The 144,179-nt window shown below is 42.8% G+C and overlaps 1 protein-coding gene, 1 non-coding gene and 2 pseudogenes across 3 annotated transcripts; 3 read left to right on the top strand and 1 right to left on the bottom strand.

Moving 5' to 3' along the window:
• Positions 1–11,808: 11,808 nt before the first annotated feature.
• On the top strand, positions 11,809–15,110 carry LOC125112659 (nonsense-mediated mRNA decay factor SMG5-like; annotated as a pseudogene).
• A 47,608-nt stretch (positions 15,111–62,718) lies between these two features.
• On the top strand, positions 62,719–118,434 carry KIF5B (kinesin family member 5B). 2 transcript variants are annotated; one of them, XR_007131154.1, is made up of 27 exons: positions 62,719–62,851; positions 72,023–72,110; positions 83,244–83,317; positions 84,210–84,314; positions 84,839–84,887; positions 86,034–86,089; positions 86,175–86,262; positions 86,419–86,543; positions 88,054–88,158; positions 88,439–88,584; positions 89,272–89,420; positions 90,160–90,353; positions 91,905–91,973; positions 93,773–93,979; positions 96,539–96,682; positions 103,310–103,498; positions 104,639–104,756; positions 105,556–105,617; positions 105,712–105,821; positions 106,435–106,536; positions 108,228–108,288; positions 108,400–108,471; positions 108,645–108,749; positions 110,371–110,587; positions 111,087–111,236; positions 115,981–116,797; positions 117,595–118,434. XR_007131154.1 is itself a non-coding variant. In XM_047754589.1 (26 exons), the coding sequence occupies exons 1-25, from the start codon at positions 62,726–62,728 to the stop codon at positions 111,215–111,217; spliced, it is 2,892 nt and encodes a 963-aa protein (XP_047610545.1). In that variant the 5' UTR covers positions 62,719–62,725; the 3' UTR covers positions 111,218–111,236; positions 115,981–118,434. The 2 variants fall into 2 exon arrangements, 1 of the variants encoding a protein (XP_047610545.1); XM_047754589.1 differs by having other exon boundaries at positions 115,981–118,434.
• Positions 118,435–122,977: 4,543 nt separating this feature from the next.
• LOC125113103 (U6 spliceosomal RNA) lies at positions 122,978–123,085 on the top strand. Its single transcript, XR_007131334.1, has one exon. It is a non-coding gene; the product is annotated as a U6 spliceosomal RNA (small nuclear RNA).
• Positions 123,086–126,915: 3,830 nt separating this feature from the next.
• On the bottom strand, positions 126,916–127,830 carry LOC125112743 (ferritin light chain-like; annotated as a pseudogene).
• Positions 127,831–144,179: the final 16,349 nt, after the last annotated feature.

Genomic DNA, 144,179 nt, shown 5'->3' with positions numbered 1-144,179 from the left:
TGGGAGGGTGCGGGTGATGCAAGGTGATGCTGTTGCAGCAAACACGGTGAAGGCCAGCTGCTGTGAGTTCAAGTTTCATTCTTGTATCTCATGGTTACTTGTATCAGAGAAAGAAGGTGCCCTTGGACCTTGGATCCCACAGCTCCTGAGAGGAGGCCAGACCAACATCACTCCTTTAGGAAGCCCCCTTGCGGCACAGCAGGTTAAGGAACTGGCATTGCCGTAGCTGTGACACAGGTTCAATCCCTGGCCCAGGACCTTTCACATGAGCTGGAGGCACAGCCCGAAACAAAACAAAACACGCTCTGTTAAATGACTTGGTTAGAGGGTTCGACATGCTTCCTGGTGCATAGGGCGTCCTTGGTAAAACACGGCACCCACATGAGATGATAAGGAGCAGGATCCAGGACTTCCCCTTCATTTTTGCTTCAGGGTTTTTTTGCTCTGAACTCTATGTTTAAAAATACAAGCATAGGCGTTCCTGTGGTGGCTGGGCAATTAACCCAACATAGTGTCAGTGAGGATGTGGGTTCGATCCCTGACCTTGCTCAGTGGATTTAGGATCCGGTGTTGCTGTGAGCTGTGGTGCAGGTCACAGATGAGGCTTAGGTCTGGCGTGGCTGTGGCTCTGGTGTAGGCTGGCAGCTGCAGCTCTGATTCGACCCCTAGCCTGGGAACCTCCATATGCCGCAGGCGCAGCCCTAAAAAGAAACAAACAAAAAACACCAAATACAAGCACAAATAACAACTGCCTGCCCTGGCTGTGTGCACCTCCCGTGCCAGAACTTTCCATCTCATTGGATCACTCCAACAGCCCTATGAAGTCGGTAATGTTATTACTGCCACATACGGGGCATGGGGTGGGCTTGGGGCCAGTGGAGTAAACGGCTTGTATTCAGTGGTAGATCTGATTCCAGAGGCAACTTTCTTAGCTCCTTCGGCCAGGGCTTTCTGCTGCAGAGAAATTCTAGCTATTTCCCCCAGTGCAAGTGAAGCTGCTTTTCCCTTGCACACAACTGGGCACGTTCTTGAAGAAGGAGGGAGAGGAAGAACTCAACAACATGGGATGAGAGTTTCCTACCGGATCGAAGCGAACGTGCCCAGGACTTGCTGTTGGTTATCAGAACAGAGATGAACGGTCTGAGTCACGCAGTCGTTTATCTGAAAGTTGGCTCAGGCACCTAGCACTAAGTAATTTCGAAAGTGAGCCAAAGGCGTGGGAATGGCTGGAGTGATGTCATGATAGGGCAACAGGATCTCCACCCCGGGAAGCTTGGACCTGGGTTCTAGCTCAGCGCTTGCTTCTTGCCCCCCCACCCCCCCACCCATGTACCCATGCAAGTTCATGGTCAGCGAGTGGCTTCCCTCTCCGTGGGTTTCATCTGGCTGCTCATGTGCCTGACACACTCCCTCGTCTTTCAGGCAGAGCTGCTCATTTTCCATTCCTGGCTCCAGAATTCAGACAAAGAATCACCCTCCACAGTGATGTCGAGGTGGTTTTTTTTTTTTTCTCTCTCTCTTTCTCTTTTGGCCTCAGTGTTTTTCAGGGAAACCTGATTCACTGCTCACTCCTCAGAAAAAAACACGGAGTGTTGCGTCCGTGCTGGGATCCTACTTCAGCGCTGAGAAGGTGTCAGAGAAAGACCAGAAAGGCAGCCCCTCCCAGGGCTTGGGCAGAGCTTCTCTGGGATGCCAGGGGAACATTCTGGAACAGACCATGTCCTGACACAGGAGAATGCCGAACTGTGTCAGTCCTATGAGGTTTGCCCTCTCTAGGACAAAACATCCACAATTTAACCATGTCGGATATAACAATAAGATTCAAAACATTTTGAATACCTAAATACCCTCTTTTTATTTGTTCTCAGAGATGGGCTCTGCCCCTAATCAGCTGCTGGTCCCTCTACAGTGGGAAAGATGATGAGTTCCCTGGTTGCTTAGCAGGTTAAGGATCTGGTGTTGTTACTGCTGTGGTGCCATCCCTGGCCTGGGAACTTGCACATGCTGAGAGTGTAGCCAAAATTTTTTTTAATTAAAAAATAATAAGGGAGTTCCCCTTGTGGCTCAGCAGATTAACGAACCTGACCAGGATCCATGAGGATGCAGGTTTGACCCCTGGCCTTGCTCAGTGGGTTAAAAATCCGGTGTTGCCGTGAGCTGTGGTGTAGGTCACAGACGCAGCTTAGATCCCGGGTTGCTGTGGATGTGGTGCTGGCCTGCAGCTACAGCTCTGATTCAACCCCTAGCCTGGGGACTTCCATGTGCTGCAGGTACAACAATAAAAAGAGAAAAAAAAGAAAAGAAAGATGGGAAAGATGGTAGGAATGTCCACAGCCTGGGTTTGCTGTGAGGAGTAAACGAGAGAAGGGCCGGGGATCAGAGACCTGGCCGCGGAAAGCAGGAGACAGGGGTGGTTCCTGGTGAGGATGCTGCTCCTAAAGACCTGGGTCAAAAGTCTGTTACTACCATTTACTAGCCAGGTGGATAGAGTGACTGACCTGACCTCTCGGTGCCTCCATTTCATCATTCAAAATGGGGGGGAAATGGTAATTACAGTGTCTCTTCCTGGGGCTATTGTGGCTATTCTTTTTTCTTTTTTTTTTTTTTTTTTTGCTTTTTAGGGCTGCACCCGAAGCATATGGAGATTCCCAGGCTAGGGGTCTAATCAGAGCTACCACTGCTGGCCTACACCACAGCCACAGCAACGCAGGTCCAAACGTCTGCGACCTATACCACAGCTCATGTCAATGCCAGATCCTTAACCCACTGAGCAAGGCCAGGGATTGAACCTGCAACCTCATGGTTCCTAGTCAGATTTGTTTCTGCTGCGCCACCATGGGAACTCCCGTTGTGGCTATTCAGTGAGTTAATATGTGTAAGGACTCTAGAACCATCTTGAGAACATCCTTTATAAGTGTTTTCTACCAATTCTTACAGTGAGTGTCCGATAGATGGTTTTTCAGGATGTGTTATTAGGGGAGAATGAGCCCGTTTATGTTACTCTTTTTTTTTTTTGTCTTTTTGCCTTTTCTAGGGCCGCTCCCGCAGCATATGGAGGTTCCCAGGCTAGGGGTCCAATCGGAGCTGTAGCTGCCAGCCTATACCAGAGCCACAGCAATGCGGGATCCGAGCCACGTCTGTGACCTACACCGCAGTTCATGGCAACGCCGGATCCTTAACCCACTGAGCAAGGCCAGGGATCGAACCCTCAACCTCATGGTTTCTAGTCAGATTCATTATCCACTGAGCCATGACAGGAACTCCTGTAACTCTTTTTTAATTGAAGTATTGTTTGTGGGTTTTTTTTTGTCTTTTTCTTTTTGTTGTTGTTGTTGTTGCTATTTCCTGGGCCGCTCCCGCGGCATATGGAGGCTCCCAGGCTAGGGGTCGAATCGGAGCTGTAGCCACCGGCCTACACCAGAGCCACAGCAACGCGGGATCCGAGCCGTGTCTGCAACCTACACCACAGCTCCCGGCAATGCCGGATCGTTAACCCACTGAGCAAGGGCAGGGATCAAACCCGCAACCTCATGGTTCCTAGTCGGATTCGTTAACCACTGCGCCACGATGGGAACTCCTAATTGAAGTATTGTTGATTTACAATGTTGGGTTAATTTCTGCTGTACAGCAGTTATACATATTTATTCTTTTCATATTGTTTTCTATTATGGTTTATTGCAGGATATTGAATATAGTTCCCTGTGCTCTACAGTAGGACTTGTTGTTTATCTGTTCTGTATGTGGTAGTTTGCATCTACTAACCCCAAACTCCCACTCCAACCCTCCCCCCATCCTGCTCCCCCTTAGCCATCACAAGTCTCCTCTCTCTGTCTGTGAATCTATTTCTGTTTCGTAGATAGATTAGTTTATGTCATATTTTAGATTCCGCATCCTTTTTTTTTATCTTTTGTCTTTTAGATTCCCTATATAAGTGATATCACTGTTTTAGTCAATAACATTTATTCAGCCTTGCAATGGGCTGGGCGCTTGCCGGGTGCCAGGCACACACAAATGGATGAGCTCTGATTCATTTCTGGCAGGAAGATTTCAGTGCGGTTGAGGCGTGTGACTCATTGATTACGCCACAGTGTAGTTAATTCTCCCATCAAGTCTTTGCTGAAAGCCTAACTTCTCACTTTAAATGTCACATAATCCACAGAGTAACTCTGAGATACATTTTATGATTGTCTTTACAGAGATGCCAACCAGGGCTCGGCAAATGAAATATTTTGCTCAGGGCTCCATAGCTGGTCAGGGATGGAGCAGACTCCAAACTCAGGACCTCATTTAAACTCAGCGCCCTCTCTCTTTCATCCCAGCTAGAGATAAGTTCCATTAGGACATAGAAGAGGGGATTGATTCTTCCTAGGGTTAAAGAAGGAGGGGAATGCTGTAATACTTGAGGAATTTGAAAAATAAAGTGCTATGTATAGTGGTTGCTGTTACATTATCACCACAATATATACTCTTAGTACTTTTTTAAAAATTGAGGATTAGTTGATTTACAATGTTGTGTTTATTTCAGGTGTACAGCAAAGTGATTCAGTTATATGCACACACACACACACACATATATACACACACACATATATATATATATCTTTTCCAGGTTCTTTTCCATTATAGTTTATTACAAGATATTGAATATAGTTCCCTGTACTATATATACAGTAGGTCCTTGTATATACAATATTATATATCTATTAATCCCAAACTCCTAATTTAACCCCTACTCCCATCTCCCCTTTGGTAACCATAAATTTGTTTTTTGGGTCTGCAAATCTATTTCTGTTTTGTAAATAAGTTCATTTGTATTATTTTTTAGATTCCACATGTGATATCATATATTTGTCTTTTTCTTTCTGACTTACTTCACTTGTATGAGAATATCTAGGTCCGTCCATGTTGCTGCAAATGGCATTATTTCATTCTTTTTTATTATGGCTGAGTAGTATTCCATTGTATATATATATGTACCTTATCTTCTGTATCCATTCCTCTGTTGATGGACATTTAGGTTGATTCCACATCTTGGCTATAAAATAAGGCTGCTATGAACATTAGGGTGCATGTATCTTTTCAAATTAGAGTTTTCATTTTTCCAGTCTATGTCCAGGAGTGGGATTGCTTGATCGTGTGGTAGCTCTAATTTTAGTTTGTTAAGGAGCCTCCATACTCTTCTCCATAGGGGTTGTACCAATGTACATTCCCACCAACAGTGTAGGAGGGTTTCCTCCTCCACACTCTCTCCCACATTTATTTGTAGACTTTTTAATGATGGCCATTCTGACCCATGTGAGGTGGTACCTCATTGTGGATTTGATTTGCGTTTCTCTAGTAATTTGCAATATTACCGTTGGTACTTTTAATGAATAAGATAGAATAAAAGGTCCAAGTCATCCAAAAGCCAACATGCAAAGACATGCCTTCTCTCTGCAGTAGAAAGTCCCCTGTGGTCTCTGTCACCCACCAACCTCATCCACAGTCAGTTCCTGGGAGCCTTTACTGATGACACTAATACTCAAGGCAGTGGTGCAAACGGCCTTCTCCAGGAGGGATTCTGGAAAGTTCATCTTTACAACTGACCCATTAAACTCAAGGGCTCTGAAAAATGCTGCTTCTTCACTGAGGCCCTTTAAGGATTAGACTCCTCTCTGGACATAAAGGGATCCATTTATTCCAGTGCTCCGGCTTGAAGGGAGAAGTGAAATGTGGGTGTTTGCAGAATGCAGGGTAACAATATGGGGCGCAGCCCTGAGAGCCAGAAGGAGGGCGCAAGCCAGCATGATGTCATTGCCTCCTCCCTTGAATGTTTCCTCTATGGTTCCAATGTGTGTGAGGTTGTTGGCAGATCTTTAAGGCAAGTGCTCTAGTCAAGATCCACTCACTGATGCCCTAGAGCGTGTCTGGACAGAGAGGGACGCCATGGGGCCCAGCCCTGGCGTGTGCCCTGCCAAGGCAGAGTCTTAATCTCCTTTGTTCATTCCACCCTCTCTTCCCATCCTCAGGTCACCCTCAGGTGGACATAAGCAGCTGGCCCCAGTGATGGGTTATGTGTGGCATTCTTTTTCTTTTCAAAAAAATCCTTTTTTTTTTGTCTTTTTGTCTTTTCTAAGGCCACACCCACAGCATGTGGAGGTTCCCAGGCTATGGGTCCAATCAGAGCCATGGCAATGCAGGATCTGAGCCACATCTGTGACCTACACCACAGCTCACAACAACACCAGATCCCCAACCCACTGAGCAAGGTCAGGGATTGAACCCGCAACCTCATGGTCCCTAGTCGGATTTGTTAACCACTGAGCCACAACGGGAACTCCAAGAAAATTATTTTAATTATGGTTGATTTACAATGTTCTGTCAATTTCTGCTGTATAGCAAAATGACCCAATCATATATATATATATATATATATACACATATATACATATATACATTCTTTTTCTCATAATATCTTCCATCATGTTCTATCACAAGTGATTGGATATAGTTCCCTGTGCTATACAGCAGGACCTCTTTGCTTATCCATTTTCTTAGGTTGCTGTTCCTCCTGGATAATAGTTTCAAGGTATAGACCAAAAAAAGAAAAAAAAAAGACTGACTTTTATTTTGCCAGGTTTGATGGCAGCCACATCATAACTTCACTCAACATCTGGAGTTCCCGTCATGGCTCAGCAGTAATGACCTGACTAGGATCCGTGAGGATGTGGGTTTGATCCCCAGCCTCGCCCAGTGGGTTAAGGATCTGGTGTTGCAGTGAGCTGTGGTGTAGGCTGAAGATGCGGCTCGGATCCCACATTGCTGTGGCTGTGGTGTAGGCCAGCATTTCTGTCTTCCCTCTTAAACATCAGTGGAGAGTGAGGTCTCGATTGGGGGTTTGGGATAGGCATTTGCCTTCGTATATGGCATGGCTGGTCAACAAGTACCTGCTGTGGAAGTACCCAATATTTTGTAATGGTGTACTCAATATTCTGTGATAACCTATATGAGAAAAGATTCTGAAAAAGATTGAATACGTATAACTGAATCACTTTGTTGTACAGTAGAAATTAACATTGTAAGTCAAATATACTTCTGTGGAATTTTAATGAATAAATTTTTAGATCTATTAAGTACCCACTGCATGCAGGGCCCTTTCCTTGACACCCATGGGGATATAAAGACCCAAATTCTGTCCTTCCAAAATTCAGCATTTCATACTTTTTTTTTTTCTTTTTGACATCACAGCTCTCTGCTCAGCTCTTTTTTTTTTTAATATATTAAAAAAAATTTTTTTTTGTCTTTGTAGGGCTGCACCTGCAGCACATGAAAGTTCCCAGGCTAGGGGTCTAATTGCTGGCCTACCCCACAGCCACATCTGTGACCCACACCACATCTCATGGCAACACTGGATCCTTAAACTACCGAGGGAGGCCAGGGATCAAACCTGCGTCCTCATGGATACTGGTCAGATTCGTTTCCGCTGAGCCAGCAGGAACTCCTTAAATTTTTTTTTAAAATAAGTTTTATTTAAGTATATTTAATTTATAAGGTTGTGATAATTTCAGCTGTACAACAAAGCAATTCAGTCATACATATGCACACGTCCATTCTTTTTTGGATTCTTTTCCCACATAGGTGATTCCAACATTTCCTACTTAAGGCAAGCAAAGCGAGTTGGGGACAGGAGGAAGCTAGGGTTCTTGGTGGTGTGTCCTGTTGGTGCCACAGCCCTTGACACTTTGAATAACAAATCCAAATCCAAGCTGATGCTGATGCAGGTGGCATTTCAGCCACCTGAGAGGCAAGGTCTGGCAACCCCCCTCTCCCCCCTCCTACCATATCCATTACCTCTCCTTGGGCTGTAATGCAAGCAGGCCTTTTGGTGTCTGCCAAAGGCCAGCAGAATCCACTTCAGGTCTGCAGCAGGCACTTGGGGGCTTTAAGTGCAGTCATTTTAAATTCATGATATGCAGAGCTGGCTCGCCAGCCTTCCCAGACCCGGCCTGAGCATTTGGTAAGAGATGGGAGAAGCCACACCCTTATGGGCCAGAGAGAGTGATGATTCACCCTGAGCCATTAGGTCGGGCAGGAAACAGCTGATTCTTCTGTTGCTGCTCTAGGCGCGGCCTGCTTCCCTGGCCGGGACTGGTTGCCTTAGGATTTTGGCAGGAGTCTAACTGCCACGCTCCCTCTTTCCTGGGTTCCTCCGGAGAATATGGGGAAGGAAAATTGAGCAATAGGATCAGCTCAACTAGACCAAAAGGAAGGAAACTGATCCAGAGCTTGGAGCTGGATTCCAAACAGAGGCTTTAAAATTGATACAATGGGGGGAGTTCCCATCGTGGTGCAGCAGAAACAAATCGGACTAGGAACCGTGAGGCTCCTGCTTTTATCCCTGGCCTCACTCAGTGGGTTAAGGATCCAGCGTTGCCAAGAGCTGTGGTGTAGGTCACAGACACGGCTCGGATCCCACATCACTGGGGCTGTGGTGTAGGCTGCAGCTGTAGCTCCGATTTGACCCCTAGCTTGGGAACCTCCATATGACATGGGTGGGGCCCTGAAAAGCAAAAAAATAAAATAAAATTGATATGATGAGGAAGTCAGCCCTGCATCTTTGTGAGAAATGTGTCAATGTTTTTACCTGCTTTGGGTGTTACCTGTAAGAGACCAATTTCTCTTGTCTCTGAGTTACTATACTGAATGTTTCTATGTCATTTTCATGACAGGGCATTTTTGTGGACGTGGCGTTTTTGGCACGTGAATATTTGGAGCTCTAAGCAATACTTTAACCATAGGTCCAAGCAAAGAGCTGTCATATTAACTTAGTTACATGCTACATATAAATATAGTTATGAGGAGTTCCCGTCGTGGCGCAGTGGTTAACAAATCCGCCTAGGAACCATGAGGTTGCGGGTTCGGTCCCTGCCCTTGCTCAGTGGGTTAACGATCCGGCGTTGCCGTGAGCTGTGGTGTAGGTTGCAGACGCGGCTCGGATCCCGCGTTGCTGTGGCTCTGGCGTAGGCCGGTGGCTGCAGCTCCGATTCAACCCCCAGGCTGGGAACCTCCATATGCTGCGGGAGCAGCCCAAGAAATAGCAACAACAACAACAACAACAACAACAAAAAGACAAAAATAAATAAATAAATAAATATAGTTATGAGAAATCCCTACTGCAAAAAAGAATATCAAATTGAATTTATTTTTTTGAACTTTTAATATTTTTATGTATTTCTTTCTGTATATTAGGCATTTAATACTATGTAAAACATCAGAATATATTTGAAAAATCAATAATAGCCTAAAGCATAATTTTCTCCTTTTCTAAAAAAATTTTTTATTAAAGTTGATTTACGCTGTTCTGTCAATGTCTGCTGTACAGCAAAAAAGTGGCCCAGTTATACATATAGATACACTCTTGTTTTTTCAGACTGAATTTAATAACAACTAGGTCTTTAATGCTTACCTTTATTTTATGATGGTAGAAGGTGTTTTCTATAACTGCATTGCTTTTACTAAACATATTTTAGGAATGGAATATATTGAGATATATTGAGATATGTTGTAATATATGTCCCCATACTGCACTACCCAGATATGTGTGTTGAAGAGAACACATGTTGAATCAGGGTGGTTTAATTCTTGGAGTTGCTGGTTGTGGCTCAGTGGGTTAAGAACCCAACATAATGTTTGCGAGGATGCAGGTTTGATCCCTGGCCTCGCTCAGTGGGTTAAGGATCCTGTGTTGCTGGAAGCTATGGTATTGGTGCAGGTCACAGATGTGGCTTGGATCTGGCATTCCTGTGGCTGTGGTGTAGGCTTCGCTGCAACTCTGATTTGACCCTTAGCCTGGGAACTTCCATATGCTGCAGGCGCAGCTGTAAAAAGAAAAGAAAAAAACAAAAAGAATGATTCACTTCTCATTCAGGGACAAAATTGAGTTTCTCACTACAGGGCCCTGTGAGAGGCGAACCTTTTCAATCAACATTCACATAAAGTGGGTTTAAACATTAAGTGCTTGCAACAATGGACTGTAAAATATTAGGGCACTTGGACACTTTGTTTATTATGACACAGTGCTTACTAGTTAACTCTCAGATGAGAAAGGGTTCTAGTGGTCCAAGGAATAAAGCGTACTTTTTTTTTCTGCTTTTTTTTTTTTAGAGCCGCATCTGTTAAGGTGGAGGTTCCCAGGCTAAGGATCGAACCCACAACCTCATGGTTCCTAGATGGATTCGTTCCCACTGCACCACGACAGGAACTCCTGTATTTTAATTTATTTTTATTTTTATTTATTTATTTTATTTATTTATTTATTTATTTTTGCTTTTTAGGGCTGCACCTGAGGCATATGGAAATTCCCAGGCTAGGTGTCGAATCAGGCATAGATAACAGAGGCAGCTTGGATCCAGCATTGCCATGGCTGTGGCATAGGCCTCAACTGCAGCTCCAGTTCAACCCCTAGCCCAGAAACTTCCATATGCTGCAGGTGCAGCCCTAAAAAGAAAAGAAAGAGAGAAAAAAAGAGTCATGGTAACCAACCTGACCAGGATCCACGAGGATTCGGGTTGGATCCCTGGCCTCCCTCAGTGGGTTAAGGATCCAGTGTTGCTGTGAGCTGTGGTGTAGTTCGCAGACCCAGCTTGGATCCTGCATTGCTGCGTCTGTGGCGTAGGCTGGCAGCCGCAGCTCTGATTTGACCCCTAGTCTGGAAACTTTCTTATGCCCTAGGTGTGGCCCTAAAAAGACAAAAAAAATAAAAGAAAAAAATTAGAAAAAAAGCATCACTCACTAGTCACATAAGAAAGCTAGAGTGTTTGGCCACAAGAATGAGAAGGGGGAAAAAATCTCAGTGAGGATTCATTCCTGCTAAGGGCTGGGAATTACCTGCAGAAAACCAGGCTGATATATTGAGCATCCTGGGAGAGGTGAGACTAAACTTCTAAGAGATTTTTTTGAAATCACAGCTCATTAAGGTAATAACAATCTGGGCACACAGGCCACAAATGTGAGAGCTCCTGGGGTGGGGGGGGGGAAACCCTGTATACCTATCGGGTATGGATAGGCTAGTTCTGGCTCTTCCATGATACCTGGCCTACATGACAACCTGGACAACTTCTGCTTAGAAGAAATAAGAGAGGATGACAAACTCAAGTAATGCAGGGATTTGGTGCTTGGACCTGAATCAGAGCTGTCATCAGGATCTCAACCAAGCACCTCTGGGCCATTTGAAGCTGCATTTTATTAATGCCTTTCAAGGAAAGTGCTGGGTGGAGTTCCTGCTGTGGTGCAGTGGGTTAAGGATCAGGCGTTGCCACAGCTGCAAGCCGGATTCAATCCCTGGCCCGGATTCCCTATGCTGTGGGTGTGGCCATAAAAATAAGAAGGAAAGGAAGGAAGGACAAATGAAAGGGAGAAAAGGAAGGAAGGAAGAAAGTCCTGGGTGACATTTGGCCGTGTCTAAATAGGGATGCCTCTTTGACCATCAGCCTTGGAGAGAAGGTTGGACGAAACCTACGGTGGTTTTACATAGCACTTTGGGAGTTGTTTCTTTGCGTTGTGAGTTGCATTCTTAATAAATCCTGTTCTCACAAGCATGCTGCTGAGGTTAAGAGAAGAAGGCAGGAAATAAAAGCAGACAAATAGACAAGAGCATAGGAAATGCTACAGGAACTGAGGAATAAGAACCAAGAATGTGGACAGCAATGGTAGCCGAGCAGGGCTGGCGACAGTGGTGCCTGTGGCTACGGCCGGAGACAGCAGTGGTGGCGGTCACAGTGGGCGGTGGGGGCCTGTGACCGGGAGCTGCCACCCCTGGACCCGGGCACCATGAGCCAAGGCCCCCTCACAGGGGAGAGCAGCGAGCCCGAAGCAAAGGTCCTCCACACCAAGTGGCTTTACCGGGCTGTGGTGGAGGCTGTGCATTGACTTGACCTCATCCTGTGCAACAAAACTGCTTATTGAGAATTATTCAGGAGTTCCCGTCATGGCGCAGTGGTTAACGAATCCGACTCAGAACCAGGAGGTTGTGGGTTCAATCCCTGCCCTTGCTCAGTGGGTTAAGGATCCATCATTGCCGTAAGCTGTGGTGTAGGTTGCAGACGCGGCTCAGATCCAGCATTGCTGTGGCTCTGGTGTAGGCCGGCGGCTATAGCTCCGATTCGACTCCTACCCTGGGAACCTCCATATGTGGCGGGAGCAGCCCTAGAAAAGGCAAAAAGACAAAAAAAAATGTATTCAAACCAGAGAACATTAGCCTCAGGAACAAGCTGTGTGAGCTCTGTGTCAAGCTTATGTTCCCGCACCCTGTGGACTATGGGAGGAAGGCTGAGAAGCTGCTATGGAGCAAGGTATACTACGAAGTTATCCCACTTATCAAGACGAACAAAAAGCATATCCACAGCCAGAGCACCTTGGAATGTGCCTACAGGACACACCTGGTTGCTGGTATTGGATTCTATCAGCATCTCCTTCTCTATACCCAATAACACTACCAGCTAGAACTGCAGTGCTGCATCGGCGGGACCCATGTCACCGACCCCCTCATAAGATGCAAGAAGCCAGTGTCTGCCTCGGAGAAGGAGATGGATTGGGCACAGATGGCATGCCATTGATGTCTAGTGTACCTGGGGCATTTGTCACGGCATCAGAATGAATTAGCTGGTGTAGACACCGAGCTGCTAGCTGAGAGATTTTACTACCAAGCCCAGTCAGTAGCTCCCCAGATTGGAATGCCCTTCAACCAGCTGGGCACCCTTGCAGGCAGCAAGTCCTATAATGTGGAAGCCATGTCTTGTTACCTGTGCTGCATCCAGTCAGAAGTATCCTTTGAGGGTGCCTATGGGAACCTCAAGCGGCTACATGGCAAGGCAGCCAAGATGTACCACCAACTGAAGAAATGTGAAACTCGGAAACTCTCTCCCAGCAGGAAGCAATGTAAAGACATTAAAAGGTTGCTGGTGAACGTCCTGTATCTGCAAAGCCTCCTGCAGCTGAAAAGCAGCTCCGTGAACTCAGAGCTGACGTCACTTTGCCAGTCAGTCCTGGAGGACTTCAACCTTTGTCTCTTCAACCCGCCCTCCTCACCCAACCTCAGCCTGGCCAGTGAGGATGACGAGGAGTGTGAGAGTGGATGTGCCTTCCTCCCAGACCTTCTCATCTTCCAGATCGTCATCATCTGCCTTATGGGGGTGCACAGCTTGAAGAGCGCAGGATCCAAGCAGCGCCGTGCAGCCATTGCTTTACCCGGCCCTCTTCTCCCACCTCGTCAATCATGTCAACCTACGGCTGCAAGCTGAGCCGGAAGAGGGTGAGAATCCTGATCCAGCATTCCAGAGCGATGGCACAGATGAACCAGAGTCCAAGGAACCCTTGGAGAAGGAGGAGGAGCCGGGTCCTGAGCCTCCTCCTGCAGCCCCTCAAGCGGGGGAGGTCAGAAAGAGCCAGAAATTCTCCCACCTCTCCTGCCTCCACCACCGCCACCGCCACCCACCCAAAGCTGGCGATGACAGTGACCTGAGTGAAGGCTTTGAATCCGACTCGAGCCATGATTCTGCCCGGGCCTGCGAGGGCTCCAACAGTTGCTCCGACAAGAGCCTTGAAGGTAGGGGAACAGCCTTTGAGGCTGAGACAGATTCAGAAATGAACAGCCAGTGTCTCACTCAGACCTGGAAGATATGGAAGATGAGGAAGAGACTCGATCCCCAGCCCTGGAGCCGCCTCGGGCCAGGTCCGAGGCTCCCAGATCCCTCAATGGCCCATTGGGCCCCAGCGAGGCCAGCATTGCCAGCAACCTACAAGCCATGTGCACCCAGATGTTCCAGACTAAACACTGCTTCCGACTGGCCCCCCCTTCAGCCACCTGCTCCTCCAGCCCCCCACCGAGGCTCCCACCTTGGCCAGCCGCAGGCCCTGTGTCAATGGGGATGTGGACAAGCCTCTGAAGAGGGCTCTGAGTCAGAGGGAAGTGAATCTAGTGGGCGTTCCTGTCAGAATGAGCGCAGCATCCAGGAGAAGCTGCACGTCCTAATGGCTGAAGGCCTGCTTCCTGCTGTGAACGTCTTCCTGGACTGGCTGTGGACCAACCCTTACCTCATCCCTGTGTGTGCACAGAGCTCTCCAAGTCTGTGGAACCGCCTGTCTGTGTGGCTGAATCTGTTGCCAGCTGCTGGCAAACTCCAAGAGTGTGGCCTGGCCCTGTGTCCTGAGGTCCAGGATCTTCTTGAAGGTTGTGAACTGCCTGACCTCCCTTCTAGCCAGCTGCTCCCAGGGGACATGGCACTTCGCAACCTGCCTCCCCTCCGGGCTGCCCACAGACACTTGAACGTTGACACAGAGCGGCTCCTGCTTAGCGCCTTAGAGCAGATGAGTATGCACGTCTGCTGCATCCGCAGCTTTGGCTATTTTGCGGCCAGCCTACAGGGCAGCATCCTGCAGTTCAACCCAGGGGTCGGCATCTTCATCAGCATCGCCCAGTCTGAGCAGGAGAGCTTGCTGCAGCAGGCCCAGGCCCAGTTCCGCATGGCACAGGAGGAAGCTCGGCGGAATAGGTTAATGAGGAACGTGGCTCAGCTACAACTTCAGCTCGAGGTCTCTCAGCTGGAAGGGAGCCTGCAGCAGCCCAAGGCCCAGTCAGCGACATCTCCCTACCTCGTCCCTGACACCCAGGCCCTCTGCCACCACCTCCCAGTCATCCGCCAGCTGGCCACCAGTGGCCGCTTCATTGTCATCATCCCAAGGACAGTGATCAATGGCCTGGATTTGCTGAAGAAGGAAAACCCTCGGGCCCAGGATGGGATCTGATACCGGGAGGCAGAGTTTAAAAAAGGGAACAGGTACATTCGCTGCCAGGAAGAGGTGACATAAGCTTTGAGCAGCATAAGCTGAAGAGGCAGGATGCAGATGCTTGGACACTCTATAAGATCTTGGGCAGCTGCAAACAGCTGACTCTGGCCCCGGGGGCGGAAGAGGAGCACCCGGGTGGCATGGTGACCATCATCACAGGCCTTTCTCTGGACAACCCTGGTGTGCTCTCAGGCCCTATGCAGGCAGCCTTGCAGGCCGCCGCACCTGCCAGTGTGGACATCAAGAATGTTCTGGATTTCTACAAGCTGTGGAAGGAGAAGGGTTAAGACCGACCCCCAGGCCCTGCAGCGGGGCTGACGCCAGAGCTCTCCTGCCCTCCCTGGCAGCCAGGAGCACCACCTGTAGTCATCCCAACACACGCAGACTCGAGCACGCACACAGGAAGGAAGCCCAGCTGCATACAGGCTGCAAGGAGGGCCCAGGAGCCAGCTGGGAGGGCGGGGTAAATCCTGTGGCCAAGATGATGTCAGGAAGGCCAGGAAAGCGCTTGGAGCAGGAGAGGCCTGTGGGCCCCCAGGCAGCCTTCCTACCTCAACCCCCTGCTTTCCCCAGGGGCAGGTGGCAGGCACGGGTGTGTGCGTTTCATCAGAGTGCTTCCTGGACCTCTGAGGGGAAGGGACAGCAGAAGGGGCCCTTCTTCTTCACCCAAAATGCAGGGTGGTTGGTGCTGGGAGTTTGGGCCCTCCACCTCTGGGGTCAGAGCGGGTAATACCAGCTATCTGGGTGGTTCTCCGCAGACCCCCAGCCCCTTCTTATCTCCCTTTGCAAAGGCTGGGCAGCTCTGGAGCCTTGGGGACTCTGAGAGAATAGGGGCCTGGTGCTGGCTGCACTGACAGCAGGGCGGGGCTTAGATCCCTCCTCCTGCTGCAGGGGCCGCCACACACGTGTTGCCCCACTGCTGATTTCTCTCTGCCTCCTTCTCGTATCCAGGGCAGGGAGCCGGCCCACGACGGCTGCAGGCCATCTGGCCTTGTATGCCAGTGAGAGCTCCTGTGCCCACCAGCCCCATGGTCACTGCGCTTTGTGCTCTGGGCTGCTGTGCTGGGATGCCAGTAGGAGGACAGCAGGGCACCGTTGGAGGCCACCCCCCTCCCCCTTACTCCCTAGGGAAGGGCCTATGTTCTTGTGGGCAGCAGGAAGGAGAGGCCCCTTGAAGCTGCCTGGCCAGGGGCCCTCTGTCCTGCTGGGCTTCCCTACTTTTTCCTTCCCCAGGACTAAAGACCTGGAGAAGCCGAGCAAGGGGCCAGCTTTTGGAATGTTGAGGTGAACGTGGGAGCAGAGATCATGAATAGCTCAGGGCAGTGAGTGGAGCAGCAAGAGTGGGGCTGCATGTGGGAGGCTCTGGCCAGGATTACCTCGGCCCCTCCTCTTCAGACTGCACATGTAGCTGAGGGTCGGGGTCTCAGCTCTACTGTCCCCAACCCCAGCGCTAGCCTAGCTTCCCAGGCTGTTCTCAGAGGAGAGCAGGCTTCCTGATGCCTTCCTCTAAGACAGCAAGTCTGGGACAACCTGGGGGGAGTGGGGTCACTCCCACTTCCAGTCCCTGACAGAGACTGAGACTAAAGCATCACTTAATAAAGACCCCCCCTTGGAGTTCCCATCGTGGCGCAGTGGTTAACGAATCCGACTAGGAACCATGAGGTTGCAGGTTCGACCCCTGGCCTCGCTCAGTGGGTTAAAGATCCGGCGTGGCTGTGAGCTGTGGTGTAGGTTGCAGACCCGGCTTGGATCTGGCATTGCTGTGGCTCTGGCGTGGGCCAGTGGCTATGGCTCCAATTGAATCCCTAGCCTGGGAACCTCCATATGCCATGGGAGCGGCTCAAGAAAAGGCAAAAAGATGAAAAAAAAGCAGATAAATAAAATTTTAAAAATAAAATAAAAATAAAGACCCCCCCGAAGCCCCCCCCCAAAAAGAAAGAAACATGAATGTGGCCTTCACAGTAATGAAACCTTAGAGAATAAACAAGAGAAGAATATTATGATCACTTAAGAACTTTTAAAAATTCATTGCTGAAGTTCTCATCATGGCTCAGCAGTAAGGAACCCAACTGGTATCCATGAGGACACAGGTTTGATCCCTGGCCTTGCTGAACGAGTTAAGGATCTGGTGTTGCTGAGGCTATGGTGTATGCTGGCAGCTGCAGCTCTGATTTGAGCACTAGCCTGGGAACTTCTATGTGTCTTGGGTGCAGCCCTAAAAAGACAAAAAAAAATTCATTGCTATTGTTTTTTTCATTTTATTTACTTATTTTAATAGAAATATAGGAGTTCCCGTCGTGGCGCAGTGGTTAGCGAATCCGGCTAGGAACCATGAGGTTGCGGGTTCGGTCCCTGCCCTTGCTCAGTGGGTTAACGATCCGGCGTTGCCGTTAGCTGTGGTGTAGGTTGCAGACGCGGCTCGGATCCGGCGTTGCTGTGGCTCTGGCGTAGGCTGGTGGCTACAGCTCCGATTCGACCCCTAGCCTGGGAACCTCCATATGCCGCGGGAGCGACCCAAGAAATAGCAACAACAACAACAGAAAAGACAAAAAAAAAAATATATATATATATATATATATAAAATAGAAATATAGTTGCTGTACAATGTTGTGTTAATTTCTGCTGTACAGCAGAGTGATTCAGTTATACATATATATACATATATATGTGTATATATATACATATATACATACATTCTTTTTTTATATATGCTCTTTTCCATTATGGTTTATCACAGGATTTTGAATATAGTTTTCTATGTTATATACTACAAACTTGTTGTTTATCCATTCTTTATATAATAGTTAGCATTTGCTAACTAACTCCCAACGCACCCCTCCCCATTGGCAACCACAAGTCTGTTCTCTGTCTATAAGTCTGTTTCTACTTCATAAAAGTTCATTTGTGTCATAATGTATATTTCATATTTAAGTGATATTATATAGTATTTGTCTTTCTCTTTCTGACCACTTAGCATAATCATCTCTAGGTTTAGTTTCATCCATGTTGCTGGAAAAGGGCATTATTTTGTAACAAAATATTTGTAAGAAATTTGTAACAAAAATTATTTGTAACAAACTAATGCCTTTTTCAGCAACCGGAAGGAACCTAGACCTAGAGATGGAGAAATATTCCATTACTATTAGAGATGGAGTAATATTCCATGACTATTACAGATGGAGTAATATTCCATTGTGTATATGTACCACATCTTCTTTATTCATTCAACTGTTGATGGACGTTTAGGTTGCTTCCATGTCTTGGCTATTGTCAATAGCGCTGCTATGAACATATGTACTTTTTGAATTGGAGATTTCTCCAGGTATATGCCCAGGAGTGGCATTTCTGGATCATATGGCAACTCTATTTTTAGTTTTTTAAGGAACCTCCATACTGTTCTCTGTAGCAGCTGCACCAATTTACATTCCCACCAACAGTGTAGGAGGGTTCCCTTTTCTCCACACCCTCTCCAGCGTTTATTATTTGTAGACTTCTTAATGATAGCCATTCTGACTGGTGTGAAGTAGTAGCTCATTATAGTTTTCCTTTGCATTTTTCTACTAATTAGCAGTTTTGAGCCTCTTTTCATATACCCGTTGGTCATCTATATGCCTTGGTTGGAGAAATGTTTTACTTCTGTTCATTTTACAATTGAGTTGTTTGTTGTTGCTGAGTTGCATGAGCTATTTTGGAAGTTTAGCCCTTGTTAAAGCTTATTTGATTAGGTCCCATTTTTTTGGTTGTTGTTGTTTTGGGGTTTGTTGTTGTTGTCGTTTGGGGTTTGTTGTTGTTGTCGTTGGTTTGTTTTGTTTGCTTTTATTTGCTTTTGTTTCTATTGCCTTGGGAGACTGACCTAAGAAGACATTGGTAAGATTTATGTCAGAGAGTATTTTGCCTATGTTCTCTTCTAGGAGTTTTATGGTGTCATGTCTTAAGTTTATAAGCCATTTTGAGTTTATTTTTGTGTATGATGTGAGAACATGTTCCAATGTCACTGATTTATATGTAGCTGTTCAACTTTCCCAACACCCCTTCCTTAAGAGACTGTGTTTTCTCCATTGTATATTCTTGCTTCCATTGTTAGAGATTAATTGCCTATAGATGTGTGGATTTATTTCTAGACTCTCTGTTCTGTTCCATTGATCCATATGTCTGTTTTTATGCCAATACCATGCTGTTTTGATTACTGTAGCTTTGTAGTATTGTCTTAAGGCTGGAAGGGTTATGCCTCTGTTTTATTCTTTTTCCTCAGGATTTCTTTGGCAATTCAGGATCTTTTATGGTTCCATATACATTTTACAATTATTTGTTCTAGTTCTGTGAAAAGTGTCATGGGCAATTTGATAGGAATTGCATAAAATCTGCAGTTTGCTTTGTAGTATGGCCATTTTAATGATATTAATTTCTCCAATCTAAGAGCATGGGTATCTTTTCATTTCTTTGAATCATCTTCAGTTTCCTTTATTGTGTTTTATAGTTCTCAGCATATGTCTTTTACCTTCTCGATCAGGTTTATTCCTAAATTGTTATTTTTTTTTAATTGGTGCAGCCTTAAAAGATTTATAGTTTTTGTTTGTTTGGTTTGGTTTGTTTATTTGTTTGTTTTTTACATTCCCTTTCTGGTATTTCATTGTTAATGTGAAAAAAAATGCAACCAATTTCTGTATGTTAATCTCATATCCTGCCACCTTGCTGAATTTGTTAATCAGTTCTAGTAGTTTTTGTGTGGAGTCTTTAGCATTTTCTACATATAGTTATTATGTCATCTGCATATAATGATGATTTTACCTCTTCCTTTCCAATTTGGGTGCCTTTTATTTCTTTTTCTTGTCCAACTGCTGTGGCTAGGGCTTCCAATACTATGTTAAAAATAAGTGGTGTGAGTGGGCATTCTTGTCTTGTTTCAGATTTTAATGGAAAGGCTTGCTGCTTTTTGCCATTGAATATTATATTGGCTGTGGGTCTGTCATAAAATAGCTTTTATTATGTTGAGATATATTTCCTCAATACTCACTTTGGTGAGAGAGGTTTTTTTAATTTATTTTTTTGATTTTTTTGTTTTTTCAGGCCGAACCTGCAGCAAATGGAAGTTTCCAGGTTAGCGGTTGAATCAGAGCTTCAGCTGCCAGCCTATGCCACAGCCACAGTAACTTGGGATCCCAGCCACGTCTGTGACATACACCACAGCTCACAGCAACGCCAGATCCTTATCCCACTGATGGAGGCCAGGGATCAAACTTGCATACTTATGGATACTAGTCAGGTTTGCTACTGCTGAGCCATAAGAGGAACTCCCAGTAAGAATTTTTTTTTTTTTTAATTGTGAGTAGATGTTGAATTTTATCAAATTCACTGCTATACGCTAATGAAATTAAATCGAAAATGCCACATGTTGAAATATACAAGAACAGAGTTCCCTTCATGGCTCAGCAGTTAACAAACCCGACTAGACGCAACTTGGATCCCGAGTTGCTGTGACTGTGGTGCAGGCCGGCAGTTACAGCTCTGATTCAACCCTTAGCCTGGGAACTTCCGTATGCCGCAGATGAGGTCCCAAAAAGAAAAAGAAAAGAAAAGAAAAGAAATATACAAGAACAGAGACAGGAAGTTACAAAAACCTGTTCTGCAATTCCTCAATTCTAAGAACTAAGAGATCTAAGAACTAAGGGACACTAAGGCAATTTGTCTGCATGGCCAGTCCAACAGATGTGAAGGGATAAACAGTCACACAAACAATTATTTCCTTCACTCATGTAAATGTTTCAATTGCTGCCTTTCCCACTAAATTGGTGAATAGACCTTTGTCTCAAGTGTCCTTGAGACTCAGCCTTTGTTAGACTCCCTGGGGGATGGGGAGGAGCATGTGGGGACAAGGGAAGAACTGTGAAGAGTTTAGAAGATGGAGTGATTTTTTTTTTCCCTTTTTTTTAGGGCTGCACAAGCAGCATACGGATGTTCCCAGGGTATGGTTCCTGGTGACACCGGATCCTTAGCCCACTGAGTGAGACCAGGGGTTGAACCTGCATCTTCATGGATACTAGTCAGATTAGCTACTGCTGAGCCACAGTGGGAACTCCATAGGGTGATTCTTTTTTTTTTTTTTTTTTTAACTCAATGTATCACAATGTATTTATAGTTGTACAAGGATCAACACATGGGGTGATTCTTAATGCAACTAAGTATTTTTTGGTTGTTGTTAAAGGCCCAGGGTAGGTCCTGAACTAGGGAGCCCTCTGCAAGCACACTATTCAGAAAGCTTTCCTGGCTCTGTGTGCAGCCCCAGCTGAGAGCTCTCTCTGTACTGCCCAGCCTTACAGTAGTGGGGCTGTTTGTCACTATGCATCATTCCCATGGCCCAAGGCCTTGAGGGATCGTTTGGTGATTCTCTAGCCAGCTGGATGCATTTGAAAGGTTTTCAAAAGGGAAAAAAAAAGTAAAAAGGCATCATAGTTTGGATTTAATTGTTGATTAGGAGTTTGCTGGTGGTCCATCAGGTTAAAGATCCAGTGCTGTCACTGCTGTGGCTCTGGTTACTGCTATGGCACAGGTTTGATCCCTGGCGTGGGAACTTACGCAGCGCATTGAACCCCCCCCCCCCGCCCCAAAAAATGTTGAGGAGTTCCTGTTGTGGCTCAATGGGTTAAGAACCTGACTAGTATACATAAGGATGCAGGTTTGATCCCCGGCCTCACTCATTGCATTAAGGATCTGGCATTGTTGCAAGTTATGGCGTATGTGAATGTGGCTCGGATCTGGCAGTTCTGTGGCTGTGGTGTAGGCCAACAGCTGCAGCTCTGATTCAACCCCTAGCCTGAGAACTTCCATATGCCATGGATACAACCCTAAAAAGACAAGTAATAATAATGATAATAACAATAATGTTGATTAGTGAAGGACAACAGTAGTATTGGATTGGTCAGGCGTAGGAGATTCCCCAACTCAAACTAGCTAAAGCAAAAAGAGAAAGTTACTTGAGGGTACAAGGGGCTTAGGAAGTCCAAGGAGAGAAAGGATGCTGGATCTTAAGGATGCTGGGTCCCAAGGAGGCACTCAAATCCTATCTTGCCCCTGCTTGGTGTACAGCTGCCTATTCCTTCCCTAAGCCAGCCCGCCAGGTCCTGAATCCTACCTTAATCCTGACCTCCTGAGCACAGAGGTCCCCATCAGAGGGGAGGCCAGTCTTTACCTTGCCCCCAAACTGTGAGATACAGAAAGTGTATGAAGTCCTAACCCTTGCTGCCCTCCCTCTTGCCAGAAATCCCAGCAACCTGCAAGGCTTCGGACCACATCCTGCAGGAACCTCAGTGCATTCATTTCCTCTGCTAGTCCATGCCCTCGTCACCCTTCAGGGACCAGCTCCCGTCTATAAAATCCTTCCCACCTCTTCCACCCCAGACTTGCTCTTCCCTTGTCTACACTGCAAAGTATGTTACTCATCTTTAAAATTTCCCTACACCGCCAGCCTTGGCATCCAGTAGAGGCTCCATAAGTAGGCACCACATAAGTATGTACCAAACCAGAACATCTGACCCAGCAGGTCAGTCCTTCTTGAGGTGGACAACCAGACCCCCTAGACCAAGAGTTTGTGCACATATCATTATTACTTTTTCCCAGTTCCCAGCCAAGGGGTTGAATCAGAGCTGTAGCTGCCAGCCTCTGCCCCAGCCATAGCCACGCTGGATCCGAACTGCATCTGCAATCTAGGCTGCATCTTGTGGCAAAGCTGGATCCTTAACCCACTGAGCAAGGCCAGGGATCGGACTTGCCTCCTCATAGATACTAGTCAGGTTCTTAACCCACTGAACCACAATGGGAACTCCATTATTTTAAATCAGACAAGGAGGCAGCTCTGACAATGCATATATCCAGCTTTCTAGGTGGAAAAGACATAATGACTCAGAGTAACGTTGAAAAGACACAGGAGTATTCTATCTTCTTTTCCATGTTCCCACTGTTTCCAGGTCAGATAGCCAAGCAACAAGTTGTACCCTTCAGAGTCCTGTGCTGTCTCCCAGCCTGATGACTTTAAGGTACCGTTTGATCCCAACTTGATCCAGAGCCACCTACCTCTTTGTCAAACTTCAAAGAGGAGGATGACGGAAAAAGCATCTTTTTTTTTTTTTTTTCAAAATTCCTTCCTTGACATTTTTAAACATTTTTTATTCTAGTTGATTTACAATGTTCTGTCAATTTCTGCTGTACAGCAAAGTGAGCCAGATGTATATAAATATACATACACACACATTCTTTTGTTTGTTTAAATGATCTTCCATCATGCTCTATCACAAGTGATTGGCTAGAGTTCCTTGTGCTGTACATCATTGCATATCCATTCTAAATGTAAGAGTTTGCACCTACTAACCCCAAACTCCCTGTCCATCCTACTTCCTCTCCCTCTCCCTTGGTAACCACAAGTCTGCTTTTCATGTCTATGAGTCTGTTTCTGTCCTATAGATAAGTTCATCTGTGCCATATTTTAGATTCCACAAAGAAGTGATATCATATGGTGTTTGTCTTTCTCTTTCTTTTTATTTATTTATTTTTGGTACTTTTAGGGCCGCACCCACGGCATATGGAGGTTCCCAGGCTAGGGGTCGAATCAGAGCTGTAGCTGCCAGCCTACCGCACAGCCATAGCAACACAGGATCCAGACCTCATCTGCGACCTACACTACAGCTCGCAGCAATGCCAGATCCTCAACTCACTGAGCGAGGCCAGGGATGGAACCTGTGTCCTCATGCATGCTAGTCAGAGTCATTTCTGTTGAGCCACGATGGGAACTCCTGTCTTTCTCTTTCTGACTGACTTAGTATGAGAATCTCTAGTTGCATCCATCCTTTGAAATTTGTTTCTTTGTTTTTTTTGTTTGTTTGTTTGTTTTTTGTTTTTTCCTGTGATGTCTGAGGGTTTCTAATAAGAAATAAGAAAGTAAGAGAAGACAGTCCAGCACCGGTCTTCAAAATCCCTTTGTCATTTGTGCTTATCTAACAGCTTGGGCTGTGGTCTGGCTGCTTCATGCTGGGCAGCCTCCCACACACTCCCACCCAGAGACCAGCCACCAGTGGGGTCCCCATAAGCCTCAATGATGTGTGAACTAAGGGAGCCGTATACTCTCTCCCCTTGTCAGGAAGGGGGGCACTTTCCCTGGTAAGGACTCCCCAGGGGTGTGTTACCCGCCCATCTGAGTTACTGTGACCATTGTTCACTGTGACAGAGATGGTGCCGTGGGCAGGGAGTGGCCGTTCCCCCACCCAAAGCGGTTGTCTGAAGGGACTCGCTTTCCCCTTTGGGTGCACAGCAGGGGCCTGGCTCTGTCAGTTCCCAGGGCTCCATAGGGAGATGGTGCCTCTATGGCGAGAACCAAATCCACCTGTTTGCTCCTGGCAACCAAGGCCCAGAGCATCCTGGCTTGTCTTAGTGTCTAACAACTGGAGTTAGATTGCCTTTTTTCCCTAAAGACTACACTTTCAGTATTGGGGTGCTTTGCCGATGGAAAGCAAGCTCAGTGTAATCCAACCTGCAGCAAAAGGACATTTATGTTTTAATTGGGTGGAGTGGGGTTTTTTGGTTTGGTTTTGTTTTTACTACTTTGCTTGCATAAGCCTCCGCTATTTAGAAAAGAACAAGGGCCAGTTTCCTGATCCACCTGATAGTGACTCCTGGGGCCTCCACTCTCCTTCCCTGGATTGGATTTAAGGGCCAAAACACAAGGTTTAAAGAGAAAAATAGTGCACCCGGAAAAAAGGCAAATTGAGGTTTTATTTTTTTTTATTTTTTATTTTTTGTCTTTTTGCCATTTCTTGGGCCTCTCCCGTGGCATATGGAGGTTCCCAGGCTAGGGGTCTAATCGGAGCTGTAGCTGCCGGCCTACACCAGAGCCACAGCAACTGGGAATCTGAGTGGTGTCTGTGACCTACACCACAGCTCACGGCAATGCCGGATCCTAACCCACTGAGCAAGGCCAGAGACCAAAACCGCAAGCTCATGGTTCCTAGTCGGATTTGTTAAACACTGCGCCACAACAGGAACTCCAACGTTTTATTTTTAAAAAATGAAACTGGAGTTCCTGCTGTGGCTCAGCAGGTTAAGTACCTGCCTAGTATACATGAGGATGCAGGTGCAATCCCTGACCTGGCTCATTGGGTTAAGTATCCAGCGTTGTGGCAAGCTATGACATAGGTGGAAGATGTAGCTCGGATCTGGTGTTGCTGTGGCTGTGGTGTAGGCCTGCAGCTGCAGCTCCGATTTGAACCCTAGCCTGGGAACCTCCATATGCTGCCCTAACCCTAAAAAGAAAGGAAGGAAAGAAGGAAGAAAGAGGGGCACAGTCTTGGAAGCATTAGGCTGTTTTGACCCTCCTTTGCCTGCAAAACAATACAGCTATTTTTTCTCCTTCAAAAAGAAAAAAGAAAAAGAAAGAAAGAAAGAGCAGAAACCCAAGAGCTGAATTTGAAAGAGGTTCCATGTGTAAAGTTGCCTGAGGAAGTTCAATAATTTATTTCTTATGGCCGCGCCCAAGGCATCCAGAAGCTCTTGGGCTGGGGGTTGAAACCGAGCTGCAGGTGCAGTCTAAGCCACAGCTGTGGCAACGCCAGATCCTTTAATGTACTGTGCCAGGCTGGGCACCGCACGGGCGCCATCACAGAGACAAGCCAGATCATTAACCCACTGTACCTCAGCAGGAACCCCAGTTTACTGATGTTTTATTCTTCTTTTTACTTTTGTTTTGGTCAAGAAGCAATCCAGATTTCCCTTTAGAATTCTGACACCATTATCATCTGGGCTTTGCATCCTCTTTCCACATCAGTAAGCAGTTTTGTTTTCTGGATGCTTATAACTTATTTACATAGAGAGAAGTGTTTTGTAGAGACCCCTGCTTACCTGGCATAGCTCAAGAATACTTCACACTGTATTTATGGAATCCGTTTGTCTTCCTTTTAGGACCTGCTTCCTTCAAATTTCTTGTATACTGACTTTTTCGTTTTTTGATCACCCTGAGGCATATGGAGTTTCTGGGCCAAGGATTGGATCCAAGCTGCAGCTGTGAACTAAGCCGCAGCTGCAGCAACGCCTTAACCCACTGTGCTGGGCTGGGGAACCAACCAGTGTCCTAGTGTCCCCAAGATGCTGCCGATCCTGCTGTACCACAGCAGGAGCTCCCATGATAACTTTTTATTATGCGAGAAATAACTGTTCATCAAAGAAACAAAATCAGAAAATACAGACAAGGAAAAAAAAATCACCTGTAAGCCCAAGATGATGTGGTATGTTCTTCATATTTACAAACAGAGTGAGTTTTACTTGCTTTTCTTGCATGAAGGTGTCAGAAACTGTCTGTCTAGAGAGAGACAAATGTTTACCCTAAAGCAGAGCCTTTAGGTCATGTGAAGGTCACTAAAGTGGCCTTTTTAGTTTTGTAGTGATAAAGTTCAGCAAGGAGTTCCCACTGTGGTGCAGTGGGTTAAGAATCCAACTGCAGCAGCTCGGGTCTCTGTGGAGGTTCATATGCAGTTCCCAGCCTGATGCAATGGGTTAAAGGATCCAGCATGAGGGCAGCTGCAGATCAGATTAGTCCCTGGCCTGGAAACTTTCATTTGCTTCAGATGTGGCAAGAAAGAAAAAATAAGGTTCAGCGGATCTCTTGGTCCTGAGTTCAGAGTTTAAGTGGCTTTCTTCTTTCAATTAGCAAAGCCAACCCTCTGTCCCAAATTCCTCTCCATTGATTGGAAAATGTTTGGGGGATGGTGGTGGACCCCTTGAGGAACTCACTGTTTTCTTTGGGTTTGGAGTGGCCGAGTAATCCATTCCCTGCTCCTTGAAAGTCAGTGTTGGAGGGGCTGGCTGGAGTGGATTGAGATGGGCCCAGAGAAGAGCCAGGAGATTGCTTAAATAAAAGAAACTTGGCGCAGTGGTGAATGAATCCGACTAGGAACCATGAGATTGCGGGTTCGATCCCTGGCCTTGTTCAATGGGTTAAGGATCCGGTGTTGCCGTGAGCTGTGGTGTAGGCTGCAGGCGTGGCTCAGATCCCATGTTGCTGTGGCTATTGTGTAGGCTGGCAGCTACAGCTCCAATTGGACCCCTAGCCTGGGAATCTCCATATGCCACAGGAACGGCCCTAGAAAAGGCAAAAAGACAAAAAATAAATAAATAAATAAATAAAAGAAACTTGACAGGGAGCCACATCCAGATGGGAAACTCAAGCTCAGCATGTGGGGATTTGGGGCAGACTACAGGCAATGCAGCATGTGGTTGCTGTTTGAAGCACCTCCAGGCCTAGTCACCTTGGTAGTCTGTACCTTGAAGAGCCATTGTCAAGTAGAAGAGTGTTAATTAAGAAGAGAGTTATTCATGGCATTTCCATGGTGGCCCAGCAGGGTTAAGGATCTGGTTGTCACTGCACAGGCTCAGGTCACTGCTCTGGCATGGGTTCGATCCCTGGCCTGGGAAGTTCCGCATGCCCTGGGTGCAGCCAAGTTAAAAAAGGAAGAGATGCTAGCATCCAATGTGGGTGCATCTGAGGCTTGGGCAGAAATATGGACCCATGGAGTCATCTCAGTAATGAGAGACCACCGTTTTCTGCCAAACTAGAGTTGGCAGTTATGACACAGTGAGGCTGCAGGAGCAGTTGGGGAGAGAAGGGGGGGAGGGACTATTGAGTCTCCAATCCCCTCTCTGCTTGGCATGAAGGCAGCTGTGTGTATGGTGTGTGTGTGGTGGTGTGTGTGGTATGTATGATGTGTGTGGTGTGTGTGTATGATATGTGTGATGTGTGTATGTGGTATGTGTTTTGTGTATGGTTTGTGTGAAGTGTGTGGGATCTGGTGTGTGTGTGTGTGTGTGTGTGTGTGTGGTATGTGAGGTGTGTGTGTGTTGTACGTGTGTGTTTAGGGGGATGCTTGGTACTTAATAAGGTGGGGGATTTGCACACTTAGAGGTGGGAAGTTTGTTTAAGAAGATGCTGTGAGGAGTTCCCATTGTGGCTTAGTGGTCACCAAATCCAACTAGGAACCATGAGGTTGCGGGTTCGATCCCTGGCCCCAGTGGGTTAAGGATCTGGCGTTGCCGTGAGCTGTGGTGTAGGTAGCAGCTACAGCTCCGATTGGACCCCTAGCCTGGGAACCTCCATATGCCGCGGGTGCGGCCCTAAAAAATATAAAAAGACAAAAAAAAAAAAGAAGAAGAAGAAGATGCTGTGAGAGTGGAGCAGGTGGTATGGAAGCAGTTAACTGTACACATGTGACAAGATTGTATTGAGCCCCAAAGGGGAGAAGCAGGTTATACATACCTTGTGTGACTATGCTTCTGTGTGTAATTTTCATGAAAGGCAGTACATTAATTGGTGCTCATTGCTTTAGTTCAGAATACTTGGGGCACATATGACAGAGCAAAGTGGTTTTTTCAGGTGAAATGGCCTTTCTGACCTACCAGTCCTATTGAATTAGGACCCCATCCTTAGGACATCATTTGATCTTAATTACCTCATTAAAGATCGTCTCCAGGAGTTCCCATCATGGCGCAGTGGTTAACGAATCTGACTAGGAACCATGAGGTTGCGGGTTCAATCCCTGGCCTTGCTCAGTGGGTTAAGGATCCGGTGTTTCTGTGAGCTGTGGTGTAGGTCGCAGACATGGCTCGGATCTCGTGTTGCTGTGGCTCTGGCGGAGGCTGGCGGCGACAGCTCCGATTAGACCCTTAGCTGGGAACCTTCATATGCTGAGGGAACGGCCCTAGAAATGGCAAAAAGACAAAAAAAAAAAGAAAAAAAAAGATACCGTCTCCAAGACATGCTCATGGAACTTAGGGCTTCAACAAAGGGATTGAGGGGAAAAAATTCAGTCTAAAATGCAAAGTTGTTGTGGTTTTTTTTTTTTTAACCTAAAGACAATAACATTGTTACACTTAAAAATAGTAACAATCGAGATACAAACAACTGTGTATAAAATAAATAAGGAATTCACATTGTGGCTCAGCAGAAATCAATCTGACTAGTATCCATGAGGACCCAGGTTTGATCCCTGGTCTCGCTCAGTGGGTTAAGAGTCCAGCATTGCCATGAGCTGTCGTGTAGGTTGCAGACATGGCTTGGGTCTGGTGTTGCTATGGCTGTGGTGTAGGCTGATTCATCCCCTAGCCTGGGAAATTCAATATGCTGTGGGTGCGGCCCTAAAAAATAAATAAATAAACAAATAGAGAAGCAAGCTACAAGGATGTATAGCGAATATAGCCAATATTTTGTAACAACTATAAATGGAATATAGTCTTTTAAAATTGTGAATCACTATGTTGTACACCTGAGAATTATATAATATTGCTTATCAACTATACCTACTTTTTAGAAAAAGAAAAAATTAGTAACAATTATCTCTTAATATCCAATACTTAGTCAAAATTCAGGTTTTCCCAATTGTCTTATAAATATTTTTATAATAGCCTCAGAATTTTATTTCACTGATAGACTATGGGAATATCTTGTTTTTAATCTTTAAGATCCATCAACAGATGTGCATTTATTGAACACTTACTATGCACTTAACATTTTTCTAAGCACAGAGGAGCTAAGCCCATGCTGGGAAACTGTCAGCAATGAGGTCAAGGAGGTAGGATGGGACCAGATTACAGAAGATATTAAAAATCATAGCAGAGGGAGTTCTCTGATGGCCTAGCGGGTTGAGGCTCCTGCGTTCTCACCGCTGTGGCTCTGGTTGCTGCTGTGCGGCGTAGGTTCAATCCCTGGCCCAGGAATTCCCACATACTGCCTGTGTGGCAAAAAAGAAAAAAAAAAATACAAAAAAATGACCCAAGAGAGAACCTGAAATAAACGCTGCAACTCTCATTAAAAAAAAAAAAAAAAAAAAAAATCAGGAGTTCCCGTCGTGGCGCAGTGGTTAACGAATCCGACTAGGAACCATGAGGTTGCGGGTTCGGTCCCTGCCCTTGCTCAGTGGGTTAAGGATCCGGCGTTGCCGTGAGCTGTGGTGTAGGTCGCAGACGCGGCTCAGATCGCGCGTTGCTGTGGCTCTGGTGTAGGCCGGTGGCTACAGCTCCGATTCAACCCCTAGCCTGGGAACCTCCATATGCCGCGGGAGCGGCCCAAGAAATAGCAACGACAACAACAACAACAACAACAAAAAGACAAAAAAAAAATCATAGCAGAGGAGTTTAAACATGATTTGGTTAGAAATGGAGAGCCTTTGAAGATTTCTGAATTTTGAGATAGCAAAATGAACTTGAGCTTCTCTGGTAAATGACCACAGGACAGTGGCATTTTCCTTCTCTTCTCAAAACACTTGATTCCTAAGATGGATGAGAGATCAAATAAAATAGCAAGCATTCTCAGAGTTTCCATCGTGGCTCAGTGGAAATGAATCTTACTGGCATCCATGAGGATGCAAGTTCGATCCCTGGCCTTGCTCAGTGGGTTAAGGATCCAGCTTTGCCGTGAGCTGTGGTGTAGGTTGCAGACATGGCTCTGATCTGGTGTTGCTGTGGCTGTGGTGTAGGCCGGCAGCTACAGCTGCAATTCAACCCTAGCCTGGGAACCTCCTTATGCCATGGGTGCAGCCCTAAAAAGAGCAAAAAAAAAAAAGAAAGGAAGGAAGGAAGGAAGAAAGAAAATAGTGAGCATTCTCTACAAACCTCAGTCATGATGTGATAAAAGTGTAAAGATTATATTTAGTCTACAGAAACTTGCCTTTACTAGTCAACCGATTATAATACACATACCCTACAAAGCAGAAGATATATCTAGATAGATAAATAGATAGATAACTGTTTTAATACTCAATAAGAGATTTTATTTATTTTTTGGCTTGGCCCACAGCATGTGGAAGTTCCCAGGCCAGGGATCAAACCCAAGCCACAGGAGTTCCCGTCATGGTGCAGTGGTTAACAAATCCGACTAGGAACCATGAGGTTGCAGGTTTGATCCCTGGCTTTGCTCAGTGGGTTAAGGATCCGGCGTTGCTGTGAGCTGTGGTGTAGGTTGCAGACGTGGCTTGGATCCTGCGTTGCTGTGGCTCTGGCGTAGGCCAGCAGCTACAGCTCCGATCCAATCCCTAGCCTGGGAACCTCCATATGCCACGGGAGTGGCCCTAGAAATGGCAAAAAGACAAAAAAAAGCAAAAAAAAAAAACCCCAAAAACCCAAGCTGCAGTAGTGACAACACCAGCTCCTTAACCTACTGAGCCACCAGGGAATTCCTCCACCAGAGATTTTAATTAAAGGGTTTAAAACCATAAAATAGCTATATACATAGTATCAATAAGAGCATCCTTGATTGCCAGGAGAGACAGCATGAAAGAAATTAACTTTGAAGGCTCAGACATTACACATTTTCTAAATATGCCTTTAAGCTTTTTCATTGTAGAGGTCTTAACCAATTCTGTAAGAGCTAAGTATATAGACAAATACTGCATAAAGGAAATTTAACTCTAGTGATTAACTAAAAGGATTATAAAATAAACCCCAGACCTCACCAGAGGCCAAGTTTTTGCAAAGACATACACACTGAGCTGTGGTTGGCAGGGGCACATGTGATAGAGTTTTGAAACACTTGTCGTCTATGAGTCAGTACCTCTGGAATGTTGGAGAAGAAAGAATGGCAGGAATCAATCCACAAGGACACAAAGGCATGTGCTCTGTGAACTGTTCCAAGTCTATTTTAGCAAGTGCACATGTCTTCAAAATGAAAGATACTTTCCAAATGGTCAAATGGCATCTGAATCATAAAGGGTTGTGTTTTTTTTTTTTTTAAGACTTTTAAAATCATTTCAAATCCAACCAGACTCTCCAAAACCTTCAATAAAAAAAAAATTCAAAATTTGGAAGGGGCTTAAGGAAAAGGACATATTGGGATTAGAGTTTATAACTTGTAAATATACTTAGTATATTTTAGTATCACCAAATCAGGATATTCCATAAAAACACATGACTCTGATTACTAAAAAAGCAGAAACTGGAGTTTCCCATTGTGGCCCAGCCAGTTAAGGACCCAACTTCGTCTCCCTGAGGATGTGGGTTTGATCCCTGGTCTCACTCAGTGGGTTAAGGATCCAGCATTGCTGCAGGCTGCAGGCGTATATGGCAGATGTGGCTGGGATATGGTGTGGCTGTGGTGTAGGCCTCAGCTGCAGCTCAAATTTGATCTCTAGCCTGGGAACTTCCATATGCCACAGGAGAGACTGTAAAAAGGAAAAAAAAAAAAAAAGGCAGAAACTAGCACACTTTTTTTTGGCCATACCATGGCCTTTGGAGTTCCTGGCCAGGGGTCAGATCCAAGCCGCAGTAGCAACAGTGACAACATCACCTGTGCCTGGCCAGGGATTGAACCTGCATCCTGGTGCTCTAGAGAAGCCACCAACCTGTTGTACCACAGTGTGAATTCCCACACCAACTATTTTTGAAGTGAATAGAAGACTGCTTTGTTTGGGGATTCACCAGAAGGATTCACAAGACTCAAGGGCAAGTTCTGCTCACAGCTAAAATCTATTACAGAAAGGATATGAGCAAAAGCAGCAGGAAGCAGATGTGCACATCGGTGTGTCCAGAGAGGCTCAGCACAGGCTTCTGGTGTCATTGCTCAAAGGTCACACAGGACACTTTCCCTCTGGCAGAGCTGTTAGGGATTATGGGGACTGTCCCTTCCCCTTTATAAGGTCAGGTTACAGGGGTACATTCTGCTACACAACCAGCCTCGACAACCACAATCAAGACTCATAAACAAAGGTGCACATCATCACTCTTTTTTGTTTTTCTCTTTTCGTGGCCTCACTGGTGGCATATGGAAGTTCCCAGGCTAGGGGTCAAATCGGAGCTGCAGCTGCCAGCCTACACCACAGGTACAGCAAGACCTGATCTGAGCCTCATCTGTGACCTACGCCACACCTTGTGGCAATGCTGGGTCCTTAACCCACTGAGCGAGGCCAGGGATCGAACTTGCATCCTCATGGACATTGTGTTGGGTTCTCACAGTGGGAACCAGAGCACATGATCACTCATGAGATCTGTGCAGAACAACCTGGCAAGCCAGTACAGCATGACCCATTGTTTCAAGTATATATGACAACATTGACAATCTCGAATGTAAAGAAGATTCCAGGGGCCACATCCTTAAGTGCTGGCCAAAGGGCAATCGTGTTTCCTTGGAGACATGTAAGGAAAAAAGCATACAGTCCTACTGTGATAACTCTTCCATCAATGATATTTTATTTATTTATTTATTTACTTACTTACTTACTTATCTTTTGTCCTTTTAGGGCCGCACCCTTGGCATATGGAGGTTCCCAGGCTAGAGGTCTAATCAGAGCTATAGCTGCTGGCCTATGCCACAGCCACAGCAACGCCAGATCGGAGCCGCATCTTCGACCTACTCCACAGCTCATGGCAACACCAGATCCTTAGCCCGCTGAGCGAGGCCAGGGATCAAACCCGCAACCTCATGGTTCCTAGTCGGATTCGTTTCCACTGTGCCACGATGGGAGCTCCCCATCAATGATATTTTAACACAAACCAAAGGGAGGAAGCTTGTAACATGGTATTAATTCTGAGAACATGACTTGAAGGCTCTTCCACTCTGCCTTTCCCAAAGTTTCTCCTGAGCAAGAGTATCCTCCACTTCCTCTCCTGTCCTCATTTCTAAATCCCACACACCCTTAACTTCCCAGGGCATTGATTACCCAGGGACCCATGCTCACCTGGGAGCCATCATTTGTGCAGTCAGGACCAGCAGCAAAATTTGTAGGATCTGGTTTAAAAAAAAAAATGGAAGTTCTGGGCCCCTTGTTCAAAAATCACTAAGAATTTCAGGACAATGTAAACTTCTATGGAAAACAGTATGGGGATTCCTCAGAAAACTAAATTTAGAACTACCATATGATCCAGCAATGCCACTCCTGGGCATATATCTGGAGAAAACCATAATTCCATAATTCAAAAAAAATACATGCACCCCAGTGTTCACTGTAGCACTCTTCACAATAACCAAGACATGGAAACCACCTAAATACCCATTGACAGATGAATGGATTAAGAAGATGTGGTACATATATACAGTGGACTACTACTCAGCCATAAAAAAGGATGAAATAATGCCATTCACAGCAACATGGATGGAACTAGAGATTCTCATACTAAGTGAAGTAAGTCAGAAAGAGAACGACAAATACCATATGATGTCACATATGTGAAATCTAAAATGTGGCAAAAATGAACCTATTTACAGAACCAAAAGAAACTCATGGACATGGAAAACAGACTTGTGGTTGTCAAGGGGGGAAGAGAGGGAGGAGGAGGAGTTTGGGGTTAGTGGATGCAAACTATTACATTTAGAATGGATAAGCAGTGGGGTCCTACTGTGCAGCCTAGGGAACTGTATCCAAACTCTTGGGACAGAATGTGATGGAAAATAGTATGAGAAAAAGAATGTTTATATGTGACTGGGTCACTGTGCTGTACAGCAGAAATTGGCACAACACTGTAAATGAACTATAATTTTAAAAATTTAAATTAAAAAAAAAAAGGAATTTCAAGACAGGGACGGCAACGCTTTAAACCAAGAGGCTTTTCCTAGCTCAGAACCCTGTGGAACCACACCGGTTCTATACCCATGAAGCTAGTCCTGAGTGCAATGGTTATCTTCTGGAGGTTGGCCTCTCCCAAGGGACCAAATTACTGATGAAAGGATGATGTGGTGAGCCTAGAATCAGAGAGGAAATTTGGGTGTTTCCAAGAAGCTGCATGGATCCCACTCACTTAGCTTGGTGGGTTTTCTACTGGTTAGACGCTAAGAGGCAGCGTAGGCTTGCTGTGAAGTTGGATCACTCCTGTTTCTCACAACTAGTGTGACCTTGGAAAGTCATTTAGCCTCTCAGCCTCCATTTCCTCCTCCATAAAACAGAAACCATAATGACACTGGGTTTATGGGGCAATTGTGAATGCTGAAAGACCTAACGCTTATGCAGGCACTTTGTAACCTTTGCACTATGCAAATATTATTAGCCTTCTCTCTTCGGATATATCCATCTAGATAACAGATAATGGTCGATTGTTTCCTCTTCCCTGGACAGTCCTGGGGATATACTGGCAAGTACTTTTATTTTCCAACTGTTTTCCCAGATGCTAATCCTTTTGTCATTACAGCATTACAATATAACTTTATGTTTCCCCTAGACACAAAATTATAGTTATGATGGATATTTCAGAGAATAATATGTTCATATCATCCAAGGTGAGTACCTTCTATTGATGGCTAATCTTAGGAACTGTATGTTTTGTTCTAATTAACTTCAAATTCAGAGAATGTCAGAGTTCCTTGGTGGCACAGTGGGTTAAGGATCCAGCGTTGCTACTACTATGGTTCGGGTCACTGTTGTAACTCCGGTTCAGTCCCTGGCCTGGGAACTTCTGCATGCCACAGGCTCAGCCAAAAAAAAAAAAAAAAAAATTCAGAGAATGTCATTTTCAAAACTTGTCCCTAAATTGTGTGTTTGTCGCACTATATAATACCCGTAGTTACCTATGTACAGCATACACTTTGCTCTTGCTATTCCTTTAGCTTCTTACCTATTGCTGTGTGCACACAAAGATCTTGATAAATATTTCCTAAATGAATGAATTAGAGGAGGAATAAATGAAAGAAAAAGATCATTTTCTGGAGATACCAAAGGATTAAATACTGAAACTTGATTATAATCAACAACATGACTTTTTTTTTTTTTTGCCACAACCACAGCATAAGGAAGTTCCCAGGCCAGGATCGAACCCATGCCACAGGAGTTCCCATCATGGCTCAGGGGAAACGAATTTGAGTAGTATTCATGAGGACGCAAATTCGATCCCTGGCCTTGCTCAGGGGGTTAAGGATCCAGCATTTCCATGAGCTGTGGTGTAGGTCATAGATGGAGCTCGGATCTGGTGTTGCTCTGGCCATGGCTTAGGCCATTGGCTATAGCTCCAATTCAACGCCTAGCCTGGGAATTTCCATATGCCATGGGTATGGCCCTAAAAAGACAAAAAAAAAAAAAAAAAAGAGAGAAAGAAAAAGATCCACATCACAGCAATCAACCAAGCCATTGCCGCAGTGACAATGCTGGATCCTTAATCCCCTGTGCCACAGGAGAACTCTCAGACATGACTTTGATGTCCAAAATTAACAAGTTCTCCAAGTTGCTTCATAAAGACTTCGAGGACATGGAAATGCATCCCCAGGCAGTTGGAGTGCTTGGTCCCAGAAAAGCTGCAGTCTAGTAAGAGCAGGTGCCTGGACCCAGGTGAAACAGACCCGATTGAGATGAGCCTCTGATCATCCCCTACTCATCAGCTTTCCATGGACGGCAACAGAGCTCCAGCCTTGGGGTTTAGAGTCTGTTTCAGTATGGTCAAAGGGGTTCTCTCGGGGCCAGATATGGGGTGCAGATCCCTCTAGGAAGGGCTTGTCTGGATGACTGTCCTCCTTCAGCCTCCCCTTCCTCTCTCCTCCCACTGAAAAACACACACCATGCAGGCCATGGCCCATCTATCCAAGACCATATTCAAACAATGAGTTATCTCTAGCACGACCCTATTCCCCTAGAACACTGAAGAATTGAGCTTGTCCTCCTAGGAGAGTTATCCTGCAGGTACTATGACATTTAAACATGCTAACTCAAACACAAAGCTATTGCTACTGCTTTGGTGTGAAGCTTTGTGTCCCCCTAAATTCATATATGGAAACCCTGATTCCCAGTGTGATGTTATTAGGAAGTGGGACCTTTGGGAGGTGACTGGGTCATAAGAATGGCACCCTAGGCGCTCCTACTGTGGCTCAGCGGGTTAAGAACCTGACTAGTATATGTGAGGGTGCGGATGCAACCCCTGACCTCGCTCAGTGGGTTAAGGATCCAGCGTTGTGGCAAGCTGTGACGTAGGTGGAAGATGTGGCTCGGATCTGGCATTGCTGTGGCTGTGGTGTAGGCCTGCCACTGCAGCTCCGATGCGACCCCTCACCTGGGAACCTCCCTATGCCGTGGTTGTGGCCCTAAAAAGAAAAAAGAAATAAGAATGGTACCTTATCAATGGGATTAGTGTCCTTAGAAGAGACCCAGGGAACTTCTCAAGTGCCTTCTGGTCTGATACGGTGAGGCGTCTTTAATCCTGAAAAAGGCCTTCGCCAGCACTAGCCCATGTTGGCACCCTGTTGTCAGACTTCCAGCCTCCAGAACCATGAGAAATAAATTTCTGTTGTTTATTTTAAAAAGCTGGAATTCCCATTGTGCTTCAGCATGTTAGGAACCCAATATGGTCTCCGTGAGGATGCAGGTTTGATCCCTGGCCTCACTTGGTGGGTTAAGGATCCAGTGTTGCTGCAAGCTGCAGCAGAGGTCACCTTGTGGCTCAGAACTGGTATTGCCGTGGCTATTGTGTAGGCTGGCAGCTGCAGCTCCAATCCAATCCCTAGTCTGGGAATTTCCATATGCCACAGGTGTGACCCTGAAAAGAAAAAAAAAAAAAAAAAAAACCGTACTCCATCCTCGGTTCTCAAAGACTAGGCTAGCTTTTGGAGGTGGCTCAGCGGAAAGAAGCAAATGGTTTTCATCTCCAAACCTCTATTTTCTATCTACATTTGGGCCAGGGGTAAAATAAAGTCTTGATACATCTATGTTGACAAGCTCCTACTCTGAGCACTCCCAGAAATGGAAGCTCCCAAGTGAAGAATGTGGCTGCAACCTCTCAGTTGAGTCACTTTGCCTGAATGTTTGGAGCCAACTCAAGAAATCCAGATAAGAGTGAGCTGCCTGCTCCAAAAATGGAAGTGTCCAATTTTTCAAGTAACGAAAGAAACAAGTGAATGATTCAGAGCCTTCAGCCTTTGGATGATAAGAAACCCCAATTAAGATGACCTAACGCACTTAAAGGAGAATGGAGAAGGCTCTCAAAACCATTGAGCAAGTTACAATGTTCATTGTGCTCCCAGAGTCTCTTGAAAACAGAGTGAAGTTCATTGGAGCCTGGGAATTGTAACTATGACCCTTGCGGAAACCAAGGCATGGGAAATAGACAAAACGGCACTGGGAGAGGTGGAATAGACAGGTTTATTCAGCACCAGTGCTGGCTCAGAGGAGCCGCCTCCAGAGTCTGGGCACCAGGTCTTTGCTCTGGGTAGCTTTTATACAACCCAGACTTCCCTGTCTTGTTTTTCCCACGCAAGCAGCACCGGCCTTCCCCCTTCCCTGAGCAGACAGAGTTCCCGCCTAAGAAGCTGAGTAAACAAGATTACAAAAATGAAACCCATAGCAATGCTTGGAGCACTGCTAGCAGAGCTGCTAGCAAAGACATAAGGCATGCAGTTGCTCTAAGATTACAAGAAGGGTGGATTGGGGCAGCAAACCTGGCTGTCAGGCATGTAGCTGCCTCCACAGCCCTGGGTGGGGGACCAGAGGCGGGGGGGGGGGGGAGATGGAGGATGGGGGGGTTCTTTAGTTAAAACTCTTACTTCATGACAGCAGTCTTGATTTTGGCAATGATCTTCAGCCCCAGAGTGTTTAGATTGCTCCTGTCACTGAACGGGTTTATATGTATGTATTTTGCTTTTTAGGCCTAAAGCTTTGCAATATGGAAGTTCCCAGGCTAGGGTCCAGTTGGAGCCCCACCGGCCAGCCTATGCCACAGCCATAGCAACACGGGATCTGAGCCACATCTGCAAACTATACTGCAGCTTGTGGCAACGCCGGATCCTTAACCCACTGAGTGGGGCCAGGGATTGAAGCGACATCCTCGTGGATACTAGTTGGGTTCGTTACTGCTAAGCCACAATGGGAATAGAGTAATTGGTCAAGGTGTATGATTTTGGAGGAGCTAATGTTCCTTGGGAGTGCTTTTGCTGACCGAGTTTTTAGCAGTTAGCATGTGATTTTCCTGCTTGTTGTTCAGGAGCGTCTTTTCTTAGCTACACAAAGGTGAAACTCCCTGCTGATAAGAAAAGGAGAGAATAGTAACATATGTTAAAATGGTAAAATTAGCACGAACTCTGGCTTTTAAAAAAGACATAGGGAAGTTCCCGTTGTGGCTCAGCAAGTAATGAACCAGACATAGTCTCTGTGAGGATGCAGGCTGGATCCCTGGCCTTGCTCAGTGCATTAAGGATCCAGCATTGCTGAAAGCTGCAGTGTAGGTTGCAGGTGTGGCTCAGATCTGGTGTTGCTGTGACTGTGGTGTAGGCCTCAGCCGCAGCTCCAGTTCAACCCCTGGCCCTGGGAACTTTCATATGCTGTGGATTTAGCCATAAAGAGGAAAAAAAAAAAAAAAAGACATAGGAGTTCCTGCTGTGGCACATAAAAATCCAGCTGTAGTGGCTCAGTTCCCTGCGGAGGCATGGGTTTAATCCCCAGCCCAGTGCACTGGGTTAAAGGATCTGGCATTGCTGCAGCTATGGTGTAGGTTGAAGCTACAGCTTGGATTCAGTCCCTGGCCTGGGAACTTCCACATACCACAGGTGTGACCATTTAAAAAAAAATAAAGGCATAACTTTTCTATCTCTATCACAATTTGTTCCCACAGCAGCAGCAGCATGTATATTTACTTATCACAACTGTTGGTCCCTAATGCTATTCTTCACTAATAGGAGGAAGGAACTCTGGACAGTACCTGATTCCATGTCTTGGGACCATAAAAAGTCAGGATGGTTCTGGAACATCATGTTTTGCTCAAAAAATAAGAATGCCTTTAAGGGTGCCAGAAACAGGGTTAAAGGGCAAAGCAACTTGCTTAAAGAGTCCCCTGCTGTGAAAAGAGCTTCAGGGAAGAGCACATGTAATTGTTAACACAGTTAATCAGGACAAGTTCTGAAAAGAACAAAGTTGAAGATAGCCCTAAAGAAATAGCAAAATAAATGATAGAAAAAGTAATTGTAGTACAACAGATGAGTAACTCTAGGGGGACATGTTTTATGTGTACTGATTTTAATAAATGAGAGAGTTCATATTCAAGAATATGCTTGTGTATAAAGTATGGATGTATTCTTGCTTCTATTTGTGTGAGTAAAAAATTATGAATGCAAGCTACAGTGAAAAATTCCAGAAACCGTAGAGATCATACAAAGGATGAGAAGGATTGCTCATCATCAGTGGTCACATATAACCACAGGGAAAATAGGGCGTTCACAGTTATTTTGCTTTAATTTTTATTGAGATAGAGTTGATTTACAATGTTAACATTGTAACACATGCAACTCACGAGGTACACAGAACTCCTGTAATTCCATGTTGAAACTAACTCAGTTTCAGGTGAATAGCAAAGTGATTCAGTTATGCACACACATACATAGAAAAATTATCTTCTTTTTCACATCCTTTTTCATTATAGGTTATTACAAGATACTGAGTAGAGTTCCCGGTGCTATACAGTAGGGCTTTGTTGTTTATCTATTTTATATGTAGTAGAGTGTATATGTCAATCACAACCTCCTCATTTATCCCTTTCCCCCTCCCCTTTGGTAAGCAGAAGTTTGTTTTCTATGTCTGTGGATCTGTTTCTGTTTTGTAAATAAGTTCATTTGGATCTTTTTTATTTTTTATTTTTATTTTATTTTATTATTTTTTGTCTTTTTGCCTTTTCTGGGGCCGCTCCCTCGGCATATGGAGGTTTCCAGACTAGGGGTCGAATCGGAGCTGTAGCTGCTGGCCTATACCACATCCACAGCAACTCGGGATCTGAGCCGAGTCTGCGACCTACACCACAGCTCACGGCAATGCTGGATCCTTAACCCACTGAGCAAGGTCAGGGATCGAACCTGCAACCTCATGTTCCTAGTTGGATTCATTAACCACTGAGCCACGACGGGAACGCCTAGATCTTTTTTTAGAGTCCCTCTTATAAATGATATGATATTTATCTTTCTCTTCCTGACTTATTTCACTTAGTATGATCATCTCTAGGTCCATCCATGTTGCTGCAAATGACATTTTTCATGCTTTTTTATGGTTAAAAAATATGTACCAATTTTCTTTATCCATTCATTTGCCAGTGGACATTTAGGTGGCTTCCATGTCTTGGCTATTGTGAAGAGAGCTGCTTTGAACATAGGGGTGCATGTATCTTTTTGAATTAAGAATTTTCTCTGAATATATGCCCAGGAGTGGGATTGCTGGATCATGTGGGAGCTCCATTTTTAGTTTTCTGAGGAAGCTCCATACTGCTCTCTCTAGTGGCTACACCAATTGACATTCCCACCATTAGTGTAGGAGGGTTTGAAAGGGGTTTAACATTTAATCATAGTGGGCAGTCACACAGAGGAAGCAAAAAAAAACAGCTCAGAGGATAAAGGAGCAGAATGTCCTAAGAGAAAAGTTAACTATGCATCTCCTAGGTAATTAAACCTCCTGATGTCCCAGTACTTATAATGAACCACCAGTAAGGAATAAATACTCTTGTCATATGGTAACAGACCATATTATCAGTAGTAAGCTATTCTTATATTAACTTTGGGAAACCATAGCCATCATGAAAAACAAAAATGCAAGCAGCCCACAGAAATAAATAGATAATCCTTTAGTGCAATACTGTGAATTAACTTCCCGAGAGAGAGGACTGTGGAAAAAGTAGATCTAGTGATAGTCCGTGCCTTATGCCGAACTTTGCAGTGGCCCAAAGCTGTGGTTTCATGGGTTGAGCACTGTGGTCAGCTTAGGTCACATGGGGGCCACTGTCAGCACTGGCAGTTCTGTTACCAGGAGCCACTGTAAAATGGTTTCTTTCCCCATTTTTCCCAGCAGTCTTCAGGGGGAAACTCTGTCCAGAAGGGATGGGCAGGGCTCGCGTCTGAACCAAGAACTCAAGCTCTCTGGAACCAAGAACCAAGCTAGAAGAAAGATTCTGTTTTTCTCATTGTCGTCCCCTGAGGTCTGGTGGCAGGGTGGAACCTGAGAGAATTTTCACTTACTTCAATTGGATTGAGTACCCTTGACCATCCTTCATGGATGTATACTAAAAAATTGGGTCCTCATTTCACTTAATCAGTTCTGTATTTGCTGATTCCACACTTTCAGAAAAAAAAAAAAAAAAAAAAGGAAGTTCCCAGGTAGTGCAGCAGGTTAAGGTCTAGCATTGCCGCAGCTGTGCTACAGGCCGCAACTGCGGCATTGGTTTGATTCCTGCCCTGGAAATTTCCACATGCCACAGGTATGGCCAAAAGGAAGAAGAAAAAAAAAAAAGGGAAAGAAACTTCAAGATTTTATGTTTGTGAAGTTCCTGATGGGACTCAGTGGGCTAATGACCTGACTTTGTCTCTGTGAGGATGCAGGTTCCATCCCTGGCCCTGCTCAGTGGGCCACAAGCTGTGGTGTAGGTCACAGATGCAGCTCGGATCCAGTGTTGCCATGGCTGCGGCATAGGCCTCAGCTGCAGCTCTGATTTAACCCCTAGCCTGGGAACTGCCATACACCACAGGTGCAGCCAGTAAAAAGAAAAAAATAAAAGATTTTATGTTTGTGATTTGAGCTCAGACTGGCTCGTCGGGATTTTCCTTTCTTGGAGTTCCCGTTGTGGTTTAGTGGTTAATGAACCCAACTAGTATCCATGAGGATGTGGGTTTGATCGCTGGCCTCGCTCAGTGGGTTAAGGATCTGGTATTGCTGTGAGCTGTGGTGTAGGTCAAAGACGTGGCTCTGATCTGGCATTGCTGTGGTGTAGGCTGGCAGCTACAGCTCCAATTCAACCCGTAGCCTGGGAACCTCCATAGGCCGTGGGTGTGGCCCTAAAAAGATAAAAAAAAAAAAAGAAAAGATTTTCCTTTCTTTGTAACTTGCAATCTTCCCTCTCTGTTGTATTTGGTAATAATCATCTTTTGTTTTCTGCTCAACTTGACGCTAAGACAATGGGGTTTGAAGACACCTCCCCTTATTGATGTAGCCTACATTTGCTAGAAGTAAAAGCAAGCAAATGAAAACACAGCACCAGTGTTCCCTGCACCACAGAAGGGGTGTCTCAGCCCTGTGATGGCACCATCGAGGCGGAGGAGACACTTGCTGGGCTGGGCCTCTGGGTCCTGGTACACAGCAGCTGTGTGACCTTCAGCTATTATTTCACTTCTATGCAGCTTTCTCAGGGCAACTGGATTAACCACACCTTTCCTATCAGGCGTGTGTATTCAGGGGCTTAGGGTGAGCTGAATGAGACAGGGTTGCACCAGCATGGAATCAAAATCTTTTTGTTAAAATATTAGTGTTTGGTAGATCCTACTCCTTTCTTTTTAAAAATCAACATTTAATTGACATACAATGCTATATTCATTTTATACTTACAACATAGTGATTTGACATTCATATACATTATGCGATGATCCCCACAGATGAGCCCAATTACCATCCATCACCATTTAACCATTTAAAGTTGTTACAGGAGTTCCCGTGGCGCAGTGGAAACAAACCTGACTAGGAACCACGAGGTTGTGGGTTCGATCCCTGGCTCGCTCAGTGGGTTAAGGATCTGGCGTTGCCGTGAGCTGTGGTGTAGGCCGCAGATGCTGCTCAGATCTGGTGTTGCTGTGGCTGTGGTGTAGGCCAGCAGCTGCAGCTCTGATTCGATCCCTAGCCTGGGAACCTCCATGTGCCACGCAGGTGCTGCCCTTAAATGACAAGGACAAAAAAAAAAAATTCCTTACAATGTGATTGACCATGTTCCCAGTGCTGTATATTACATTCTCATAACTTATTTATTTTATAACTGGGAGTTTGTGCCTCTTAATCCCTTTTATTTCACCCCCCCACACACACACACTTTCTGGCAACTCCGAGTCCATCCTCTGTATCTGCATGTCCTGTTCTGTTTTGTCCTGTCTGTTTGGATTTCACATTTAAGTGAGGTCATGTGGAATGTGTCTTTCTCTGATTTATTTCACCAGCATAATACCCCCTAAGTCTATCTGTGTTGTCACAAATGGCAAGATATCATTCCTTTCTATGGCTGAGTAATTCCCAGTGTGTGTGTGTATGTGCGTGTGTGTGTGTGTGTGTACACACTGCAACTTCTTTATCCATTCATCTATTGATGGGCACCTGGGTTGCTTATTTATCTTGGTTGTTGTAAACAATGCTGCATTAAACATAGGGGTGCCTGTATCTTTTCGAATTAGTGTTTTGATTGTCTTTGGGTAATACCCTGGAGTAAAACTGCTGGATCATAAGAGTAGTCCTATTTTTAATTTTTTGAGGATTCTCCATAGCATTTTCCATAGTGTCTGCACCAATTTATATTCCCACCAGCAGTGCACAAGGGTTCCCTTTCCTCCACATCCTTGCCCACACTTCTTCTTTTTTTTTTTTTTTTCTTTTTAGGGCCCCACCAGTGACATATGGAGGTTCCCAGGCTAGGGGTCTAATGGGAGCTGTAGCTGCCAGCCTTTGCCACAGCCACAGCAACATCAGATCCAAGCCGCATCTGTGACCTAAACTACGACTCATGGCAACGCTGGATCCTTAACCCACTGATTGAGGCCAGGGATGGAACCTGCATCCTCATGGCTCCTAGTCAGATTCGTTTCCACTGAGCCACGCTGGGGAACTCCCCTTTGCCTACACTTCTTACCTCTTGTCTTTTTTGATGATAGCCATTCCAACAGATGTGTGTTGATATCTCATTGTGGTTTTGATTTCTATTTCCCCAATAATTAGTGATATTAAGCATCCTTTCACATGCCAGTTGGCCATCTGTAAGTCTTTGCAAAAATGTCTGTTATGTTCATCTACCCATTTTTACATTCGATTGTTTGGATTTCTGATGTTAATTTTAATGAGTTCTTTATTCTGGATATTAACCTATTATCAGATATACGATTTGCAAATATCTCTCCCATTCAGTACATTGCTTTTTTGTTTCTTTTCTTTTCTTTCTTTTTTTTGGTCTTTTGTCTTTTTAGGGTCACACCCAGGGCATGTGGAGATTCCCAGGCCAGGGATTGAATCAGAGCTGTTTGTGCCAGCCTACACCACAGCCACAGCAACACCAGATCCAAGCCACATCTGCGACCTACACCACAGCTCACAGCAGAGCCAGATCCTCAACCCACTGATCGAGGCCAGGTATCGAACCCGAAACCTCATGGTTCCTAGTCGAATTCATTTCTGCTGCTCCACAATGGGAACTCCATTAACTTTTTTTTTTTTTTGCTTTTTTTAGGGCCGAACCTGAGGCGTATGGAGGTTCCCAGGCTAGGGGTCCAATCAGAGCTACAGCTATCAGCCTATACCATAGCCATAGCAACGTCAGATCCGAGCTGCATCTGCAACCTACAGCTCACAGTAATGCCAGATGCTTAACCCACTGACCGAGGCCAGGGATCGAATCTGCAACCTCATTGTTCCCAGTCAGATTCGTTTCCACTGCGCCATGATAGGAACTCTGCCTTTTTGTTTCATTGCTGGTTTTTCCTTGTGCAAAAGCTTTTGAGTTTCTTATAGTCCCACTTTTTAATTTTTGCTTTTGTTGTCTTTGCCTGAGGATATAGAGCCAAAAAAAATCACTGCAATTAATGTCCAAGAGTTGGCTGCTTATGCTTTCATCTAGGAGATTGATGGTTGGAGGGCTTGAGGTTCTTTCTTAAAATTTTTATTTGGAGTTCATCATGTATTTTTTTGCATTAATCTTGACATTTAAAATAGTGCATGGAGGAGTTCCCATCATGGTGCAGTGGTTAATGAATCCGACTAGGAACCATGAGGTTGCAGGTTCGATCCCTGGCCTTGCTCAGTGGGTTAAGGCCTGGTGTAGGCTGGCAGCTACAGCTCTGATTAGACCCCTAGCCTGGGAACCTCCATATGCCGCAAGAGCGGCCCAAGAAATGGCAAAAAGACAAAAATAAATAAATAAATAAATAAAATAGTGCATGGAGTTCCCATTGTGGCTCAGCAGGTTAAGAACCTAACTAGTATCCATGAGGATGCGGGTTCAATCCCTGTCTTGCTCAGTGGGTTAAGGATCCAGTGTTGTGGCAAGCCATGGCTTGGATCCAACATTGCTATGGCTGTACCATAAGCCTGAAGCTGCAGCTCTGATTCAGCTCCTAGCCTGGGAACTTCCATATGCTGCAGCCCAAAAAAGAAAAAAACAAATACATAAAATAGTACATAAAGGAGTTCCCTAGTGGCTTAATGGTTAAGGATCTGGCACTGTCACTGCTGTGATGCAGGTTTGATTCCTGGACTGGGAATTTTCAGATGCCAAAGACATGGCAAAAAAAACCAAATAAACAAACCATAAAATAGTGCTTTAAAATAGTCATTATTTATCTTGATTGCTGAGTTTTTGTAGACTCCTCCCCTCCCCCTGAATTTTATGCCTGAGAAAACTGCCTCAGTTCCTCCCTAGTCCCAGCACTGGTTGTGCTGACTGTCTCTGTGATCTGCATGCTTGTCCAAGGCAGAACCAGGGAATAATCTCAAATGCTTCATTTTTAACCCCCTCCCATATCCAACCTCCAAGCGACATAGAATCTAGTCTCCTCTCTTATTTCTTTTTATGTTTTTTGCTTTTTTTTAGGGCCACACCCGAGGCATATGGAGGTTCTCAGGCTAGGGGTCTAAGTGGAGCTACAGCTGCCAGCCTACACCACAGCCACAGCAACGCGAGATCCAAGCCATGTCTGTGACCTACACCACAGCTCATAGCAATGCCAGATGCCCAGCCCACTGAGCGAGGACAGGGATTGAACCTGCATCCTCATGGATACCAGTCGGATTCATTTCTGCTGCGTCACAACAGGAACTCCCTCCTTCTCTCTTCGTTCTTCTCTGCTTTCCATTCCCACAGCCCTATTTTGATTTCTCTCATCACTTCCTTCCAGGATGACTGCAAGAGCATCCTAACTAGTCTCCCCTAACTAGCCGACCTATCTTCCCTCCAAGGCATTCTCTAAATCATTGCCACTCGGGTCTTGCTAAAAGGCAAGTCTTTTCATATCACTCTCCTGCTTGAAAGATGTCGGAAATGCCCCATAGCTTTCAGAACAACCTAAACTCTTTCTTTTTCACACTCTGGCCCTGGCCTACCTCTATAGGCTCCTTTCCTGCCACAGCCTTCACATGGCTCCACTCCCTCCTGCATTCTGCTATTTCATGCCACTGTGCCTTTGCACATACTGTTTTCTCTCTCTGGAATTCCCTTTTTTTTTTTTTTTGGATTTTTAGGGCCACACTCACAGCATATGGAAGTTCCCCAGGCTAGGGTTCCACTCAGAGCTACAGCTCCCAGCCTACACCACAGCCACAGCCATATCAGATCTGAGCCATATCTGCAACCTACACCACAGCTCACAGCAACACCAGATCCTTACCCCACTGAGCGAGGTCAGGGATTGAACCCGCATCCTCATGGATACTAGTTAGGTTTATTACTGCTGAGCCATGATGGGAACTCCCCCCCTTTTTTCTTTTTTGGTTGTACCAGTGGCATAGGGAAGTTCCTGGGTCAGAGGTTGAATCCGAGCTGGAGCTGTGACCTACCCTCACAGTTGCACTTGAGTTACCTAAAAACTTTTGAATTTAGGAGTCTTTGTGTAGATATGTGTTTTCTCATGGTAGAAAGAAAGGTTGGTGGAAAATTGTCACTTTACAGTTACTGAATTGGTGATTTCTCTATTCCTTCCACTCAAGGGCAAACTTTGGGCTGGAAGCCGTGCTATGTCTCCACCTGCATCTCACCGGCCACATGGAAATTGGCTAGAACGCAGCTCCTTGGCTCCATTTCTGTCAAGACCCTAGATGTGGCAGTCTCTGTGGGAGAGCTATGCAAGGTGGGCAAGTTTCTAGAATCCAGAGTAACTGTTTCTTCTAGAAAGGGATGTGTTGGAAGTAAACACCAATAGCGTTGCATAAACTATTGGAAGCACAGACGTGTATGCCTCACCTTAGGAAAACCTGAGGTGGAACCTATCAATGTGAAGACACAGTTCTGTGTGGATGTGATTCTTTAACCTTGTTTACCATTGCATTTAAGACAATGAAATGGGAGTTTCCGTTGTGGCTCAGCAGGAACGAATCCGACTAGCATCCACGAAGATGCAAGTTCGATCCCTGGACTTGCTCAGTGGGTTAAGGAGCTGGCGTTGCTGTGGCTGTGGTGTAGACCAGCAGCTATAGTTCCAATTCGACCTCTAGCCTGGAACCTCCATATGCTGTGGGTGTGACCCTAAAAAGACAAAAAATAAAAATAAGTAAATAAATAGACGAGGAGAATCCACAGAGAGCCCAGAAACATACCAAGGAGCATACGGGGCCTCAGTGTAAGACAGTAGCAATACAAAGTTGTAGGGTATGATTCACTATTTTTAAAAAATGCAACATATTTCTGTGAAAAGCAGTTGTCCATTAAAAAAAAAAAAAATAGATTCCCACCTCAGTTGTTCCCAGAGTCTAGTCTTTTGCACTGAACTGCTCCAGGCCTATTTTTTCCTCTCAGTTGGAACCCCAGGGCCTGGTGCCTACTTGGTGGTCAGTAAATATTTGTTCAGTGATGACATCAGTCCTGGGAGATAGGCTGTGGGCTGGAGGATTCCTGTGTTCTGCGCTGGTGTCAAGGGTTGGATCCGGGAGCTGAGACCTGAGCCTTTCTTCTTTCCTGTTCCTCATCAGCTGAGCTAAAGCCACTGTCGCACTGACTCCTGATTGCAAGTGACATGAGGTTGTCCTAACTTCATTCAGTGGCTGACAGAGCTCCTTTGAGGATTTGCAGGGGCAGAATTTGTAGCTGTTTGCTCTTCCAAACGTTATTACAAGTGGGACAGGAGAGTAGGTTTGGAGGGGGGGCAAGGAGGAAATACTAATGTAGAAATAAATGATGGACCCTGAGTCACAAATCATAAGGACATAAAATTTCACAGGGGGGTGTATTATAGATGAATGTATATATGTTCATATATTACATATGTGTGTGTATAAAGAGACAGCAAAGAATTCTTCTTCTTCTTTTTTTTTTTAATCTTTTGTCCTTTTAGGGCCGCACCCGAGGCACATGGAGGTTCCCAGGCTAGGGGTCGAATCAGAGCTACAGCCACCAGCCTACACCACAGCCACAGCCATGCTAGATCTGAGCTGCATCTGCACCTACACCACAGCTCACAGCAATGCCGTAACACACTGAGACAGGCCAGGGGTTGAATCTGTGTAGCCATGGACACTAGTTGGGCCTATTACCACTAAGCCATGATGGGAACTTCCAGCAAAGAATTCTAATGTGAGCTCAGCCAGATCTTCCACAACATTTTCTTTACAAATGTTGCACTGGGAGTTCCCGTCGTGGCGCAGTGGTTAATGAATCTGACCAGGAACCATGAGGTTGTGGGTTCGATCCCTGGCCTTGCTCAGTGGGTTAAGGATCCGGCGTTGCTGTGAGCTGTGGTGAAGATTGCAGACGCAGCTCCGATCCCAAGTTGCTGTGGCTCTGGTGTAGGCTGGCAGCTACAGCTCCGATTCAACCCCTAGCCTGGGAACCTCTGTATGCCCTGGGAGTGGCCCCAGAAAAGGCAAAAAGACAAAAAAAAAAATATTGCACTGAAAAAGGACAGCAAGTTTTTTTCTACTCAAATTTGGCAAAAGATACTTTGAACTACTTTCGCACACTGACTGGAAAATTTTGGAGTCAGGACACATCATGTCCTCTGATGCTGGTGAGTGACATGCTTGTTCCCAGTACACCAATGGCAAAGTGGCATTTGAATTATAGATGCCTGATAAGAGCTTCCAATTTGACCTGCTCTATCAATCAAATGTCTTTTTTTTTTTTCCATTTTAGGGTAAATATTAAGATTTACATTTTGGTGTAGGCTAACATTCTTCTAGGTATTGTAAATCTTAAAAGTCAAAGGAATAACCCAAATAAAAGCACTTTAGAAGTCTTTGGTTTTCCATAAGTATAGCATAAGGTAAAATGGAGTTCCTGTTGTGGCACAGCAGAAATGAGCCCAACTAGTATCCATGAGGATGCAGGTTTGATCCCTGGCCTCACTCAGAGGGTTAAGGATCCAGCATTGCCATGAGCTGTGGTGTAGGTCATAGACGAGGCTTGGATCTCAAGTTGCTATGGCTGTGGTATAGGCTGGCAGCTGTAGCTCTGATTTGAACCCTAGCCTGGGAACTTCCATACGTTGCAGGTGCAGCCTTAAAAAGCAAAAAAACAAACATAAAACATGGTAAAATGGAAATTTGTCATTCTATGTATTACTATGTATTACACAGACAACTAATATGAAAAATATATGCTTCTGGAGTTCCTGTTGTGGCTCAGTGGGTTAAGATCTTGACACAGTATCCGTGAGAATGCAGGTTCCATCCCCGGCCTCATGCAGTGGGTTAAGGATCCGGCTTTGCCATAATCTATAGAGTAGACCTGCGGCTACAGCTCTGACTTGACTCCTAGTCCAGGAATTTCATATGCTAAACGTGTGACAATAAAAAAAAAAAAAAAAGTATGCTTCCATAAAAGAATAGAGCCCATTTCGTCTTTGCTCAGTTCAACTAAATATATTAACACAGTAACTCTTCCCTTTATGTAACACATAAATCAAAAAAACCTTTAAAGTAAATTAAAGAAGCTGAAGAGTTGCCAGTTAAAAAAAAATGCTGAGTACCAGAGATCCTCCTACCAAAAATCTTTGTTTTCACTGCTGGTTTGAATGAAACGACACACGTTCCTTTCAGTGGTTTCCTCCTTCATCAGCAGTAAAGTAGCTCTTTATCCTCCTGAGCAGTAGAACTACCAACTGCCAATGGGCTAGCACAAATCACCTTTAGAAACTTCGAACAATCCCTTCCATTTTAATGTTGCTAAACAAAAGGTTTGAAACCTAATAGCTTCTTCTAGCTCACAAGTTATTATAACACTATTTTCCTGCACACTTTTTTTAATGATGCCCCATACATGATACCATGACAGTTCCAGGATCTTGAAAAAGACCATAACCCTTATAAAGATTGTGTTTACACAGCTTAGCCATTGTCAGGAACTTGATTGCTTTGCCTGTTTGTACAGCTGAAGCCCAAAGGTGAGGCTGCTGTTGTCCTGATTAAGGTAGGACACTCCTGCGAAGGGCTTAACTGGAATGGACGTGTTACAGCATGATTAGGATTAGGGTAAGAGAAACGTCATCTGCTTGACTTAAAGATTCTCCTACTTTAATCCTGTCTATAACTAAGATGCCTATGATAAAATACCAGCCTTTCTTCGTGATTTTTTTTTTTTTTTTTTTTTTTGCTTTTCAAGGCTGTACCTGTGGCATGTGGAGGTTCCCAGGCCAGGGGTCCAATCAGAGCTGCAGCTGCCAGCCTATGCCACAGCCACAGCAATGACAGATCTGAGCCTCCTCTGTGACCCACACCACAGCTCATGGCAACGCCGGGTCCTTAACCCACAGGGCGAGGCCAGGGATTGAACCCACATCCTCATGGATACTAGTTAGGTTCGTTAATGCTGAGCCACAATGGGAACTCCTCTTCATGATAATTTTTAAAAAAATTTCTTAGTTGATTTATAGTGTTGTGCCAATTTCTGCTGAATAGCCAAGTGACTCAGTTATACATACATATATATTCTTTTTTTATATTATTTTCCATCATGGTCTATTCCAGGAGATAGGATATTGTTCCCTGGGCTGTACAGTAGGACCTTGTTATTTATTCTATTCATGATAATTACCATAGCTTAGGGCCTCCAAAATAAGAAAGGGAATGTCATTACCTTTCTCAATAGGCTTCATCCTGATTTCTAATCTTGTGGGTGACAGTGATGAACAGAACAGAAAGGCAAGTGGGCAGTGGTGACACACCAAGATTCCAAAGGTTCTTAAACATTAAGAAACACACTCAGGTGAGTTTCCTTCATGGCTCAGTGGTTAACAAACCTGACTAGGATCCATGAGGACATGGGTTTGATCCCTGGTCTTGTTCAGTGGGTTAAGGACCTGGTGTTGCCATAAGCTGTGGTGCAGCTCGGATCCTGCATTGCTGTGGCTATGTTGTAGGACAGCAGTTACAGCTCCAATTTGCTCCTAACCTCCATGTGCCACGGGTTAGCCCTAAAGTAACAGGGAGTTCCCACTGTGGCTCAGCAGGTTAAGAACCAGACTAGTATCGGGTTCCATCTCTGGCTTCACTTAGTGAGTTAAGGATCCAGTGTTGCCACAAGCTGCATTGCAGGTCGCAGATGCAGCTCAGATCCGTGTAGGCCAGCAGCTGCAGCTCCAATTTGACCCCTAGCCTGGGAACTTACATTTGCTGCAGGTGTGTCCCTAAAAGGGGAAAAAGAAAAAAAAAGAAAGAAAGAAATATACTTAGAAGGAAGCAACTACACTGACAAGTTAGGAAAGCTGGAAGTACCTGAATCTGTGAATGTGTTCACTGAGAATGGGTGTCAAGTTTTCTGGCTTGCAATTCAGCTTAATCAGACATTTGGGTTTTGCTATGTTTTTGATCAAGAAAAGAGCAACTGGGAGTTCCCATTGTGGCTCAGTGGTTAACCAATCCGACTAGGAACCATGAGGTTTCAGGTTCGATTGCTGGCCTGGCTCAGTGGGTTAAGGATCCGGCGTTGCCGTGAGCGGTGGTGCAGGTCGCAGACGCAGCTCGGATCCTGCGTTGCTGTGGCTGTGGCATAGGCCAGCAGCTACAGCTCCGATTTGACCCCTAGCCTGGAAACCTCCATATGCCGTGGGTGCAGCCCTAAGAAGACCAAAAAAAAAAAAGTTGACAAACTAGATGTTGACAATAGCCAACCTGCTCGCCTCAGAGAAAACTGGCCACTAGACTTTGACATTCACCTCACAAGAAACTGGAGAATTCCTCTCTCAGGAAACTAACCGGTCCAAAAGAAATGTCTAAATAAAGTGTCATTTAAAATGTCCCCCGATGAAATTGCCAGGTCCTGCCCAAACACGCAGTGGTGAAACCCATCAGTCTACAAACCCCACCCCCATGGGCGGAGCTTCTGAGGGTTTAAGTTTCTCACTCAACATATGAGTGAGAAACCACCATGCATTTGAGGAAACCCTCTAACATGAGTGACAGAGACTAAACTACAAGAACTTGAGAAAATAAACACCAAAACAGATTCTCAGAATAAGAGAAGATATTGTTCTATGAAGCAAGAACCAATTTCATTAAAAACATTCACTTAGAAAATAAAAATTCAGAAATGGTGATAAATATATATATGTATGTGTATATACATATATATACACCAACAGAAGAGTTGAACAGAAAATAAATCTGGGAATCTCTCAAAAAAGAGAACAAAGGAGTTCCCTTTGTACCGCAGCAGATACGAATCCAACTAGTATCCATGAGGATGTGGGTTCCATCCCTGGCCTCGCTCAAGTGGGTTAAGAATCCGGTGTTGCCGTATGTTGTGGTATAGGTCACAAATGTGGCTCAGATCCCATGTTTCTGTGGCTGTGGTGTAGGCTGGCAGCTACAGCTCTGATTGGATCCCTAGCTTGGGAACCTCCATTTGCTGAGGGTGAGGCCCTAAGAAGACAAAAAAAAAAAAAAAAGAGAGAGAGAGAGAGAGAGAGAACGAGAGAGAGAACAAAAACCAAGGAAATGGAAAATAGGAACATATAGATAAGAAAAATATGGAAAAGAGAAGTATAGATAAAAAGATACTAAAAGCTGCCTGGAAGAAAAATGCAGATCCCATACAAGTGATCAGGACTCAGGAGGCATCAGGCTTCACAACAACAGAAGCTAGAAGACAAATGCCTTCAAACTATGAAGAGTGGCTTTATCACAAACAGATCAGCTTAGGTGTGTAAGCACAAAACAAATTATTTACATCTTTACCTGAACAAAGTCTAGACCCCTAGCTAGAATCGGCACAGTGAAAATTCAGGGAGGTTTACCCACCCAGGCTGGAGCTGCCCGGAAAAGCCAGAGGGTCCCGATGGGATGCACCTCTCGGAGGAAGACTCTAGTTCCCTTCATCAGCAGCGGTCTTGACAGCGAAGATCACCAAGGAGAGCCCTGATGTGCGGCCACCTGGAGCTCACAGGGGAAGGATGATGCTATAGACAAAGTTCGTGTCCCCCCAAATGCATATGTTGAAATCCCTAACCCCCAGGGTGAGGGTATTGAGAGGTGAGGCCCTCAGGAGGTGATTTGATCAGGAGGGTGGAACCCTCATGAACGGGATTGGTGCCCTTGCAAAACAGACCTCAGAGAGCTCCCTCCTAGCTTCTGCCTTGTGAGGACACAGCAAGAAGATGGCCATCTCTGAACCAGGAGGTGGGGTCTCACCAGACATAGAATCTGCCAGAAGCTTGATCTTAGATGTCCTAGCCTCCAGAACTGCAAGAAATAAATTTATGTTGTTCGTGAGCCAAAAATAGAAAGAGCGGTTTCATACTTCTAATGAAGATTTGGAATGTGCCAGCAGCAAAAAACTGGGGGAAAGGTGAGGCCATTATAACTCCAGAAAGAACAAAAAAGGAAATGTAATCATAACAAAATGTCATCTCATGCACAAGATAGGAAATGTAATCATGGTACACTGCACGGCTAAGCTGTAAATAATAGCTACTTGGATGTAAACACTGTATATTGTATTTGCACACAAATTTTCTCTCGCTTTCTTTTTTTTCAGTCTTTTTAGGGCCACATCTGCAGCATATGGAAGTTCCCAGGCTAGGGGTCCAATCAGAGCAGCAGTGGCTGGCCTACGCCACAGCCACAGCCACACCAGTCCTTAACTCACTGAATGAGGCCAGAGACCAAACACGCATCCTCATGGATGCCAGTTGGGTTCTTAACCTGCTGAGCCACAAAGAGAATTCCCTGTACACAAATTTTTAAACGGTGATGGAAAGATGTTGGAAAGATAAAGGGAAGAAAATGCGTGTGTTGATTCAGAGAAATGGCAGTGTAAAGGAGTTATAATTCATTCAATAATGAATCAGGGAGTTCCCGTTTTGGCTCAGTGGAAACAAATTTGACTTGTATCCATGAGGATGCAGGTTCGCTCAGTGGTTAAGGATCCGGCGTTGTCGTGAGCTGCAGTGTAAGTCGCAGATGCGGCTTGGATCTCATGTCACTCTGGCTGTGGTGTAGACTGGTGGCTACAGTTCCAATTGGACCCCTGGCCTGGGAACCTCCATATGCCGAGGGTGTAGTGCTAAAAAGACAGAAGAAAAAGAATCAGTATTTATTATCCAGCAATAAGTAGATAATCAATCCAGAAGCAAGAGTAAAAGAATGTTATTTAACTACCATATATAAAATAGATAACCAACAAAGACCTACTATAGAGCACAGGGAACTGTAGTCGATATCTAGTAGTAACCTGTAGTGGAAGAGAATGTAAATAAAGGATTATATATACATACACATTTCTGAATCACTTTGCTGTACACCTGAAACTAACACGACATTGTAAATCAACATTTCAATAAAAACTTTTCAATTCACTTTGATGAAATAACTGTGATTTTAAAAAAAAGAATGTTATTTAGAAATATGAAGGGAGGAGTTCCTGCCATGGCTCAGTAGTTAACCAACCCGACTAGTATCCATGAGGACTTGCGTTTGATCCCTGGCCTCGCTCAGTGAGTTAAGGATCTGGCATTGCCTTGAGCTGTGGTGTAGGTTGCAGATGCAGCTTGGATCCCACATTGCTGCTGTTGTGGCTGTGGCATGGGCTGGCAGCTATAGCCGTGACTGGACCCATAGCCTGGGAACCTCCATATGCTGCGGGTGTGGCCCTAAAAAGCCTACACACACACACACACACACACACACGTACATATATATGTTTATATGTGGCCCTAAAAAGCCTATATATATATATATATATATATATATATATACACACACATATATACACACACATATATATGTGTGTGTGTGTGTGTGTGTATGAGGGAAAATACCAGAAGAGATTGCTCAAAGAGTGAAAGTGATTGCACAGAAAAATAGAAACAGGAATTGGACTGGGTGGAAGAAGAACTTCTGTTTTTCATTGCTGGAGAGTACTTTTCCTTTTAAACTATGAACATGCATTATTTTGCTTAAAATTTATTTTTTAAATGTCCTAAAGAGTTAAACTCTAGGAGTTCCCATGGTGGCTCAGTGGTAACAAACCCGACTAGTACCCAGGAGGATGCAGGTTTGATCTCTGGCCTCGCCCGGTGGGTTAAGGATCTGGTGTTGCCGTGAGCTGTGGGGTAGGTTCTGGACAAGGATCGGATCTGGTGTGGCTGTGGTTTTGGCGTAGGCCAGCCACTGCAGCTCTGATTGTACCCCTAGTCTGGGAACATCATATGCTGAAGAAAAGAGTTAAACTCTAACAGTAAATAGAGGACAGGGGTTTTCTGTCTTATGTGGGAAATAATTCTATGCTGAAAAACCATTTGCAGAAGGTGGGACTTGACAAGATGGAAAGGATTTGGAGGGGCCTAAGGAAGAGATGTTAAGGATAGGATCCACATGACCTTGAAATTAACAAATTACAAGGAAGAACAAGTGAAAAGGCTGGTTGCCAGGAGTCAAGAAAGTAAGTTCTGGAACAGTGAAAAAAATCCAACCTATATAAGGGGAAGTGACATGGCAGAAGGCCATGGGATTTAAATAGAGGAATTTCAACTTGTTTGGAAAAAAAGGGAGTTGTAGAGTCCTGAGCCACAAAATGCTGTTATAAAATCAGTATTTTAGGAAATTTAATCTGAAAATTGTATGCAGACTAGTGGATATGGAAGGTGATTGTTTAATCTTTTTCATCATTACATCCCCAGCACCTATTGCAGTACCTGGCTCAGAGAAGGAGCTCAACCCGTATTTCCTGAATGATCAAATGTGAAAGAGGCTGGAACTGTTGGAGGAATCTAGGCATGAAGTAATAAGGCCATGGACTAAAAATGAGTAGTGGAAATGAAAAGGAACTGGTATTTCTTGCATATGATCAAAAAAGAGAAATACTATAATTTCCTATTCTACACGCCCATTTAAAAGGACTCACTTCATACTAAATTTGAAGCAAATTCTCTTATAGTAATAAAGTTATAAACAGTGGTCATGGGGAGTTCCCGTCGTGGCACAGTGGTTAACGAATCCGACTAGGAACCGTGAGGTTGTGGGTTCGGTCCCTGCCCTTGCTCAGTGGGTTAACGATCCGGCGTTGCTGTGAGCTGTGGTGTAGGTTGCAGACGTGGATCGGATCCTGCATTGCTGTGGCTCTGGCATAGGCTGGCAGCTACAGCTCCGATTCAACCCCTAGCCTGGGAACCTCCATGTGCCGCGGCAGCGGCCCAAGAAATAGCAAAAAAACAAAACAAAACAAAACAAAAAAAAACAGTGGTTATGTTCTCAGACCCCCTCCAACTATTTATAACTACTCTCAAATATAGTCCAATATAAAAGGAGAACAGACATGGTTGCCAAGGGGGAGGGGGCTGGGAGAAGGGTGGAGTAGGAGGTGGAGGTTAGATGTGAGCTATTACACATGAAGGAGATAAAAAACAAAGTCCTACTGAACAGCACAGAGACCTATATTCAATGTCCTGTTGATAAGCCATAATGGAGAAGAATTTTTTTTTTGTCTTTTTGCCTTTTTTCTAGGGCCGCTTCCCGCTGCATGTGGAGGTTCCCAGGCTAGGGGTCCAATCAGAGCTGTAGCCCCAGGCCTACGCCAGAGCCACAGCAACACGGGATCTGAGCCACGTCTCTGACCCACACCACAGCTCACAGCAACGCTGGATCCTTAACCCACTGAGCAAGGCCAGGGATGGAACCCGCAACCTCATGGTTCCTAGTCGGATTCATTAACCACTGCACCACGACGAGAACTCCGTATTTTTGAAAAGAATGTATATATACATATATATAACTGAATCACTTAGCTATATAGCAGAAATTAACAAAACACTGTAAATCAACTATACTTCAATAAAAAATAAATATATCAAATATAATCCAGGAGTTTCCTGGTTGTCTAGTAGGTTAAGGATCTGGCATTGTCTCTGCAGTGGATCAGGTCACTGCCGTGGCATGGGTTCGATCCCTGGCCTGGGAACTCTCACATGGAGTTCAGGCATGGCCAAAAAGAAAGTAAAAGGAATTCTAGTCCAATCTAAACACATTTTTACACAGAAGTAATATTTTATAAGATTATTTCCAGGAAATAAATTTTTAAGTTCCAAGTTTCAGGTTCTTACTCCAGGCATCCATTGCAATGTAACACATTTTTGAAATTGAGTAGCTTAAAACAATAACCATTTTATGACATCCCATGATTTCATGGGTCAGGAATTTGGGCAGGCCTCAGCTGGGTGATTCTTCTGCTCCAAGGGTGCCAACTGGGATTACTCACAGGTACTCAACCAGTGAGTGCGCTCGTCTGGACAGTTCAAGGTGGCTTCCTCACAAGTCTGGTGCCTGGGAGGGGATGGCTGGAAGGCTGGGATCAACTGGGTCTATCGACTCCAGCATGGCATTCTCAGGGTAACTGGTCTTCTTAGGGGGCACTGTAGAACCTCTTGGAAGAGTATTCCAAGAGGCCCAAGTGGAATTGACAAGGCTTCTTCTCACTCAGTTTCAGAGAGCATGCAGCATCACACTTCTGTCACCCAGTACGGGTTACAAGAGAAAGGGCCAGCCAGGATTCAAGGAGAGTCTACACAACAGTGTGAATTCCGGGAGATAAGGTTCACCGCAGGACCATCTTTAGAAGCTAACACCCATGGTGAAGATTTAATATTCTAAATTGGTATAGGTGAAAAACAGTATCAAGAAAAAAGAAAAAAAAAAAAGGAGTTCCCGTTGTGGCTCAGCAGTTAACGAATCTGACTAGCATCCATGAGAATGCAGGTTCGATCCCTGGCCTTGCTCAGTGGGTTAAGGATCCGGCGTTGCTTAGAACTGTGCTGCGGGGTGAAGACTCGGCTGGGATCCTGTGTTGCTGTGGCTCTGGTATAGACTGGTGGCTACAGCACTGATTTGACCCTTAGCCTGGGAAACTCCATATGCTGCGGGTGCAGCCCTAAAAAGCAATAAATAAATAAAATAAAAACAAAAAGAGAAAAAAATTGTGTTACGATAAAGTACCACTCACATTTTCATGAGAAAAAAGTTACATTAATGAGTATAAAGCTGTACTCTCAAGGAAAGTTTCACTGCTGTTGAGTATAATGGTCTTGTCCACATTTGGAAGAAAAACTGAGATGAACCATTAAAAAAAAACAATCATTTTTCCCTATGAAAATATTTCTTCAATCTGATTGCCTGATGTGCAACACTAGTAGGACTAGGATAATTTTTAGAAATATTTTGGGGAGTTCCTGTTGTGGCTCAGTAGCAATGAACCCCAGCTAGTATCCATGAGGATTCAGGTTCAATTCCTGGCCTTGCTCAGTGGGTTAAGGATCCAGCATTGCTGTGACTGTGGTGTAGGCCGGCAGCTCCAGCTTCAATTCGACCCCTAGCCTGGGAACTTCCATATGACATTGTTCGGCCCTAAAAATCAAAAAAAAAAAGGAAGTACTTTGGTTTTCACAGAGTCTTTTGCTCTTTCTTAGTTCTGTGCAGAGTCAGGCTCTTTGTGCTCCCTTAACTGGGAAAAGTGTGTACATCAGATCTGAAAGCAGAAGTATTTTGCAGACACTTCCTTTTCTGGCGTTTGTTTTCATAAAGCCTGAGCTTCCAGAATCTGTTGTGCAGGACGAGGGAAGAGGCAGGAGTTGAAAGGTGACAAAAGTACCATGAACAGTAAAGGTTCCCAGAGCATCACAGCTTAGCCCTTTTACCCACTTCCTTCCCTAATCACACCAGTAAGACCTCCTAAGTCATTTCTTTGGGACGTCTACTCCATGGAGCAGAATCCGAAAATCACTGCTCCAGAACAAGCATTCCTCAGATTTTCTTTTTTGTGTGGTTTTTTTTTTTGGGGGGGGACCACACCTGAAGCATATGGAAGTTCCCAGGCTAGGGGTCAAATTGGAGCTGTGCTGCTGGCCTACACCATAGCCACAGCAATGTGGTATCCAAGCTGAGTCTTAGATCTATACCACAGCTCATGGCAATGCCGGATCCTTAACCCACTAAGCGAGGCCAGGGATCGAACCTGCCCTCAGATCTTCTGAGTCAGGGTGCAATAGGGCATGGTGGGATGGAAGCTGAGGAACTTCAGATACAGACTCCCATGTTTCTCTTCTGTGTGTATAGGGGGTGAGGGAAACTGGAGTTACAGGTGACTAGAACTTTTTTGAGCCTGGGAGTACAGAAGAATGCTGATACTAGTCACCAGTACTGCACTGAGTATTGTCACGGACAAGAGGATAATCATAATTTCATCTCTGGAATGCACAATTTGAGGTTAAGGTGAATCACCCTTAACAAGGTGGCCTGTAAGTGGCTGGAGAGATGGGAACATCATACAGGTGAAAAGGTCAGGGCTGTAGATAAAAGATTGCAACAACTGTTGAAGTGAGCTCAGAGAGAAAAGAGCACAGGGCTAAAGACAGACTTTAACGAGATCCTGCTACAGAGGCTGAAAACCGGTGGCCCACCTACCATAACAACCTCTTTGAGTGACAACTTCTTTTTACTAAAAATGTTTTTCTCTAAAATCACAGACTATCAGGGAGTTCCTGTCATGGCTCCGCGGTAATGAACCCGACTAGTGTCCATGAGGACTTGGGTTCAATCCTTGGCCCTGCTCAGTGGGTTAAGGATCCAGCATTGCTGTGAGATGTGGTGTAGGTCACAGACACAGCTCAGATCTGGCATTGCTGTGGCTGTGGCACAGACTGGCAGCCACAGCTCCAATTTGATCCCTAGCCCGGGAACTTCCATATGCTACCAGTGTGGCCCTAAAGAAAAGGAAAAAAAAAAAAATTACAGACTATCAGCAACTGCCACCTGAAATTACATCACTAAGAAGAAAATATCCCACTCTTACTTGGAGGCTCTAAGACACAGAGAGGTAGCTTTGCCTGGTTTCCAAGCCAGGTGCAGAGCTGTGAAAAAAGGGTTTCTGGAGACAACATTCCACAACTAAACTTTGTAGTCCAAGGAAACAAGACCTTGGGTCCACTTGTAGTCCAGACCTGGTGTTAGGAATAGCTTTGCTATGTTGGGACCTACCAAAACACAGCTTCATTTGGAGTCACACTGTAGTGCAGTGGGTTAATGATCCGCACCTCAGCAGCTTGGGTCACTGCTGAGGTGCGGATTCTATCCCCCACCCAGTGCCCGCTGCAGTGGGTTAAGGATCCAGGGTTGCCACAGCTGTGGTGTAGTCACACCTGTGGCCCAGAATTGATCCCTGGCCCAGGAACTTCCACGTGCTGCAGGTGTGGCAAAAACAAAACAAAACACAACTTCATTTAAATTTTTTCTAAACTCTACACTTGCCTCAAAACCCTGTAGCAACTTCACCTTTTCCTTTGGTGCGACAAACCAAGGTTTCTTAGGTGTGAACTCTCCCTTATTACGGTGAATAAACCTGAATCTGGGAACTATGGATTCATTTCTGGAGGTATTACGATGATGGGATGAGAACATCGGAGGCTTTCATAGTACATTCCTTCATTTTACAAACAAAAATTGGGAACCAGAAGGGTTTCCGGTTATTTTCAAAGTCCTCACACAGCAGTTCTTGCACATGAAGAGGGTCCAGGGTGTACACCTTCGAAAATCAAAAGACAAAATCAACTGTGGAGTGGTTTTCCTTAAACATATAATCCTCAATTTGATCCAGGCCTTTTAAGACCTTCTTTACACTGCAGGTCAGCATTCCTCTGGTGTTGAGATTGATGAGTTTCATAACATTTACCAGGAGGTGATTGGGACCACAGTTCCCAGGACCTTCTTCCATTTCGCTCTACTGTTCCACATTTCTTCAGCACCTTATATTCATTCCTTGGACGAATTTCCTTTTTCTTTCTTTCTGGCTGTACCCACAGCATGCCAAAATTTCCAGGTGAGGGATCAACCCAGCACCATGGGCACCAACAATGTTGGGATCCTTAATCATCTGACCCACAAGAGAACTCTTCCTTTTTTCTTTCTTATTCCTGTCTCCCCAAGCCATTCTCTCAGTAATGAGCAATCTCCTGAACCTGAGAGCCACGACCCACCGTTCATTCAAGTCTTCCTTTTTCCGGCAAAGCGCTTTAAAAAAGGTGAGCTAGCAATCAGTTTATCTCCAGACCAAAAACAAAGCAAACACTTCCTCGCAGACGTACAGTGTTTCACTTAAACTACGACAGCAAGCAGATTACGAATTCTTTGTCCTCTAAAGAAAAGAAAGCGCATCCAACGGCACGGGGAAATCCTCAGCAGCGCCCGCAGGTGCTCAGGCACGCGGGCGTCGGGAACTTGGACCTGCGACCCGGGCGCAGAGGGGCGGTGCGGACGCGCATTGGTCGCCGAGGAACTGGAACCTTGGCGCGTGCGCAGTGCTCCGCGCGTGCGCAGTGCTCCGCCCGCGCCTCCCATCCCGCCGCCTGTCGCCCGTCTGCGGCCTCAGGAGTGGTCGAGTGGCAGCCGGCAAGCCGGCGAGCGGACAGCCGGGCGGGCCAACGTTGGGCCTTGCCTGCTCTCTCTGGGGAGGAAGGAGGGGGCCACGTTCCCGGTCTCCGGTGTCCCCCGGCCCCGCGGCCTGCCCCGCCGGCGAGGGAGAAGCTGAGGAGCCGCCGCCGTTCCGCCCGGCGTCGCCGCCGCCATTCCGCCCGGCGTCGCCGCCGCCATGGCTGCCATGATGGATCGGAAGTGAGCCTGAGGGCTACGGTGCCGGCGCGGGCGCTGAAACCCTGGTCCCTGGTCGCCCCCGCCAGGGAAGCGCGACGCCGCGGATCGCGGACCCTGGACCGTCGCGACTCCAGCCCATTTGCTTGGCCTACTTTCTCCAAGAGTGAGCGGCGGGGAGTGGCTCCCGGCCTCCGGCCCCGGCGGCTAGGAAGATGGCGGACCCGGCCGAATGCAACATCAAAGTGATGTGTCGCTTCAGACCTCTGAACGAGTCGGAGGTGAACCGCGGCGATAAGTACATCGCCAAGTTTCAGGGAGAAGACACGGTCATGATCGCGGTGAGTGCCCCGCCCCCACCCCGGTTCCCCTCCTTGGGGCCCGGCTGCGCCTGGAGTCCTGGGAAGTAGGGAGTGAGAGCCGAGAGGGAGCAGTCGGGTCCCCCAGCCTTCCGGGTGGGTTCCGCCGGCCTCGATGGGAGGGACGCGGAGCCTCATCGGGTGCTCCTGGGTCTCCCCACCCCGGTCTGCCGCGCCGGGAATGGGAGGCGCCCACTCACGGTCCGGGGCACTCCCGCACCTGGGGCGCTGGCGGAACCGTCCGGGGAGCAAATTTAGTGCCGGCGTTTCTGCGCGTGCAATTACTGATGCAGATGCTTGCCGTTGGTGTTTCGGACTTCCCTCCAGATTTACCATTCATAAAATTTGGAAGATCAGAGTTCGGCCAGGAACATTGAGCTGGCAGACCAGACTAGCTGTACCTTAAATAGTAATGATACTTAGAGAAACGTTTAACCGTGCTTTTTCCCGGGCGGGAGGAGGAAAACTACCAAACAACTGCAGTTAGTATCTTAAAAGTTCACCCAACCCGCCTTTTGAGTTTCCCGTTACAAATGGCGAATCGAGGGCTGTAAAAAGAAATAGCTTTCTTTTGAAATTGGAGCGGTCGATTTTGTTTAATCTTCCAGCGGATCTAGCCAGTTCACGTTCAGAAGAGAACCATAGTCTCACTTTCACTGCTTTTTATGGAGTTACAGTCTAGGAAAGAGTATTAACTTTTTATGTGTTTGTCAAAGTGTTATAAAAGCAAACTTTTTTTAAAAAAGGTAAAATTTGACCAGTACGCTAGATTTCTTGTTGGTGTTGCATTTCTACTTCTACAGTTAGGATCTACCTTGAAGGAAATTGAATTTGATAATTCCAAGCATGGTGAGATATTGGCTAGAGTTGGCTGGTCATTGTCAACTTCTGGGAGACTGGAAAGGTTTTTTTTGTTTTGTTTTGAGGTCTGATCTCTGGTATTGAAAGGTCTCTGAAAATAGCATTCCCAGTTCAAAGAGATTAAAATGGATAGTGAGGTACTGCTTACTGAACTAAAAGTTAAATTCATTTTTCTTGGTAATGCCATTTGGCAGAACTTGTTTGTACACACCAAATTTTAATGTTAACTTTTTCTCTAATGGCATTCGGTGTTCAGCGTATGTTTGGATAGTTTGATTTGGAAATGAAACAAAGGGATCACAGGAGGTGGAATGTTGAAGATTAAAAGCATTGATGTGTAAGATGGAACTAAGGATCTTTAAGAGTTTTATGTGAAAGTTTCCAGAGTTCAGCTCTAGAAAATACATGTCATAGACCCACGTTGCTTAGGAGGATTTTGGCAAACAAGTCATTAGGTTTCTTACCATTACCAGCTACTGTGGTGTGAGGACTGTCATTCTGGTTCTTTGTTAACAAGTCCACAGAAAAACTCTTGCTGTAAATGACATTGTGATCAAGCCAAGAAGTTTGCACAGAAATAGCCATCCTTTTCCTTTAGAATGATATATTTTATATGGGGTCAGAGAAAGTTTGCAAGGCCTGGGTTGTTCATTGGCAAACGTGAGGCTACTAGTTTCTCATGGAGTTTTTGTGATAACTCAGCCTCAACAGTGGTTCACATGTCAAAACTATTTTCCTTTCAGACTTACAGTTTTAAACTCTTATTTCTTTAGATTTTTTTGAGTGTATTTACATAAATCTCTATGTATGATCAAGATTTATTTCTTGAAATGATAAATTTAGGATGGTTTATGGTTTAAAAGATGACCTTCTGATGCAGGCCAAATATGACATAAAATGAGGAAAGAGTTAAAAGAAAATAAATAATTACCACAAGAAGCACACATTTATTCTAGGCTGTTTCCTGTGGATAAAGTAATTATAAGTTCCTTACATAAGTTTCCTTAGTAAGGTAAATAAATTTGTGATAATACTAAAAATCATGGATGATTGAGTTGTGAATCAGTAATGAACAGTTAGTTGGCCTATAGATAAAGTGGTAAGCATTTCAGTCTATTTTTGTTTTTAAAGTATAAGCAAAAATATGTTAGAACTGAATGTGATAGCTTTAAAGCATGTTTAGTTTACTATTTTCAGAAACTAATCTTTTGCATATATAGTTAAGTCATCACTTACTCTGGAGTCTTTTTTTTTCTATTTTTTTTAAGTGCATTGTTTTACGTATTTATTAATTTTTAAGTTGACTGGGACTTTATAAGGACAGCTAGAAGTGGAATTAGAAAATCTCTAGGTAGGAGTTCCCGTCGTGGCGCAGTGGTTAGCGAATCCGACTAGGAACCATGAGGTTGTGGGTTCGGTCCCTGCCCTTGCTCAGTGGGTTGCTGTGAGCTGTGGTGTAGGTTGCAGACGCAGCTCGAATCCCGTGTTGCTGTGGCTCTGGTGTAGGCTGGCAGCTACAGCTCCGATTCAACCCCTAGCCTGGGAACCTCCATATGCTGGGGGAGCAGCCCCAAAAAATAGCAAAAAGACAAAAAAAAAAAAGAAAAGAAAATCTCTAGGTAAAGTCATCTCTTGATTTGTTTTGTTCATTTTACTGGATCCTCATCCTGATTCAAAGTAAATAGCCTAAGAAGGAATTGCTGCAATGCAGTGTTTAAATTATCTTAAATGATTTTAAAACATTTTTAAGGATTCTAATTTTCATCTAAGTATAGTTTACAACATTTTGTCCAAACTTTTTTCCTGTTACTCATATAACCAGTGATTTTATTATGTGACCCCTTAGTGTACAAACTTTGTGATCTTATAGTGTTTCTCTGTGTTTTGCTGCCTTTATAAAGATTTTTTTTTGTAATTAAGTGCTCAGTGAATTTCATATTTAATGAAATAAATGCATTCTTTTTTGAAGATCTTTGAATGATCAAATAGAATCTATTTGCTTTAGGTAAGTAAACTTGTTATCCACAAAAAAGGGAGGACAAAGGCAATACCTTATATAGTTCAAAGGAGACTAATGAAATCAACAGAAAAAAAACAAATCAATTAGAAATTACTTTTATATCCATTTATGCTTCATAAAAATGGATCGTGGATATTTGCATGGTTAAGTAGCTTTACTAATCATTGCTTATAAGGTATGCTCTGGAGGCTGCCAGAATGAAAAACAAGCTATTGTAGTTCACTGAAATTAGACCCATTTCCTTACCTCCAGCACAACACAATTTCCCCTTTCAAATTTATGATGATTTGGTGTGTTTGATCTTGATTACCTTAAATATGAAAAATCAAAAGAGAAGGAGCTGTCATAACAGTTGTAGAATGTTAGCTCACAATCAGTAAGGAAAACCTAATATGATGTAATCCCATGTGATTTGAAAATCACTATTCAGAATTCCAGAGAAAGACATATTCTTGCCAGAAGGGTGTCCTTTGTAACCAAATTTGGTGTTCAGCCTGGTCTGTGCACATTCAAATGGGAACCGCTTCACTTAAGAAATCTAAGGTAAATAAACTTATTCCTCTTTGGTTTTGTCTCTTGAAGCCTAAGTCAAATATGAATGCATCTTGTGACTTGGAGTGTCTTTTAAGGTGCATGCATATGAAGGCTGCCTAATGTATATTTCAAGACCAAGAACCAGGGTTTTAGGATAACAGATGGTTAAGGGATGTGTCTCAATTGTAGACCATTAGAAGTGGTTTTTTTATGTTTCACAAGTCTTGCTTTTCATCCCAGGAAACCAGGGCCAATTAGTTACCTGTAGTTAGACCTCTAATCAAAACATTTGCTTTATTTGAGAAAATTATAATTCCATTTTGAAATTAAAATGAGACTATTTTGTCAACGTAATACTAAGCAATTAATTTTTTATTTAACAATAATAGAACTTTTTAAAAAATCAATCAATCCCAGCTTATTTTTTGCATGCTCATATTAAGGTGGTAATGGTAGTTTGCATATTTGCTGTGAGGTGATGCTTGAGTAAACAGCTTCATAAAGTACTTTTTTTTTTTTTTTTAATTAAAGTGCTTTAAAGGCAGGCTTTACTGTTACCCATTATTTTTGGCATATCTCTTTCTAACGTCTTTCTTTTGGGAGGTGAGGGGCACACCCCAGGCATGTGAAAGTTCCTGAGCCAGGGATTAAATCAGGAACACAGCTGTAACCAGAGCTACAACACCAGATCTTTAAGCCACTGAGCCACCAGGGAACTCCAGCATATCTATCTCTAAATGGTTTATCAACACTTTTTTTATTGATGTGAAAATGAAGATAGGACTTAAGTAATAATCTTTTTTTTTTCTTCTTTTTAGGGCGGTACTCACAGCATGTGGAAGTTCCCAGGCTAGGGGGTAAATCTGAGCTGTAGCTGCTGACCTACACCACAGCCACAGCAATGCTCGATCCTTAACCCAAGGCCAGGGATCAAACCCAAGTCCTCATGGATACTAGTGTTCAAGTATACTTGTCAGGTTCATTACTGCTAAGCCATGACAGGAACTCATGTTCTATTTTTTAATTGTTTTATTTATTTATTTTCATTTATTTATTTATTTATTGTCTTTTTGCCTTTTTCTAGGGCCGCACCTGCGGCATATGGAGGTTCCCAGGCTAGGGGTCGAATTGGAGCTGTAGCCGCCAGCCTATGCCAGAACCACAGCAACTCAAGACCTGAGCCGCGTCTGCGACCTACATCATAGCTCACGGCAACACCAGATCCTTAACCCACTGAGCAAGGCCAGGGATCGAACCTGCAACCTCATGGTTCCTAGTCAGATTCGTTAACCACTGCGCCACGGACGGAAACTCCTATTTTTAATATTTTTTTAATTGAGGTATAGTTGATTTACAGTGCTATGCAGCACAGTGACCCAATCACACATACACATACATTCTGTATGTTATCTGCCATCATGGTCTGTCCCAACAGATTGAATATAGTTCCCTGAGTGTTTATCCTTTTATTCTTTAAATGCTTATTTTAATAAAATATTTGACTTATTTCGGAAGGACACAGTTGTCATCCTGTTCCCTATTTTCTGTAGATTAACTTGTTTCTCGCAAGCAAAATTAGAATTAATCATGAGTTCTTTAATGCTAGAGGTTGTTTCCATTTCAGTTCACTTAACATGATCACTTATATTAGATTCTAGTACATATCTGCTTAGCTTAGTATTCAGTAGTCTACCCAGCCTTATCCTTTATTCCTTGAATCCTACAGTCCGTGCTAATTAAATATCATTTCTTAAATTATCATTTACAACGTCTGATGCATTATAGGCACTGAATGTTTGCTGGATAAGTGAAGAGGAAAATTTTCTTTTTGCATAGAAAAAATATTAGCGTGGTTTATCTTTGTCATTTTGATTGTATTTGTGTTTGTTTTCAGAATTGTTTATCATGAATAATCTTGTACAATCAGTAAAATGGTGATTGTCTTTTATTAGCCACACCTATGGATTTGAATACTAATGTCTCAGAATCTTAGCAAAAGGATGCTTTTGTGTATGTCATAGGCAAAGAATAACCAAACATTGAGATGCCTACGTTTTGTTTTGTTTTGGGGTGTTTTTTGTTGTTGTCTTTTTAGGGCAGTACCCTCGGAATATGGAAGTTCCCAGGCTACGGGTTGAATTGGAGCTGCAGCTGCCAGCCTATGTCACAGCCACAGTAACACCAGATCTGAATCACATTTGTGACCTACAGAGCTTGTGGCAATGCTGGATCCTTAACCCACCGAGGGAGGCCAGGGATCGAACCCGCATCCTCATGGATGCTAGTTGGGTTCATAACTCACTGAACCACAATGTGAACTCCTCAGATGCCTACTTCTAATTGATGCCAAAGTGAGGTCGTCTGAGTATATCCTTCAGGAATGCCTTTAGCTGCAGAGGGGAAACAAACAACTAATAGTGGTTTAAATAAATAAGAGGTTATTTTTCTCAAGTGGAAAGTCTGGAGGTAGGCCTTTAGTTTTACTTGCTGACTGTTACCTTCTGTCATCCTTAGTTATTGACTCTTCATCATCATATTCTAATGTCTGGAACTGATGGATGCTCCAGTTCCAGACATTCATTCCGGAAAGGAGAAAGGGTAGCTTTGGCTGAGATGGGGATTTTTTTGTTGTTGTTTTTAGGGTTGTTTTTGTTTTGTTTTTGGTCTTTCTAGGGCCACACTCGCAGCATATAGAAGTTCCCAGGCTAGGGATCGAATCAGCACTGTCCTACACCACAACCACAGCCACAGCTACGCGGGATCTGAGCTACATCTGCTTGTTTTTTTAAAGTGGTCCTTTTTATCAGAAAAAATCAAGCCCTTCTCTGTTCTTCTGTCTGTCTGTCTGTCTATTGGTCTTTTTAGGGTTGCAACTGCAGCATATGGAGGTTCCCAGGCTAAGGGTTGAATTGGAGCTGTAGCCACTGGCCTACACCACAGCCACCAGATCCGAACCACATCTGCAATCAACACCACAGCTCACGGCGACGCTGGATCCGTAACCCACTGAGCGAGACCAGGGATTGAACCTGCATCCTCATGGATGCTGGTCAGTTTCGTTTCCACTGAGCCACGACAAGAACTCTAAACAAACCCTTCTCTGAAACCTCCCAGCAGACCATCACTTCATAATATCTAGAAGTGGGTCATATGGCCACTAGCTGCAAGGAGACTTGGTTGGATAGGCATTTAAGGGGTGTTTGCTTCATTCTTAACTGTTATTACAAGCTTTGAGTAGGGGAGCTGTGGAGTAAAGTTTCTTAAAAAATATGGTCTTGGAGCTCCTGTTGTGGTACAGTGGAAACGAATCCGACTAGGAACCGTGAGGTTACCAGTTTGATCTCTGGCCTCGCTTAGTGGGTTAAGGGTCTGGCATTGCTATAAGCTTTGGCTCAGATCCTGCATTGCTGTGGCTGTGGTATAGGCCGGCAGCTGTAGCTCTGATTCTACCCCTAGCCTGGGAACCTCCATATGCCTCAGGTGTGGCTCTAAAAAGTGAAAAAAGAAAGAAGGAAAAGTATGTTCTTTTTTAGCTAAGCCCATAGGAAGTATTCTATGATGTTAGGGATTATTTCTGGGGGTCGTGATTGTTTTTTATTTTAGGATCCAGTTTCCTTCCTCCCTTTAGAAGAGAACTAGAGAGCTGGCATATGCTTAACTTTCAACACCCCTTGCTTCCTCTCATCTTTTTTTTTTTTTAAAGGGCTGCACCCGAGGCGAATGGAAGTTCCCAGACTAGGGATTAAATCAGAGCTGCAACTGCCAGCCTGCACCACAGCCACAGCAATGACAGATCTGAGCCTAATGATACTAGTCAGGTTCCTCTGAGCCACAACGGAACTCCCCCCCTTATCTTTTAGATGCTCACTTTTTCTGTGCTGAGCCACAGCGGAACTCTCCCCCTCTTATCTTTAGGTGCTCACTTTTTCTCTTAGATTGCTAGATTGTTCCTACCAGCATTTAAAGTCACTGAGGTCTTGTCATCTTAAAAAATAGCTTTCTTTGGAAGTTCCCATGTGGTGCAGTGGATTAAGGTTCCAACATTGCTGATGTGGGTTTGATCCCTGGCCCAGGTGCTTCCAGATGCCGTAGGTGCGGCTGAAAAAAAATAGCTTCTTTGACTCAAAGCAAGATTTTTGCTCAGTTCCCTCCTATTCTTTTTTTTTGGTCTTTTTAGAGCCACACCCTCAGCATATGGAGGTTCCCAGGCTAGGGTTCCAGTTGAAACTATAGCTGCCAGCCTATGCCAGGACCACAGCAGCGCCAGATCCAAACAGCTCGTGGCAATACTGGATCCTTAGCCCACTGAGCAAGGCCAGGGATCGAACTTGTGTCCTCATGAATACTAATCCGGTTCGTTTCCGCTGAGCTGAGACGGGAACTCAAGTTCCCTCCTATCCTTTTTTCAACCCTTTCCAGTCTGACCTTTCTCATTAGATACTTTTGTCTTGACCTCATAGCTGAGTTTGACACAGTCACTTCCTCCTTGAAAATTCTTTATTGATTTACATGGACATTATACTCTGATGTTCTTTTTTCTTTTTTTCTTTTCTGTCGAATTGGTGGCATACGGAAGTTCCCGGGCCAGGGATTGAATCTGAGCCACAGCTACAGCAATGCTGGATCCTTAGCCCACTACACCAGGTTGGGGATTGAACTGGCACTTCCACAGAGACAAGCCAGGTCCTTAATCCACTCTGCCACAGCGGGAACTCCTGATTTTTTCATTTCATGCCTCTGACTTCTCCTCAGGCTACATCAGCAGTTCTCTAAATGTGTCCCCAAGATGGAGTCCCTGTGATCTTTTAAGGTGCCAAGGAAATCAAAACTGTCTTCAAAATAACACTAAAATGTGACTTGCCTTTTTCATTGTGTTGGCATTTGCATTTGATCTTTGCTACTTGCACTTCAAACTTAACAACATTCTTTGGTTTCTTAAATGCTTCAAGCTCCTTCAGCCTTAGAATTTTTAAGCATCCTATTTCCAATGCCTAGAGTATTTCCCCACACTAACCCTCCCTCATGACTAATATTGAAGAGACTGACAGTGAACTAGGTGCTGCTGAATCTTCCTGCAGGTCTTTAACGTCTCTTCTCCAGAGTATTTCTCTGGGATTCTTCTGCCTTCCCCAGGCTCAGATTCTCCTCTAAGTGCTCTTATCACATTCCATTTCGTGAATTGAAATTTTGGTCACTTAATTATTTGATGTCTGCCCCACTGTTACTTATGGCGCACTGAAGCAGAGAGTGAATTTGTTTTGGTCATTGTTCTAGCATGGTGTCCAGAATAATTGGCATTCCATAAGTACTTTGTAAAATGGACGAATGGTTGAAATGCTGTTGCAGTACACTGAAAGGCTGAATGGAATAGTGGAAGGAGTCCTGCACTGAAAGATTGGAGTGTGAATTTTAATTTTGTGTTTACAATTTTTGGACCTTTAAGGATTCTAGTTCCTTATCTGCAAAATGATGTGAGTGCCTCCCACAGCAGTGTTTATTACTGTGTTAGGCCTTGGAAATACAACGAAGATGAAACAGACATACTTATTTTGTTGGCTTGTTCTAGTGGATTTGCTCTTGGGCCCAAAGGTCCTTTCTACAGAGATTCTATGCCATAAAGTGATGCATAGTAGGTGTCCTGTTTTGAAGGTTAAATGTATGGTGACGTCTTTAAAAGAGCTTAGAAATGTCTAATCACCTTTCATTTGTGTATTTGAATCCTTATTTCTGTTTTGCAGTCCAAGCCTTATGCATTTGACCGGGTGTTCCAGTCAAGCACATCTCAAGAGCAAGTGTACAATGACTGTGCAAAGAAGATTGTTAAAGGTAAATATATTTGATCTGCTAAGTTGTCCCAACAGTAAGTAAAATTTTATTAGTAATCTTTCCCAGTTACACAACATTCTCTTTTTCACTTTGTCTCTTTCTTTTAGTTAACCACAGTTGTTTAAACTAAAAGATCAAATAAAATTAATAAACCTATTGCTCAAATTCCGTGAACTTATATACAATACCTAGTGAAGGGTGTTAGGAGAATTGTAGTGTTATATACTTGTTCTTGGAAGATGCATTTCTATTAGATATTCCCAGGAAACTTTGCTAAGGTAACAATTCTAGAAATATAGGAGCATGAGAACAAAGAGAAAGTGCCTAGATAGGTGTCTGTAAAATACTGGGAAATGGTCGTCTGTCATTCTCCATTCCATTGTTATTCCTTCCCTAGGGTCTTGTCTTGTTCAAGTGAGGAATTGTTCAAGTGGAGGATTTTAACAGGGGTTGCTCAGAATGAAAAGTGTGTACATTCCAGTTTAATACTATTAACTTATACTAAGATATTTTTCAAGTTTATATTTTCTAAAACTACAGAACCCTAGAGCTGAGAGAGTTAAGTGATTATTTGGACCTACTTTCTGTTCCTGCAGAAACACCTTACATCAGAGTGATCTTATGATTAATAGGTATTACTTTGTGATATAATTTAAACCACTTTTTGACAGCTCTGATTGTTAAAAAATACTTCTTAGATTGAGGCAAAATCTGTCTTCTTATAGTGTTCACCAGGGATTAATAGCCATTACTTTGAAGAAGAGTTGGGATTCACTTTAAAAGTGTATAGATTAGGATTAAAGTAGGATCATAGACATTTCATCCAGTAACAGGAAAAAAGGTATGTAGTGTTTATGGGTAGAAGTTAGGTCCATATGTGTGATAGAAGAAAAGTGTACATGTTCCTTTACTAATTCATTCCATTTTGTCTGTGATATAGAAAGCAAATTCACAGAGTGAGGATAGGGGAGGAGCTTCTAGGAAAGGGAGTAAGTCATCTAACAGTATAGAAGTGAATGGACTAAGGACACATGGCATCATAAGGGCCCACTTGAGGCCAGTTGCCAGAGAGCTGAATTTACTCAGGTAGAGCTTTGCCAGGCAAGTATAAAATGGGGAGCAGAGCAAAAGATGTAGTCAAGAGAGCAGTGCTAATGATGAAGCATGGCATCTAAGCTGACTGAGAGGGAGAAGGACATGGGTTGCTGGTGGGAGCAGAGTTTTTAAGGGACAGTGAAAAAAGGTGGTAAGATTAGTCTCAGTGGAGTTAAAGGTTTATTGGAATCATATGCTAGAAGGAGTTGAAGAAGCGGATACTTGTTAGGGAGGCAGTGTGGTTAGTAATGAAAAAGTCTAGAGTGTGACCATGGACTTGGTATCTGAAGGAGCAAAGGACAAGATTGTGGAAAAAGACAGGTCAAGGATCTGAGAGGCCACAGTATCATCAAGTACATGGGTACCTAGAAGTGGGACCTGGAACCACCAAGAATTACAGCAGGAATGGAATCGTTGAGACGCAGTGGCCTGTAGAGAGAATTAACTTCTGATTCTGTAAATGATTGCAAGGAATGAACAGGCAGTGTGATCTTTTGTTATAAACATCAAATGGTTTTTCGAACGGATCTGTCCATCATGGAACATAATTATTCTGTAGACTTTGATTTTGACATACTTTTGTCATCACTACAAAATAAAATTACTTTAGCTTTTTAAAAAATACAGTTATTGATTTGTGAATTCATGGGCAATTTAAATGTATAAATCTTTTTCACATCTGTTGCAGCCAACATTAAACCCCAATGCACACTTGAATATTGGAGGTTTTTTTATCTGCTTATCTGTATGCATAATACAGAGTCTATTTTGTTCATTTTACCTCATAATCCTATTTTGAGGTTTTTGGGGGCTTTTTGCTTTCTTTCTTTTTTTTTTTTTTAGGGCCACACCTGTGGCATATGGAGGTTCCAAGGCTAGGGGTCAAACTGGAGCTACAGCTGCTGGCCTACACCATAGCAGCAGCAGCAGCATCATATCTGCGACCTACACCACAGCTCAAAGCAATGCCGGATCCTTAACCCACTGACTGAGGCCAAGGAACAAACCCGCAACCTCATGATTCCTAGTTGGATTCGTTTTTGCAGCACCACAATGGGAACTCCTTGAGTTTTGTTTTTATAGCTGTCTTTTACTAGGGATCTAACCAGGCTCTCAACATATTTGCATAAGTCTGTTATGATTTCAAGGATTTTGAACTTTTTTTTTTTTAAGGTCCTTAAGGAAACTGTAGTTTGAAAAATATTATTCTGAATCATTTACCAAATGCTTAATGGGTTGTGGTCCTTAGCCTGATCTTCAAAAAACTGAATAAAGTTGTTGGCAATGATTAATCACACTGGGTATTCCCCCACCTTCAGATTCTCTTACTTGTATGGTTGTCTAGTTCTTAGCTTGTTAACATATCCAGAAGAGTGTGATGAAAAACTTGGATCCGGAGTTCCCGTCGTGGCGCAGTGTTTAATGAATCCGACTAGGAACCATGAGGTTGCGGGTTTGGTCCCTGCCCTTGCTCAGTGGGTTAAGGATCCGGCGTTGCCGTGAGCTGTGGTGTAGGTTGCAGATGCGGCTCAGATCCTGCGTTGCTGTGGCTCTGGCGTAGGCCGGTGGCTACAGCTCTGATTGGACCCCTAGCCTGGGAACCTCCATATGCCGCAGGAGCGGCCCGAGAAATAGCAAAAAAAGACAAAAAAGAAAAAAGGAAAACTTGGGTCCTTTTGTGAAATCATGGTGATGAGTCTAGTATTCCCCAAAGTACCAGTTAAGTGACCCAAATAGGAAATGAGATTAGTTTAGCCACTCCTTTACCTTAAGATTTTGGTGTACTTGTCTGAGATTCCCAGAATCTATCATTTTTCGCTTTTTGAACATTTACAAGTTAATCATCTTCTGTTACCTCCATTCTCTGTGGCTTTTGTGAAATTTTTATCCATGGTGTGTAATTCTTTTATGACTAGAAACTTAGGCTCATTTAAAACCACCCTTTGGGAGTTCCCGTGGTGGCTCAGCAGTAACAAACCTGATTAGTATCCATGAGCAGGTGGGTTCAATCCCTGGCCTTGCTCAGTGGGTTAAGGACCCAGTGTTGCCATGAGCTGTGGTGTAGGTCACAGACTCAGCTCAGATCTGATGTTGCCATGGCTGTGGCATAGGCCAGCAGCTATGGCTTGGATTTGACCCCAGCCTCATAATTTTCCATATACCGCGGGGGCAGCCCTAAAGAGACTACATACATACATACGATAATTCAAATTAAACCATTTTTTGGTGATCCTACCCACCTTGATCCCAAAGTCTCTCTCGGCAGTGTTTTTTTCTCTTGTTCCATTTTGAGGATAATGTTGCAGGAGACAGCAATACATCCTTTGTTAACATAATCATCTTTTCTAGGCAGTGCAGGCCTACTCCTTCATTATTCTTTTTCTGAATATTTTATTATTATTATTATTATTATTTGTCTTTTTGCCTTTTCTAGGGCCGCATCCACGGCATTCGGAGATTCCCAGGCTAGGGGCCCAATCAGAGCTGTAGCCGCTGGCCTACACCACAGCCACAGCAACGCTGGATCCCCAACCCACTGAGCAGGACCAGGGACCGAACCCACAACCTCATGATTCCTAGTCGGATTCGTTAACCGCTGAGCCACAATGGGAACTCCCTTTTTCTGAATATTTTAAAAGCTCTCTTTAGGATCTAGTTTTTGTTTTATTTTTGTAAGACTCATTTATCTTGGGCTTTTACCTTTCTCTTCCTGTTCTATTTTTATCCCTTTTGTACATCCTCATTTATGTAGTCTCTTAACAGTAGCCTCATACCTACCTTTCTCAGAACTGTGAAATCTAGGGTACTTGTTTCTACCAACTTTTGTTCTGTTTCGTTAATGTTTACAGTTCGTTCTTTTTCTGAAATTTCCCTCCTTTTCCCAACATTTTGGTCCCTTTTACTTTTTTACCTCTTACCAACAGATTCCTGCGTTACTTTTATTTTTTATTTTATTTTTTATTTTTGTCTTTAGCCTCTGGCATATACCACAGCCACAGCCACGCCAGATCCTTAACCCACTGAGGGAGGCCAGAGATTGAACCTGCGTCCTCATGAATACTGGTCAGATTCATTTCTGCTGAGCCACATGGGGAACTCTGCTTTACTTTTTTGGAACTGATGGTTTATGAAAAAGTACTTTAGCCAGGACCCGGTATGAAGTAAGCGCATAACAGATAGCAATGAGTTTAATCAGCCATAATCGTACTTGGGATAACTCATAGCCTAAGATATTTTCACTCTACAAAAAGAGACTTAAGCAACTGTTACAGTAGAAGCTTTCTGTCTCTCTCTTCAGATTCCCTGCCAGCTTTGTGATTTATAGAAAAGTATCATCTGCTTATGACATCTTTATCTTCACCCAAATGCTCTGCCATTTTGGAGGAGCCTGAATATAGTGGGTTTTGTCCCAGACAAGATACAGATGTGGCTAAGTTAGCAACAAATACGTAGATTTAGGAGTGTGATGGGGTGGTGAGGGTAGATGAGGTGGGAGGATAGAACTCAATTAAATACATTGTGGGTTGAGTTTGGGACCCTCATTGGCACACAGATCAAGTAGAAAGCCATGGTTAGAAACTGTGTTAGGCAAGTTACGGCAAAATGATGGGTGAGATGGTGTCTCTTCTGAGATATGAATTTGATGAGCAAGTTGCCAGGAATGAGCTGAGTGCAACTGTATTCTCTGGGCCCCTGACAATCTGCTGAGGTTGTGTTGTTTCATAAATTTCTGTACAAGTAAATAACTTATGTATAGGGCTGTTACTGTTTCCTTTTTGGAGATTCATTAGATAGATCTTTTTTCTTTGGAACGCAGTTTATCCACCTATATTCTCTTTTCAGTTCTGAACCCTAGTGATGTCTACAAGTTGGATTCCCCAGTATAAAATAGTTGTCACATGTTCGGTATTTGCTGTATGCTAGGTACCTACCAGGCCTCCATAGATTCCACTGTTTCCCACCTTAGATTCCTGACCTGGAGTGTCTGCCACTGTATCCACCTTAATTTTGCCAGATGTAACCTGCCGTACGTTTATTTTGGTGCCTCTATTCCTTGAGAATATAGTGTAGTGATTAAAAACTTGTCTTTGGAGCTAGGACTGTCTAGAGTTGCGTCCCAGCTCTGTCTTAATAGTTGTAGAACTGTAGACAAGTTACTTAACCTTTGGGGGTTTTTGAGTTTTCTTGTTTGTTGTTTGTTTTTTGCTTTTTAGGGCTGCGTGTGTGACATATGGAGATTCCCAGACTAGAGGTCCAATCAGAGCTATAGCTGCTGGCCTATACCACAGCCACAGCAATGCAGGATCCAAGCAGTGTCTGCGACCTACACTGCAGCTCACAGCGACGCCAGATCCGTAACCCACTGAGCGAGGCCAGGATCAAACCCACAACCTCGTGGTTCCTAGTCGGATTTGTTTCCACTCTGCCACTGTTTCTCACAAGAGGGCAAACATATATTATAAAAGCGGAGGGACACTGTAGGAAGATGCTGTGTGTTATGAGCATTTGGCAAGCGTTGGAGTGTGTGCACTGAACACTGTGCCAGGCTGGTCAAGAAGGCAGACAAGTAAATTGGTGGTCGCAATACTCAGTGATAAGTATTATGTTTAAATGCAGATGCTATAAGAACACATAGAATAGGACTCTTACCCAGATTCATTTAGGGGTGTGTTGTGGAATTGCGTTGGAGAAAGAAGTAAAGCCTAAGCTAGTCTTAATGGATGCACAAGAATAGGAAGGAGAGTGCCTTCCAGACTGAGATGCACTTGGATTAAGGCAGTCCACATGAGAAAAGTATCACCTGTTTGGGGAAGAACATACATTATAGTAAGACTGACATTGAGCCATATGAAATTGTCAGATTCAATCATTTTTACCAACAAAACCAACAATGGGAAGGATAATGAGAGGTGAAGCTGAAAAGGCAAACAAGAGCTAGGTCCAGAAGTTCCCATTCTCGCTGAGTGGAAATGAATCCAACTAGTATCCATGAAGACCCAGGTTCGATCCCTGGCCTTGCTCAGTGGGTTAAGGATCCGGTGTTGCTGTGAGCTGTGGTGTAGATCTGGCATTGCTGTGGCTGTAGTGTAGGCCAGTGGCTACAGCTCTGATTCAGCCCCTAGCCTGGGAACCTCCATATCCTGCCGATGCAGCCCTAAAAAAAAAGAGGTCCAAAAGTGCCTGATTTTATCTGATTACAGATACCTGCTCTCTGGGATTTTCAGAGAGATGAGTAGTGTATATGTGTGTATGTGTTAAGATAAGTGGCAAATCACCCATGATATTTTTCATGGAATTAGAACAAACAATCCAAAAATGTAAATGGAACCACAAAAGACCCAGAATTGCCAAAGCAATCTTGCGAAACAAAAAACAAGCAGGAGCCATAACTCTCCCAGACCTCAGGCAATATTACAGAGCCACAGTAGTCAAGACAGTGTGGTAAAGACCCAGACACCTACAGTCAGTTAATCTTCGACAAAGGAGGCAAGAATATAAAATAGGAAAGAGACAGTCTTCAGCAAGTGGTACTGGGAAAACTGGACAGCCATATGTAAGCCAATGTAACTGGAACACACCCTCGCACCATGCACAAAAATAAACTCAAAATGGCTTAAGACTTAAATGTAAGACAAGACACCATCAAACTCCTAGAAGAGAACATAGGCAGCACATTCTCTGATATCAACCTTAAAATGTTTTCCCAGATCAGTCTCTCAAAGCAATAGAAATAAAAGCAAAAATAAACCAGTGGAATCTAATCAAACTGACATGCTTTTGCACAGCAGAGGAAACCATAAAAAAAAAAAAAAAAGGACAGCTTGAATGGGAGAAAATAGTTTTCTTTTTCTTTTTTTTTGCTTTTAGGGCTACACTCACGTCATATGAAGGTTCCCAGACTAGGGGTCTAATCGGAGCTACAGCCGCCGGCCACAGCTACAGCAATGCCAGATCTGAGCTGTGTCTGTGACCTACACCACAGCTCACGGCAACGCTGGATCCCCAACCCACTGAGCGAGGCCAGGGATCGAACCCATAACCTCCTGGTTCCTAGTTGGATTGTTTCTGCTACACCACTACGTGAACTCCAGGAGAAAATAGTTTCAATGCAACTAATGGGTTTAATCTCTAAAATGTACAAACAACTTATACAACTTAATAGCAAAAAAGCCAACAACGCAATTGAAAAATGGGCAAAAGACCGGAATAGACATTTGTTCAAAGAAGATATACACATGGCCAACAAGCACATGAAAAAATGCTCAACATCACTGATTATTAGAGAAATGCAAATCAAAATTACTATGAGGTACCACCTCACACCAGTCAGAATGGCCATCATTAATAAGACCACAAATAACACAAGTGCTGGAGAGGGTGTGGAAAAGAGGGAACCCATCTGCACTGTTGGTGAGAATGTAAATTGGTACAACCACTATGGAAAACAGTATGAAAGTACCTTAGAAAACTATACATAAAACAGCCATATGACCCAGCAGTCCCACTCTTGGGCATATATCTGGATAAAACTTTCCTTGAAAAAGACACATGCACCCATATGTTCATGGCAGCACTATTTACAATAGCCAAGACATGGAAACAACCTAAATGTCCATTGACAGATGAATGGATTAAGATGTGGTGTATATACGCAATGGAATACTACTCAGCCATAAAAAACAAAATAATGCCATTTGCAGCAACATGGATAGAACTAGAGACTCTCATACTAAGTGAAGCAAGTCAGAGAAAGACAAATACCATATGATATCACATATTTCTGGAGTCTAATATAAGGCACAAATGAACGTTTCCACAGAAAAGAAAATCATGGACATGGAGAACAGACTTGTGGTTGCCAAGGGGAAAGGAGTGGGATGGATTGGGGTTTTGGGGTTAATAGATGCAAACTATTGCCTTTGGAAGGTATAAGCAATGAGAATCCTGCTGTATAGCACTGGGAGCTATATCTGGTCACTTATGATGGAGATGATATTATGAGAAAAAAGAATGTATATATGTATGTGTGACTGGGTCACCTTGCTATACAGTAGAAAATTGACAGAACACTGTAAACCAGCTATAATGGGAAAAAAATAAAAATTATTAGGAAAAAAAAGATATGTGCCTTTCATTGTATGAAATTTTACCTGTGAAGTGTAACATTAAATTCTGGCTAATGGTGTATGCACAATGAAGTATTTAGGTGGAAGTGTATTGATGTCTGCAGTTTACCTTGTAATGCGTTAAATAAGATGGATTGATAGATACATAGATACATGATTAAAGCAAACTGTAAAATAACAAAATGTTAATGACAGAATCTTAGTAATGGGTTGTAGGGATGCTCCCTGTAAAATTCATTCCTTTTTTTTCTTTTTGGCATGTTTAGACTTTTTAATAATAAAATGTTGGCAGTTTAATCACTATAGAAAGCGAAAGTCAGGAATGGATTTGAAGGTATGCAAGAAAGGATTATCTTCCTAATTGTTAAAACTGTTAGTGCTTTAATGATAACTTGGTGCCTCTAGAAACCATCCAATCATTGTTAAATCCCCTGCACCCAGAACAGAGAGCCTAAAGTTTTGCTTGAAGTCCCAAATGCAAATATATTGCATATATTTATTATTCTATGAGTCCTCGTGTAATGTGTTTCACTAAATAAAAACTTACAAAGATGGAGAAGCTAGAGCTCAGGGACCCCCTGGACTTACTAGCCCTACTCTAGACAAACCCAGTAACGGTGTTCCTGGAGACCTTGGTGCTCCCAGCCCCTCTGGAGCAAGAGGTGAGAGAGGTTTCCCCAGCAAACGTGATGAGCCTCATCCCCCTGGCCCCATTGGTACCATGGGTGCTCCTGAACCCAAAGGTGCTCATAGAAGTGCTGGTCCTCCTTATGCTACTGTTTTCACCATATACGCTGTTTAATCGCTAAGGTGGCTGGGAAAATAATGTTAACCAGAGCGACATTGGCTTACAGCCCTCCCAACAGAAAAGGGATAGTTAGCCTGGTGTTCCCTAGTCCCTAGGCAGGCCTGTGCCCTAACTCAGCAAGAAGTAGTTACTGGATGGTCGTTGCCCAATATCCCCTTTAAGCATAAAGGGGTAAAACACCTGGAGGGGGGAATGATAGGGATGGAGTAGACACAGGGAGTTTTAAAAGTCCCAATAGAGGACGACAGATAACGAAGGATACTTAGGGGACATTGGGAGATCCCTGTAAGTTAATAAGTTGCTCAAAAAAGCCATCAGCCCAAGGCAGGCTTGCTTCATTAGTGGATCAGTGAGGCATTGGGTGGGGGATGGGATGAGACCTGCATTCAGATTCAGACCCAGGGCAGGAGTTTGAGGACCGCCCTTCTGCTGATTGGAATACAACACCTTACTGGATACCAAGGAGAAGCTGCTGCTCCCAGAAAGGAAGAGGTGGGCTCTTCCAACCCACACTCCCCTTGGAGGATAAAACTGTAGCCCTCCTCCGGATCCTCGCCTGCCAGGTTGCATCTCTTACAAGTGTCCTCTGTCTTGCCTTAAAAAAAAATTACTGTAGTATCATATAGAGATGCTACTAATATGGTCTTGAGAAAGTCACTTATTCATTCACCTACCAATAGTTATTAAGTACTCACTGTCAGTTGCTGGGTAACTGGATAAAGAACAAACTGAGTCCCTGAAAACTGGAGATCAAAAGGTCACCGTGTTCACTCACATTTTTCCCTACTTTGGCCTAGTAAGGGAATATACTTAAATGTTAATGTCTTGGGGTACACAAAGGGCTAGAAAAGTGATGTTTGTTTTTTTTTTTTTATTTCATGAAAACTTTCTGATAATTCATTTTGAGGTAGGACTGGGCTTCTTAAACTTTGTATAAGAAGGAATGTTGTTTGTGTTTGTGAGGCTTAACTACCAATCAGTCCTACTTCTAAAATTCATATCTGTGTGTAAACTGGCAGAACATTTTTTTCCTTTTGGGTCACATAAAGCTTTAGAATACAGGTGAAATGACATTTGAGGTGAGAGGTGATTATAAGTAGTGAAATTTAAAGTTTGTTTTTTAGGAGTTTAGCAATGTTGGAACCTTAACCCACTGCACCACATGGGAACTTCCAAAGAAAGCTGTTTTTTAAGATGGCAAGACCTCACTCAGCAAGTTTAAATGCTGGTGGGAACAATCTGGTAATCTAAGAGAGAAAGTGAGCATCTAAAGATGGGGGGGTGGTTCCTGTTGCGGTTCAGTGGGTTACCAACCCAACTAGTATCCATGAGGGTGTGAGTTCAATCCTTGGCCTTGCTCAGTGGGTTACAATCCTGCATTGTCAATGAACTATGGTCTAGGTTGCAGACATGGCTTAGATCCATGTTACTGTGGCTGTGGCATAGGCTGGCATCTGCACCTCTTATTTAACCCTTAGCCTCTGAACTAGCAGATGCGGCCCTAGAAAGCAGGGGAAGAAAATATTTTTTAAATAAAATTTGCTTTTTACTGACAAAAAGTATTCTGGTCTTGAGAGAAAGGAATTCCTTAGATGCATCATCACTAAGAGAATTACTGTTAAAGAGTTCCTGCTGTGGTGCAGTGGATTAAAGATTTGGCATTGTCTCTGCAATGGCAGGGATTTAATCCTTGCCCCAGTACAGTGGGTTAAGGATCCAGTGTTGCTGCAGCAGTGGTATAGGTTGCAGCTGTGGCTTGGATTCAGTCCCCTGGCCCAGGAATTTCCATATGCTGTGGGTGTGGACAAGAAAATTACTATTAATGTATTCTTTCTTTTTAATATTCTTATTAATTTTCCTTAATGCGTTTATAATTTTTTCATGTGCTAAACTTTGACTTGGATGAAATCTTTCCTATTAGTGTAAGGAAAATTGGAATCTTCCTTACTATTCTTTCCACAAATTTGCGGATTTTACTGTGCATGGATAAGGAACAGAGTTGATGTATGTGTGAATTTTTTAGAGTGTTTTCTGACATTCTGTTATGAGTATTACTTACAGAAAAAAATCCTGTGATATATGAAATCCCTTATTTTCTCACAGATGTACTTGAAGGATACAATGGAACAATATTTGCATACGGACAGACCTCTTCTGGGAAGACACACACAATGGAGGTAACTTTTATAGTCTGTAGTTTGCAGCACACACAGTCCTTTCCTTCATTATTTGTGGTATTATTTTACCATGCTTAAACAGCTTTATTTACTCTTACTAGCTTTGTCTCATATGATACATGAGTTATATCATTGTTGGAATCTAATTAGTTCCTGAGTTTGAAAAGTGAAATTATGTAATCGAAATCATATCTAGCTTTGTTTTCACAGTGTAATTGTAAATTGTGAATGCTTTAGAATTAAATAAGAATTCTATTATCTTAAAATGGGAAATTTTGAAGTTTTAAATGTTGATGTTTTCAATTCTATTCAGAGCACTTACTTTTTTCTTCCTCCTTGGTAGTGTCCGTCGTGTTCCCCCACCCACTAGCCAAATACTTGCCATTTTTCTCTGATAAGAAAGTGTCAAAAATTATCAGAGCTGCTATTAATAATAAACGTGGACCTGCTTCTAGAAAACAACCTGTAATCTTCTGTCACTGCTACAGAGTATCTGCTTTTATCATTTATATGAGCATTCCATATAAAATAAATGACTGCTTACTTTAGTGTCATTTATGTTACTGATTTTCTTAAAGTTATAGTCAGAGAACAAGGACGCTCCTAGCACTTGGATGAATTTTACTTCAAGTAGAAGCAACAGTGCAGGTTTATATGCAAGCACCTAAAGAAAACTTTTTCCTAGAATGTGTTCATTTATAAATGTTATTGAATTTGTAACAGTTGAATTGGGCTTTTTTAGGTATTTGTAGGGTCATATTTTTTTCACCAAAAAAATGGCAACAATTAGAATTCCTATCCTCTGTTGACTGGGAATTGTAGATTTAAGGTTTTGATTTTTAGTTTGTTTGTTATAGTTTGTTTAAGAAATCTAGTTTTTTTTTCTGTTTAGGGTAAACTTCATGATCCAGAAGGCATGGGAATTATTCCAAGAATAGTGCAAGATATTTTTAATTATATTTATTCCATGGATGAAAACTTGGAATTTCATATTAAGGTAAAGTCATTGGAAAAAGATTATATTTTATTTTATACCTAGAATAATTAATTCTGTTCCAAAAAGTAACAAGTAGTTTTCTTTTAAAAATGTTTTTAAATATTTTATTTTGTTTTTTTTTAATATTTTAAAATTTTATTTTATGGATAGGTGTAGTTAAAAGATCATTAGAATTAGTAAACTCAGCTCCTTCATCTGCAGTAGTAAACATGTAAGCTAAGTCTCTCTTGCCTTAGCTTCTTTGTCTATAAGATAAAGGAGTTTGTTTTGCTACAGAGCTCAAACTAATTAGTCTAATTCATTTTAGATGGAGATAATGTAATAGAAAATGCATTTTAGTTACATAAGGAATTTAGCAGATTTAGGGCTTCCCATTAGAATATGAGCTCTGGCTGAGTTGTCCCCATATTGTAGATGGTGCTTGGCACTCAGACCCCAATAAATATTTAATGAAGAAGTGAATAAATTACTTTAAAATTTTAAGTGGTTGATCTTTTTATTCCTTTATTTCCTCTGCCCTTTAGGTTTCATATTTTGAAATTTATTTGGATAAGATAAGGGACCTATTAGATGGTAAGCTAAATTCTTACTCCGTGATTTTTTTTTTAAGGGCCGCACCTGTGGCATATGGAGGTTCCCAGACTAGGAGTCGAATGGGAACTGTAACCGCTGGCCTACACCAGAGCCACAGCAATGCCAGATCTGAGATCATTTTTAAATACTGCATGTTACCTTTTTTAGTAGTAAATGTGAGGCCATTTCTTAGTAACCTATATGACTTAACTTACAGGAAACATTTAAACATACTTCTGTTAGGAGTTCCAACTGTGACACAGTGGCTTAAGGGTCCCACTGTAGCAGCTCGGTTGCTGCAGAGGTGGGGATTTGATCCCTAGCCCTGGCACAGTGGGTTAAAGGACCCAGTGTTGCTGCTGCAGCTGCAGCTCAGATTCAATTCCTGGCTGGGAGCTTCCATATGCTATGGGTATGGCCATAAAGTGGAAAAAATAAAATAAAAATGCTTTTTTTAGAGTTTTAATTGAATGCTTTTGACACATAAAATAGGTTTTGAGTTTTTTTGTTTCTTTGCTTTTTAGGGCCGCACCCGTGGCATATGGAGATTCCCAGGCTAGGGGTCTAATTGGAGCTACAGCTGTCAGCCTACACCACAGCCACAGCAGCATGAGGTCTGAGCCACGTCTGCGACTTACACCACAGCTCACTCCAGTGTTGGATCCTTAACCCACTGAGCAGGCTAGGGATCGAACCCGCAACCTCATGGTTCCTAGTCAGTTGCGTTTCCTCTGCGCCATGGCAGGAACTCCTAGAATACCTGAAAGCATATATTTATGAGTGTTTCTTAGTAATTAGAGCATTGAACTGGAGTTAGCCTGAGTCCCAGGCTCTAGTCTTCTATCAGCTCTCAGTCAGACACAATGTCCTTGGAAACCATTGAACCACTCTGCCTTAATGTACTTATTTCTAAAATGTGGGTGGCAGAGGTTGCCCTGGACTTCTGCCACTAAAATTCTATGTTGCTGCATTGGTTTCTATTTAAATCTCCTACTATTCCTATTATTTCTGTAGGTCTGCTTTAATAGTGATATTTTCATACTTTTACAGTTTACATTTTGTAAACTTGAGAGAAACAATTGAAATAAGTATTTCACAGTGTTAGAGTTTAGAAAAATTTTGTTAATGTTTATTTATCTATTTCAGTTTCAAAGACCAATCTTTCAGTTCATGAAGATAAAAATCGAGTTCCCTATGTGAAGGTACTTATAATACAGAATGTTTAGAAAAGCTCTACAGTAACATTTTTTTAAGGATATTGACCTACTTTAAAAATTCATTTTGCAGGGGTGCACAGAGCGTTTTGTATGTAGTCCAGATGAAGTTATGGATACCATCGATGAAGGAAAATCCAACAGACACGTAGCAGTTACAAGTAGGTAGACTACTTATTAACATTATTAAGGGATTAATGCCTTAAAATAGATTTATCAAGTTGATTAATTGTAAGATTTTTCTTAGGTAAAATAATGCCTTAGAAATTATTAGTAAGAGAAAACTGTTTACAATTGTTTGTGTGATTTCATTGCAGATATGAATGAACATAGCTCTAGGAGTCACAGTATATTTCTTATTAATGTGAAACAAGAGAACACACAAACGGAACAAAAGCTGAGTGGAAAACTTTATCTGGTCGATTTAGCTGGTAGTGAAAAGGTAAATTCTTTACATTCTGATAGATATCTAAGCATTTTTATAAACTTTAGCTTAAATTTAGGCTTATGAATTATTTATCATTAAATCTTAAATATATCAAATTAGATTTGGTAGTATTTTAAGAGAAGAGCTTATGCTAATGCTTTTTTCATTGCATGAATTGAATGATTCCTTCCAAATTACTATCATTCGGGCCGAAGTCCAGTTCAGCCAATAAGTGTTATCCTTGACTTAAGATGTATACTTTTATTGAGAATGTGTTCAGCATACATCATTAAGTGTTTTAGGGAGTTCTCATTGTGGCTCAGTGGAAATGAACCTGACTAGTATCCATGAGGATACAGGTTGAATCCCTGGTCCCGCTGAGTGGGTTAAGGATCCTATGTTGGCATGAGCTGTAGTATAGGTCACAGATGCAGTTCAGATCTGGCATGGCTGTGGCTGTGGCTCCAATTCCACCCCTAGCCTGGGAATTTGCCTGTGCCACAGGTGTGGCCCTAAAAAAGCAAAAAAAAGAAAAAAATTTTATTAAGTATTCTTTTCCTATCTATCATGGGTATCTATTTTAACCATGTTGGCATTGGGTTCCCTGTGAAAGCAGGGAGCTATCCACTAGTCCTTTCTGATTTGGTGCTTCTTTCTTTCTTTTGGACAATTATGTAATTATCATAGTACTATTCTGTCTGATTCTAGTTTAATGTCAGAATCAAAATAAGTTCAGATGTATGTTGGGGCTTTTTTTTGGGCCACGCTCAAAGCATGCGGAAGTTCCTGGACCAGGAATTAAACCTGCACCACAGCAGCAACCTGAGCCACTGCAGTGACAACTCTGGATTTTTAACCTCCTGCACCACAAAAGATCTCCTTAGATGTTTTAATACTGACCTATGTGACCATTTTGCTGTTCTGCTAATTTGTTGTTTCTTCTGATTAGAATGACATACCTGCACTCCCTTCTATGAATGTCTTTACATCCTTCAAAGCCTGTCTCTAATTTTGCAAATAATGAGAGGCTATTTCTTCAGCCATCATTGCTAACATAGTATTTTGTAATTTTTAATGCACGTATTTTACAGTTATTAAATAGAAGCAAGTTTGCCTATAAGATGTATGTAAGTGTAGTCTTTTTTTAACAATTACAACATCAACATTATGTTTTAGTAATTTTTTTTGAAGTTTCCCTTTTCCAGTGTGGCAAAGGGCATTAACAAATTAATAAACTACAAATACACATGTGAATTGGCTAATTTCTAGAGTACACCTAAAAGTAAAATTTGGTTCTCTCCTTAATCCCATTTTTGTCATGCAGCTGATTATTTGACCACGTTCTCAGAAATCCTCAAGAAATAAGGATATAACAGTTAAAGTAAATGCTTGGCAAATGGAATCTTGAAGCTTTTTTTCCCTTTTCTTTTTTACTGGTTATGATGACCTGAATTTTTGAGAAAATTCAAAGAAAATCATCTTAGACTTGTAATTTTGTTTCATTCTTTTGAAATCTTACATATAGGTTAGTAAAACTGGAGCTGAAGGTGCTGTGCTGGATGAAGCTAAGAATATCAACAAGTCCCTTTCTGCTCTCGGCAATGTCATTTCTGCTCTGGCTGAGGGTAGTGTGAGTATGCTTGTTTTCTATTTCCTTGTCGTTATCTAATGGGGAATGACAGATTGGTACATACAGACACATGGACCTGTGAGTGAGAGATTCACCGAATCAGCATGTATGAACGAGTTGTCTTTTAGGGAATTATTTTATAGTATGTATATCCTAGTTCCCTTCTTAATATTAAACGTTTAAAATAAATCACTTGATAACTTATTTTAAAGTAGCATATTTCTACAACAAATTTAACTACATAGAAACCCATTGGTCTTCTTGTTTTTTTTGTATGTAGACCTATGTTCCATATCGAGATAGTAAAATGACAAGAATCCTTCAAGATTCGTTAGGTGGAAACTGTAGAACCACTATTGTAATTTGCTGCTCTCCATCATCATACAATGAATCTGAAACGAAATCTACACTCCTGTTTGGTCAGAGGTTTGTTGTTAAGAAAACATACAGTCTAAATGTAGATAGGCCTTTTGTTTATTAAATCTAGGAAAGTTTCGAGTAGACATTCAATCAGTGCATACTATTAGTGTGCTAAACAACTTTTTGAGAGACAAGGTACATTTTTTTTTAAGCTACTTGGGTTTGAATTAAGTTTTAGTACCCATAAAAGCCAGATTTTAACTGGGGTCAAATTTTTGTGTACATTAAAAAAATAAACATTTGAATCAGATAATAAAGTATAGCCTGGCATGTATAATTCTGTGTTAAGCCTGTTGACATGTGTGACCTGTGCAGATGATGAGATAAGCATATGTGAGATGGTTAGCATAGGAAAATTAATAATGATGACCGTGTATTTGACTATAAGTGATAATTGCTTTTCCTAATTCAGCCTTACAAATGGATTGGGAAAATATGGGCCCATATTTTCTCATCTTCATCAGGTTGTTGTTGTTTTTGGTTTTTTTTTTAAGCTCTTCATAGATATTGGGACCGACGAAATTTATTTGGGTTGTAAATAAGCACCATACTAATCATAGCTTTTAGTATTTAGTCAAAGAGATAACTGGGTGAGAATAAGTTAAATTAGCTATATATACGTATATTACAAAGATATGGCTATCATAATTAATGTCAGTCACGTTCTTTTTTACCCCCAACTACTTCTCTTAGGGCCAAAACAATTAAGAACACAGTTTGTGTCAATGTAGAGTTAACTGCAGAACAGTGGAAAAAGAAGTATGAAAGAGAAAAAGAAAAAAATAAGACCTTGCGGAACACCATTCAGTGGCTTGAAAATGAACTCAACCGATGGCGTAATGGTAATAACCTGTGGATTTGTCATTCTGAGTTTGTTGAATACAGATTTAGAGCTCTTTTATAAATTTGAGACTCTAATAAAAACAATAACAAAGCATATCTATTTTCATATCCTTTTAAAAAAAAGGAATTGGGGATCATCAAATAAAAATGAATAAAATCTTTTTTTAACTCAGTGAACTTTATTACATTTATAGTTGTACAACGATCATCACAACCCAGTTTTATATCATTTCTATCCCAAACCTCCAGCCCATCACCCCCATCCCACACCAAGTCTCTTTTGGAGGTTTTCAAAGTTGGTGAGTCAGTATCTGTTGTGCAAAGAAGTTCATTGTATCCTTTTTTTTTAGATTCTACATATAAGTGATAGCATGTGACATTAACGTCTCACTGTCTACTTCACTTAGCATGATAATTTTTAGGTACAACAAAAAAGCATATCTTTTATATTAAATTCTAATTCTACCTAAAATAATAAATAGAGATGCAAAAGGCAAACTAAGTAGCTATAGAAGTCTTCAAGATGGCAAGGTGCTTAGCTTAGGGTGGAAACAGTTAAAATCACAAGATTTGATGAGTGGCTTTAGAAGATAGGAAAGAGTCAAAGATAATTCCAACTTTTCAGATCTCAAGGACTAAGCAGGTGAAGTTGGTAAGAGCTGCTGAAATTGAGTAAAATTCAAATTAGTTTTAGGCAGGTGGGTTTTATGAACCCACCATTCTGTTGTCTTATTTTAGGAGAGACAGTGCCTATTGATGAACAGTTTGACAAAGAGAAAGCCAACTTGGAAGCATTTGTGGTGGATAAGGATATTACTATTAGCAATGATAAGCCAGCAGCCACTATTGGAGTTACTGGAAATTTTACTGATGCTGAAAGAAGAAAGTGTGAAGAAGAAATTGCTAAATTGTACAAACAGCTTGATGACAAGGTAGGTATTAATTTATGTTCTATTTTGTTTAGAACATTATTGAAACAGGTCTTTTTCTGATTTCAGTGTTATAGGTCCTTGTGACATATACATCCTTTTTTTTGTTCTTGTTTTTTAGGGCCACACTCTAGCATATGGAAGTTCCCAGGATCAGGGCTACAGCTGCTGGCCTGTACCATAGCCACAGCAACACCAGATCTGAGCCGTGTCTGCAACCTACACCACAGCTCAGGGCAGCACCAGATCCTCAACCCACTGAGTGAGGCCAGGGATCGAACCCACAACCTCATGGTTCCTAGTTGGATTCGTTTCTGCTGTGCCACAATGGGAACTCCACAACTTCTGTTTCTATGTAGAAACTGTGTAGGAGGTGTATCTTTTTTCCCCTTCGAGCTAAAAAAAACCCTCAGAAGGAAATTTGGCATTGGCTCTTTGGAGAGCCTTAATGAAATGATCTCTTAGAATCAGGAATCACTGGGCTCTAATAATAAAAATGATGCCGGAGATAAAAGGGAATAGGGTAGAGTGGAAATAATTTCTTTTTCTTTTGCTTTGACTGTATCAGTAGTGTGAAAAATAATTGTGAACCAAATAGGATGGGAAAAACACCAGTAAAGAGACTAGAAGAAAATAGTTCTGGTTTTGTTTTTATGTTGTTGGGTGATATTTTTATTTTATTTTATTTTATTTTATTTTATTTTATTTTATTTTATTTTATTTTATTTTTACTTTTTAGGACTGCACCCACAGCATATGGAAGTTCCCAGGCTGGGGGTCGAATCAGAGCTGCAGTTGACGGCCTACACCACAGCCACAGCAACACCAGATCCCCAACCCACTAAGCAAGGCCAGAGATGGAGCCCACATCCTCATAGGTACTGGTTGGATTCATTTCCACTGAGCCATGATGGGAACTCACTATAATGTATTTTAAACAGAGGTGGTAGGTAGCTTTGAAGTGGCTACATGGCTTTATTTTTAATGTTTAATAGCTGTAAACATATTTATTATTTTTTAAGATTTAAAGTATTTAGTGAGTAGCTTTCATAAGCATAAGCTTTTTTCTTATTGCATAAATGTTCCAATTATTGATAACTGAAAGAAATTCTTTTTTTTTTTTTTGTCTTTTTAGGGCCGCACGTGTGGCATATGGAGGTTTCCAGGCTAGGGGTCACATCGGAGCTGTTGCTGCTGGCCTACACCACAGCCATAGCAATGCCAGATCCAAGCCTCGTCCGTGACCTTGAACCACAGTTCAAGGCAACGCCGGATCCTTAACCCACTAAGTGAGGCCAGGGATCGAACCTGCAACCTCATGGTTCCTAGTCAGATTCATTTCCGCTGCACCACAACGGGAACTCCTGAAAGAAATCCTGTCTGTTCTAACATCTTCCTAAGATAAGAGATTGGAATAAGCTATGTTGATTTGGAGAAAGAAAACTTTTAAATATTTTTTGGGAGTAATAGTAATCTTGAAATTTGTGTTAGGAAGCAATGGATCCAAAGAATGGGTTGTGAGCTACTTTGTTAACTTATTACTAAAAATTCTAGGATGAAGAAATTAATCAACAGAGTCAATTGGTAGAGAAACTGAAGACCCAAATGTTGGATCAGGAGGAGGTAATTGAATACCTTTCATACTGCTTCCAGAAAAGTTTTATAGCTTTTATAGCTTGTCATCATCAGTTAAGCATAAAAGGTGAAGTAATCTACAGAGCTCAGAATATACTAGAATATATTTTAAATGTTTTGAATATGGCCATGCTTCACTGTGGGTGTCCTGTGAGATAGATACATCATGCAGGCCAAAACAAAGATTGATTTTCACTTAAGATTTTTTGGGGTTTTGGGTTTTGTTTTAGGTTTGAGTTCTGTCTAACTAGAGGGGTGGGGATAATTTTTTTTAGTATTGTTTAATATACATCTACTGGGCTTTTTAACTCTGTCTTCTGTTCTTGAAGTGCTATTTTGTCTTATTCTCCATAAAATGTTTCTGAGTTTTTTTGGAAAGACACTGAGCTGTTGTGACCTTAGTGTCCCCCACCCTTTATGAAAACCATGTCCATATGGAAATGAGGGAAGGAATATAAAAGACACTGAAATACAGATACATGTTCAGGAATTATTAAAGGAAATACTGATTTCTGAGTCACATTGGCTTTGTTTATAATTTCGTAATTTATAAGTTGGGGTATGACTTTTATCATGGAAATGAGAATGTCATTAAATAAGACCATTTTTTACTCCACCATTTCTACCTTCATCTAACCTGTCATTTTTCATCTTAGTTCTCTTAAGTTCCTTCTCTAGTTTGTCTTTTTTTTTTTTTTTCTTTTTTGGCCGCCTTTTGGCATGTAGAATTCCCAGGCAGGGATCACATCAGAGCCATAGCTGTGACCTAAGCGACAGCTGAAACAATGCTGGATCCTTAACACACTGTGCAGGCTGGGGGTCAAACCTGTGCCCCTCAGGCTCCCAAGACGTTGCTGATCCCATTACACCACAGTGGCAACTCCTGGTTTGTCACCTTTGACCCTCACTTTATCTCACTTGACGCAATGAGGGATAATTGAAGAGCAGTCCTTTGTTATACTTAATTTCAACTCTAGCATTTTTTCTCAAAGGGGCACTAGTAACAGTTGTGTAATTCTTGTTTTGTATTGTTCTGTCCTGTGCATTACAGGACACTTAGCATCCCTGGCTCCCACTTCTAAGTACCATTAGCATTCTGCCCCATTAGAAATAGTCCTGCGCATTTCCATGTGCCCCAGCTTAAAAGCCACTGGCCCTGGACAATTGCGGTATCCTCCTAACTAGTCTCTTGGCTTCTTTCAGTTCAAATTTTATTTGCTGATAACATGTATTCCTAAGGCATAGGTCAGATGCCACCCTCTGTTGCCAAAGAAAATCTAAACTTTTAAGCATATCTTCTAAACAGCTGCTGATTTCTTTTTCTGTGTACACTATTAGGAGCCTAGCATGCCTTTTTCTTGCTGTTACATTAGTTTGAACATGACAAAAATCTTCCTATCCTAACCACCTTCTCTATGAATACCTGTTCAGAAATACTCCCCTTTTCCTCTTCTACCAAACACTTGGTTGTGTCCTATTTCCTGTATGGCTTGTATTGCACTTATTTATGTACCTGTCTTTATTCTACTAGATTCTTCAAAGGCAAAGTCTTTGATTTCCTTTCCATCTCCCCCAGTGTCTAGCACAGAGCGCACGTAGTAGTTATTCCGTAAATCGGTTGAATGAATAAAAGTTACCATGCATAATAAACATCCACATTTCATTCCTATTGTGGGTAGCAAATGGTTAGGCAAATAGTTTGTTTTTGTTTTTTTTAATTTTTAAAAACCTGTATACTCAATGTACTTTGGGTCAAATTCGGTATTTTTATGTATCTCTCTGTGTAGCTTCTGGCATCTACCAGAAGGGATCAAGATAATATGCAGGCTGAGCTGAATCGCCTTCAGGCAGAAAACGATGCCTCTAAAGAAGAAGTAAAAGAAGTTTTACAAGCCTTAGAAGAACTTGCTGTCAATTATGATCAGAAGTCTCAGGAAGTTGAAGACAAAACTAAGGAATATGAGTTACTTAGTGATGAACTGAATCAGAAATCGGTAGGAAATAGTTTTCTTTCTTAATACTTTAGTATAGGTTTGGTTTTTTTGGTTTGTTTTGTTTTTATTTATTTATTTATTTTGTCCTTTTTTTTGTCTTTTTGTTGTTGTTGTTGTTGTTGTTGTTGCTATTTCTTGGGCCGCTCCCGCGGCATATGGAGGTTCCCAGGCTAGGGGTTGAATCGAAGCTGTAGCCACCGGCCTACGCCAGAGCCACAGCAACGTGGGATCCGAGCCGCGTCTGCGACCTACACCACAGCTCACGGCAACTCCGGATCCTTAACCCACTGAGCAAGGGCAGGGACCGAACCCGCAACCTCATGGTTCCTAGTCGGATTCATTAACCACTGCGCCACGACGGGAACTCCTGTTTTGTTTTTAGTACACATGTTCTGAATTTGAAAAGTTACCTAAGAACTTATTTCTGTATAAACTCAAGACTGATAATATCAATTCTAGAGGAACTCAAGTGTCCACTTTACTTCCTCCCATATATGAAGGCTTCAAGGTGAAGGAGGAGGAGGGTTATCTTTTTCGTTTCTAAAGGTCTATTATTATGTAATTAAAATGCTATTTTTAAACATATTTGCTGTTCTGATTATTCTACTGTTAAAGGAGAAAAGTAAAACTACAAATTAATAAATGTGCACATAAAAATAAAATAGGATATGTAACTTCATATAACGTAAAATTTTGTTCACTTGGCATTTCCACCACCTGAAACAGTGCCTACTACATGGGATCTTCTTATCATTCTCCAGTGGAGAATCGCTGTCTTAACAGGAGTTACTGTCCTTCAAGGCGATGCCAGAAATAGGATGTTATTGTGATTGCTATTGCAGTATTTTGAGCATCACTGTGGATGAGCTCTTTTTCTTAAAGTTTTCTTGTGGTTAATGCTAGCTTCTTGTTTAAAAATCACATTTAGAGTTGGACACAGGATCAATACTTACTACCGATGCTTACCACTTACCTCACTGTCCCTGTTCAGCTATCTAAAAGAAAGCAGTCAACACTGTGAAATAGTTTTTTTAGGGGGTGGGGGGGAGGCCATGCCTGTGGCATGTGGAAATTCCTAGGCCAGGGATCGAACATGCACCACAGCGACCCAAGTCACAGCAGGGACAACGTCAGATCCTTAACCTGCTGCACCACAAAAGAATTCCTGAAAAGGCATTTTTAAAAGGCTTCCTTCCCCTGGAGAAGTTCCTTTTCCCTTATAATTTCCAAAGTTACACTTAGCTTGAAGTTAACAATTTAATACCATGGAGGTCAAGACACTTTATAACTCTTACTGAGTTGTATTATTAGCAAATCTAATTACTTTTTGGAGGAACAATAGGAGCTTCTTATAACTCTGTGAACTATAGGTTGGTCCTTGGTCACTGATTTCACTCTCTAAAAGGGAGTTGTGTTTGTGTCCCAGCTGTGAAGCAGAAATTTAATAGCATTGTATGGTAAGGAGTTAGAATTCCCTAGAGTGTTCTGCATCTCTTTTTATGCTTACAATATTGCTGTTTAGTTGTCAGAGAATATGTCTGGGACTTTAGACATGGTATTTTATTATAGATCAAACTGGATGAACACAAACACATACTCTACTGATACTGAGACTCTTAGGAAATGACCACAAGAAATGAGCAGCTGAAACAATGGTATCATCACTGAAAGATACTGACTAAAAGTCAAATAAGTCACAATAAAATTGCAATATCTGATCTGCGATATAATGAATGGATAGTTTTAAAGCGGCCAGATTCAGTTGGGTTTTCAAAATTGTGGTCACTTTGTTGCTGGCAGCCAGCTATTATTTTAAATTTATAATTATAGTAATTAAACTAATGCTACTTCATCACTATCTCCTGAATAATTGTTTTGCCATATTACAAAAGTGCCAGTAATTATCAGGTGGGTTCCTTTCAGAAACTAAGTAATATATAAAAAGCAGATAAAGGGGCATTCCCGTGGTGGCTCAGTAGAAATGAATCTGACCAGTATCCATGAGGACACAGGTTCAATCCCTGGCCTCGCTCAGTGGGATAAGGATCCCACATTGCTGTGGCTGTGGTGTATGTATGCTGGTCGCTTACAGCTCCAATTTGACCCTTAGCCTGGGAACTTTCATATGCCATGGATGTGGCCCCAAAAAGACCAAAAAAAAAAAAAAAGAGCACATAACACATACCAGCCATCTAGATCTAGAAAACATCGATTCCATCCCAACGTTTATTTTCTCAGACTCAGTTTCCAAAAACATACCATGCTATAAATCTGGTTAATTTGGAGTTTACTGTTTCTAGATAGAAAACATTACCCAGTATCAAAAATTAGTGAAATAATTGAGTATAACATAGCTACATTACATGGTCTCTTAGGTCTAAAATATTTTTTAAGTTTGAGTTGGGAGCTATCCCAAAACCCAGTAGAGAATTCAAGAAAATGAAAACAAAAAATAATGTTTTTGTGAGTACTAGGTGAAAACTTGAAATACCTGTCAGTATTTGAATTGATCTTTCATTTAATAGACTTAACGGTACCTTTTGTTTTTGGTTCTCCTAGGCAACTTTAGCAAGTATAGATGCTGAGCTTCAGAAACTTAAGGAAATGACCAACCACCAGAAAAAACGAGCAGCTGAGATGATGGCATCTTTACTAAAAGACCTAGCAGAAATAGGAATTGCTGTAGGAAATAATGACGTCAAGGTAAATATAACCATCAAATATTAAGCATAGTTATCTGTACATAGCTCGTACCTTTATTTTTTCAAAGTCCTTTTCATACTCATTATCTCCTCACAACAGCCGTTTGTAGTAACTGAAACTAACTTCATTTTAAATAGATGAGGATCAAGAGGGAGAAAAAGGGATGCTCGAGGAGACATGCTCAGTGATAGCATTTATTTGGACCCCGTGTTTTTTTTTTTCCTCTATATAAATAAAGGTTGTGCACTTGGAAATTATGTTAATAAACTACCATACAGGGAGTATGTGTTTAAACAAAAGTGAAGTTTACTCAAGGAGCAAACTAAAACACTAAGCCTTTGGTTGCTTTAAACGTTTAAAAAGATTAAAAGTGAGCACTGCTAAATCTCTTTTATATTTTGAATAATTTCAGACATCCAACAGCAAAGACAACGATATCATGAACTTTAGCAGTTATTAAAATTTTGCCATACTTACCTTTTCTTTCTGAATAAATCTTTTTTTTTTTTTCAGGTTGCTAATAATTGATCATGTTAGCACTAGCATATGGTAAAAGAAAGTTTTGTGACCCGATAGGGTTTTTTTTCCTGTATATGCCAACTATTTTTATTAGGAAATTTTTTTTTTTAACATATAGTGAAGTTGAAAGATTTCTTTCAATGAATATGTGTTTACCACTATCTCTACCACTAACATTTTACCCTGTGTTTACATGACTGTTGTCCTTTCTAACCACTCAGTTCTTCCATTTGTTTCTGGCACATTTCAAAGTAAATTGCTTTGCTACTTCCATTGACTAGAGTTTAATGTTTGTTTATATAAGTGAAGTATAGTTGATTCATAATACTATGTTTCAGGTACAGTGCAGCAATTCAGTTTTATATATGTATTTTCTGATTCTTTCCCTTATAGATGACTACAAAATAGGGAATGTAGTTCCTATGCTATACAGTAGGTCTTTGTTACTTATCTATTTTATATACAGTAGTGCGTATATGTTAATCCTAACCTCCTAATTTAGCCCTCCCTCCACCTCAGACCAAAAAAGCAAATAAAATTTTATTTTTACCAAAGTCTAATTATAGTAACAAAGAGGACAGTCTTATACTTGGGTTTATACTGAGAGCCTTTTTTTTTTTTTTTTTTTGTCTTTCTATGGCCGCAGCTGTAGCATATGGAGGTTCCCAGGCTGGGGGTCAAATTGAAGCTGTAGCCGTTGGCCTAGATGCCAGATCTGAGCTGAGTCTGCGGCAGTGCACCGCAGCTCATGGCAATTGAAGATTCTTAACCCACTGAGCAAGGCCAGAGATCAAACCTGCGTCCTCATAGATGCCAGTCAGATCTGTTTCCACTGGGCCACGATGGGGACTACTGTATTGAGAGCCTTCTAAGAAGCCCAGTTTAACAGGAGTTGGAAATGAAATAAAAGTTTTCAATTGGAACACACATTCCTTTTATTAGTTATTATTTAAAACCTGCTGTTTATTGGTGGAGGCAAGGATTCATTCTCATATCATGTCATTTCTTAATGCTTGCTACCGCATTGAAGCAGAGGAAGATGGTGGTGACTTGGCTTGCTCCCTTTTCACCATCAGTCTGGATATCCTGCCCTGTTCTGTTTGTGGTAAAGTGATGCGAGATTGGTAGAGCTGGATGAAAATTTTCAGGGACGAAAAAGTCTATTTATTTCATGTTACTGAGCACTAGAAAGATGTTATTCAAAATTTGCTTTGTACATTTGTGACTTGTTTTTAGAAAAATGTTTCCCATTTCATGTTGAGATAATCTTAAGTGAAAAAAATGCTAAAGATAGAAAAAAATGAAGATTAGGAATGGCTTATGGTTTTTGTTTTGTTTTGTCTTTTTGCCATTTCTTGGGCCACTCCTGCGGCATATGGAGGTTCCCAGGCTAGAGGTCTAATCGGAGCTGTTGCTGCCAGCCTACGCCACAGCCACAGCAAAGCAGGATCCGAGCCACATCTGCAACCTACACCCACAGCTCACGGCAATGCCGGATCCTTAACCCACTGAGCAAGGCCAGGGATCGAACCCGCAACTTCATGGTTCCTAGTTGAATTTGTTAATCACTGAGCCACGACAGGAACTCCCCAATTAGGAATGGCTTGTGTTTTAGTGGCAGAGCCAGTGATAATAGTATGGTTCCCTGACATCTAGGTTGCCTTTATCACTAAACTATTCCAGTATTTTGAAAACAAGTCAGCCTTGCAAATAAGTTCTTTAAAATAGAGAGAAAAAGATCCTCTACTTGTATTGTTTTTATTTATTTATTTAGTCTTTTGTCTTTTTTAGGGCCCCATTTGTGGCACATGGAGGGTCCCAGGCTAGGCGTCAAATCAAAGCTGTAGCTGCCAGCACCACAGCCACAGCAACGCCAGATCATTAACCCAGTGAGTGAGGTCAGGGATAGAATCCACGTCCTCATGGATGCTAGTCGGGTTCCTTAACCTTTGAGTTACAATGGGAACTCCTGTTTTATGTTTTTTACATTACAGTTCACTCTTTGTGTTGTACAGTTTTATGGGTTTTGATGAATACATGATATAGATCCACCATTACAGTATATAAAATAGTTTCACTGTCCTAACAAGTTGTTTGAGCTTTATCTATTCATCCCTCTTCCTTGAACTGCTAGCAAACATTGATGTTTTATCTATACTTACACCATTTCCAAAATGTCGTATAATTGGAATCATATAGTATTAGCTTTCTCCAAGGACTTTTTAAAAAACTTGTTTTCTTGGCATTCCTCTTGTGGCACAGTGGAAACAAAACTGACTGGTATCCATGAGGAGGTGAGTTCAATCCCTGGCCTCGCTCATGATGTTGCTATGAGCTGTGGTGTAGGCCAGCAGCTATAGCTCAAATTTGACCCCTAGCGTGGGAACTTCCATATGCCACAGGTGCATCCCTAAAAGGCAAAAAAAGCAAACAAAAAATTTTTATTTTTATTTTTTTTAATTGCAATATAGTTGACTTGGAGTTCCTGTTTTTGGCGTAGCAGAAATGAATCCGATTAGGAACCAGGAGGTTGCAGGTTTGATCCCTGGCCTCGCTCAGTGGGTTAAGGATCCAGTGTTGCCGTGAGCTGTGGTGCAGGCAGGCAGCTGTAGCTCTGATTGGACCCCCAGCCTGGGAACCTCCATATCTGAGGGTATGGCCCTAAAAGGCAAAAAAAAAAAAAAAAAAAAAAAAAAAGAAGTAGTATAGTTGACTTACAATGTTAATTTCTGCTGTACATCAGAGTGACTCAATTATACACTTTTTTTTAATATTCTTTTCCATTATTTAATATTATTTTCCATTTCAAACTGACTTCTTCTACTTAGCAGAGTGCATTTAAGGCTTCTCCATGTCTTCCCATGGCCTGATAGCTCAATTCTTTTTTGTGTATAATATATGTATCTATATATAGGCCACCTTGGTTACTATTTTTTTGATGTTGTTGTTTTACTGTTTTGCTTTTTGCTTTTTGGGGTGCCACACCCTCGGCATATGGAGCTTCCTGGCCTAGAGGTCCAGTCAGAGCTGTAATTGCCAGCCAGCCACAGCAATGCTAGATCCCAGCCAAGTCTGCAACCTACACCACAGCTCGTGGCAACACTGGATCCTTAGCCCACTGAGTGAGGCCAAAGATGAAACCCTCAACCTATGGTTCCTATTCAGATTTGTTTCCACTGCACCATGACAGGAACTTCCACCTTGGTTAATTCTAATTTAAAGCTGCTGTAAACATACATGTGCAGGTTTTTCTGAGGACACGTTTCTAATTCAATGGGTTAAAATACTTGGGAGCATGATTGTTAAAGCATACTTTAAGACTATGTTAACTTATGGAGTGCCCGTTGTGGCACAGCAGAAAGGGATCCGACTAGGAGCCATGAGGTTTCAAGTTCGGTCCCTGGCCTTGCTCAGTGGGTTAAGGATCTGGTGTTGCCGTGAGCCTGTGGTGTAGGTCGCAGATGCAGCTCGGATCTCGTGTTGCTGTGGCTGTGGTATAGGCCCACAGCTGTAGCTCCACTTAGACCCCCAAGCCTGGGAACCCCCATATGTCACGGGTGTTGCCCTAAAAAGACAAAAGACCAAAAAAAGAAAAAAAGACTATGTTAACTTTTTTTTTCTGGATTTTCGGGGCCGCACCCACGGCATTTGGAGGTTCCCAGGCTATGAGTCCAATCAGAGCAATAGCCGCCAGCCTACACCACAGCCACAGCAACATGGGATCCGAGCCACATCTGCGACCTATACCACAGCTCACAGCAATGCCAGATCCTTAACCCACTTAGCGAGGCCAGGAATGAGGGATCGAACCTGCCACCTCCTGGTTCCTAGTTGTATTCGCTTCCGCTTTGTCACAACGGGAACTCCTTAACTTTGTGATTTTTAAGAGTTGCCTTTGTGTGTTTTGGATAATAATCCTTTTTTAGATATATTTTTCAAATATTTCTTCCAGTCTTGACTTTTCATCTTTTTAAGTGTCTTTTACAGAGCAGAAGTTTTTTATTTTAACAGAGTCCAACTACCAATTTTTTATTTCATAGACTGTTGTTTTGGTGTTATATCTAAAAACTTATCTCCAGACCCAAGGTCATCTAGATTTTCTCCTGTGTTATCTTGCATAAGTTTTGGTTTTGTATTTACATTTAGGTCTGTGATCCATTTGAAGTTAATTTTTCTGAAAGGGATTTACATGTGGATGACTAGTTTTTCCAGAATAATTTATTGAAAAGATTATCCTTTTCCCTTTGAATTGTCTTTGTCCTTTTGTCAGAGATAAACTGTTCTTTCACCAATACTACACCATCTTGGGTAGTGTCAGTCTTCTGACTTTGTTGTTTTTTAGTATTATGTTGGCCTTTTGCCTTTCCATTTAAACTTTAGAATCAGGAGTTCCCGTCGTGGCGCAGTGGTTAATGAATCCGACTAGGAACCATGAGGTTGCGGGTTCGGTCCCTGCCCTTGCTCAGTGGGTTAACGATCCGGCGTTGCGGTGAGCTGTGGTGTAGGTTGCAGACGCGGCTCGGATCCCGCGTTGCTGTGGCTCTGGCGTAGGCCGGTGGCTACAGCTTCGATTCAACCCCTAGCCTGGGAACCTCCATATGCCGCGGGAGCGGCCCAAGAAATAGCAACAACAACAACAACAACAAAGACAAAATAAATAAATAAATAAATAAAAATAAACTTTAAAATCAGTTTGTCAGTATCTACAACATAACTTGCAGGCATTTTGATTTAAGATTATATTAGATTTATAAATCTGGTTGGGAAGGAGTGACATCTTTTTTTTTTTTTTTTTCTTTTTAGGGCTGCACCCTTGGCATATGGAAGTTCCCAGGCTATGGGTCGAATCAGAGCTACAGCTACAGGCCTACACCACAGCTACAGTAACTCAGAATCTGAGCCGAGTCTCCAGCCTACACAACAGCTCACAGCAACGCTGGATCCTTAACCCACTGAGCGAGGCCAGGGATCAAACCTGTGTCCTCATGGATCCTAGTCGGGTTTGTTAACCGCTGAGCCACAAAGGGAACGCCCAGCACTGGCATCTTAATCTTGTGTCTTCTATCCATGAATATGGAATATCTCTGATATATTTAGTTCTTTGATTTCTTTTACCATCTGGATCTCACACATCTTTATGTTTACACCTTAGTATTTTTTCTTTCAAGTGTAATGTGAATGACATTCAAAAGATTTTTTTTTGGTTTTTTTTGGGGGGTTTTTTTTTGGTTTTTTTTTTTGTCTTTTTGCTATTTCTTGGGCCGCGGCATATGGAGGTTCCCAGGCTAGGGGTCGAATCGGAGCTGTAGCCACCGGCCTACGCCAGAGCCACAGCAACGAGGGATCCGAGCCGCGTCTGCAACCTACACCACAGCTCACGGCAACGCCGGATCGTTTACCCACTGAGCAAGGGCAGGGACCGAACCCGCAACCTCATGGTTCCTAGTCGGATTCGTTAACCACTGCGCCACGACGGGAATTCCCAAAAGATTTTTAATTTCATGTTCTCTTTTTCATTGCTGGTAAACAGGAAAGTGATTGATTTCTATAAAATTTAATCTTGTATTCTGCAAGTTACTAAAATGGCTTATTAGTTCCAGGAATTTTTCTTCAAACAGTTTTATTTGTTCCTTCCCAAGCTCCTTATTTTTGACACTGAATATCCTACTGAAGCTTTATAATGAAGGTTACTAGGGCATGTACTAACCACACTTCCTCCTCAATAAATTTAGAAGTCATCCTTTCCCTGCCATCTAAACCTCATTATTTGTGAAGTTTTAAACTGGTTATGATTAACAGTGAATTTACTGAAGAGGGCCTTTAAAGAAGAAATCTGAAAATTGAAAGAGACAGTTCATTAATTTTGTTTGTTTTTATGTTGACTTCTTTTTTCTTTGTAAGCGTGTATTAAGTTTAGAAAGTAAGGAAGGCAAACATTAAGCTCTGCTTTGCTCACCCTATATTAAAAACAATATTTAATAAAAAAAATTTCCAGACTTCCTGAAAATGTTGAGTAATATTAAAAAGTACTTAATTTTAAGTTTCACACTCTGATTGGGTAAAAAACAACTAGACATTGTTGTCTTTGCTTTTTTCTCTTTCTCACAGCAGCCTGAGGGAACTGGCATGATAGATGAAGAGTTCACTGTTGCACGGCTCTACATTAGCAAAATGAAGTCAGAAGTTAAAACAATGGTGAAACGCTGCAAACAGTTAGAAAGCACACAAACTGAGAGCAATAAAAAAATGGAAGAAAATGAAAAGGAGTTAGCAGCATGCCAGCTTCGTATCTCTCAAGTATGTGCTGTAAAACGGTCTTTCCTTTTTTTGAACAACCAGATAGAAATCTCAATATTGTAAAAGTTTTAAGGAAAACCATCTTCCATGCGTTATTTTTATTTATTTATTTTGTCTTTTTTTGCCATTTCTTGGGCTGCTCTCGAGGCATATGGAGGTTGCCAGGCTAGGGGTCTAATTGGAACTGTAGCTGCCAAGCCTACCTCAGAGCCACAGCAACGAGGGATCCAAGCCACGTCTGCAACCTACACCCACAGCTCACAGCAATGTCGGATCCTTAACCCACTGAGCAAGACCAGGGATCGAACCCGCAACCTCATGGTTCCTGGTCGGATTCGTTAACCACTGAGCCACGATGGGAACTCCCTCCATAGGTTATTTTTGGGTAACAACGTTAAAAAGTTAATTCAGTTCTTTTTTTGCAGTATAATGACATGAAAGATTTAACTGGGCTATATTTGGTAACGTATATGTTAAGTATAGAAATTTATTAGAAAGCTGTGACTGATTTGACCATTGAAGCACCCAGAAGAATTCTAGTGTAAACAAAATGCAGGCCCAGTTTTGTGGCCTTGCCAACTAAATGGATGAGTGCATTCACCGAGATAAGAATTGTAGAGGAGGGAAGAGGGTAGTAATGTTAATTGGAGATAACAATAAGAATATTCTCTCATGTGTCAACCTTTTAGTGCCTTGTTTTTCCTAAGCATTAAAAACTCAGAAGTTCCCGTCGTGGCGCAGTGGAAGTGAATCCAACAGGGAACCATGGGGTGCAGGTTCAATCCCTGGCCTTGCTCAGTGGGTTAGGATCGGGCATTGCTGTGGCTGTGGCATAGGCCGGTGGCTACAGCTCCGATTGGATCCCTAGCTTGGGAATCTCCATATGCTGTAGGTGTGGCTCTAAAAAGACAAAAAAAAAAAAAAGCTAAACTAAAAACTCTACAGGTGACCATTTCATTGATTAAATTCTCTATCATTAATAAGTCTTGCTCTCGACATTTTAGGTTTAAATATCTTATTCTTAACTGTATTATGTGTTTAGATATATCCATAAAACTTGCTTTCTTTCAAATATTCTCAACAACAAAATGTGTGTGTGAGATTTTATTCCACTTCATGTCTGTGTGTTTTTCCCAAAAGCATGAAGCCAAAATCAAATCATTGACTGAATACCTTCAAAATGTGGAGCAAAAGAAAAGACAACTGGAGGAGTCTGTCGATTCTCTCAATGAGGAGCTAGTCCAGCTTCGAGCACAAGGTATTCACTTCCAGTTACTTAAGAGTTACATCCAAATTATAAATTCTTTCTTATTTAGTATAATTGTAGTAAACATACTCACACTGATAGAGAATAGTAGGAATACTGATATCTTGGAATTTAGTAAACAAATAATACATTTCAATGTGGCTTTGAAACATATTTTTTGAAATTTTGCTGTAATATAGAAGTGGCCAGTCTAGGAATTTCTCACAAAGTTATAAAGGGGTGTGTGGGGGTGTCTCCTGACATAGGGGACTTAGACGCTGTCTCATTTTCCTACCATGTACTAACCCATCTGTCCAGAATTAGGCAAAGAAAGTAAAGGAAACCATAAAATAAACACCAAGGATATAACTAAGATTGCTAGTCACTGTGTCTTCAGCTTGGAGAGCAAGATTTACTAATTGACATTTGAATAATTTAAAGTCAAATACTGTTGAGTTTGGTTGTGGCTCAGTGGTAACGAACCCAAACTAATATCTATGAGGATGCAGGTTTGATCCCTGGCCCCACTCAATGGCTCAATGGATTAAGGATCTGGCATAGCCATGAGCTGTGGATGTTGGTTGCAGATGCTGCTCAGATCCTGAGTCACTCTGGCTCTGGCGTAGGGCAGCAGCTGCAGCTCTGATTCAACACCTAGCCCGAGAACTTCGATATGCCACAGCATGGCCCTAAAAAAAAAAGTCAAATGCTGTTAAAGAAAGAAACCTCATAAAACCCATTTGCCTTTTGATTTTATATCAGGAATTCTAAGGCTTATCCTCTCTTCTGTTTTCTCTCCTTACCCAAACAGAGAAAGTACATGAAATGGAAAAGGAGCACTTAAATAAGGTTCAGACTGCAAATGAAGTTAAGGCAAGTTTGATATAATGTTGGATTCTAATGGGTTTAAATTCATCATTGCTAATCTTGATTAATCTGACTGTCCTTTCCCCCTCATTGATTTTAGCAAGCTGTTGAACAGCAGATCCAAAGCCACAGAGAGACTCATCAGAAACAAATTAGTAGTTTGAGAGATGAAGTCGAGGCAAAAGAAAAACTTATTACTGATCTTCAAGAGTAAGTATACTTTCCTTTCCTCTGAGATAGTAGAAACTAACTCGGAAAGATTGACTGTTTAGACAAGAGGAAACAATGGACAGTATCTTGTTTCTAAACCTGAAACAATAATTTTTGACTTGAAAATAAAGAAACTTTGCATTTATAAGTAGAACCTCTAAGTTCCAAAGGACATTTTTGAAAGTTTTTCTTAGATCTTTTGATATAAATATTTGCTAAAAAGAAAAAAAACCAGCTTCAGCCATTATTGCAAATAAACACCATTGTCTCCTCCAAATCTTTTCCTTAACTTCCTTTTAAAAAGAACTCTTAACTAAGAAAAACTTAAGTGGAAATTGGGAGTTTTAGAAGTTTTTATTTGTTTACTTGGTTGTTTTAATTGTTGTCTTAGTTTTCCAAGAACACATTTTCTCTACTTCTACAACCATGTGCATATAGCGTAGAATTTATAGAAATTTGAAGTCTGCAACCAGATCGTGATTTGAGTAGTAACTAGAGGAGAGTAACAAAAAAATGGTAAGTTTGTGACACAGGACTTACTGTTAATGCATTTAGGGACAAGAATTCAGAATATGTGATGTTGATACTCTGAGGTTTTTTTTTTTCCCCCCAGCCAAAACCAGAAAATGATGCTAGAACAGGAACGTCTGAGAGTAGAACATGAGAAGTTGAAAGCTACAGATCAGGAAAAGAGCAGGAAATTACATGAACTTACGTGAGTAAATATTTTAATTCAAGTCTAAAAGTAAATCTCAATTAGAGAATTGCAGAGATTACTCTCAGTTTTATCAGATGGATACATTTTTCACTTGGTGTAAGCTAAATTAGAGTGGTTTTTGTTTGGTTTGGGGCTCTTTTTTCTTTGGCTACCCCATGGCATATGTAGTTCCTGAGCCAGAGATCAGGTCCCTAGCCACAGTTGCGTCCTCTGCCAGATCTGTAATGGGCTGGGGGTTAAACCTACGTCCTGGTGCTGCAGAGGTGCCACTGATCCCATTGTACCACAGTGAGAACTCCAAGGGTGTTTTTCTTAAACACTCTTAGTTGGTTTGATTTATGCCTAAAAACTTGTAGTACATTCTTGTACTTCAGTGGAAGCAAAGTCTTATATTTCACTGATAATCAAGATTCAAATTACTTCAAGAGCCATCATAAAAATAAACCTAAAACATAACATTTAGTAATTTAGAAGATTTCAGGATCTGCCACAAAAAGTGAATTTTGATCTTACATAAGAGAACAATATCGTTTGAGCCTTGCCTTTTGGACATTGGTTTTCATGGTCTACTGACCCAGAGTATAGTCAGTATGCAGCTTTCTAGAATCTGAGGAGGTAGGAAACTCAGGTGATAACTTTCACATACCTTGAATTTATGAGAGACAACTTAAAAGTGAATAATTCGTTAGGATGGTCATGCCGTCAGGACAGGTTCAGAGTTTTTGCAGAATCTGAGCTGCAGCCGCAACCTATGCCAGATCTTTTAACCAACTGCACTGGGCCAGGGATCTACTGAATCTCAGCTATAATTTTGTTTAGAATAATGTTAACTTTTAAAATACATAAAATGGGGGCTTTCTGCTGTGACTCAGTGGTAATAAACCCAGCTCCTATCCATGGGGATGCTGGTTTGATCCCTGGCCTCACTCAGTGGGTTAAGTATCCATCGTTGCCCCGTGAGCTATGGTACAGGTTGCAGACTTGGCTTTGATCCTTTGTGGCTCTGGCTGTGGCATAGGCCGGCAGCTGCAGCTCCTCTTTGACTCATAGCCTGGGCACTTCTGTATGCCATATGTATAGCCCTAAAAAGAAACAAAAAAACACAAAATTTTTTTTAGTCTTCAATAATTTATTATCTCTGCAATTCTCAGTTTAATTGGAGTTATTTTGGATAAACATTAGTGTACTATATGGTAATGCCTGTTGTAAAATATAAAAAGAACCACTCAGTATCACTTGAATTCTGCCACATTTTATTTCATCACTTCCACTGCTATAATGGGAGGATTATTTTCTAATAAGACGTATAGATTTAGAAGATGATAAGGCATGTGGAAATTTCTTTGAAAAACATAACATCAGTAAACTTTTTTAAAAATAAGATCTTTCATTTGAATTTAAAAATTGATCCTGGAGTTCTCACTGTGGTACAGTGGGATCAGCAACATCAGGAACGCCCAGACTGGCACTGTGGTTTAGGGGTTGTCTGTAGTTGCTGCAGCTGCAGCTTAGGTCAAAACTGCACCTTAGATCCCTGGCCCAGGAACTCCATATGCCATGGGACCTCAAAAAAGCGGGGGGGGGGGATTTATTCTTTCAGATAAAAATATTTGATTCAGATGTTTGTGCTAAATCTAGAGTTTAGAGACTCAAAGTTGAAAACATTTATATGTTCTTCCACTCTTTAGGGTTATGCAAGATAGACGAGAACAAGCAAGACAAGACTTGAAGGGTTTGGAAGAGACAGTGGTAAGAAAAACTTGGAAGTAAATAGGATTTGAGGATATTTAATGGGTTCTTCCCGTTGGTTATACTAAATTTGAGGACTGACTTCCAAAAATACTGCTTTCTTAATTCAAGGCAAAGGAACTTCAGACTTTGCACAACCTACGGAAGCTCTTTGTTCAAGACCTGGCCACCAGGGTTAAAAAGGTAATAAAGTAATACTGGGGGTGGGTAATTATAAAATACACACCTTACTGTGTCTAATTCTTGTATTCGTAGTGAAATCACCTTATATTAGTGTAACATTTTGGGATAGTTAAACTTAGGTTTTTTATTTGATCTAATACTATTTTTTCATAGCACTTATTGATCTTTTCTAGAGTGCCGAGATCGATTCTGATGACACTGGAGGTAGTGCTGCTCAAAAGCAAAAAATCTCCTTTCTTGAAAATAATCTTGAGCAACTCACTAAAGTGCACAAACAGGTAATAAAGAGTATATTTTGTGTTCAATACAAACTGAGGAGTGGCAGGTATTTGAATCCAAGGATTTTCATACCGTGAGCCATTCCATTATGTTATCACGCAATTATATAAATAAGCCATTAGCAGTTTCTGAGGGAATTTTGGTTATTTGTTTGTTGTTTTGGTTTGGTTTTTATGGCCACACCCACAGCATATGGAAGTTCTCAGACCAGGGATCGAATCCAAGGTACAGCTGAGACCTACACCACAGTTGTAGCAATGCCAGATCCTTTAACCCACTGCTTTTGCTAGGCCAGACCTGTACAGCCACGAAGATAGCACTGGATCCTTAAAAGGCTGTACCATAGCAGAAGCTCTGGGGAGTTTTTGAATAGCTTTTTTTTTTTTTTTTTTAAGTTTTATTAATTAATTGTCTTTTTAGGGCTGCACCCACAACATGTGGAAGTTCCCAGGCTAGGAGGTGAATCAGAGCCATAGCTCCTGGCCTACACCACAGCCATGGCAACTCACCAGATCCAAGCCAGGTCTGCTACCTACACTACGGCTTGCTTCAATGCCAGATCCTTAACCCACTGAGCAAGGCCAGGAATTGAACCCAAGTCCTCATGGATACTAGTTGGGTTCGCTACCACTGAGTCACAGCGGAATTCCTGAATAGCTTTTTATTAAGAGGCTAATGAAAACAGGTGTTTTAATTTTTATGTAGGGTTTCCAATCTGTCAGTTTTCTTAATATATTCATGATAATTTTTAAATCTGTAGTAGACAAGTCTTTGCAGTTAAATGCTTCTCTTTTTTTGTATTTATACATTTAATGCCCCAGAGTGTGAAATATATAAAATAATGATGCAGTTCTTATTCTTTAAAAAGTAATCCTGGAGTTCCTGTCTTAGCTCAGGGGAAACAAATCTGACCAGGAACCATGAGCTTGTGGGTTCAGTCCCTGGCCTTGCTCAGGGGGTTCAGGATCTGGCGTTGCCATGAGTTGTGGTATAGGTAGCAGATGTGGCTTGGATCTGGTGTTGCTGTGGCTGTGGTGTAGGCCTGCAGCTGCAGCTCCAATTCAGCCCCTACCCCAGAAACTTTCATATGCCACTGTTGTGGCCTTAAAAAAGGAAGAAAAATATAATGCTTACTATGGGTTTTTTATCTTTTATAAAAGCTTGATATATGATTTAATTAGCTTCTAAGTTTCTTGGCATGCTTAATTGTATCTTTGTTATTGTAAACCTTATGTTTGCACCAGAGTAAGGTTAAAGGAGTTTAAGCCTTCCCTGCTTTCAGCACTTAAGGGACTTGCTAAGTTAATGTTTACTTGTGGATCTTTATCTAAAAGGATAATTACTTCCACAATATGAATATCTTAATGAAGAGACCTTAACCCTATGTTATAACATAATTTCAGTACTTAATAATGGGGAAGAATAGTCTCCTAAACCTTCCAAAATTGAATGAAATTATATTTTGCGGAGAAGCATATGTGTGTGTTTGTGGTATTTATGGATACATGTATTCTTTGCTTGTTGCAGTGTTACTTTTTTTCAAGAGAAATTATGGAATGTTCATATTTTTTCAAATCATCTTTAAAGCTAGAATCCTTATTTTTTTCTATATACCTTTAGTTGGTACGTGATAATGCAGATCTTCGCTGTGAGCTTCCTAAGTTGGAAAAGCGACTCAGAGCTACAGCTGAGAGGGTGAAAGCTTTGGAGTCTGCACTGAAAGAAGCCAAAGAAAATGCATCTCGTGATCGCAAACGCTATCAGCAGGAAGTAGATCGTATAAAGGAAGCAGTCAGATCAAAGAATATGGCCAGAAGAGGACATTCTGCACAAATTGGTTAGTAGAGCACAATAAATAACCTTGCTTTGGTTTGAATGTTTCTCTTTGCTTGAGAATGTACTCTGATTTATTTGTTATGTGCTGCCACAGTGGTATTTGTGTTTTTTAATTCGCCAAAAAGTAACATTGTTGGGAATGAAGAGCAAACTGAGGAAGTCACCTCAAAAGGACAAGAAGAGAGATCAGGACAGCACAGCCAAGTGAGACTGATCACAGATAGAAGAAACCATGTAGAGCAAAGTTACTCAAGCAAAGAGAGACTTGGAAGAAAATGTCATCGATAGTATTTCATACTTTAATTGTTAATCATTGATAAAGGAATAAGGATTTTCAGAAACTAAGGATTGGATAGGTCCTGGAGGAAAGGATATAACTGAGAAATAGAAAGGCAAAGAGAAAGGGAGGGCAGTTGTTTGCAAAGAAAGAGAAGAGACCTACAGAGTCATTGCAGTCGCATGTTATTTATTCTAAAGTCAGTTTTTGTTTTTCACACCAGCTAAACCTATTCGTCCTGGGCAACATCCCGCAGCTTCTCCGACTCATCCAAGTGCAATTCGTGGAGGAGGTGCATTTGTTCAGAACAGCCAGCCAGTGGCAGTACGAGGCGGGGGAGGCAAGCAGGTGTAATCTTCACAGGGCACCACAGGTTGGTGGTCTCTGGATTTTTTAATCACACCTGTCCATGGAGAGGTTCATTGGCGGTTAAACACCCTTTCGGATTCTCACTTTAGTATCATGGTTTCTTTTTAATGTGTGGGATTATAAGTAACTTTAGTTTTGTCCTGGTTCATGTCATACTATATGTATATTCAAATTTGTGTTCTTACTGTTTTTAGCCTATTGTTAGATCATTTGTTTAAGTTCTTGGTATTGTCTAAGGGATATACTATGGTTTATAACTACTGCCTTGTTTTATTTTGTTTCATTTTTGGCTGCGCCTACAGCATGCGGAAGTTCCCAGGCCAGGGATTGACCCACACTGCAGTGCTGATAGTGCTAGATCCTTAACCCTCTGAGCCATCAGGTAACTCCCTTGTTCCTTTGTGGTTCTTTGTTTTGAACTATTGCCTTTTACTAGACTTTTAATTATGTTAATTTTCCCATACTTGAAATAGTCCAAAATTGAAATTTCCATATATGGGAGTTCCCTTGTGGTGCAATGGGTTAAGGATTCAGTGTTGTCACTGCTGTGTTGCAGGTTCAGTCCCTGGTTCAGGAACTTTCTCATGCTGCAGGTGTAGCCAGAAAAAAGTTTCATGTTTTCCATATAGTCATTGCAGAGTCACAATGAAACATCTTTTTATACATCCTCACTTTGCGATTATCTCCAGATAATTCCCATAAGTGGGATTAGGAGAAAGTGAATTTTTTTTTTTTTTTTTTTGGTCTTTTGAGGGCCAAATCGATAGCATATGGAAGTTCCCAGGCTAGGGGTCAAATTGGAGCTGTAGCTGCTGACCTACACCACAGCCACAGCAATGTGGAATCCAAGCCAAGTCTGCAACCAACGCCACAGCTCACAGCAATGCAGGATCCTTAACCCACTGAGTGAGGCCAGGGATCAAACCTGCATCTCCATGGATATTGATCGGGTTCATTACCACTGAGCCATGATGGGAACTCCCGAAAGTGAACATTGTTAAGGCTCTTGACACTAACCCTCTTCAGAAGACTGCACCAAATTGCATCTTAGCCAATGACACTGTCCGTTTTGTTGTATCTTTGCCAGTATTAAGTATTAATAGTTTTTAAGTTCCTATTTTAATAGGCCAACCATCTCATTAATTTATTAGTGAATTTGGATATTTTCATGTTTATTGGCCCATTTATATACTTATATTTTTAATGAATTATTTCTGTGTCCTTTCCCATTTCTGTGTCCTTTCCCATTCCCTCTGTAGGGGGATAAAGAATTACCGCAAAGTAAAGTAGGAGATAAATATTATCCAGAGATACCACCCAGTATATTGTATATATTTTCCTGGGGATGTCTTCACATATTATAACTTTTAAATTAGAAAGCTTAAACTGTCAGTTAATATTATATTACCAAGATACTATGCTATTCTATAAATATTCTATAAAATACTACTTCGTAGTCTACTTTTTTAACTTGGCCATGTGACTGATTATAGCTGCCTGCTATTTTACTGTATGGTAGGAACTCAGATTTAATCCTTTGGGAAGCCTCAGGTGTGTAGATGGTTTGGAAACTAAAAATATTAGATAACTTTGAGATAGTTAATTGTTTTTATTTTTGACAGATACTAAAGTCAGTTTATTTTAATCTTCTTTGTTTTTTACTTTGACATTTTGCATAACATTGGCTGTCAATTTGAGTAGAAAATTAAGCGATATTCTGGATTTAAAAGAGAATGATATAGTGAAAAAAGTATTGATATTGGAGTCCCGTCTGTTTGAATTTACTCTTATGAACTTGAGCAGGTTACTTTTTCAGTTAATTTCTTTCTTATTTTGACCCTTAAGCATAGGGAGTTCCCTGGCCGCCCAGCAGTTAAGGATTGTCATTATCACTACTATGACTTGGGTTACTGCTGTGGTGTGGGTTTTGTCCTGGCCCAGGAACTTCCACATGCCAGGGCCGTGGCCAAAAAAATAAAATAAAATTCTTAAGCATAAAATCAAATTACAGATTAAGTTTTTTAAAGCTGGTAGAGTTCCCATCATGGCTCAGCAGGAACAAATCTGACTAGCATCCATGAGGGTGTGGGTTCAATCCCTGATCTCCCTCGGTGTCTTGAAGATCAGGCAATGCTGTGAGCTTTGGTGTAGGTTGCAGGTGCCGCTCAGGTCTGACGTTGCTGTAGCTGTGACGTAGGCTGGCAGCTACAGCTCTCTTTGGACCCCTAGCCTGGGAACCTCCCTCTGCCGTGGGTGTGACCCTAAAAAGACCCCAAAAAAAAATCATTTATTGGGTTCTCGTAAACATTGTTATAAGACTGTATTGTAGGTAATGTGTGTTTTATTATTGTCTCTCATCAGAAGACATTACAGTAACTTTCCTGCCAATTAGGAGAGTGCTTCTGTTTTTTCCCTCTTTGGATTGGTAACTTGTTGAGCTCCCCTTATTACTAAAATCAAAGTCATTCTTGAGAGTTATACAGTTAAGATGTCATTAACTAGTAAAGAGTGGGTGCCAAGTAGATGCAAGCTGCCTTTTCTGGAAGTGGAGGTGGGCAAAGGCATTTTCAAAGCATAAATATAAATACAGGTAAAAGTTTATCCTTTTTGGATCTTGTCCTCGCGTTAAAATTCACATGTGAACTTTAACCTCTTACCTCATTTGAGAGAGAATGGTACATCACCTTTGTTAAATACAGCTAGGTTTTAGCTGGAAAGTAGAATGTAATGACAGCAGTTTAGCACATGAGGGAGATAGTTAACCTAGCTAGACCAGGTTGTCGAGACTTGAAGTGACTGAAAGAGTATAATCAGGGAGTTTCTGGTGGCCTAGTGGGTTAAGGGCCCAGTGTTGTCACTTCTGTGGCACAGGTTTGACCCCTGGCCTGGAAATTTTCATGTGCTGCCAGCACAGCCAGAAAAAAAAAGGTATAGTCAAGTTCAGGTTTGTGTCATTGCTGTCCATAGGATAGTGGTTGTTATTTTTTTTTAAGGTCTTGCATCAGTCTTAAGCCATGATTGAGAAGTACATCATCTACATAAGTGATACATTATTGAAGAAGTAAATACTTTGTAGAGGTATTTTAAATTAGTTTTAAATTATTAAGAAAAACATGGGGAGTTCCCGTCGTGGCGCAGTGGTTAACGAATCCGACTAGGAACCATGAGGTTGCGGGTTTGGTCCCTGCCCTTGCTCAGTGGGTTAACGATCCAGCATTGCCGTGAGCTGTGGTGTAGGTCGCAGATGCGGCTCGGATTCTGCGTTGCTGTGGCTCTGGCGTAGGCCGGCGGCTACAGTTCCGATTAGACCCCTAGCCTGGGAACCTCCGTATGCCGCAGGAGCGGTCCAAGAAATAGCAAAAAGACGAAAAAAAAGAAAGAAAAACATGGGAGTTCCCGTTGTGGCGCAGCAGAAAGAAACCCGACTAGGAACCATGAGACTGTGGTTCGATCCCTGGCCTCGCTCAGTGAGTTAAGGATCTGGTGTTGCCATGAGCTGTGTGTAGGTTGCAGACTCGGCTTGGATCCCACATTGCTGTGGCTGTGGTGTAGGCTGGTGGCTACAGCTCCAATTCGACTCCTGTCCTGGGAACTTCCATATGCCGTGGAAGCGGCCCCTTTAAAAAGACCAAAAAAAAAAAAAAAGAAAAAGAAAAGCATTTTAAAGCACTGGGTTTATTCAAGGGAAAGATGGCAATGTATTCATGATATCGATACTACCTGGTTTGGGGAGGCTGGTTCTGCCAGCTTCCATCATGCTTTGGGCAAGTGAAGGTTTTCTAAACACATAGGTAAATAGACAGTTGAGTGAGTACAAGGTAACAGCTGCTGGGATTGTTATTTCACTGTCACTTTCCCTACCTCTTGCTTATCCCTACCCCACCCCCTTTTGTTTTTTACAGCTACCTTCTTTGTGGTTTTTTTCCTTTCTCTTAGAGTTGCACCCATGGCATATGGGAGGCTCCCAGGATAGGGGTCAAATTGGAGCTGTAGCTGCCAGCCAAAATCACAGCAACAGTAGATCCTAGCCACAGCTGCAGCAGCACAATATCCTTAAGCCAGGATCGAGGCCAGGGATCAAACCCACATTCTCATGGATATTAGTTGGGTTTGTAACTTACTGAGCCACAACGGGAACTCCTACAGCTACCTTGTATATAACATTGCTAGTTTGGTGTTCCTTAGCTTAATGTTGCTCACACTGTCTACTGGCTGCCATTTTATTGACCATCTTTTTCTTTTTTTAAAAAAAAACATGTAATTCGGAGTTCCTGTTGTGGCTCAGTGGTAACAAACAACTAGTATCCATGAGGATGCAGGTTCGATCCCTGACCTTGCTCATTGGGTTAAGGGCATGTTGTTGCTGTGAGCTGTGGTGTAGGCCTACAGCTGCAGATGCGATTCAGCCCTTAGCCTAGGAACTTCCATATGTCCCAGGTGCAGCCCTAAAAAAGAAAAAAAAACATATAATTCAAACATCTGCTCATTCCTAGTTCTTGGGGAGATAAATACAAGACTGGCCTCCTTTTTATGTTACTCTGTCCCTGAACAGCTCTACTTAAAAGGCAAATGAGAAGAAAATCATTTAATGTTGCCATCTTTACAGTTTGGGGGAAAATATTCAAAGCTGTTGGCTAAATGTTTTTAAACTATTTGGTATGTTTTATTTCATTTTTTTCATAGTTATCTCAGAGACAAGTTTTGTATAAGTAAAAATATTTTCTCTCTATGCTTTCTTCCATCTTCAGGTGTTGAAAGTAATTGAAGTATGAAGAGAACATAATATCAAGCAGTCATTCAATGACTATAGCCTCTGTCCCTTGGAAACTATAGAATTAGAATTTCTTTTTAGTGTATAAATTGTACCTGGCCTGTACAGCTGTTTCCTACCCACTCTTGTAAACTCTGCTGCTTCCCAACACAACTAGAGTGCAATTTTGGCGTCTTAGGAGGGAAAAACGACAGTTTACAACTGTGGCCCTATTTATTACACAGTCTGTCTTTCATGTCTTAAATTTAGTCTTCACTGTGCCAAGCTAACTGTACCATATAGGACTCTGCTTTTTGTACTTGTTCTATTGTGTTTTTATTTTTAAATCTCACTTTAGGTTACCTAGCTGCTACTGCTTCTTATTTCTCTTTTCTTATTAAAATAATATCCTCCTTATTTTAGGGAAAATGGAACACTTAGATTAAATGTCTTAAATTTTACCACTTACAACACTACATGCCCACAAATTATATCAGATCAGTACTGTACTTTAAAATCCCTTGAAATGACTTCGGAGTTAAAATTATCTGTATCATCTCTGAAGTTCGCTTCTGAAAACTACTCCTTGAGCACTGAAACCTTAAAACTGCCTAACTAGACATTTGAAACTAAGCAAGGCAACTTAATTATCTCATGAAATGCCTGTTGCTGAATTATCTTGAATAGAACTACATTACAATATCAAAAGCAAATATTTTGCTTTTGTTTAAGAAAGTCTGGAAAAGAAATTTCTCTTCCCAGTGCTGCAGTAGTGCACATAGCTTGATGGAATGAAAACACCCTGCTTCATTCTGGTGAGCCTGCTAATTAATATAAGAATTGGACAGTTATGAATTTGTCATCTTAATATAGTGAAATGATCTAAGATATTATAGGAGTAAACAATTTTATATTAGTACTCTATTGGTTATGTAAATTTATAGCCTATGGAAACTGAGGAAAAAATGTGGAAGGACAGGATAAATACCGGATGAATTTATAAATATGTAGGTAAATTTGGTCCGAAATCCCTGAGGTTTTTTTTAACTTGCTCCATTAAGTCGTACAGTATAACTTATTTCTTTAGTCTAGAAATAATCATTTGCAAGTCACTAATAATCCTCAAATGAATTATTTTGTTGGCAGCAGCTGATAATTTTGTAATTAAGTGTACCTGTTTTTGCCACTTCTTCCTCAGATGATTAAACTAAGTCAACAGTTTATTTTAGAAGCTATAAAAGTAATAGAGGAAGAGATTTCAATATTTGCTTCATCAGTGGGAGGGGACTAACTGCAACTATGTTATCAGAAATTTGCGGAGCATGGGGATTTAAGGTTACTCAGCAGAGAAAGTTGGAAAGTTTTGCGTTAGGATCTGGGTGGCAAAATTAACTTTTTGAAAAAGTTTTATATACAGATATTTGTATTAAATTTGGAGCCATAGTCAGAAGACTCAGATCATAATTGGCTTATTTTTCTATTTCCTTAACTATTGTAATTTCCACTTTTATAATAATTTTGATTTAAAAGATAAATTTATTTATTTTTTTAACAGTCAAAAATTCTTGATGTTAATGGTCTGCAACCTTTAAAATGATTGTATTGTTTTTAGGATTGATCAAAAGAAGCACTCCAAAAATTGAGACGAAACCTCGTTGTGCAGCAAGATTGAAGTAGTGCAGTTAACAAAAAAAAAAGTGCTACTGCCTATTTGTGACAATAGTTTTCTAAATGGATAAATATTTGGCTGTATTCACATAGACGTTTACATTTCATTTTCAAATGAAAGCTTGCTTTTTTGGCAATATTCTTAAGTGAGGCAGAAATTCTTTTCTCTTTGAACATGGTAGTTTCATTCTTGTAAGATCTGTCACGGGTATTGGTGCTGTGTAACAAACAGTTGTAACTAGCATGCGGTTCAGAAACACAATGTTAGGGTTTTTTAAGTATCTCAGTGGTTCTTTCCTATTTAATTTCAAACTTCCACAAAATGTACAGAGAATTTCATAAATTTGTTTTCATTGAACTGCTTTTGCTATGTCATTAAACACAGCATTTGCTCTCATAAATGAAAATTTCTGCTCATCTGAAACATCGACACTTATTTCAATTTGCAGTGTCTTTTTTTTTTGACTGAATATATTAATGTTCCTCTGAATGGTATTGATAAAATGGTTCAGAAGAGAAACTCAATGAAATAGAAGTAATATTTATTCATGGTGATCAATTAAATTATTTGCCTAATTTAAAAAAAACTACTGTGCATAACTCAGTTTGACAGGAGGTGACAGAAGAGAATCTGAGTCCACCTGTGGAATATGTTGGTTTCTTTTCAGTGCTTGAAGATATGTTCAGAGATGATTGGTTTGGGAAGGCGCCATATAATTTTAAGTTAACCTGCATGCTGTAAATGTGTTTTATGTTTAAATAAAGAGGAAAATTTTTTTTGAAATGTAATGACTTTCTTAAAACTTACTCAGTGAAATATCAGGTTGATTTTATATGACCAGGTGGCCTTTCTTGACAGAACAGTAACTCATATGTCATTATATTCATGTATATTTTGTTTCCTAACGTATTGTGTGTGCTTTGGACATCAGGTATTACATACTTAGGCTGAAGGATTAAGAGCTAGAGATGAATCCTCAGTCTCAGGTTGTTTTAGTCTACATGGTTCCGTTTATCTGAGCCCAGTGCTTCCTCAGTGGTCATTCAGGTCTAGCTGGAGAAAACCAAAGAAAGACTCTTTCTCAGTTCTGGTGCTGATTGGTTTTTAGTCGTGTGTAGGAGTCGGCGGGGTAGTTAAGGACAGTCCCAGCACCTGTCCCTCAGTTTCCACAGTTACCCACTTGTGGTGTTGTTTCCCCACAGCCTCACGTCACGCCGTCCCTCCTCCTATTTTGAAGCCCTTCCAGACAGCATATGCTTTTACTCATAGATCTTCAGTGTATGTTTTAAATATACCTTAAATACCATTGTCATGCCCCCCCTAACATTTTCTAAATAAAATTTCAGTTTTTGTAAGTAATTTGTTTAAATCAGGACCCAGTTAAACAATGTATATTGCCATAGAGTCTTCCTCCATCTCTCTCAAATTTTTGGCTGTAATTAATTTAACCTGAAGACAGCAGGTTATTTGTCTAATACATTTTCCCAGATTTTACTGATTGCCTCCCTTTGATGACGTTGAACATGTTCCTCTGCCATTTTATTTCCTGTGGATTTGTTTTGGATCCATAGACTTGATCAGATTCAGGTTTGTTGTTTTGTTTTGTTGGAGGAGGGCAGTATTACCTCAGGGGAGGTGGTATTCTCCTCTCAGGTGGCATATAATGTCTAGTTGTCCCTTACTGGGCAAAATGTTAGCCACCATTGATGATTAGCACCTTGATCCAGCCGTTTATTAGGGGTTACAGAAGGGCAATATTCCAATTCAGTCCTTCTTCAGTTTGTTAGCCACAGTAGAGAAATCAGCCTTCATCTGTTTGATTACTCATGGGTATATAGTTTGTATGAGAAAAACAGCATAAATGATTGATACTTTCCCTTTATTTGCAGTGAGTTGCTTTGGAGTTCCCGTTGTGGCTCAGCAGGTTAAGGACCTGACGTTGTCTCTGTGAGGATGTGGGTTCGATTCCTGGCCTCGCTTAGTGTGTTAAGGGTCGGGCATTTTCTCAGGCTGCAGTATACGTCACAGATGCAGCTCAGGTCCACTGTTGACATGGCTGTGGTATAGGTCTGCAGCTGCAGCTCCAATTCAAACCCTGGTATGAGAATGTCATATGCCACAAGTCCGGCCGTAAAAAGAAAAAAAAAGTGGATTTCTTTGCTCCTGTCTTCCATTGGTGACCAGTTACTTGTGTACTTTCCCCCTTGTTTTTGGTTTTTATTATCTGATTGTTATCTTTTTTTTTCACTTGCACCAGCATGGTACAGAAGTTCCCAGGCCGGGGATCAAACCCTCGTCACAGCAGTGACAACACCAAATCCTTAACCACAGGCCACAAGGGAACTCCGGTTATTATCTTCTAAGTGTGCTCTACAAGCCTCCAAAGCATTCTTTCCTGGAGAAGTGTAAATAGAAACAGAACCTGAAGTTTCTCCCCCACACCCTGGTGAAGTATGTCTTACTGAGGCCCCCAGTATGCTGAGCACTTTCAGCTCTCCCCAGCTCAGTAGGCTTAGCAGCATGATGTGTGGATTGATGGGATGTCCAAGTCTCTTCAGACTGTTGTGACAGGTGAGAAGAGTTCACGTGGCCCTGGGGCAAGTGGTACCTGCGTGTTACCTGCCGCATGTGAATGCAGGCTGCTCTGGTCCTCCTGTAATCTGAAAAGAGCACACGGAACTATTTTAGTGGGTGGCTGTGGGAAGGGACGACCTAAGGGTTTCAGAGGCTATTGTGTGGGCTCTGAGGCAGCCTGTATCCCACATGCATGTGGGAGTCATGCCAGTTACAGAGTGGGTCGGGTATTTATACTGACAAGGACCGGTGTCCTCTGATAGGTCACAGCATGTGCACTTGTACTATGAGTGCTGACATATGTGTGTATAGTGTGACCTGCGCTATCCCTGTGGCCCTGTGTGCCTCTTCCATGGTGATGCTTCACATCTCTGGGTGTCAATGTCAAAGGTCCCTTTTCCAACAGCCTTTCCTCAAGATATTTGGGGATTCCCCTTTCTGTAGTGTAGAGACTCTACTCCCTTGCGGGGGCAGGGAAGGGGGATTCTTACAGACTGTACTTGCTGTGTTGTCACGAGGTCGTCTTCATTGGGTGTGTTCTGGGTTGGCAAACTTGGGTACCCCGCAAGGAATCTCGACTATCTTAGAGCAACTGCTCCCTGCTTTCGCGACCTTCATTGCTATTCCAGTGGTAAAAGCTAAATAGTATTCCTGCTGGCTGCCCAGCTGGACCTGCTGTGTTCTCTGAGCCCTGGCGTAACTGTGGATCCAGCCCCTCTTGGCTGCCATCCAGCCCTGCACGTTATCATCATCGTCACCTCTTGGCCTTTATGGGGCAGGGTGCGGGGACAGGATTCTGTCATTTCCACTGCTATCAGCCAATCTAGTTCTAGAACAGCCTCATCTGCCATCAGCCCTGCCTTACAGAGGAGAGCCACTCCTGGACTTTTTACCTTAACGGACCACCAGTGGGTACATGGGTAACATGTACCCCAGGATGTGATGAGGACACTTCCCCCAAAACCATAACCCCAGTCTGATCAGGAGAGAAATAGCAGACAAACCAAATAGAAGGACATTGTATAACACACCTGACCGGGGAGTTCCTGTCATGGCTCATTGGAAACGAATCTGACTAGCATCCATGAGGATACAGGTTCGATCCCTGGCCTCACTCAGTGGGTTAAGGATCCGGTGTTGCTGTAAGCTGTGGTGTGGGTCACAGGCTTGCCTTGGATCCCAAGTTGCTGTGGCTGTGGTGTAGGCCGGCAGCTGCAGCTCTGATTTGACCCCTAGCCTGGGAACCTCCATATGCTGCAGGTGTGGTCCTAAAAAGGCAAAAATTTTTTAAAAATAAAACGTCTGTGAAAAGATGTTCAACATTACTCATTAGAGAAATGCAAATCAAAACCACCTTACACCAGCCAGAATGGCCATCATCAAAAAGTCTACAAACAGTAAGTGCTGGAGCAAATATGGAGGACAAGGGACCTGTTGGTGGGATTGTAAATTGGTGCAACCACCATGGGAAACAGTATGGAAATGCCTCAGAAAACTAAAAATAGAACTACCATTTGATCCAGAAATCCCATTCCTGGGCATCTACCCAGAGAAAACCAGGACTCAAAGACACATATACTCCAATGTTCATTGCAGCACTATATGCAATAACCAAGACATGGAAACAACCTAAGTATCAATCGACAGAGAAGTAGCACATCAAGAAGATGTGGTACATATACACAATAGAATATTAGCCATTAAAAGGAACGAAATAACGGCATTTTTAGCAACATGGATGGACCTAGAAATTACCGTGGTAAGTGAAGTCAGACAGATAGCAACATCAAATGCCTTCACTGACGTGTAATATGAAAAAAAGACACAATGAACTTTGCAGAACAGATACTCACAGACTTTGAAAAACTTACGGTTTCCAAAGGAGATAGTTCGGGGGGTGGGGGATGCACTGGGGTTATGGGATGGAAATCCTATAAAATTGGATTGTGATGATCACTGTACAACTATAAATGGAATAAATTCATTGAGTAATCATAATTTAAAAATCACATGTACAAAAAAATATATATATATATCTGAGCAGGACTCTTCGCAAGTGTCAAGGTCATGGAAAACCAAGAAAGACAAACCTGGAGTTCCCGTCGTGGCGCAGTGGTTAACAAATCTGACTAGGAACCATGAGGTTGCGGGTTCAGTCCCTGCCCTTGCTCAGTGGGTTAAGGATCCGGCGTTGCGGTGAGCTGTGGTGTAGGTTGCAGACGCGGCTCGGATCCCGCGTTGCTGTGGCTCTGGCGTAGGCCGGTGGCTACAGCTCCAATTCAACCCCTAGCCTGGGAACCTCCATATGCCACCAGAGCAGCCCAAGAAATGGCAACAACAACAACAACAACAAAAAGACAAAAAAAAAAAAGACAAACCTGAGGAGACTCAGGGGACCTAACTAAGTACCAAGCGGGGTCCTGGATTAGACCCTGCAACCATAAAAAGGCATGAGTAGAAAAGCTGGTGAAGTCTGCTAACAGTCCTGTGCCAGTTAGGGTCTTAGTTTTGACAAATGTGCAGTGGTGACGTGAGATGGGCCCATTAGGAGAAACTGGGTGAAGGGTGTGAGATTTCCCTGCACTCCCTTTGCAGCTTAGAAGGGCGCCAAAGGAAAAGGTTCATCTCCTAACTTGTAAGGCATAAAGCCACAAAGAACAACAGAGGAGACACCAGCAGTGACATTTTGGGGACCTGGAAAGCAAAAGTCAGCAGACCCTGGACACCTGAATCTTGTGGGGAGTCGTATCTAGTGTTCACTTCCGCAGCATACATGCTAAAAATTGGAACAAAACAGAAAAGATTAGCATGGGCCCTGCACAAGGATGACATGTAAATTCGTGAAGGGTTCCACATTCTTAAATGTTTGCCTGAATTCAAAGTTATATGTTTAGAGGGAGTTCCTGTTGTGGTGCATCAAAAATGAATATCTCCGTGAGGATATGTGTTCCATACCTGGCCTTGTTCAGTGGGTGAAGGATCTGTCTGGCTTTGCTGTGACTGTGGTGTAGGCTGGCAGCTGAAGCTCCGATTCGATCCCTGACCTGGGAACTTCCATGTGCCATGGCCCTAAAAAGCAAAAAATATACATAGAGAGGGCACGTCTGAAGGATTTGTTTATTTTAAATTGAGCCTTCATAATCACTGACATTATGTGAAAACAAGTCCACAGTTCTTAAACTGAAATGAGTCCTTGAAAGTACTGCTTGCTTCATCAAATGAATAATGCTTCCAAACTTTGACGATTTAGAAGAGAAGTGGGTCTTAATTGTGGAAAAATACACATAAAATTTACCATCTTAATCTTTTTTTCTATTTTGGCCGCTCCATGGCATATGGAGTTCTCAGGGATCAGATCCAAGCCCCAGTTTCAACCTACATAGCAGTTGTGGCAATGCCAGATCCTTTAACCCTCTGTACCGGGCTGGGGATCAAACCTGCCTCCTGGCACTGCAGAGATGCCGCCAATCCCATTGCGCCAGAGTGGGAACCCCAATCTTAATTGTTTTTAAGGGTACATACAGTTCAGCAATGTTGGAAGAAAATTTTGGTTTTTTTTAATGTACGCAGCAGTTAGTTTAGGACTGGAAGTATTTGTGTCATGATCTACACCAAAATATTTAATGTTTTTCAGTTTACATTAGCTTGACTGATGCTAACGAACATTTTTAACTTTTGGATGTTTCCGCTGTAGGTAAAACCAGCACCTGTGACAGCTATTTAAAACATTCAAGAAATTAATTTTTGTCACCCACTTAGTTAAGAGCCATTGGAAATGAAAAATCAGAGCACTGTGGCTAAATCTGAAAAATTCCAAATAAGTGCCCATTGTTCCTTGAGAGAGAGACAAGACATCACCAGAATGAGCTCCAGAAAACACCCACGTTACCATCTTGGATAAATTACTTTCCCGCAAAATAAAAAGTTAGGCACACAGCTTTTCTATACAATAACTGGAATTGTGCACAGGCCCCCTCCATGCTGTTCTGAAAATGAACTTTTGTTTTAATGCAGATGTAGGCGAATTAGAATGAACAAAAGGCTCCCATTTGAAGGCTGAAAACATTCAACTGAAAATGAAAAGTGAATTTCTCTTCTGTCAGACAGAAGACCAGCTGGAGTGGTTTTGCAGGGGGCCAATTGGGGGCAACCTAAAGCCTCCTTGCAAGTGGCTGCCCACTTTCCAGACCTTCCAGGTGCCAGTGTCAAGGGTCCCCACATGGACCCTCTGCAGGAATAAACCAGAAGCAGCCAAGCTCCCTCTCTGGGTGGAAAGGGCCAGCTTCTCCCTGCACCTACTGCTGTAACCATGTGCTCATCCCAAGGTCTGAGCCACCTGCTGCAGAGGGGTTTTGTGTTTGTTTTTGGCTGCGCCCACAACATACAAAAGTTCCCAGGGCCAGGGATCGAACTCATGCCACAACAGCGACCTGAGCCACAGTAGTGACAACACCAGATCCTTAACCTACTGCACCACAGAACTCCCCACATCCTTTTTCTAAAAATTTATTTTATTATAGTTGATTTACAATGTGTTTATTTCTGCTGTACAGCAAAGTGATTCAGTTATACATATTTTTCATTATGGTTTATCATAGAATGTTGAATATAGTTCCCTGTACTAGACAGTGGGACCTTTTTTATCCATTCTGTATATAATAGTTTGCTTCTACGTATATAATAGTTTACATATTGTTAATCTCAAACTCCCAGTCCATCCCTCCCCTACTCCCTTCCCCCTTGACAACCACAAATTCGCTCTCTGTGAGTCTGTTTCTGTTTTGTAGATGAGTTCGTTTGTGCCCTATTTTAGATTCCACATACGGGTCATACCACATGGTATTTGTCTTTCTCCGAGTTCTTCACTTAGTGCAATCATCTCTAGTTACATCTCTGTTGCTGCAGACCCTTTAACCAAACTTTCACCAGAGAGGGAGGAGAGCTGATGAAAAGATGCTTGGTTATCAGGAATGTTCAGGTCCTGAGGAAGGGAGGGAGAGGGGAGAGTTAGAGAGAGAGGGAGGGGAGTTGCTGTTGTGGCTCAGTGGTTAACAAGGCTGACTAGCATCCATGAAGACACGGGTTTGATCCCTGGCCTCACTCAGTGGGTTAAGGACTAGGCGTTGCCATGAGTTGTGGTGTACGGCACAGATGTGGCTCATATCCCGAGTTGCTGTGGCTATGGCGTAGGCCAGCAGCAACAGCTCCAATTCAGCCCCTAGCCTGGGAACCTCCCTATGCTGTGGGTGTGGCCCTAAAAAGACAGAAGACAAAAAAAGAGGAAGGAAGAGAGGAGGGAAGGAAGGGAAGGGAGGGAGGGAAAGAAAGGGAAAAAGAGAAAGAAAAGGGAAGGTTAAGGTTCTGATTCCTGAGCCTGGACGCAGAGGCAGAGCCATCAAAGAGCCTTCTTACGCCACCCCCACCCCCCACACAGCAGAGGCTGAAATCACTCCAACGTACAACAATAGCTCCATTGAGAACTCTGCAGCAGGCAGCTCCACCATTGCGTCTTCAATGGCTGCAGGCACTGCTCCCAGCCCAGAATGATCCACCTCTGCCCCTCCAATTCAGGCTTTATTCTCCACTCTTTATCTCCATCCCTTTCTCCCAGCGGATTCCTTCATCCAACCCCTGAACTTGGATGTCCCCATTGCTCTTCTGGCAATTCTTGGTTATCAGGAATGTTGAGGTCCCGAGGAAGGGACTTCAACATTCCTGATAACCAAGCATCTTCTGAGATGTACCCTCATGGTTTTTTTTCTTTATGCCTTTTTTTTTTTTTTTTTTGGTCATACATAACCATGCAGCATATGCAAGTTCCTGGGCCAGGAGTTAAAATGGAGCCACAGCTGCAACCTATGCTACAGTTGTGGCAGTGCTGGATCCTTTAACCCACTCCACCTGGCCAGGGATTGAACTCTGAGCTGCAGTCGGATTCCTTTTTTTCTTTTTTCTTTTTTTTTAGCTTTTTAGGGCTGCACCTGAGGCATGTGGAAGTTCCCAGGCCAGGGATCGAATCAGAGCTACAGCTGCCAGCCTACGCCACAGCCACAGCCACAGCAACGTGGGATGGGAGCCGCATCTGTGACCCACACCACAGCTCACAGCAACTCTGGGTCCTTAACCAACTGAGTGAGGCCAGGGATCGAACCCGAGTCCTCGTGGATCCTAGTCAGGTTCATTACTGCTGAACCATGACAGGAACTGCCTGCAGTCATATTCTTAACCCACTGCACCATGATGGGAACTCTTCCCTCACGATTTTAATTTAACTGTTATCTATGCTGATAAATATGATATCTGCTTTCCTAACCCCAATCTCTCCCATAAATTTCTTTTTTATTTTTTGGCCACACCCCTGGCATACAGAAGTTCCCTGGCCAGGGATTGAACTTGTGCCACAGCAGCGACCACAGCCTTGATAGGACCAGATCCTTAACCTACTAATCCACCAGGGAAGTCCTCCCATAACTTTCTGTCTTACATATTGAACTGCTTGCAGGCCTTATGCACTTGAAGACCCACAGACACCTGCAGTTCAACACATCCAAAATTGAATTAAAAAAAAAAAAACAGACATTATGTGTGTAAATGAAGTCCATAATTTCTTACTTGGAATCCTTTGGGGACAAATGTTGTATGAAATTTTGAGTTTTTCAGAATTAATTATTTTTGCTGCAAAAAGCTTTATTATTTCCACTTGGTCCAAGACTTGGGAGAGGGCTCCAGTGTGGTTAAAAAGGTAACTGTGGCTGCAGAGAGGGGCTTTTGGCAAAAGCCCAGGCACCAGAGGGGCTCCTCAAAGGCCACTGGGTTCCAGAGGCTCCCAGTCGTGCGTGAAGGGGAGCCTTTCAAAGAGGCACTCGCCTAGCCCACCCTGGGGACCCAACAGCTTGCGGAGATGGGTCAGGTGGTCGCCCATCTTCTTGGGGAGCCTCCCCTCCTCATCCAGGAAGTGGCTCTCCAGGAAGTCACAGAGATGGGGGTCTGCACAGGCAGACGCAGGGTGTGCGGATCCAGAAGGGCCTGGTTCAGGTAATTCTCCAAGAGAATGGCAGCTTCCATAGTGTCCTGGGTTTTACTCCACTCATCTTGAGATGGCTCCTGCACATCCTGGAAGAGGGCACAGCCACTGCTCTGGTTTTGCATTTTCAAGGACGCTCCTCGCCCTCGAGCTTCCCCTGGGCAAATTCACTGAAAGAGTGGCTCACGCCCTTCATCACAGTCGAAACAGAAGCCCAGAGAGAGGTAAATATGGGAGTCCCACAGATGCATGTTGATCAGGCAGTTGACGCCAGCCTCCACCTTGGGGGGAATAATTCTGATGAATCTGGGAGCTCATGGTTGATAGGTGATAAGGAGTTAAGCTCAAAAAAGGGAGTTGGTTGGTCCCGGAGACCGAGGATAGCTGAGTGGTTAATTCCAAAGGTTGCAGCTGGAAAAAAGGCTGGAGGGTAGTTGGAGGCTGGAGCCAGGGGCATCCCTGGGTCTGTTCCATCCAAACAGAGTTGAAGCAAGAGTCAGATCAGCGGAACTGCTGAGCACACTGCTGAGTTTTTCAGAATTTAGAAAAGGTAATACGGGAGTTCCCATCGTGGCACAGTGGAAACGAATCCTACTAGGAACCATGAGGTTGCATGTTCAATCTCTGGCCTCGCTCAGTGGGTTGATGATCCGGCGTTGCCGTGAGCTGTGGCACATAGGTTGCAGACGCGGTTCGGATCCCACGTTGCTGTGGCTCTGGCGTAGGCCAGTGGCTGCAGCTCCGATTCGACCCCTGGCCTGGGAACCTCCATATGCCGCGGGAGCGGCCCAAGAAATGGCAAAAAAAGCAAACAAAAAAAGATAATATGTAGTATGTAAATAGCAGGCCCATTGAGGTCTAGGCCAGCACCTTGTTAACAAACATGGTTTTTCTCTTCAGCAAAATAGACCTCTGTTCACATTCGGTGGAATATATACAAAGACTAAAAAAAAGTCTCATGTCAGCCAGGGCCATGTTTTGTTATCAAAAGAATTGCACCAAAATTCCCATTGTGGCTCAGTGGTAATGAATCCGACTGGTATCCATGAGAATGCAGATTTAATCCCTGGCCCAGCTCAGTGGGTTAAGCATCCAGCGTTACTATGAGTCATGGTCACAGACTCAGCTTGTATGTGGTGTTGCTGTGGCTGTGGTGTAGGCTGGCAGCTATAGCTCCAATTTGACCCCTAGCTTGGGAACTTCCAAACACCTCCAGTGTGGCCCTAAAAAGACCTCCCCCCCCCAAAAAAAAAGAGTTGCACCAAACCTACACAATATACACAATACTTAATTTTAGAGCTTTTTAGATACTGGAATTGTGAATAAGTGATTATTGAACTTTGTCACACATGATATTAAAAAGCTAATATATGGAGTTCCATTGTGGTATAGCAGGTTAAGAATCCAGCATTACTGCAGCAGCTTGGCACTGCTATGGCACAGATTCAATCCCTGGCCCAGGAACTCCCACATGCCGCAGGTATGGCTGGGGGAGGAAGAGAGAGAGAGAGCTTTTATCCCTAACACACATGGAGCACTTAGAAATTAACAAGAAAGATGAAAACCCAGAAGGAAAATGGACCAGGGACATGGATAGGCTACTCAAAGATAACATTTTTAAATGTTCAACCATACCAATTGTAATTTGCAGAAAATGCAACTTGAGGAGTTCCCTGGTGGCTCAGCAGGTTAAGGACCTAGTATCATAACTGCTGTGGCTCAGATCGCTACTGTGGCGTAGATTTGATCCCTGACTGGGGAACTTCACATGCCACGGGTGCAGGTTAAAAAAAAGCAAATGGGGAGTTTCCATCGTGGCTTGGTGGTTAATGAACCTGACTAGTATCCATGAGAACGCAGGTTCAGTCCCTGGCCTTGCTCAGTGGGTTAAGAATCGAGCATTGCCATGAGCTGTAGTGTAGGTCGCAGATGCGGCTCGGATCCCACGTTGCTGTGGCTGTGGTGTAGGCCAGCAGCTACAGCTCTGATTAGACCCCTGGGCTAGGAACCTCCATATGCCACGGGTGTGGCAAAAACAAACAAATGGTTCTTGTGCTGGAGAGTAGTGAGCTAGGGGAGGGCAGAGGAGATGAGGTTGGAGCAGAGGGCAGTGCCCCATCCTGCATGCTGTGAAGTTAACCCTTAAGTTGAGGGGGATGTTTCTTCCCCTTAAACCTGGGAAAAACTTGAGGACAACCTCAGCCAGTAACGTCCAGCAGAAGGGACACTAGGTGACTCCTGAGCCAAGGTCATAATCATGCCGTGCCCTCCTACCTTGCTCTCTTGGGACACTTGGTGAAACCCAGCTATCATCCCTGGGGAAGCCAAGCATCCATATGAATGGTATGCCTGTTGGTCTTCTGGTCGGGTGCCGCAGCCAGCACCTACCTGCAGCCTGAGGGTAAGCCAGCCTTCAGACGATTTCTGCTCCCACCTTCAGTATCCAACTTTCCATCTAAGCAGGTACTAAAACAAGCTACCCCCACTAAGCCCGGCCCAAAGTGCAAGTTTGTGAGCAAAATAAAACCTTCATCATTATGGCTATTGTAAGCTGTGTTTGGGATGATTTGCTGTCCAGTAAGAGAAACCAAATACCCACTGCTTCGGTATCTGCATTTTTACAGGACCCCTCAGTGATTCATGTGCACCTTTCAATATGAGCAGTATTAGGAGGGGTTGGTTTTGTTTTTTTGTTTGTTTGTTTTGTTTGTTTGGGTTTTTTTTGTTTTTTGTTTTTTTTCTTTTTAGGGCCACACTCGAGGCATACCGGCAGATCCCAGGCTAGGGGTTGAATCAGAGGATTTGCCAGCCTTCGCCACAGCCACAGCAACCAGTGCCACATCCAAGCTGCATCTGTGACCTACACCACAGCTCACGGAAATGCTGGATCCTTAACCCACTGAGCAAGGCCAAGGATGGACCTCGATTCCTCATGGATATTAGTCGGGTTCATTACGCTGAGCTGTGATGGGAACTCTAGGAGGGGCTATTTTTTGTTTTTTTCCTTTTTGGCTGCCTCCATGGCATGAGGAAGTTCCCAGGCTAGGGATCGAATCTGAACTGCAACTGCGACCTACTGCAATGAGCGGGGCTGGGGATCAAACATGCACTGCCTCAGAGACAAGACCAGAAACTTAACCCACTTCACCGCAGCAGGAACTCTGAGAAATACTGGTTTAAATAGAATTGTGTCACATGCATTTTCCTACTGCCCTCATCGGCACTGACTGCAAATTAGGAAAAACTGCATAATGAGTGAAATCAGACTTAGAATAATTGTTCCCAGAAATTGTTTTCTGTTAAATCTGCTGTATTGTCCATATGAGACCTTGTCCAGAGCTTGGGTCAGACTCACAGTTGGAGGCGTCTTCTCCATGAGAGAGACAAAAACTGGCAAAATAACTGAGGCGAGCCAAGAGATTTTAGAAACCAGCCGTCCTGAAATGTTGTAAAGGTGAGCACTGAGGATGTGTGACTAATGTCCAGGAAAATCACTTGTATCAAGGGCAGTAATCATTTTAATAGAAGGCTTCAAAAAGTTTCAAAAACAAATGGTGTCATGCTACCTTAATTCAAGGCAGATGAGTATATGCAGGCGTTTGCTGTTATTAAAACTTACCAGGAGTTCCCATTGTGGCTCAGCAGGTTACAAACCCGACTAATATCCATGAGGATTCAGGCTTGATCCATCACCTGGCTCAGTGAGTTAAGGATCTGGCATTGCCACAGCTATGATGTAGGCTTGGATCCTGCATTGCTGTGGTTGTGGCGTAGGCCAGCAGCTGCAGCTCCAATTCCATCCCTAGCCTAAGAACTTCCATATGGGTGCAGCCCTAAAAAGACCCTCCCCCTTAAAAAAAAAAAAAAAGCATAAAAAGAAGGCTGTGGTTCATATCATTCTCCCGGATTCCAGTTGGAGAGCATATTAGCTATTGGTCTGTGGTTTCATAATGCAGGACACAGTGGGTAATTAGTATCATGCTTAGGGTCTTTGTTCATTTTCGTTTAGTTTACTCTTCTAAATTGTAAATCAACCCAAATCACAAAATCAATGAATAGCAATCATCAGCTGCCACCTGATGTCAAGCAGCTGACATTTTGGAACATCTAAATTGTTGCACAAATTTTTTGTCTTCAGCCAGATGTTTAGCATCCAGTGGTCATGCCTTTCCTCCTGACCCCCTCAGCCCCACCTGGGTTTAGACCTTTCCTGCAAAGAATGGTCTTGCAGCTACTCTTGCATTAAGTACAGCTTGTTTTATTCATTTTCTAGTTATTCAAAATAATTCATTAGTAAGCGTTCTTAGTTGCAAGCAATAGAAATAGATTCTGGCTAAATTAAACAGAAAAGAATTTATGGGAAAGCTAATACGGACTCGTGATCATAGTAGGAGGAGGGAGACTGGGCTTGAGGAAGGGCAGGGTCAAGGAAGTGCCAGCCCCACCCACTTCCCCACCCACAGTGCAGATCACCAGACCAAGACTGTCTTGCCACTGATCCACACCCCTGTGGTACCACCTCCAGGGGCAAAGCCTTCTCGGGTTCCCTACATGAGAGGTGGATTTGGGAGCAACAAATGGCCCTCCAACTAAGACAACTACCAGAGGAAGAAAGATTTTTCCCCATAAGAAAACTGGAGGAGTTCCCTGGTCGTCTAGAAGGTTAAGGATCTGGCATTGTCCACTGCTGTGGCATGGGTTCAATCCATGGCCCAGTAACTTCCAAAAACAGAAAACTAAGATGTTACAAGGAAGTGGGGGGGATGCTTCCTACATATGTCTGCTACAAATAATATGCAGGGTTGGTTTTTTTTTTAACTTTTTAATTAATTTTTTTTCCTTTTTTAGCTGCACCCGCTGCATATGGAAGTTCCTGGGCCAGGAATTGAATCTCAGTCACAACTGCGGCAATGCCAGGTTCTTAACTCACAGCACCAGGCCGGGGATTGAACCTGTGCCGCTACAGAGACCATGCCAGATCTTTAACCTGCTGTGCCACAGTGAGAAGTCCCTACTTTTTTTTTTTTTTTTTGGTTGTTGTTGTTGCTTTTTAGGACCACACCCAAGGCATATGGAAACTCCCAGGCTAGGGATCGAATCAGAGCTACAGCTGCCAGCCTACAGCCACAGCAACACAGGATCTGAGCCATGTCTGCGACTTACGCCACAGCTCATGGGAAGACCGGATCCCTAACCCACCGAGCGAGGCCAGGAATCGAACTGCATCCTCATGATTACTAGTCGGTTTTGTTTCTGCTGCGCCACAACCAGAACTCCCCCTAAATTATTTTTAAAAGGCATGTTCATTATGGAAAATACATAGCATTATCTTTCTATATTTTTTCCTAAAATTGGAATTCTATTGAATGTACAATTTATAACCAACTTTTTTTCACCTAACCATGCACTGGGATCATTTTCCATGCCATTAACCGCTCATCTGCAACATGCTTTTCAGAGTGGGGGCGGTCTTTCTCCTCTGTATTTATTTTAAATCACTTGGGCATTTTCTCTTTTGCTTTTTTTACCTTTGTAAATGATGCTGGGCTGAACACAATACTCTTTTTCGCTCTTTGGCTTTCATATATCGAAGCCTCACCAGATACGGGGACTCTGCTAAGTGCTTGTGTGCCTTTTCACATTTACTCTTCCTGGCGTCCCTCCTGGTTAATCCTATTATCCTCACCGTTTTACAGATGAGGAACATGCCGAGTGGAGGCTATAAATAACTTGCCTAAGGTCACACAGCCGCTGAGCGGATGGTCCCCACATAACCCTTGGGTCCCACAGATGGCAGAGGCAGAATCAGTCTGTCTGATTCCAGGCTCAGGCTTGAAGCTCCCCCATTCCTTCTCTTGTAGAAATCATTCATTGGATAATCTGCGAATATTTTCCTTAGGATAAAAAATCAGGAGGAGTTCCCGTTGTGGCTCAGCCATTAACCAATCTGACTAGCATCAATGAGGATGTAGGTTCCATCCCTGACCTGGATCAGTGGGTTAAGGATCCGGCGTTGCCATGAGCTCTTGTGTAGGTTGAAGACACGGCTTGGATCTGGTGTTGCTGTGGCTGTGCTGTAGGCCAGCAGCTACAATTCCAATTTGACCCTTATCCTGAGAACCTCCATATGCCTCGAGTGCGGCCCTAAAAAGAAAAAAAAAAAAAGAAATTAGGAGATGTAACACTGAGGGAATAAAGGCTTTTGATACATACTGTCACCTGCTGTCCTCAAAGTTTGCACCAACTCTTACTGCCCACCCTCCTCATGGAAATAGACTCAGTGCCTATTTTTTCACACCCTTGACCCAAACCTGGTGGGTATTATCTTTATAAGAGAACCTTTGCCAATTTAGCTGATGAAAAAAAGATATCCTGGTTTTTATTTTATTTGCTTTTATTGATGTAGAGGTGATGGACAATATTGTGTTATAGGTGTACAATATAGTGATTCCTAACTTTAAAGATTATACTCCTGTTTCCCTCGTGGCTCAGCAGGTTAAGAACCAGACTAGTATCCATGAGGATTCAGGTTTGATCCCCGGCCTCGCTCAGTTGATTAAGGATCAGGTGTTGCTGCGAGCTGCAGCATAGGTCACAGAAGTGGCTCGGATCTGGCGTTGCTGTCGCTGTGGTGTAGGCTGGCAGCTGCAGTTCCCATTCAACCCCTAGACCAGGAAGTTGCATATGCCTAAAAAGAAAAAAAAAAAGGGGGTTGTACTCCATTTATACTTGTTATAAAATATTGGCTCTATTCCCCATGTTATGCAATATATCCTTATAGCTTATTTTACTTTTTGCGGGGGTGGGGGTGGGGGCGCACCCTTGGAATGTGGAAGTTCCCAGGTGCTGCAGTGACAATGCTGGATACTTAACTTGCTGAGTCACAAGGAAACTCCTTTGTAGCTTATTTTACACGTAATGGTTTGTACGTCTCAGTCCCCTACCCCTATGTTGCTCCATCCCCTCCCCTCTCCTCACTGGTAACCACTGGTCTGCTGCTTTTCTGTTATATTTGCTAGTTTGTTGTATTTTTTAGGTTCCATCTATAAGTGATATCATACAGTGTTTGTCTTTGTCTGACTTATTTCACTTAGCATAATGCCCTCCAAGTCCATCTATGTTGCTGCAAAAGACAGATATCCATTCTTTTTTATGGCTGAGTACTATTCCATTGTATACACATACCACATCTTCTTTATCCATTCCTCTGTCGATGACATTTAGGTTGTTTCCATGTCTTCACTATTTGAATAGTGCTGCTGTGATCATTGGAGTGCATATATCTTTTCAAATTAAGAGGTTTTTTTTTTTTTTTTTTTCAGATAAACCATTGCTAGGTCATATGGTAGTTCTATTTTTAGTTTTTTGGAGGAACCTCCATACTGTTTTCCACAGTGGCTGTACCAATTTACATTCCCATCAACAGTGTATGGAGGATTTATATTTTGGTTTTTAATTTGTGTATCTTTTGTATTACATTATAATGCTAGCTACATTTTATGGTTGTTTACTGTGTGTCATTACAATGTGAGCCCTGGGGAGTTCCTGCTGTGGTGAAGTGGGTTAAGGACCTGGCATTGCTGCAGCTGTGGCAAGAATATGAGCCCTGGGAGGGTAAAACTTAGCATCTATTTTGTTCAGTGCTATATCCCCAGCACCTACAGAGTGCCTGGTACACAGCAGTCACTCAAAAATTCCTGCATAGGGAGTTCCCATTGTGGCTCTGTTTGTTAAGAACCCAACTAATATCGATAAAGATGCAGGTTCGATCCTTCATATCTGTCAGTGGGTTAAAGATCCAGCATTGCTGTAAGCTGAGGTGTAGGTCACAGATGCAGCTCGGATCCTGAGTTGCTATGGCTGTGGCGTAGGCCTGTAGTTGCAGCTTGGATTTGACCCCTAGTATGGGAACCTCCATGTGCCACAGGTTCAGCCCTAAAAAGAAAAAAGAATTACTAAATAAATGAATGAACAAGCGAATATGCGAGGCACTGAGGGTAGCTCCCCGCCTGGGTTATTGCATCCAGTCCTGACAGCTCCCTTAGTTTACCTAGGGTGGGTACCACGCTAACAGGTATGTCTGCCCAGTGGGCACCTCAAGAGCCTCGCTCTGAACTTCAGGCTTAGCCGCCCTCAGTAGGACTACCTACCTCCCTTTATTTCCCTATGGGTCACCCCAAACGGATTCCTGGTATAACATATGGGCTATATTTAAAATCAGGTCACCCCAGATATATCCCCAATTTGGATGAAAATATGCCTGTCCCCATACCCTGACTTAATTGTTTAACAAACCTTCTGATTTTTTTGTTTTTGTTTTTGTTTTTGTTAGGTCTGCACCTGCGGCATATGGAAATTCCCAGGCTAAGGATCAAATCGGAGTAACAGTTGCTGGCCTACGCGACAGCCACAGCAGTTCCAGAGCTGAGCCAAATCTGTGACCCATGCCACAGCCGGTGGCAATGCTGGATCCTTAACCCACTGAGCAAGGCCAGAGATCAAACCCGCATCTTCATGGGTACTAGTCAGGTTCTTAACCCGCTGAGCCATAATTTGAACTCCCTACCAACCTTTTGATTTTTTAAAAAAGTGATTATTCAAAAAAGCTGCGTTTTTACATTTAGCTTTCTGAGTCTGTGCTTGTGCCTTCAACACTTTGCTGGTGATTTTCTGCTCCTCAGTAAGAAAAGTACACTTGATCCAGTCCTGGACATACTTAGCAGCCCTAGAGGCGCCACGGGTCCGTATGACATAGTTTTCTGTTCTAGGCATTCACGGGAACACTCCGTCTCCCGGCACGAACCCCTTGACATTGACCTGGGCACTAGCCATGGGTGGATTTTGGTGCTACCTCATTCTTGGCATAAAAGTAAACAATTCTGAAACCAGGGGCTCAGGACGGCTCAATTTCATCAGAGGCTATGGCGTCAGCTAGCCTATGTTGTATGCCAAACGTAGCCCATTTTGACTGCCTTTAGCCCTAGAAAAAGGAAAAGAAGCAGAAACTTCATTTTATTCATAGAAATTGGAAAGAATGCTCTGTGTTAAAAAACATTGGTCCTAATGCTTTGCCATATATTTTTCAAATACCTTCTGTTATTTTCACTTGCCTTTTAGCTTTATTTACAGTATTTTTTTGTTTGTTTCGTTTTGTGTTAGTTTGAGGTTTCAGGGTGTTTTTTTATTTGTTTGTTTATTGCCATTTCTAGGGCCGCTCCCTCAGCACATGGAGGTTCCCAGGCTAGGGGTCAAATCGGAGCTGCAGCTGCCAGCCTACACCAGAGCCACAGCAACGCGGGGTCTGAGACGCGTCTGCAACCTACACCACAGCTCACAGCAACGCCAGATCCTCAACCTACTGAGCAAGGCCAGGGATTGAACCCGCAACCCCATGGTTCCTAGTCGGATTCGTCAACCCCTGAGTCACGACAGGAACTCCAGGGGTTTTGTTTATTTTTTATTGAAGTATGGTTGAGTGACACTGTTTTGTTAATTTCAGGTGTAGAGCAAAGTGATTCAGTTATGCATATATACATATATTCTTTTTCAGATTATTTTCCCATATGGGTTATTACAAAATATTGAGTATAGTTCCCTGTGCTATACAGTAAGTCCTTGTTGGTTATCTATTTTAGAGAGAGTAGTGTGTATATGTTAATCCCAAATTCCTAATTTATTCCTCCCCCCACTTTTCCCCTTTGGCAAGCACGAATTTGTTTTCTGTCTGTGAATCTGTTTTTGGTATGTAAATGAGTTCATTTGTATCGTTTTTTTAGATTCTACATATAAGTGATCTCACCTGATATTTGTCTTTCTCTGTCTTATTTCACTTAGTACGATGATCTCTGAGTTCGGCTACAGCATTTTTTTTTTTTCTTTTTAGGGCCGCACCTGTGGCAGCAATGCCTGATACTTAACCCACTGAGAGAGGCTAGGGATCGAACCCACGTCCTCATGGATCCTAGTTGGGTTTGTTAACCACTGAGCCACAAAGGGAACTCCACTATTTTTTCTTTAACTTGTAGATGTTTTTCCTTTTTTGTAGCAAAATCTAGAAGTCTTCCCCTTTATGGCTTTTTTCTTTGCTATAATATATAGAAGTCTTAGAGTTTCCGTTGTGGCACAGCAGAAACAAATCTGACTAGAAACTATGAGGTTGAGGGTTCGAGCCCTGGCCCTGCTTGGCGGGTTAAGGATCCGGCATTGCTGTGAGCTGTGGTGTAGGTCGAAGACGCGGCTCAGATCCTGTGTGGCTGTGGTGTAGGCTGGCAGCTGTAGCTCCAATTCGACCCCTGGCCTGGCAACATATGCTGCGGGTATGGCCTTAAAAAGCAAAAAAAAAAAAAAAAAAAAAAAAAAGAAGAAGAAGTCTTTTCTACTTTAAGTACACTAATAATCATACGTAATAACCATTTCTCTGGAATTATCTGGAGTTGGGATTAAAAAAAACAAACAAACCCTGAGCTTTCCAATATAAAATCGAAAGGTATACAGAATCCCTCCACAACGGTGCTGTGAAGGCACCAGCTTAGCTTTGCAAAGATTCCAGGGCAGTCTGACCACTCTAGGCTGGGCTATCAACATGCTTGACTCTGGAAGAGAAGATGGGTCATCAGTGCTGTTTCTTCTCCAGGTCCTACAGGCTGCAGAGCATCCGTCATCACAAATAGTGCTGCAGCTGCTGCACAGCACAGGGAACTGTATCTGACCACTTGTGATGGAACATGATGGGGGATAATGTGAAAAAAAGACTGTATATAAATGTATAACTGGGCCCCTTTGCTATGCAGCAGAAATTGACAGAACAGTGTAAATCAACTATAATAAAACATTTTCAAAAATTAAAAAATTTTAAAAAATAAATACATACTCCTTCAGGATTTCCTGCTGTAGTGCAGTGGGGTGATGACCCAACCTGTCTCTGTGGAGCTCGGGTTCAATCCCCGGCCTGGCACAGTGGTTTAAGGATCAGCATTGCTGCAGCTGTGACCTATGTTGGATTCAAACTCTGGCCAAGGAACTTCCATATGCAGCAGGGGTGGCAGAAAAAGAAAACGACAACAACAACAGCAAATACTACTTCAGGAGTTCCCATTGTAGCTCAGTGGTTAATCTGACTAGGAACCATGAGGTTGCAGGTTCAATCCCTGGCCTCACTCAATGGGTTAAGGATCTGGTGTTGCCGTTAGCTGTGGTGTAGGTCGCAGACACGGCTCGGATCCCGCGTTGCTATGGGTGTAGGGTAAGCTGGTGGCTGCAGCTCCAATTTGACCCCCCTAGCCTGGGAACCTCCATGTGCCTCGGGAGCAGCCCTAGAATGGCAAAAAGACCAAACAAACAAACAAACAAACAAACAAAACCAAACTAGTTCCTTGAGTGGATAACCTTGGCTGTTACATAGCACTACTGTAGACAGCAAGGAGAACAAGGTATGTTTGTCAAGTTTCCTTGGGGCGCAGCGGGTTAAGGAGCGGTGTTGTCATGACAGTAGCTCAGGTCGCTGCTATGGCTCGGGTTCACATGCTATGGGTGCGGCCAAGGGAAAAAAAAAAGAGATGTTTATGAGAACATGTGTATCTTCACATCGTTTTTCTGCTTAAGCTTCAAAGGACTGAAAAACAACTTAAATAGCTTCAAAATGGTCTTCAACAGCAGTAGAAAGTTAGATGAGGAAGGAAAAGGAAAAACAAACAAAAAACACAACTCACTCCAATGGAAGATTTATTTAAAACATGGAGTTTTCGATGCACATGAGAAGCGGTTAGGAGGAAGAAAAGTGAGTTAACTGGAAACTCATGATAAATTCTAAGCATTCATTGAATTCCAATGAATTCCAAGTGAAGAGCTCTGCTTCCAGTTTCTGGGAAGAGAACCTGGATCTGCTAAGAAGGTGGGAGGCGTGTTAGGGGCTTATTTTGAGATAGTGGTCACCCCAAGGACACAAGCCAATCACCTTGGCTATGGTTTTCCATTGAGCGTAGTGGTTCCACGCATTAATTGTCTGGATATAGCTACACCTTACAGAAGTCACAGCAATGCAATATACTCCCCCGGGCTGTATAATGATCAAAAACACCCTCGGGAGTTTCTGTTGTGGAGCGGTGGAAATAAATCAGACTAGTATCCCTGAGGATGAAGGTTCAATTCCTGGTCTTGCTCAGTGGGTTAGGGATCTGACATTGCCTTCAGCTGTGGTATAAGGTGCAGATGCGGCTCTGATCCGGCGTTGCTATCTATGGCTGTGGTGTAAGCCAGCAGCTGCAGCTCTGATTGACCCCTAGCCTGGGAACTTCCATATGCTGCAGGTGCAGCCCTGAAAAGAAGCAAAACAGCACATCTGTCACCTATGAAGTTTTCAATGGCTACAACTTGATTTTCTTTCTCTCTCTCTTTCTTCTTCTTCTTCTTCTTTTTTTTTTTTTTTTTTTGTCTTTTTAGAGCTGCACCTGTGGCATATACAGCTTCCCAGGCTAGGGGGTCTAACTGGAGCTACAGCTGCCAGCCACAGCCACAGCAACACCAGATCTGAGCCGTGTCTGCAACCTACACTGCAGCTCACAGAAACGCTGGATCCTTAACCCAATGAGAAAGGCCAGGGATCAAACCCAAAACCTCGTGGTTTCTAGTCAGCTTTGTTTCTGATGCGCCATGGTGGGAACTCCTTCTCTCTCTCTTTCTGTGCCTTGGCATGTGGCAGTTCCCTGGTCAGGTATTGATTTCACGCCGCTGTGGTGACCCGAGCTACTGCAGTGACAATGCTGGATCGATCCTTAACCCACTGTGCCACTAGGGAACTCCATAGGGAGCAATGTCAGTATGGTGTTTATACCAGGCTTATGGATTTATAAATTTAAAAATATCTTTTATTATAAAGCTGCTGCTGCTAAAGAACATTGGCTTCAATAAACATCCTTTTGATATTGGACTCCATCCTCTTTTTTTATTTCCCCTTGGAGATTATTTTCGGCTTTTCATCGGGGAGAGGTACTTAGGTAACCTACAAACACAAGGCATAAACAGACCTCACAGACAAAGTCACGTTGACCTTATATGGACCTTTATTTCATGGGGATCTGTTTCAGATCTTTTAAATGAGTCAAAGGAAACTTGGCAAAATGATTCTTTTTAACTTCAAATTCCAATTGAAAACCTTATTTGAACCATGACAAAATTAGAGAAACAACACACAATGTAGCCAAATAATGGAGTTGAGAGACTTTACTTAGCTCCACGTGCTGTAGTTGCTGCATCTTGATTTAAGATTTGTATTTAGGGAGTTCCCGTGGTGGCTCAGTGAGTTAAGAACCTGATGTTGTCTCTCTGAGGTTTGTGGTTCAATCCCCAGCTTTGCTAAGTGGGTTAAGGGTCTAGCATTGCCACAAGCTGCAGCATAGATCATAGATTTGGCTCGGATCCCAAGTTGCCATGGCTGTGGCATGGGCCTGCAGCTGAAGCTCTGATTCTACCTCTTTTCTGGAAACTTTCATGTGCTGCACATGGGGCTGTAAGAAGAAAAAAAAAAAGATTTGTATTTAAGAAGATGCAGAGTTCCCATTGTGGCTCAGTGGAAACAACCCAGCTAGTATCCATGAGGATGCAGGTTCAATCCCTGGCCTCACTTATTGAGTTAACGGTCTGGTGTTGCCCTGAGTTGTGGTGTGGGTTACAGACGCGGCTTGGATCCCATGTTGCTGTTGCTGTGGCTGTGTTGCAGGCCGGCAGCTCCATTTCAACCCTTAGCCTGGGAACTTCCATATGCTGCAGGTGCGGCCCTAAAAAAGCAAAGAAAATAAAAAGATGCAATGCAGCTACCATATAGTCCTTCCATTTATAGATTAAAAATAATAAACGCAATAGTTTCATCTAGGCGGGAAAAGTTTATTTTCTTCCCATTCAACATAGAAAAGATGAAAACATATAGCAGAAATCACATTTGACCTTGAAACGGTTTGCCCGATCCTCTATGTATTCATCTATTTTGGGTCATTTGTACACAGGAGTATAAATATTACCTTATTGCACCAACCCTAGTGTATTAATTATTTATTTCTATTTAATAGATTGCCCCCAGACTTAGTGGCTTATGAATGAAAAGTTCGATCTTTCAGTTTTGGGGTTTTGTTTTTCCTCTTTCTTTTTAGGGCCACACCTGCAGCATATGGAAGTTCCCAGGCTAGGAGTCAATCGGAGCTGTAGCTGCTGGTCCACACCACAGCCATGCGGGATTTGAGCTGAGTCTGCAGCCTACACCACAGCTCGTGGCAACACCAGATCCTTAACCCACTGAGTGAGGCCAGGGATCCAACCCGAATCCTTATGGACACTAGTCGGGTTTGTTTCCGCTGATTCACAACAGAAACTCTGTGTCCTGTTAAATACAATTTTTTTTTTTTTTTTTGGTCTTTTTAGGGCCACACCTGCAGCATATGTAAGTTCCCAGGCTAGGGGTCCAATAGGAGCTTCAGCTGCAGGTCTATGGCCCAGCCATAGCAATGCCAGACCCAAGCCGCACCTGCAACCTACTCTACAACTCATGGCAAAGCCAGATCCTTAACCCACTGAACAAGGCTAGGGAAGGAACCCACATCCTCATGGTCTAAGGGTCAACCCACTAAGCCACGACGGGAACTCCATGATCTTTCAGTTTTTGTGGGCCAGGAATCTGGGCTGGGCTGGGTTGCAGGATGTGGCAGCCAAGCCATCTGCCAGGCCTGGGGTCTCATTTAAAGACTAGGCTGGGGTGGGGCCGCTTCCCAGCTCACACACCTGGTTATTAGCAGTCTCAGGAAATCCACTTCCAAGCTCAGTCCCCCGGGCCTCTCCCTGGGGCTGACTCACAGCAGAGTCGATGGCCTCCCTGAGTGAAAAAGGCAAGACAGATGCCGGCGTCAAAACATCCAAGATGGAACCTGCACGTCTTTGTCACCTAATCTCAGGATTGACACCATCGCTCCTGCTGTCTTCTCTTCTTTAAAAGTGAGTCACGAAATCTAACCCACACTGAAGGGAGAGGATTACAGAACAATGTGAACACTGGGAGCCAGGGATCAGAGGGGGATTTTTTTCTTCTTTTTGGTTGCGCTCACGGCATGAAGAAGGTCAAAAGCCAGGAATCTAACCTGAGCCACTGAGTTCCCTGAACCTGGGGAACTCCCGAGAGGAGGGCTATTTTAGAGGCTCCAACCACAACCTACATCAGTCTATGATGACCTTATAGAGAGAAAGCAGCTAGTTGTTCTCTCTTCTTTTCTTGCTTTTTTTTTAGGGCTGCACCTGCGGCATATTGAAGTTCCCCAGGTAGGGGTTGAATTGGAGCTGCAGCTGCCGGCCTACACCACAGCCACAGCAACACCAGATCCAAGCCATGTCTGTAACCTGCAGAACAGCTCAAGGCAACACCGGATCCTTAAGCCACTGAGCTAGGCCAGGGATCGACCCTCATCGTCATGGATGCTAGTCGGGTTTGTTAATCACTGAGCCATGGTGGGAACTCCTAATTCCAGGCTTTATCTCACCTAATTTAATAAATAGATAGAGGCTTATTTTTACTAGCTGTGGTGTAGGCTGAGGGATGCAGAGTGAGTCAAACCAAGTCCTGATGACCTACCCAGCTTAGCTTTGCTTTGTGTAATACTTTTTATTTGTTTTTGTCTTTTTAGGGCTGCACTTGGGACAACATATGGAAGTTCCCAAACTAGGGGTTGAAGCCAAGCTACAGCTGCTGGCCCTATGCCACAGCCACAGCCACGCCAGATCCGAGCTGTGTCTGCGACTACACCACAGTTCATGGCAATGCTGGATCCTTAACCCACTGAGCCGGGCTATGGATCAAACCTGTGTCCTCACAGTTACTAGTTGGGTTCGTTACTGCTGAGCCACAAAGGGAACTCCAGTAAGGTGTTTTGAGTTGGGTCTTTATCATTTGCAAAAACAACAACAGAATGGTCCTAATATATCCAAAGGTTATGGATGTGGCCCCAATATTCACTTTCTGATAACAAAACCATCACAGCCGTGCCTTTCGTGAAATTACCTGCATGTTTTTAGTGTATTTAACTTGGTCAATCTTATCAGCATAATGCTTAGAAAACCAAACTCCATGTGTTTCCTATTGTGTGAACTACTTCCTTCATTCACCTTAAATTTACTTTTCTTGAGACTCAGGAAATGTCTTCTTGTTCCACTTAAGTTTCCCAAGAGCAGGGAGAAATGCCTTCTACGTTATTATTTCCTGCCCAACTTGTAGCACAATAGCTGGTCACATAATTGAGCCTCAGTAATTGGTGAGTGAATAACTGAGCAAAGGAAAGTTTTACTTACATTTTAGATTTTTTTTTTTACTTTTATGTTGTTTTATTTTATATATATAATGACGTTTTAGATTATGTTTCCCTAAGTTCAAGACTTCAGGAGGTCCTGTTGTGGCTCAGGATGTTAAGAACCCAAGAATGTCTCCTCAAGGATGTGAGTTTCATCCCTGGCCTTGCTCAGTGCTTTAAGGATCTGCAAGCTGTGGCACAGGTCTCAGATGCGGCTCAGATCCAGAGTTGCTGTGGCTGTGGTGTAGGCCTCAGTAGCAGCTCCGATTCAACCCCTAGCCTGGAAACTTCCATATGTCGCGGGTGCAGCTGTAAAAAAGATTAAAAAAAAAAAAAAAAAAGCTTCATCTTTACCCATATGAAAACAAGTTCAATAAGATCACATTTAACTTAAGGCTCTTCCTATATACCTGGGCTTTTCTTTTTTTTTTTGGTCTTTTTAAGGCCACACCTGAGGCATATGGAAGTTCCCAGGCCAGGGGTCGAATCTGAGCTGCAACTGCAGGCCTATGCCACAGCCACAGCAGCACCAGATCCAAACCATGTCTGTGACCTACACTGCAGCTTGCAGAAACACCAGATTCTTAACCCATTGAGCGAGGCCAGGGATT

The sequence above is a fragment of the Phacochoerus africanus genome, chromosome 12 (genome assembly GCF_016906955.1).
Source record: "Phacochoerus africanus isolate WHEZ1 chromosome 12, ROS_Pafr_v1, whole genome shotgun sequence".
NCBI classification, from domain to species: Eukaryota; Metazoa; Chordata; class Mammalia; order Artiodactyla; family Suidae; genus Phacochoerus; species Phacochoerus africanus.
The sequence above is the reverse complement of the archived record's forward strand: the minus strand, read 5'-3'. Positions and strand labels throughout refer to the sequence as shown.

Excerpts from the sequence above, each read along its gene's own strand:
- KIF5B (XM_047754589.1), top strand. The coding sequence starts at position 62,726 with ATGGCGGACCCGGCCGAATGCAACATCAAAGTGATGTGTCGCTTCAGA. Across the intron at positions 84,888-86,033 it reads GATAAGGGACCTATTAGATG|TTTCAAAGACCAATCTTTCA; the intron begins GTAAGCTAAATT and ends TATCTATTTCAG. Across the intron at positions 96,683-103,309 it reads TAGGAAATAATGACGTCAAG|CAGCCTGAGGGAACTGGCAT; the intron begins GTAAATATAACC and ends TCTTTCTCACAG.